Genomic DNA, 108,964 nt, shown 5'->3' on the forward strand with positions numbered 1-108,964 from the left:
AGCTCCACTTTGGGGCCTAGGGATTTTGTGTCTCACAACTCCACCACCCATAGACGAAGTTCGATGTCCTCATCGAACGGTAAACCCTTTCATAAAGTAACACCCACATGTGTTACCATTTCCATCTTTGGCACCTAGCCAATCTTTGTCTATGGTTTGACATCAAAGGCTCACCATGCCTTGTCCATCCTTTAAGGAGCGTAGTCTCTCCAATTTAGAGACTGATTGGACCACATGTAATGGTTCATCCTTTTATTGGTTTAGTTCTCGCTAAACCTCTTAGAGACCCTTCTTTAAGTCAATCCCACTACTCCTTCTCGAGTAGTCTCAATTTCCATCGATATAACCTTTGCACTTTGGAACTTTGAATTTTGACTTCTTGGAGTCAATTTCTTAGGTGTCTCCGACACCTTGCCTTGCACCTTTTGTGCAACTCCACTTCCCATCCTAGGAAGTTCTCTACTCGAGGGCACCATCATCCTCTCTTCTATTTCGTGCCAAAGTTCCAGTTATCATACTTTGTGCTAGGGCTGTTCATGGCCCTATCATTTGGCTACCTTACCGCTCCCTCCCTTGGAGCTTCCACTTTCGCCAAATCGGAGCATTTCGGAATCCCTCCTTGGAAACACACTTCCTTTCCCGCAACTTGTTAGCGTCCAACACATTAGTGTTCCTCGCCTAACTTTGTCACTTGGATTCCTTCCAAGGGATTCCACGGCCCTATCTTGGCCACTCATCTTTTGCTCCTATCCGTTGATTGTTGCACCAAGCAACATCGAATCTCTACCTCCCTCCTTGAGGTATTGTTTCGGTTCCATAGCAAAGACTCTTCTTTGCCAAGTCCGGAGGACGTTCACCCCTAGTACGTCTCTTTAGCATCTTCTGCTATGGGCTCTATCCACGGCCCAACTTCGTGACCCTCCCATGGGTCTTTTATAGAGACTACTTTCCTCGGACTCACTATGCCATCGCACGGTCATAGTTTATTTCCCTTAGGTGCTCTTCCCACTTGGTTATCACGACCAAGCAACACCACCTTAAACAGTTCAATTTCAACATTTTGAACCAGGAACTTCATTCCTTAGCCACCCAAGGACCTTGTCCTTATCTGGCCATAAGATCACCTAGTGATCTCACCTTGGCACCTTAACAGAGTTGCCAAGAGGTACTTGGTTTTCTAGACCTCCAAGTTGTTGACTATAACCCCGGGGGCATCCCCCACACTTGGCGGTGCACCCAAGCTAGCCCTTACGGCCAAGGGTTCATAGCAACTGAGATTAGGTGTCCCCATCTCACTCACCACGACCTTGGTGCCACTTGCACCAAAGTGTTCAAGTTAGATATGCTGAGCTTTCACACTAAGCAATCTAACCGTGCATCACGACTCCGAGGCATCCCTCGCTTGGCGGTGTGCCCAAACCAGTCTCCCCACTGAGAGTCCATGACCACCGAAATATGAGTGTCCTCATATTCCAAACCATCACCACGCCCTAGTGATTTGGGACTCGAACCCAAGCACTAGAGGGTCGGGACTCGAACCCAACCTCCGTATATGCATCTACGGATGGCATCACACAAGATGCCTGGCGTGACTCCCCACGCCGGTGCACCAACTTATTTTTAAAGCGCGCTACTGATCACAGCTTAGGAACCTAGTTCCTCCACACTACCAAGTCCTCTCACTTGACATGTCTGTGATCATGCATGGACTCTTCCATGCTTGGCCCCATGGCCCACCCTTTTTGAAGTTATCACCTTCAACTAGGGTCTTTGTTCCCCCGACGTGCCAATCTCACTTGGCAAGTTCTCCGACCATTGTAACATGGTTCCTGCATAAGCGTGAAAGTCCTTGACCATCGACTTTCGTTCAAAGCCCTCTCTTTGAACACTCGGGGACTACTTCCCTAACCTTGATAACCTTGCCTCATGGCAAGTTTCAAGACCACGCTTCTGCTGCGCCACTCTGATTTCGCGCATTCCATGAACCATTTACACTTGGCCTTTCTAGGTACTACGCTACCTAGAATCGTCTTTGGGAACCTTGAAGGAACTCTATCCCTCAGCTTGCTAAGGCCTCCCTTTTTGCAAGCCTTCCAAATGCCATATAGTCTAACATGGACAATTCCATGTTTTAGACTCTCCATGGCATCACGGTTGCTAGCGGCAACACCCTTGAGCCCCCACTTGATTTTCCACTCCCAGCTGGCATAACCAACCTTGGTTATGCCCTTTGATTTCTATGGTTCAGTTCCATCCCAACACTACTTGCCTTTGGCTTCACACCTTTCCTTCGGTCATTCTCCTCCAGACCAGGAGGATAGCTTTGCACTTTCTATCATGCCTTAGCAAGTATTCTTAGGGATGAACCTACCCAATAGCCCAGGGAGTGGTTCCTCAATCCGGGTATGCTCAGCTTATAATCCCACACACTGGGGTTACATTGTTGCTTATGGGCCTTTACATGCCCATCACTAGCCTTGCCAAAATTCCATTTTTGGCTTTGTCCAACTTGGGTAGACAGTCCTCTCCTGTCTCCGCAACCTTGAACATTTGGATAGCACCTTCTATCCATCATTCGCTAGGGACTTAGTCCCTTGGGCTTTATCCATTGCCCTCGCGACATCAAACACCACCTCTTGGTGTTCTAGAGTGTTCGGGTGTCCCAATGATGGCTTCCTTGACAATGAATATTTCCTTTCATGACATTGACTTGCTATATCGCAACATCAGCAATTTATCCCCCGTAAGGGTATATCTAACTTCTTTATACCATTAAGAAGTCTTGGGTAGTTACCTTCTACCCGCTTAACCAATTATCTTGCACCTCTTGCTTAGTTGCCCCATAGCTGTCAAGTCTTACAACTCATTGCTTGGTGCTTTCACACCTCCATCATTATCTGGGTCACCACACTCCAACTGCATGCTCTGCAGCTTAGGCTATGCTATTCCCATTTCCATTGGGATTCCTTTGGCAAGGGGTTCTCATGAACCCACCAACATAGCCTCAAGGTATCACACCTTGGCACATTTGGTGTCTCCACACCATCGGCTCCACGAGCCTACCTCTATGACACTTTTTCTTTGTGTCTAAGTCTTTGCCAAGACCAATACCGCTCTTTCTCATGCCAACCATTTGTTAGCACGGCACCATAGAGGTCACACACAACTTTGTGTCAAAGTTGTTTTCTATTTGGGAACACCTTTCCCATAACTTTAGCATGGCATATTTTGCCATTGATGAGATACCCTCTGTTCTCATCCTTGGATCCTATGATCCCCCCCCCATCCTTTGTGGGGTACAACACACCTCAGTCCAAATGCTTCCATCAGTCCTTTTAGGACCATCCATTGACTCTACTTGAGTCATCCAGCAATTTTGGACTTGGTTAATCCACAGACCCGTAAGGTCCTACTTGTGAGGCACTAGCTCACTGGAATACACTTCTTGCATTCCTGTCCTACTCAAAAGGACTATTTTCACAAGTGTTACTCCGACACTTGATTTTGTTCTCTGGGGGCAACCTTTGCCCCTTAGGACTACTTGTCCATGTGATGAGAACACCAACTCATCCACTTAATACACCCCCAACTCCTTGGGTTGTTCCAGCATTTATTAGAGGTAGCCCCGGCTACCTTTTCAAGGACTTGAGTCCTCTTCCGTATTTGACCTCCCACGGTCATTACTTTTGGTCTCACTTTCATGAGCACCAACCTCAACTATGTGAGGAAAATCTTGTGACTCCTTTATTGATTTGGAGTCTTTATCTTTCCCGTGATCCCAACTGTAGTTGTTTACCACAACTACATTAGCCAGTTTGCTAAGTCAAACGCTCATCTGGATCACATCCTCAACTCTTTGAGGAAAACCATATACTGTTCCCAAGATCCCAAAGTCGTTCCATTATTGGCCCTTTTCTATCCACCACCTCGTCTACAAGTTCACACATGAACTGTAGTGGAGAGCCATGTCTTCCCGACTTGCTACTCCTCAAGGATAGGCCCACTCCTCGGACCTTCCGATGCCAACACTAGTGGTGATATACTTGAGCACCAATAAAAGTCGGACTAAGGAACAGCTCCGATACCAAATTGAAAGCGACTAATTTTTCCATTCTACTTTAGTCACTTAACCACACCTCCAACCACTTAGAGGAGTCTCGTTCACAACCTCCATAGGTCCAATTTAGGACTTGGGACTTGCTAGCCCCAAGAATGGCATCCATGCCACTCCACACTTGCACCTGGTCCAAGTGCTCCACGTGTCCGGTCCCAAGACCGACACCCAAAGGTACCACTGACATCTCGGCCCGTTACGCTAAGGCCATGCCCATTCACCTTTGCTGCACTAGTGGTCCAATACCACTTGCATCACCATCCCGTCTCTCCAAGACTGGGCCATCTGTCCACGAGTGGTCATCCTGGATCCACTCCTTAGCATCCTTAGGATGCCCACAGACCTGGGGAATCGCCTTCCCGAAAGTCCCTTTGTCAGTTCCTACCAAGTCCCTTTCTGCCCCTGGCCGTGTTTGCCAACACTGCCACTGGATCGAGGCCCACAGGCCCGACCACTAAGTCCCATGGTCCTCTGGGACTTCCTCACCACACGACTGTGTCCTTGGTCACTACCCCAGAGAACTGCTCCTCTTCCTTTCCACAGTCTGGGCCTTTGGGACAACATTTCGGAACACTGTGGCCTTACGCGAGCCACCTGGGTACTCTCCTCGCTTTCTGCCCTTGGGTGCTCTAGCCATGGGCTTAGAGCGGGTTCCGTTGAGCCACACCAGGTATCCAAGTAGGTAGTGCCACCCACACTTGGACTGGGAGCATCGGCCAGTCGATCTCCCGGGGGAACTAGAGCCGGCTCTTGAACACTTCACCAAGCTACCCCGCTTGTCGGTCCGTGTTCACTCTAGTCTTGGACTTCCCAGTGGGCAGCTCATCACCCAACACTGGGTCTGGCCTTCCTGGGCCAAACTGGCCTTTCCTGGCCAAACTGGCTCCACTGCAGTCCTCCCCCTTACTATACTTTTGGAGCTCACCAAACCCCCCAGGGTCTGGGAGACGAACGCTTTGGGCTTTCACCCTCTCAGGCTCCGGACTCGGACTCGGACTCGGACTCAGACTCGGACTCGGACTCGGGCTCGGGCTCGGTCTTGGCCTCGGCCTCGGTCTCGGTCTCGGTCCCGGTCTCGGTCTCGGTCCCGGTCTCGGTCCCGGTCTCGGTCTCGACTTCGGACTCCATCTCGGACTCCATCTCGGGTCCATCTCGGGTCCACCTCGGACTCCATCTCGGACTCCATCTCGGACTCCATCTCGGACTCCATCTCGGACTCCATCTCGGGTCCATCTCGGGTCCATCTCGGACTCCATCTCGGACTCCATCTCGGGTCCATCTCGGACTCCATCTCGGACTCCATTTCGGGTCCATCTCGGGTCCACCTCGGACTCCATCTCGGACTCCATCTCGGACTCCATCTCGGGTCCATCTCGGACTCCATCTCGGACTCCATTTCGGGTCCATCTCGGGTCCACCTCGGACTCCATCTCGGGTCCATCTCGGACTCCATTTCGGGTCCATCTCGGGTCCACCTCGGACTCCATCTCGGGTCCATCTCGGACTCCATCTCGGACTCCATTTCGGGTCCATCTCGGGTCCACCTCGGACTCCATCTCGGACTCCATCTCGGGTCCATCTCGGACTCCACTTCGGACTCCAACTCGGGTCCATCTCGGACTCCACTTCGGACTCCAACTCGAGTCCATCTCGGACACTCCCACGTGTCATGTGTTGGTCCTTTTGGGTCCCTTTTTGGAGCCTCGCCTTTTGCTCGCTTCGTGCTCGTTCCTCGAGCACTTCGTTGGGAGTTCCACTCCCGCTCTTGACTTTTCAAGTCGGAGCTTTTGGTCCAAACGTGTTACGCTCGTTTGGCTCTCGCTTCGGCCACTACCATGTGGCGCCCTTCCAGCTCCACTTTGGGGCCTAGGGATTTTGTGTCTCACATCGGGCCTGTGGGCCTCAATCCAGTGGTAATGTTGGTGAACACGGCCATGGGCAGAAAGGGACTTGGTGGGGATTACAAAAGGGATATTGGGGAAGGCTATTCCCCACGTCTGCGGGCATCCTAAGGATGCTAAGGAGTGGATCTGGAATGATCACTCATGGACGGATGGTCCAGTCCTTGAGAGACGGGATTGTGATGCAGGTGGTGTTAGACCACTGGTATGACCAAGGTAAAGGGGCATGGCCTTAGCGTAACGGGCTAGTATATCGGTGGTACCTTGGGGTGTCGGTCTTGGGACCGGACACATGGAGCACTTGGACTAAGTGCAAGGGATGAGTGGCATGGATGCCAATCTCGGGGCTAGCAAATCCCAAGTCCTGAATTGGACTTAAGGAGGTTGTGAGTGAGACTCCTCCAAGTGGTTGAAGGTGTGGTTAAGTGACTAAAGTAGAATGGAAAAATTAATCGCTTACAACTTGGTATCGGAGCTGTTCCTTAGCCCGACTCTTATTGGTGGCCAAGTATACCACCACTTGTATTGGAATTGGAAGGTCCTAGATATGGACCTATCCTCGAGGAGTAGCATGTCGAGAGGACATGGCTCTCCACTCAAGTTCATGCGTGAACTTGTGCACGATATGGTGGATAGAAAAGGGGCCAGTAAGGGAACGACTTTGGGATCTTGGGAACAATATAATGGTTTCCTCCGAGAGCTGAGGACGTGATCCAGATGAGCGTTTGACGCAGCAAACGAGCTAATGTAGTTGTGGTAAACAACTATAGTTGGGTTCACGGGAAAGATGCAGACTCCAAAAGAATAAAGGAGTCACAAGATTACCCTTATATGGTTGAAGCTGGTACTTATAAATTTGAGACCGGAATTGTTGACTGTGGAAGGTCAAATACAAAAGAGGACACAAGTCCTTGAAATGGTAGCCGAGGCTACCTCTAATAAATGCTAGAACAACCCAAGGAGTGGGGGTGTACTCAGAGGATGAGTTGGTATTCTCATCACATGGACAAGTGGTCCTAAGGGGCAAAAGGTTGCCCCAAGAGAACAAATCAAGTGTCGGAGTAACACTTGCAAAGATGATCCTTGGGAGTAGGACCTGAATACAAGAAGTTGTATTCTAGTGAGCTGGCACCTCAAAAGTAGGGCCTCATGGGTCGTCGGATGACAAAGTCCAAAAAAGCTAGATGACTCCAATAGAGTCAAGGAATAATCTTAAAGGATTGATGGAAGCATTTGGACTGAGGTGTGTTTTACCCCACGAAGGATGGGGGGGGATCATAGGATCCAAGGATAAAAACAGAGGGTATCTCATCGATGGCAAAATGTGCCGTGCTAAAGTCGTGGGAAAGGTGTTCCCAAATAGAAAACAACTTTGACACAAAGTTGTGTGTGACCTCTATGGTGCCGTGCTAACAAATGGTTGGCATGAGAAAGAGCGGTATTGGTCTTGGCAAAGACTTAGACACAAAGAAAAAGTGTCATAGAGGTAGGCTCGTGGAGCCGATGGTGTGGAGACACCAAATGTGCCAAGGTGTGATACCTTGAGGCTATGTTGGTGGGTTCATGAGAACCCCTTGCCAAAGGATTCCCAATGGAAATGGGAATGACATAGCCTAAGTTGTAGAGTATGCAGTTGGAGTGTGGTGACCCAGATAATGATGGAGGTGTAGAAGCACTAGCAATGAGTTGTAGGACTTAACGACTATGAGGCAACTAAGTGAGAGGTGCAAAATAATTGGTTAAATGGGTAGAAGGTAGCTACCCAAGCCTTCTTAATGGCATAGGGAAGTTGGATATACCCTTACGGGGGATAAGTTGCTTATGTTGCAATATAGTAAGTCAATGTCATAAAAGGAAATACTCATTGTCAAGGAAGCCATTATTGGGACACCCAAACACTCGAGAACACCAGGAGGTGGTGCTTGATGTCGCGAGGGCAATAGATAAGGCCCAAGGGACTAAGTCTCTAGCGAATGATGGATAGAAGGTGCTATCCAAATGTCCAAGGTGGCGGAGACAGGAGAAGACTGTCTACTCGAATTGGACAAAGCCAAAATTGAAATTTTGGCAAGGCTAGTGATGTGCATGTAAGGGCCCGTAAGCAACAATGTAATCCCGGTGTGCGGGATTATAGGGTGAGCATACCTGGATTGAGGAACCACTCCCTAGGCTATTGGGTAGGTTTATCCCTAAGAATACTTGCTAAGGCATGATAGAAAGTGCAAAGCTATCCTCCTAGTCGGGAGGAGAATGACCAAAGGAAAGGTGTGAAGCCAAAAGCAAGTAGTAAGGGGATAGAACCAAACCATAGGAATCGAAGGGCATAACCAAGGGTAGTTATGCCAGTTGGGAGTAGAGAATCAAGTGGGGGCTCGAGGGTGTTGTCGCTAGCAACCGTAATGCCATGGAGAGTCTAAAATATGGAATTGTCCATGTTAGACTATATGGTAATTGGAAAGCTTGCAAAAAGGGAGGCCTTAGCAAGCTAAGGGACAGAGTTCCTTCAAGGTTCCCAAAGATGATTCTAGGTAGCTTAGTACCTAGAAAGGCCAAGCGTAAATGGTTCAAAGAACGCGCGAAATCAGAGTGGCGCAGCAGAAGCGTGGTCTTGAAGCTTGCCATGAGGCAAGGCTATCAAGGTTAGGGAAGTAGTTCCCGAGTGTTCAAAGAGAGGGCTTTGAACAAAAGTCGATGATCAAAGGCTTTCACGCTTGTGCAGGAACCATATTACAGTGGTCGGAGGACTTGCCAAAGCGAGATTGGCAAGTCAGGGGAACAAATGCCCTAGTTGAAGGTGATAACTTCAAAAGGGTGGGCCATGGAGCCAAGCATGGAGGAGTCCATGCATGATCACAGACTTGTCAAGTGAGAGGACTTGGCAGTGTGGAGGAACTGGGTTCCTAAGCTGTGATCTATAGCGCGCTTTGAGTATAAGTTGGTGCACCGGCGTGGGGAGTCACGCCAGGCATCCTGAGTGATGCCGTCCGTAGATGCATATACGGAGGTTGGGTTCGAGTCCCGACCCCCTAGTGCTTGGGTTCGAGTCCCAAATCACTAGGGCGTGGTGATGGTTTGGAATATGAGGACACTCATATTTTGGTGGTCATGGACTCTCAGTGAGGAGACTGGTTTGGGCACACCGCCAAATGAGGGATGCCTCGGAGTCGTGATGCACGGTTAGATCGCTTAGAGTGAAAGCTCGGCATATCTAACTTGAACACTTTGGTGCAAAGGGCACCAAGGACGTGGTGAATGAGATGGGGACACCCAGTCTCAGTTGCTATGGATCCTTGGCCGGGAGGGCTGGCTTGGGTGCACCGCCAAGTGTGGGGGATGTCCCCGAGATCATAGTCAACAACTTAGAAGGGTCTGGAAGACTTAGTCCCTATTGGTAGACCTATTAAGGGGTCAAGATGAGATCACTAGGTGATCTTGTGGCTAAACAAGGACAAGGTCTTTGTTTGGGTTAAGGGATATGATTCTTAGTTCAAAGTGTTGATTTGAACTACTGATAATGGTGTGGCTTGGTCAAGGTGACCAAGTGGGAAGAGCACCTATGGGAAATGAGCTATGTCACGGCTATGGCATAGTAAGTCTAAGGAAAGTAGTCTCTATAAAAGATCTAAGGGAGGGTCTCAAAAGTTGGGCCGTGGATAGAGCCCACAGTAGGAAATGCTAAAGAAACATACTAAGGGTGAGCACCCTTTAGACTTGGCAAAATAAAGTCTTTGCTATGGAATCAAGAGGATATCTCGACAATGGAGGTAATGATCCGATGTTGTTAGGTGCAACAATCAAGGATAGGAGCAAAAGACTAGTGGCCAAGAAAAGAGCCATGGGAATCATGGGAAGGAATCCAAATGGCAAAGTTAGTCAAGGAACACAAATGTGTTTGATGCTAGCGGATTGTGGAAAAGGAAGTGGACTTCCAAAGATAGATTCCCAAGTGCTCCAATTTGGCGAAGTAAAAGCTCCAAGTGAGGAGCGGCAAAGTAGCCAAAGGATAGGGCCGTGGACAGCCCTAGCACAAATGATGATGATTGGAACGTAGTGCCAAGGGCGGCACAAAACAGAAAAGAGGGTGATGGTGCCCTCAAGTAAAGAACTTCCTAGGATAGGGAAGTGAACTTGCACAATATGTGCAATGCAAGGTGTCGGAGACACCTAGGAAAATTGACTTCAAGAAGTCAAAAGTAAATGTTCCAAAGTGCAAAGGTAGATCAATGGAATCTGTGACTACTCAAGAATGAGTAGTGGAATTGAGTTAAAGAGGGTGTCTCTAACAGGTTTGCGAGAACTAAACCAATAAACGGAAAGAACCACCACAAGTGGCCCAATCAGTCTCTAAGTTGGAGAGACTATCCCCCTTAGAGGATGAACAAGGCATGGTGAGCCTTCGGGGTCAAACCATAGACAAATATTGGCAGGGTGCCAAGGATGGAAATGGTAATACCTGCGGGTGTTACTTTATAAAAGGGTGTACCGTTCGATGACCGTTCGATGAGGACATCGAACTTCGTCTATGGGTGGTGGAGTTGTGAGACACAAAATCCCTAGGCCCCAAAGTGGAGCCGGAAGGGTGCCACGTGGTAGTGGCCGAAGCGAAAGCCAAACGAGCGTAGCACGTTTGGACTAAAAGCTCCGACTTGAGAGGTCGAGAGCGGGAGTGGAACTCCCAACAAAGTGCTCAAGGAGCGAGCACGAAGCGAACAATAAGCAAGGCTCCAAAAAGGGACCCAAAAAGGACCAACGCATGACACGTGGAAGTGTCTGAGATGGAGTCCAAGGCGGACCCTAGTTGGAGTCCGAGATGGACCCGAAGTGGAGTCCGAGATGGACCCGAGATGGACCCGAGATGGAGTCCGAGATGGACCCGAGATGGAGTCCGAGATGAAGTCCGAGGTGGACCGAGACGGAGTCCGAGGTGGACCCGAGGTGGAGTCCAAGATGGACCGAGACGGAGTCCGAGATGGAGTCCGAGATGGAGTCCGAGATGGACCGAGACGGAGTCCGAGATGGAGTCCGAGATGGAGTCCGAGGTGGACCCGAGGTGGAGTCCGAGATGGACCAAGACGGAGTCCGAGATGGAGTCCGAGATGGAGTCCGAGATGGACCGAGACGGAGTCCGAGATGGAGTCCGAGATGGAGTCCAAGAAGGACCCGAGATGGAGTCCGAGGTCGAGACCGAGACTGGGACCGAGACCGAGACCGAGACCGAGACCGGGACCGAGACCGGGACCGAGACCGAGACCGAGGCCAAGGCTGAGACTGAGCCCGAGTCCGAGTCTGAGTCCGAGTCCGAGTCCGAGTTCGAGTCTGAGAGGGTGAAAGCCCAAAGCGTTCGTCTCCCAGACCCTAGGGGGTTTGGTGAGCTCCAAAAGTATAGTAGGGGGGAGGACTGCAGTGGAGCCAGTTTGGCCAGGAAAGGCCAGTTTGGCCCAGGAAAGCCAGACTCAGTGTTGGGTGATAAACTGACCACTGGGAAGTCCAAGACTAGAGTGAATACGGACCGACAAGTAGGGTAGCTTGGTGAAGTGTTCAAGGGCCGGCTCTAGTTCCCCCGGGAGATCGACTGGCCGATGCTCCTAGTCCAAGTGTGGGTGGCACTACCTACTTGGATACCAGGCGTGGCTCAACGGAACCTCGCTCTAAGCCCATGGCTAGAGCACCTAAAGGCGAAAGGTGGGGAGAGTACCCAGGTGGCTCGCGTAAGGCCACGGTGTTCCGAAATGTTGTCCCAAAGGCCCAAACTGTGGAAAGGAAGAGGAGCAGTCCTCTAAGGTAGTGACCAAGGACACAGTCGTGTGGTGAGGAAGTCCCAAAGGACCGTGGGACTTAGTGGTCGGGCCTGTGGGCCTCGATCCAGTGGTAGTGTTGGTGAACACGGCCATAGGCAGAAAGGGACTTGGTGGGGACTACAAAAGGGATATTGGGGAAGGTTATTCCCCACGTCTGCAGGCATCCTAAGGATGCTAAGGAGTGGATCTGGAATGATCACTCATGGACGGATGGTCCAGTCCTTGAGAGACGGGATTGTGATGCAGGTGGTGTTAGACCACCGGTATGACCAAGGTAAAGGGGCATGGCCTTAGCGTAACGGGCTAGTATGTCGGTGGTACCTTGGGGTGTCGGTCTTGGGACCGGACACGTGGAGCACTTGGACTAAGTGCAAGGGATGAGTGGCATGGATGCCAATCTCGGGACTAGCAAGTCCCAAGTCCTGAATTGGCCTTAAGGAGGTTGTGAGTGAGACTCCTCCAAGTGGTTGAAGGTGTGGTTAAGTGACTAAAGTAGAATGGAAAAATTAGTCGCTTACATAATGGTGCCATGCATATCTCCACCTTGTGATGAAATTTAATGTCCATTGCCAAGATATGTGATCCAAATGCAATGGTAGTCTTTGATGCAAAGGGAGTCTCTTTGGTTGACTTTAGCAACTTTCATATGCTTGGTACACAATTGCCATGTGGGTCACATATTAGGGACTTGTATAAGATCACTGTTGCTAACCAGGTTTAGGCCTTTCAAACCGTGGAGGCAGATTCTTGTATAAAGCTTTGGCACAAGAGATTTGGTCATGTCCATTACCAATCTTTTCAACGGATGAAATCCTAAGATATTGTTACTAGATTGGATTTTCAATGTATCCCATCTACATTTTGTGAAGCTTATGTTTTAGGCAAGTATCACCAAAATTTCTCACCCAGCAAGCATCGAGCAATTGGACTTTTGGACTTGGTCCATTCTGATATTTGTGGCCCTATGGACGTACTAAGCCATGATGGTGCAAGATATTTCATCACAATCATTGATGACTATAGCTGTCAGACATGCATCCACTTCTTGATACATAAGAGTGATGTAGTTGCTACATTTCAAATGTACAAGGCTTATGTTAAAAATTTCCTTGGTTGAAAGATAAAAGTTTTTTGAGTTGATAGTGGTAGTGAATACCTCAACAATGAGCTTTAGGGCATCTGTCGTGATGTAAGCATACAATTGCAAGCCACAACCCACTACACCCCCCAGTAAAATGGTGTTGCAGAAAGGAAGAATCACACTTTTGTCAATGTTACTTGTGCTTTGTTATCTGATGCACATCTTAACAAGATGTTTTGGCAAAAGGCCATAGCCACAACAATGCATATCCAAAATCGCCCTGCTATAACTGCTTTGGACGCCTCCATCCCTAATGTGCTTTGGATGGGTTCTACTCTTGATATGTCCCACTTTCGGGTCTTTGGTTGTGTAACATATGTGCTACCTCTAATCAACTTTAGAAAAGCTAGATCCCAAAAGTAAAAAATTTATCTTCATGGGATATGCACAGGACTATACCATTGGGAGAAAAGTTTACAAGTTGTGGGATCTTGCATCTCACAAGGCCCTTGTAAGCATAGATGTCATGTTCAATGAGGATGACTTTCCCATATGTATAGAAGCTCTTCAAAATCCTTCTTTCATTGTTAAGACTCAACTTATTCCTTTGATCTCACTTATGGGATATGGTCCACTCTTGCCTTTGCTTTTAAATCCGATTCATGAGTTGCCACTAGAGATTCCACTGGGGAATCCTCCACTTCTTGACATGCTTGAACCAGCTGATGCTCCTCCAGTCAAGGACAAGCCTTCGACACCTCCACCACCTTGTCGACGTCGTGGCATGCTTGACCCAATACTAGTTCTTGATCACCATCAAGAACATCGGCCCTCATTGAAAGTCCAGGAAAATGCTGAAACAAATGGTGTAGAGCTTGATGACTTTCATGGCCTAGTTGATGTTGGCATCCCCATAACCTATGATGAGGCTATCTCAAGATCTGAGGCTCCATCTTGAATGGAAGCTATTGCAGAAGAAGTTGCTTCCATTTAGATTAACGAATATATTCCAGTTGATTCAGTGCCACCAGAACGACATATTTTGGATCCAAAATGTTATTTTCAAAAAGTATGGGAAAGATGGTCAGGTTATATGTTATAAGGCACAATTGGTTGTTTGTGGATTTTGCCAAGTCCATGGCCTTGACTACAATAAAACATTCTCACCAGTTGTAAAAATGGCCAACCTCTATACCCTTTTTGCACTTGTGGCTGCTCCCAAATGGCAAGTCCACCATATGAATGTCAAAATAGCATTTTTGAATGGGGATTTGCAAGAGGACATCTACATGCATATACCTCCTGGTTTTGAGGATGATATTGCCCATGGCTCTATATGGCAATTGTGGAAAGCTTTGCATGGCCTCAAACAGAGTTCCCATATTTGGTATCAAAAATTTTATGCCACTTTCGTTGCTACCACAATGTGTATGTGAATGGTCATACTAAAAGCATGCTTATTATGGCCCTCTACATTGATGATTTGCTCATCATGGGTGATGACACCAATGCCATTGCTGCTCTAAAAGCTGCTCTCAGCCAGCAATTCCAGATGAAAGACCTCGGCCAAGTCTCTTACTTTCTTGGCTTTGAGGTCACACGCAATCCTAAGTCTGGTGGCTACATGCTTAGCCAACAACATAAGGTCAAAGTCTTGCTAGATTGGTTTAGTATGTGTGATGTCAAGACCCTAATGGTTGTTGGTGCTATTGATCTCACAATTGAGTAGTCTGGTGAGCCTCTACCCACTAGGACTCCCTATTGGCATCTCATCGGTTGCTTTATGTATTTGGCCTTGATGACTTGCTTCGACATCACATATGTGACTATTGCCTTGAGTCAGTACAACACATCACTAACCACTATACATTAGCAAGCTATCAAGCGTATCATGCAATACCTCCAGGGCACTATGGACTATGGCATTGTTTATTTAAGGGGTGATGCATCATTGATATGCTATATGGACACTAATTTTGCCAACAACAAAAGCCATCACTCAACTTTTGGCATTTGCCTTTCCTTCTCAGGAGGTGCTATCGCATGGGCCTCCAAGCGACAATCTGTGGTGGCACTTTCTAGTGCAGAAGCGGAGTACATTGCACTCACTACTGGTAGCAAGGATGTACCCTGGGCTCAAGGGTTACTTGCTGAGCTGGGATGTGCACACGCTGACCCCACTACGTCTTGGTGTGACAACTGAAGCAGCATTGCCATGTCCAAGAACCCCGTCCACCATACTTGCTTGAAGCACATTAAAGTCCAATTTCACTATGTGCGTGAGTTAGCACCTTGGCTGTCCAACATCTCAGGACATGCCAGCCGACTTTCTCACCAAGCCGTTGGGGTTTCAGCTCCTATGCGACAGATTTGGTTTGGTGAGTGGCTTTGGTTTGGGGGGGAGTGTCCTCACCACACAGACATTAGGGTTTTCCTGTTCTGTCCGCTAGCGGTGCGCTTTGATCCCGATTTGTTGCAGTCATACGCTTTCTGGAGCCTGAGCACCAAAGGAACTCACGTCACGATTCCCTCTCCATGAGGCAAACTTATGCCGGCAAGGGACTTGAGCACATTGATCACCAACAACAACGATCGTGCCTTCTTCCATGACATCCATGGACCTCAGCTTGTCCACCACGTCAAGCAAAGGCCGGAACTGAATGTTGAATGAAGCATGGATAGGAGACTCTGAAGTCATTCGAAAAGAACCTGTGGACCACAAAAGATGATCGAGCAAAAGTGCAAACAGAAAATCTACCTGGAGAGAAGCTCTGCCAAACACAAGCCACCATTGCACATAAATCTGAGGCGCACATATATACAGAGTGAGTTATCCGTTGATCTTCAAACATCGGTCGCCAAAGAACAAAAGCCAACAGTCAGCACATTGAATGCTCGCCACCTTCATTTTGATTCAAAGCCTGTGGAGGAAAAAAGTAAAAGAGTATGCACAATTTAGAAAAACAACGAACCTTGGGTAGAGGTCAATCGACTATTGCCGCTCAATCCACTTCTTCCCATGCACTCACAGCCTCGAAAAGCACACTCTTCACATGTTTCGCAGCTAGGCTGTTGAGAGTGGCCCTGTGCCACGTGGCTAGTCCACGAGTCGTATCAGCACTATCACACAGTTTCACCTTTTTTTTAGCTAGGCCACATCCAAAACACACGTTTGAAAAGCCAACATACTGAGCAGCACTATCGGAGTCCCACTCGGGAACAGGCCTTGCAACTCGCAAGCCCGTGTCGGCATCCCCGTGAACTTGGCATGCCGCAAGTGGGATGCTGCTGGCGAATATGTCCACCATGCACACTGCTTCGTTAGCTTGACTGCACCCCTAGAAAACACTGGTAGATGTGATCGTGTTGGGCTTGAATCCTGCTGCAGCAGTTTCCTTAGAGATATAATTAAGCTCGGATGCTGTCACTGCTTTAAGCATTAGCTCCTACCATCACGGACAAGGAAACTACATCATGTGGCCAAAGATGATTCACACAGCCAAGCTGTCCATACATTTTCACAAAAGCTGCAAACACCCTGTTGTTCCATTCAAAGGACCAGCTTTCAAGGGCTGACGTGAGTTTGGCATAAATTTCTCGTCCCCAAACAAGTGCTCGTATGCTTCCACAAGCCTCCAGCACCGCAACAGAACTTACCACCATTTTTGGAAGACATCCAGAGCCAGCATTGGCTCACCGTTTTGGACGTAACTAATGATCATAGTGGTCCAGGACAACGTCATTGGCACGCATTCGATCGAAAACCTCTCTTGCTTCCATACATGTTGATAAGTGCACTAGCAGCTGGAACGAGCTCCTCAAATTTCGGCTAGCTCGTGAAACTCTTTGCCTTGGTCGATGTTTTCGATGTTTTCGATCACTGCACAATCATCGATGATCACATCAAACGCACGTATTCGAGAAAAGCCCGCCCTAGCAGCATTTTCTGGACAACATCAATAGCCTTCCTGTAATGCCGGTTTTGGGCATATGCCGTATTTCCTACATACTCGAAGAGTACGTGGCTAGAACCCATTGCGCCGTGGATCATCCTTCCCTCAGAAATGCTGCCAGCGCTATGCCAAGCGTGTAGAACGATGCTGAGCGTAAATTCTTTTTTGGGCGCACTTCATCGTGGCCCAGATTTAATTGATCTCGCAGAGCAAATCCAGGTGCCTGTCTGGAATCCATTCCGTCAAGCACTATGGGACTCGCTCTTCTCCTTCGTCCCCCCCCCCCCCACCCACGCAATGCTGAAGGGGAGAGAAGCCACGGGCGCTGCCGAGAATGAGAGATGGGAGGCCAAGAGGTGGAGCAGGAACTGAGAACCTCTGCGCCCCCTGCTTCCGCCCCACCTGGTATACACAAAATGAGAGAAGGGGCATGGGCTTATATGCTCTATTTCAGGGGCTTGTCACCGCCATGGAGAGTTTGTGAGAAGGGAAGGGAGAGAGACTAGATCGGAAGAGGAAATTGATTAAAATGTGGAGGTGTCACCAAAGCAATGTTTGAAATTTATATAACCTTTATTGAGCTTAGAATTCTGGAGCCACGCTCCTCTCACATCGTTCGACTTGGCTTCCTATTCGATTTATTTATCAAACAATGAATGAACCATACCACAGCAAATGTGTCACACAGATTTTCCAATTTTGCAGCAGCCACAATCTGTCATGGCCATTTAGTCTCGGCCGAAATGGGCTGGTCAGCGTGGTCAACGAGCCGCGCTCAACGTGTGAGCGAAGATTCAGCTTTAGCTTTGGACAGAGGTGTACATTTTTCTGCGTGAAATGATTACCTAGAGAGATTATTCAAGGAAGAGGATGCTCTGCCTAGAAGAATTTGAAAGCATGGCGCGAGTGGAGGACTTTGTGGATCAAGCCTTGGAAGTAAGTGGTCTTTTAGTTGTCTAGCCCAGGTTCCGGAGGACAGTCTCTGGTCGGATACTTCTTTGAAATCATCACATTCCTCTTAAAACTTTCTCCAAGCTTCGATCTCTGGACTCTCGGGAGGAGATGGTAGATTTTTCCCGTGACGGACTCCAGTCTCCTGGTGGAGTTTTGTGGGGTGGCCAAGTTGGAGAAGGAGATCATCGCGCAGACAAACGCGGAGATGTCGCGCAGTCCACTTGATGTCCGCCGGTGGTGCTGCCGAGGAGCCAAGTGTGGGTTTTAGGGACTGTACAAATAACAGTGTGAATAGCTCTCATCGCTTCCTGTCACTAATAAGAGCTAGATCAGTTGTGCTAACTAGTTGCACTTGATGTAACATTTGAAATCTGGAAGTTTGTGTGCAATACTATGTTTAAGTACAGTAAAATTTGTTTAAGTTGCATAGCTAAATCAAGAGTTACAAAGTTATAAATGAATTTTGGAGTGAGGAAAGAAATATTAAAGAGGTACACTTGAATTCCACCATATTGATGTTTGTCAACTAGAATTGGATGTAAACAAAGACCAACAAACTCACTTAATATTTACAGCTCAAATAGTAGCATGGGCTAATAGAGATCTCTATACGGTAGTTTCCTCTTCAAACTTAATGGCCTCTCAAAATAAAGATTACCAACATTGTCCAGAAAAACTCATGTACCTAATCAATGGATATGCAAAGTTCACAACACAGTATTTTTCCACACCTGAAACTTTTTTTGGGAGAAGTCATATGTCAATACAATGACAAATTCAATATTGTCAACTAAACATAGATGACTTTGAGTATTTGCTGCGACTTTTGGTTATTATCAAGTACTTGGGTGGCTAAGTACAAACACATTGGGGCCCTCCCCATCCTTGCGAGGCAAAGATGGACAGCGCCACCAGCAGTCCTCCACAGACGTATTTCCAAATGTTTGGCCACTGCTCCACTAAATAGCTTCCTAAGTCTTTGGAGAACTCTGTGTCGAAGGAGAGGCTGGGTAACTCGCCCTCAAAATCTGTGTCGAGGCTGGGTATCTCCTCAGAAGCTGTGTCGCCTACCTTGGGCTTGGACGACGGATCATAGCTTAGCTCGGCTAGAAGGCCAGAATTAGATTTTGCCACACCTTTCTCGTCTTCCGTCTTGCCAGTAGCCACAGAGCCCATACGCTCTGCCAGGCTCGCTGGCCTCTGATCTTCGACCACAAAGTCGAGAAAGGAAGTGATGTTCGAGTACTTGCTACGTAGAGCCTCGTCCCTGATAAAGACCTGGAGCTTGGTCTCGTACCAGAAGGTTCGGCGGATCGCGAGAACAAGCCCATGAGCACTCCCAGGATAACGATGTAGCTGCCACACGTCCCTGCCAGACTTCAAACAGCATGGCACCAGCACCGTGGGGCACTGGGGACTAGGCAGTGGATAGACAAAAGCTCCTCCAGTGTCCTCCGACCGGCTGCATAGACGAGAGTCAGAGGAAGTATGGCACTACTGATTAGATCTTACACGTCATATAGCAAGGATAGAGCTTCCTTCCTCTGCATGCTCTCAACAAAAGACGGGACACGCTCCAAGTATCCCAAGGGTGACTGAAGAACCTGTGAGGCAACCAAACGAGAATGAGACAATGAAACAGCAACCATAACGCTTACCACTTCTTCTGCAGCTTCAATAGCCCGAGATGGATCTTCCACTTCCTCCGCTTCGATATCTGGATCTTCCCCTTCTCCTGCTTCGTTGGGATCTTCCACTTCTGCTTCGAAAATAGTCCCATCCCTTGCGAGACAGTCATCTGCAATGAGAGGCAGGAGTTAGATGTCTAAGGAAAAACAAGGGAAAACTGTGCACGCACAGCTAATGTTTCGGAACGCTGCGAATGGAAACGTAGGGCTCCTCTCCAGCCACAGCCTGGCGTGCGTAACACAGAAGTAGACCGCGAGGCGGTGGGAGAGAAAGACGGAGTGAGGTGGCCGACGCGTCACCAGGTGGAGCAGGAGCTTGCTTTCCTGCACAGCGGACAGAAGCTCCTTGAATTCGATGTTTGTGACGTGACGCCACCGCCATGCAGGCTCTCGCTCCCCGTCCGCTTCCAAGTCCTCGGTCCGGTCTATCTCACCGACCCCGGTATAGCCAAGGACAGCGCCGAGGCTGCTCCGGTAAACGTTTTCCCAATCCGCCACCTCAACTGGAACGTAGCCTTCTTTGTAGAGTTTGGTCACCTCGCATTCCACAGCCTCTAGACGATCGGCCTCGTCACCTCTGGCTCTGGCCTCCTTGATCCTGCTCCGGAGAGTGGCCAGCGAGGTGGCACAGCTCGGCCCATCCGCGTCACGTCTCGGTGGCGAGAGGAAGTACGTGCTTCGAACAACTTTGGCTACGATGGTGCGAAGCTTGCCATGCTGCGGGTGCTCCCTGAAAGAAAAAACCAAGAGAAATTTAATAGAAGCCCTCGGAGTCGGCGTACATCTCACCTTTGCCAATCTTCTTCGACTGCATCCAGGGCGAGCATGGTGCCATCGTTGCTCAGTGCTCCCGCGGGGAGGGGCTGGAGGAGTGACGAGAAAAAGTTGACAAGAGCGGAGAGGGCTTCCTCCGTGACGCCTGCGGAGGATGCGCAGGCACGGAGCTCGGCAGCGTTGCCCTTGAGCAGCGACGACAGATAAAGCAGCGCCACCAACCTGAAGAGATGGGGATCAGACGCCTCGGGAAGCCAGTCGTCACAACCCCAGATATACACCTGGAGCTCGTGGAAGCACTCGGCATCGCGCAGGTCTTGCTGTGCGCACTCCACCAGTTCCTTGTCGAGATCCTTGAGGAACTGATAGACATCCCACTCAGCCCTGGATCCGGGATGTAAGGCAGCGCGGACAACACCCTCCATCCTAGAATTTAGGGCTCGCCACAACACTCCACTCTTTATACGTGCTGGTTTGCTTCTCCAGCACGTATCCCCAATACCTGCAATGCATGGTAAGTATCTCGGGAGCCGGCAACTCTGGAAAGCGTCCTCTTGTAACAGATGCTTCCTGGGAGGACGCGGAGCAGGAGGTTGGCAAGCCTGCAAGTACTCAGATCCCGACGTCTCGTTCCCGGTCGCAGAATGCGGCTCCCAAGAGCTCGCAGCAAAGATGCAATTGCTGTGAGGACGTGTCTGCTGATCTCTCCCCGTATGATCAACATTGATTCGCCGATTTTCGGTAATACAGGTCGATCATAAGCAGCAGTTCGATGCTCCCAAAGAACTGCAAAAGACGAACAGCTACAGAGCATTGTTCTGAGAATGTGATAACAAACCTATAACCGCGAGGACTGTATTGATTCACAACCACCGCCTCTGCCAAAATCTATAGCGCACAGAAAAACTCTTTCAAACATATTTGTTTACTGGTTAAGAAATCGAGGAAGAACAAGCGGGATTGAAAATGATCGAGCTCCACGTGCTGTAACTGTATTTCTAAAGTAAACGAACTACGCTGTATCAAAGAGCCTAGTAGCTTTTTCACAAGCTACAGACAAAGAAAACCAATTCAGATGGCTATCAAACTAAGTTCAGTTGAACATTTAACATGCAGTAAGAGTTTCCAAAAACTATGGTGGAACGGAAAGCTTATTGAAATAGATGAATCAGACTGTGGAATAGACACTTCCAATAACATATCATGTACACTTAATGGAATTGGAAAGAGCAGGACATTCAAATCTGCACAAGCGCGATGAAGGAGACCGACCAGTGTGCCGTTTTGTGGACTTCAAAAATGTGTTCGATGCCGTTCGACGGCACGCAATCAGAGCACCACCCGACATCGTGAACACAATCCTCTACACATGCATTCAAGCCGCGCTGGCCGGACAAGCCCCCGTCCCATGCGATGCAGGGTCAAGCAGGGATACCCCATTTTAGCTTGGTCTAATTTTCAAAGTGAAGAGATTATTCATGCTCTGTGTCAACAAGAACATGCTCTGTGTCAATTCAAGGAAGAATTTGAAATAACAAACAAAACAAACTTACATACCATCGATAGATGGAACTCAGTGGAACAGCTTGCGACCGCTGCTGTTAACTTGTGCCACCACCGCAGCGCACTTGTGCAAGTTGTCCATGCTCTGTGTCAACTAGTCAGCTCGGGATCCTCTCCCTCATATCCACATTGAGTCCTGCCTCATCTTCTAGATCTTCCAGCAGAGCCTTCTCTAGGTTGTAAGTGAGTATCTCGTCCGAGAGACGAGCTAGCTCCACTTTCCAGTATACTCACAATCATCTCCACAACTTGTTGGTCTGCCGTATCAAACGTGGTGTCTGGGATTCCAGGAATTGACACTGAAGTCGCCTGGGGCTTACATCGGCGGCTCGAGACTGAGATAGTTCTTCTCCTTTCTGAGCTTGCGCTTGACGAACTCCTCGCACTTGGCCAAGCACCGACCAAAGACGATCTCAACTTTCTCGCCATAGAGAACTGAAAAACTGGGCCATCCTAGGCCTGAAGTGTGGCTCAACACCAAGTTTGCAGCCGTGTCCTGGACATAGTCGTGAGCAGAGGTAACCACCTGGAAACATATTTCTTCCATCTTGCTGGCCACAACAAGCACCAACGATGGAAGAAAGTTTGGCAGTTCCACTCCCTTGGACTCGACCAGGAAACCAGCAACAGTGTCAAGATTTTCGCGGCTTGAAAAGTCGGGATAGCTGGCCCAGAGTTCCCTGTGAAACTCCTTGTATAGGCGAGCAGTGTAGTGCATCTGCTTATCACTTCCAGACTTGATACACTTTCCTGTCACAAGCTGCTCCAGCTGCTTCTATACCTTGTGAACACCCTTGTAGTGCTCAAACGAAGGATCTGCCGCACCATGTCTTGGACAGGTGCTTGTTCTCTTTAAACAGATATTTCTCCTGCGCTCTGGTTTCTCCTGCGCTTTGGCTTCTTCGTGGGAGCTCTCATTATCCATCTTGTTTCCGGACACAAACGTAGCCCAGCCCAACCTTGACCATGTTGGTGACAACTTTGTTGTAGAGACCTTCAGGAGCACAGTCGACTTTGGTGACCAACGCCAGCGTCCTGCTTGTCAACTTGCTTGTCAACTTGCTTGTCAATGACACACAGGTCAAAAAGTCTGTTGGCCGGCTGATTATCAAGCTGGCAAGGGATTTGACTTTCCACTAGATTGATTACTAATGGTTAGTAGTTTGATGTTTTCTTGCCGAATACTTGAGTTATATATAAATGGGACAACAATGGCATTATAATTCTCATTATTGTCCTAAAGTGGATGATTTAGTATTAGTTTGTTTTCTCAATTTTATGGTATATGATTTGTCCAAGTTGTTTAGTGGAAAAGACTATATCATGTGTTGCAAAAAGTTGGACTATAAGTTTATAAAGTTTGGCATAACATTTAGCAAATCAATTTTCTAAAAATTATGCATGTGTAACAATTGAAATACTTTATATAAAAGGATCAAGAACAATTAATACCACATACAGATCCACTAACACTTCTTCTTGATGTTCCTCTAAATCTTGGCACATCCATGTAAAAACCTTAATAATCTTCCATCATTTTAAGAAAGGAGGGTGATGTGGGGGTTTCAATTATACAGTTACAATGTTATATATTAATATTAACATAGTAGGATTTTGGTAGTTGTCAAATTTGTTTTAATTTAGATGATTTGCTCTTGTATATAAATTAAGATTTTTGGGCTAATTGATATTTTTATATTTCATTTCCATATTCTATGCACTTACAACTTTTAAAATATAATCTATTTAAAATCCAAGTTAATTACAATTCACTACCTCTGCATCATTTTTTCCTGTGGTGAAGGGCATTAGGGACCCAATGAGCACTTTTCAAACTAAAAAAATGAGACCAAATGGTTCATTGTCATTGTCAATTCTCCTCTCTCACAGGTGTTTTGATTTATAACATGCCTTTTCATTGAGGTGAGGAGGTTTGACAAGATGCAATGAAATGATCCTCATGTCTCCTCTCGTGTCCACCGTTATGAGAAAGTTCTGGCGGGGCAGCAGGGTCTCGACACGGGTCGTGGAGTTGACAACATCAATAGCCTTCCTGTAATGCCCGTTTTGGGCATTTGCTGTATTTCCAGTACGTGGCTCCGTGGATCATCCTTCCTCAGAAATACTGCCAGCGCTAGAGCAAGCGTGTATAACGATGCTGAGCGTAGATTCGTTTGGGCACACTCCATCGCGGTGCATTCTCCGGAAGAACTGCAGTCGATGCAGCTACACTTCCAATACATGTCCACCAGGAGATTCCCAAGCACCAGCTCGCGATCCATGCCCGTTCGGTAGAGAGGCTTGCCCTCTGCCAGGGATTGCGAGGTGGTGTAGTGCCACACCAGTCGCGACCACGCAAATGCCGCTGCGAGACTTGGGGTGGTGGAGACGGAGAAGAGCAAGTCCCATGGTACTTGTAGGGATAGAATTAACAATTTTGCGCTTGATGATTTCACTCCTGTCTTCCACCTTGTGGTCGCGCAATCACTTCCATCGCTATCAACTTCTCTGGATATTAAGCAACGTCTTGGGCAGTAATTTCACACTGGCAATGTGGATCTTGCGCAAACACTCCATCGCGTGCTTCAGAGTCTCGCCCCCTCAGTGATAATGAGCTTCGAAGGATTGGAGCACTGCTCCCTGATACCACCATCGCTCATCATAACGACGATTAAGACAGTAGAGCTAGTTGACCACGTCCATGTTTTGGCTTTGTTTGCTTTCAACTGCGGGGGAGGTCGCAGTGAGTCCCCGGCCCGTGACTGGTGGAGAGGCCGTGAATGCAAGCAACACCACCCGACGTCTCTTAAATAAAGGGCTTGCGCTCAGAAGAAAGAGAGCTCTTCGTCAAAAGGAGATCAAGCGACCGGAACAAGTACAAGGTTATAAAGATGTTCTCGCACACAATTTGTCTTCCTTTGTTAACTCTGTTGGTCCAGATTTAATTGGGGGAATGTAGCAAAACCATTGCAAGATCGGCTTTTTGGATCCAGCCACACCCACCCATCTATCAAATCCTCTATGGTTTCACAGCAATGCACGGTCGCCACCCTTCTCGCAGAGCAAATGCAGGTGCCTGTATGGAATCGATTCCGTCAAGCACTATGGGACTCGCTCTTCTCCTTCGTCCCCCCACCCAACGTGTGAGCGAAGCAATCCTTAAATTCAGCTTTCGCTTTGGACAGAGGTGTACGTGAAATTATTAGAGAGATTATTCAATGAAGAACATGCTCTGCCTAGAAGAATTTGAAATTTTAACCAGCGTGGAGGACTTTGTGGATGAAGCCTTTGATCTTCCGAGGCGATTCTTTGAAAGCAGCGCGAGCGGTCTCTTTCACCTGGGCAGCCTTGCTCCTCACAAGCTCGCCCTCGTCAATCACCGCTCGAAAAGCTCGCTCGAAAGCAATCCTCGGGATTAAACCATCTTCACCATCTTTCGCTAGTCCCACTCCAATCCCCAAGTGCTCCACAATGATCCGTGCGTTCCCTCGCTGCTCTCCGTAAAACGGCATCGTGATAATCGGAACGCCCCGGCTTAAGCTCTCCATCGTCGAGTTCCATCCGCAGTGGGTCATAAAACCACCCACGGCCCTGTGCGACAGAACCAAGAGCTGTGGTGCCCATTTCGTCACCACCATTCCTGTCTTGTTCGTCGTCGCCCGTTCCAAAAATCCCTCCGGGAGAAACTCCTCGGCACCATTGTGCAGAACCCACAGAAATCTCTTCTCGCTTGCTTCCAATCCAAACGCTAGCTCTTCGATCTGTTCCCGGTTAGCGCGAGCGAAGCTTCCAAACGAGATGTACACGACGGACGCGGTGGGCTGCTCGTCCAGCCATGCCAAGCACTCGACTTTGTCACAGTGTTCACAAGCATCGTCGTCCGCGAAGTAGGGGTCTGGAAGCAAAGGCCCGATATCCATGAAAGGAACCTTGTTGGGATTTATCATCGCATTCTCGCTCACAGCGATGCATGCCTCCTCCTCGATCGCAGCAAACGTGTTGCACATCACTCCAGCTGCCTCGTGAGCTCGAAGAGCATTTGTCACGTAGAAATACCGCATCACATCGGGGATTGTCTCTATGACTGGGCTGCTAACTTGGTCGCTCGAGAGTGGCGAGAGTCCAGCCGAATCTATCCCGGGTATTCGCACCAGCTCTTGAGCTCGCACAGGAAGCTTGTTTTCGTGTAGCATGCTCTTGACATAGAAATGAAAGGCCAGTGCCATTCCCGGTGATGGGTAGAAGATAATCCTGGGAATGTTGAGCTCGTCCGCTACGTCTTGGGCCCAGGAAGCGAGCAAGTTGTCCGTAATGATGCAGCTTATCGGAGGATTAGCAGCACTGATGAGCTCCTTCAGTTCTACTCCATCTTCGGGATGGAATCTAAAGGACCAGAGAATGACCTGCATCGAGTCGTGCCCCGAGCTCGATTCCTGCTGCTCTTTGGGTGGGAAGTTTTTTTTGAGCGTCTGGAACTTGATGTGTGGGTTGCATGCTCGTGCTTTGGCCTCTCTCTTCACTTGCTCAAGCCTGAACTCGTGACAAACGTAGCTTACCTCGAAATCAAGGCCCGCTAGCCTGCTCGCGAGGACTAAAGCCGGGATCATATGCCCTTGAGCCAAGTAAGGAACGACCATCAAGTGAGGCACCTCCTCTCCCATTATTGATCGCTCTCCTTACCCCGGACTTCCTTCTCAACGATCATAAAGGCTTTGAAACAAATGGTGCCAAAGTGATCACTGTTGTTCCGGCAGAAACGAAGCAGCACCGCTCGCTCCAAATGTGGACACGAAGCACGCAGCATCGACAAACACGCTAAAACCGGAACGAGGCATAACAAACAAAACAAACTTACATACCATCGATAGATGGAATGGAACTCAGAGGAACAGCTTGCGACCGCTGCTGTTAACTTGTGCCACCACCGCGGCACACTTGTGCAAGTTGTCCACGCCGTGTCAACTAGTCAGCTGGATCCTCTCCCATTACCTTGCTCATATCCACCTTGAGTCCTGCCTCATCTTCTAGATCTTCCAGCAGAGCCTTTTCCAGGTTGTCAGTGAGTATCTCGTCCGAGAGACGAGCTAGCTCCACTTTCTAGTATACTCACAATCATCTCCACAACTTGTTGGTCTGACGTATCGAAAGTGGTATCTGAAGTCGCCTGGGGTATACTTTGGCGGCTCGAGACTGAGATAGTTCTTGTCATACGTAAAGACTGTGTGTGATTCCTTCCTGAGATTGTGCTTGACGGACTCCTCGCACTTGGCCAAGCACCGACCAAAGACGATCTCAACTTTCTCGCAGAGAACTGAAAAGCTGGGCCATCCTGAAGTGTGGCTCAACACCAAGTTTGCAACCGTGTCCTGGGTAGCAGAGGTAACCACCTGGAAACATATGTCTTCCATCTGGCCACACGCTCCCACGATGGAAGAAAGTTTGGCAGTTTCACTCCCGCAACAGTGTCAAGATTCTCGCGGCTTGAAAGATAGCTGGCCGAGAGTTCCTCTGAAACTCCTCGTATAGGCGAGGAGTGTAGTGCATCTGCTGATCACTTCCATCACAAGCTGCTCCAGCTGCTTCTGTACCTTGCGAACAACCTTGTAGTACTCAAACGAAGGATCCGCCGCTTGCTCCGACCATGTCTTGGACAGGTGCTTGTTCTCTTCAAACAGATATTTTTCCTGCGGTCTGGCTTCTTCGTGGGAGCTCTCATTATCCGTCTTGTTCCGAACGCAAACGTAGCCCAGCCTGGTGACAACTTTGTTGTAGATACCTTCGGGAGCGCCGTCGACTTTGGTGACCAACGCCAGTGTCCTCTTTCCCTGCTCGTCAACTTGCCGAGACATTTGGATCGACTCGCAGGTCGAAAAGTCTGTTGGCCGGCTGATCATCAACTGGCACTCAGGTGATTCCTGGCAAATCTGGAGCATCCGCCTTGTTAAGGATATCGGCTTGTTGACAATATTCTTAGATAGCAAGCTCGGAGGTCGCCGCATTGATCGCGTCTGGTATCTCATCCTCGTTGATGGTGAAAGAGCTCTTACCATCATACTCGATACTGATAACCTCCTCCGACTCATTGTCCGCTTTCTGGAGCCTGAGCACCAAAGGAGATCGTGTCACGATTCCCTCTCCATCCGACAAACTTAAGCCGGCAAGGGAATCGACTTCCCACTGGATATCACCAACATTCTTCCATGACGTCCATGGACCTCACCTTGTCCACCGCGTCAAGCGAAGTGTTGAATGAAGCATGGATAGGACGCCGAAGCCATTCGAAAAGAACCTGTGGACCGCAAAGATTTGAAGATCATATATACAGAGTGAGTTGTCCATTGATCTTCAATCTTCGATCGCCAAAAGACCAAAAGCCAGTCACCAAAGGAGTGCGCGAATGCTCGCGACCTTCATTTTAAATCGAGCCATCCAGTAAAAATAAAAGAAAGAAAAGAGTAAGCACAATTTAGAAAGCTAAGTAAAACAACGAACCTTGGGTAGAGGTCAATCGACTGTTGCCGCTTAATCCACTTCTTCCCATGCACTCACAGCCTCGAAAAGCACACTCTTCACATGTTTCGCAGCTAGGCCACATCCAAAACACGCGTTCGAAAAACCAACATAGTGAGCAGCACTATCGGAGTCCCACTCGAGAACGAGCCTTGCAACTTGCAGGCCCGTGTCGGCATCCCCATGAACTTGGCATGCTGCAAGTAGGATGCTGCTGGCAATCACACGAGACTCCCAAGACAGCAGCTCCTTGCTCAGTGCTTCGGCTTGCTCCAGCCATCCAAGCTTGGCGAATATGTCCACCATGCACACGACATGCTTTTCGGTGGGTTGTATCCCATAGTCGTGTTCCATCGAGCTGTAGAAGAGCAACGCTTCGTGTAGAAAACCAGATTGACTGCACGCCGAGAAAACGCTGATAGACGTGATCGCGTTGGGCTTGAATCCTTGCTGCAGCATTCTTCTCAGGAGGTTTAAAGCTCGGATGCTATCACTGCCTTGAGCATAAACTCCTACCATGGCGGACAAGGAAACTACGTCTAGACATTTCATGCGGCCAAAGATGATTTCGGCCTCGTCCACACAGCCAAGCTGTCCATACATTTTCACAAGAGCTGTAAACACCCTGTTGCTGGACGAGCTTTCGTCGAGGGCTGATGTGAGTCTGGCATGGATTTCTCGCCCCCAAACAAGTGCTCCTACGCTTCCACAAGCCTCCAGCACCGCAACATAAGTTACCTGGTCTGGCTCGAGCTCCATTTGGTGGAAGACATCCAGAGCCAGCATTGGCTCACCGTTTTGGACGTAAATAACGATAATCGTGGTCCAGGTAACCACGTCCCTGGAGGGCATTCGATCGAAAACCTCTCTTGCTTCGTTCAGACAGCCGCATTTGCCATACATGTTGATAAGTGCGTTGGCAACTGCAACGAGCTCCTCAAACTTTGATAGAGCAGCTAGCTCGTGAATCTCTTTGCCTTGGTCGATGTCTTCAGCCACGGCACAAGCATCAATGATCACAACAAACGCGCGGCTGTCGAGGAAAGCCCGCCCTAGCAGCATTTTCTGGACGACATCAATAGCCTTCCTGTAATGCCCGTTTTGGGCATATGCTGCAACCATAGCTGTCCATGACGCAGGATCTCTGTGCTGCATTTCTAAGAACACTCTTTCGGCGCTTCCAACATCGCCACATTTGCCATAAAGAACGATAAGCGCATTTCCTACGTACTCGAACAGTACGTGGCTAGTATCCATTGCGGCGTGAATTAATCTTCCGTCAGCAATGCTGCCAGCGCTGGAGCACGCGTGTAGAACGATGCTGAGGGTAAATTCGTTTGGGCGCACTCCATCGTGGTGCATTCTCCGGAAGAGCTGGATCGACTGGTGGTAATGCCCATTGCGGGCATATGCTGCGATCATGATTGACCACGAGTAGACGTTCCTGCAGTGGATCCGCTGGAACACTTGTAGAGCGGAGTCGAGGCAGCCACACTTCCCATACATGTCCACCAGGAGGTTCCCAAGCACCGTCTCGCGATCCATGCCTGCAGCGGCGATCTGCTTATGGAGACGCTTGCCCTCCGCCAGGGATTGCGAGGCGGTGCAGCGCCGCACAAGCCGCGACCACGCAAATGCCTCCTCCGCTGGATGGGGTGGTGGAGACCGAGTCCCATTGTGTAGCATTCAGGGTATCTTGCGATGGATAGATCGAGGGGATTTGCATTGGGCGATCCAACAAATGTGGGCTTGATGATCTTCACTCCACTCTTGCTTGCTAAACCGGTGTGATCATGCCACCGCCAACGCCCAACCAGCTTAACACGCAACTTCCCGGCCTCGTCAACTTGGCTGACAAGCTTGGACGAGTCTATGTCGCGGATGGGAGCCCCACGCTTGTGGATGCACTCCATTGCCTTGAGAGTCTCGCCCTCCTCACTTACGATGAGTTTCGAAGGTTGCTCGAGCTCGCTGACTACGTTCTCGTGTAGCAGTCCACCTCCGTGACAAGCTTGGCGAGAGCGTGACTGATAACTTGCCGCCCAGTCCAGCGTCGCTCGAACGGCGAACACCGTCTGGTAGCGTCTCCACCTTGCTCTCTCGAGTCCTCGAGATCCGGGAGCTCTGAGCAACACAAGGTCGTCGACAAGGCAGTCACGGGCGATGGGAGATCTCAGTCGAGCTCCTCAAATTCTCAAGAACCCTAAAAATGCAGGAACCTGCAAATGGAACAAGCATCGAATGAGGGAGGCGCTCACGTCGCTCACCCAATGAGACGAGTCATGGGCGATTACCTTGAGGTGCGTGGAGTGGAGTTCTTGGATCAAAAAGACATTTTGCTCTTTCTTGCAGCAAATGGGAGCCAGGTCTTGTTTGACATTCTTCCACCCAGGAGCAGCATTGGAGGGGCATTGGTTTGGAGCACAAGATCTTGAGGACTCCATCCCCAAGCAGCTGGAGATTTGGCAGAGGCAAGGAAGGGGGCCTTGCCTTGAATGCTGTCTGTGGTGTTGTGGGGCCTTGCTTGGAAGAGCGAGTCTTGTCAACACTGGCGCGTTGCTGCCGCTGCCAACCAATTCCTCCACGATGGATGAAATGAATGAATGAGGAGGGAGGACGGCAAAAGAATTGATTTTCACCGACGGTTGCAATGCAAAGAGCTGGATGGCCCACGAACGACACCACCATGCTACCTATCTATCTATCTTCTCTCCAACAAAGCGAGAGTGAGAGAGAGAGAGAGAGAGAGAGAGAGAGAGAGAGAGAGAGAGAGAGCAAGATAGAGCGGAAGACGAGATGGATCAAAGCTTTCCGACACTGACGCTCCAACAACGTGGGGCCGGCTGGGCTGGCGGGCCTCGGAACGGGATCGCGAAATGGTACCGAGGAAGGACAAGCTCCAACGTAGAAAATGGAGGTGAGCCATTGTTTTTGTGGAGGGACAGCGATGTTGCTACTAACTTTTCTCCCTTTCCTAATGTTGGACAGCTCAGTCGCGGTGTGACCCGAATGATCGACGCAAAGTTTCCAGCCTCCTCTTCGCCTTTCTTCCTTGTGGGGGCTGCCAGCTTCAGAGCAAAGCGCTGCACCAACAAAAGCACATCTCAGTGCGTGCTGATGCCAGGCACCTAACTCGCTGTTGCTCTTCTCGTCGCTCGAGGAGGAAGGAGCACGCACGCACGCACGGCGATGGATGCGCTGCGGCCCTAGGCGCAGCCATTTGGTGAGCCATTGCAGTCTGCCTGCTACTCATTCTCACTCTCTTCAAATGATTCTTTCGCAGCGCTTGCAACGTGATGCCAGGCCAGTCCCAACTGATCGTCCACAATTGTGGGATGGCAAGGAACGAGCACTCGCGTGGCTCAGCTCCAGTTGAGTGAGAATTGGTCTTGCAAGCAAGGCTTTTGTTCATCCGTGGCTTTTGCGTGGTGTGTAAACAGGGATAGTCGCACTCGGGCTGCTCGACTTGCTTGCTTGCTTGCTACTGATCGAGGAAGATGGCATGGACGTGGAAGAAACGGTACTCGGATAGAAATGGAGACGCGGTGATCAGCAGCACCTCGCACCTCCCACCGAGTCCAAATAATGTGAGTCATCACGAGCGAGCAAAAGGACACTCTTTTTTTCTCAATTCTCTTGCGCACTCTCTTGCACAGGGTGATCATGCGAGGATCTCCGAGGCATGGACGCAAGCACCATCGGAGTTGGCTCTCAAGGTGAAGGAGGCCGAAGTGAAGCAGCATGCTAAAGTCGCCGAAGAAGCTGTCGCAGGTAGCGTCTTCTTTATGTCCGTCTTTGGCGAATTCGTTCTGAAAACTCCATCTCCATTTCGATTTCAATGCAGGATGGGAGAAGGCGGAGGCCGAGACGGAGTCCATGAGAAGGCAGCTGGAGCTCGTCCAGAAAGAAAAAGCCGCACAGCAGGAGCGTCTCTCGCACTTAGATGCGGCGCTCAAGGACTGCACGCGCCAAGTGCGACTTGTCAGAGAGGATCAAGAGCAAAAACGACAAGAGCTGCTGCACAAGAAAAACAAGGAGGTGGACAAAATCCGAGCCGAGTATGAGGCCAAGTTGGCAGACGTTGGGCGACAGCTGCTAGAGGCGGGGGCAGAGAACAAGGTGATGGCGATGACGCTCCAGGAGCATGCTAGAACAATCGGGGAGGTGACAGATGCCAAGTCCCGAGCCGAGGCGGAGATCAAACTGCTGCAGCACCGCATGGAGTCGGTTGAGAAGGAGAAGGGAGCGCTCAAGTACGAGGTGCATGTCCTCAACAAGCAGATACAGATACGAAACGAGGAGCGAGACTACAGCAAGCGAGACATCGAAGCTCTCAACAGGCAGCACGCGGAGGACACAAAGGTGATGAACAAACTGGAGGCCGAGTGCCAGAAGTTGCGGATTCTGGTCAGGAGGAAGCTCCCTGGTCCCAATGCTCTAGCGCAGATGAAGATGGAGGTGGAGAGCCTAGACGGGGGTGGCGAAAGCAAGAGAAGGGGTACTAGGAGCTCCACAGAAACTAAGCTGCATCAGAATGGTAGCCGGGAGATCGAGCTGCTTCTTGAGAGGTTGCTGTCCATGGAGGAGGAGACGAAGATGCTCAAGGAGGCACTGGCTCAGCGGAATGGCGAGCTTCACTCCTCTCGGCTTATATGCGCCAAGACGGCAACCAAACTGTCAGCCATGGAAGCGTACTTCGACAGCGTTTCACGAACGCATGGACTGTCCAAGCCGAAAGTCAATGGCATCGACGCGGACTGCTCGCCTAGTGTGGTAACGGTCTCGGAGAATGGCACTGCGGACGATGAAGTTAGTCGTGCGGATGCTTGGGCTTCTGCACTGATTGCGGAATTGTCACAGTTCAGGAAGGACAAACCGTCACCAAACAGCATGACAAGCGAAGCCATCAGCTCTCCATCAACCTTTGGCGGCATCATGGATGACTTCACGGACATGGAGAAACTGGCATCCGAGTTAACGAGCGAGAAAGCTTCTCTTGATGAAGTAACAATCATGGAAGTCCCCGCGGCAAGGAAGCTGGAACAGGATTTCGAGAAGGCAGAAGGAGCGCTCAAGCCACAGGTTATTCAAGATGGTGGAGGCAAAGAAGTGACGGAGCTCCAACTCTCGATAAGCAAGGTGGTGGAATCTCTTGCGGGGTCCCTCGGTCTTCTATCGCCTGGGGATAATTCGGAAATGATCATAGATGGTGGACTGGAAGCCAGGCTCCAGAAAATGAGTCCACAGCCGAGTGTGGAACCGGCACCATCGTTGCAAGAGTTTGTCAGCGAGCTCCTTGGAGCGTTGGAGATTATATCGTCCGCAGTTAGCAGCAAGAAGCACAGGTCCAGTGCGGTTGAAGTCCTCGACTGCGAGACCCAGACGTGCAATGGCGATGACAAGCTGGAGCTTGAACTGGTCCGCATTGAGAAGAACGCTCTCGAGAGCCACATGAAGTCCGAGCTTAGTCGCCTGACAGCTATGGAAGGCGAGGTGCTCCAGCTGAGAAGCGACAAGGTCCAGCTGCAGCAGGGCCTAGATGCGGGGAATCAAGAGCTTGAAGCATCCAAAGCTCAGCTCCAGGAGGCACAGCATCTCATTCAGGAGCTACAAACAAAGCTCTCTCTTTCAGTACCGGACGGGACCAAGGAGGAGGCCATGGTTGTCACTGAAGTGGAATCTCAGGTTCGATCCAGCGGTTCATTAATGCAAGATGCGGTGTCACGGCTAGAGAAGGAGCTCGAAGAAGAATACAAGCACCATGAAGAAGACAAAGCAAGGAGGTGAGTTTCTTTCTCTCTCTCTCTCTCTCTTTTTTTCTATCTTTCTCTTTTGATACGACAAAGGTGTGTCAGTACGATTCAGGAAACTGATGGTTTGCAGTTGCAGGAAAGAGCAGCAGGAGAGTGCGGTGCAAGCGGAGGAAGCCGAGGACGACAGGCGGACACGAAAGGTTCGTTTCTTTGAATATTTTAACAGGATTGTCAAATCGAGAAACGCCCGTGCCTGGCTTTCGTGCTGCAGGGGGAAGAGATTGCCGAGGCCGAAGCGAAGCTAGCCGAGTGCCAGAAAACCATCCTCGCTCTTGGCAAGCAACTCAAAGTCCTGTCGTCGTCACCTCGCCGGGAGGCGAACACGAACACGAGCACGAACGCTGACTCCATAGTTGGGTCGTCGAGGGCCAACTCGATGCTCTCAGTCTTGCGAAACTTCTCGGAGAGCGACCCCGAGGAGGAAATGGTCTCTCGCGACGTGACCATTGCAACACCAGTGAACGAGTCCTACATTCCGACGCTACGCCAGGATCATGACGAGGAACAGGACGCTGGCTTCCCACCTTCGAGCCCGCTGATGATGCAGCGAGGGGGTGCCGGCTCGAGCTCCCCGGCCACGAAAGCCAGACGATCGAGCTTCTCGCGGTTTTTCAGAGCCAAGAACAGTGCGTGACTTGGAGTGGAGTGGAGTGGAGTGGATAGACGAAGAACAGAAACAAAGTTGGCCGGGGCAGTCTAGAACGGGGTGTACAGTGTGGATGGCGATGGAGTTTTGGAGATTTTTGGCATGGCTTGGCTTGCACTGCTCGTCCAGGTAGCAAGCAACGAGAAAAAAAGCGAATCATCAAGCGCACTCTCGCTGGCGGGGGGGTGAGAGGGGCAACTTTGCTTGAGCTTTGGGACAAGTGAAGCTTACTACTTCTTCGCTCCTTGCTCTTTGTTCTACGCAACTCACTCTTTTCTCCCTCCCTTCCTTGTGGCCTGCCAAGTGTGGCGCGTTTAAGGCAATGCCGGTGAGGAGGACGGGCGAGGGCTGTAGATGGTTGACCGGGCGGCCGGCGACCGTTGACCATCCCAACGCGCATTCCACTACTTGTGGGCGCAACGCAAGCGCACCGGGTCTCGCGGCTATGGATACCTGGATGGGATCGATTTGACTGGGTAAAGGAGGAATCCAACAGTGGAGGGAGAGGTATAGCTATGCAATGAGGAAGAAAAAGGAGGAGGTGGAAGTGGTGGTGGTCTTGCTGCTGGTGGCGGCGGTGGTGGCGAGCCTGGGAGATTTATCCCAGGACAGAGATGCGCTGCTAGATTTTTACAATGCAGTTGGGAGCGCGAGCAGCAACCGGCGGCTGGGCTGGAACAGGAGCGCTGGCGCGGGTCCCTGCGATTGGCGCGGGATCGAGTGCTCCTCCACTGGAATCACCAGGATTCGACTGCCCGGGGTGGGTCTCGCTGGAAGCGTCCCTCCCGGTAGCCTCTCCTCGCTGACGAGCTTGCGGGTTCTCAGCCTCCGCTCCAACCGGCTGGGCGGTCCCTTCCCCGATCTCCGCAACTGTTCCCAGCTCCGCGCGCTCTATCTCCAGGACAATCGCTTCTCCGGCCGGCTCCCCCCGGATTTCAGCCTGTGGCCGCAGCTCCTCCACATCAATCTCGCCTACAACGCGCTCAATGGCAGCATTCCCACCTCCATCAACAGCCTCACTCGCCTCACCACGCTCAACCTCGAGAACAACACGCTGTCCGGGGGCCTGGCGCCGGAGCTCTCCCTCCCCAGGCTGGTGAGATTCAGCGTCGCCAACAACAATCTCTCCGGCCCAGTGCCACAGCGCCTCCAGGGATTCTCCTCGGCCGCCTTCGATGGCAACGTTCTCATCTGCGGCCCTCCACTCAGCAACAATCCCTGCCCCATCACCGCTGCCCCTCCGGCCATCACCCCGGGCATCCCGCCCCCGGGAAGAAGAAGACGCTCCAGAGGCCTCAGCTCGGGCGCCATCGCTGGAATTGTGCTGGGAAGCATCGCCGCGGCCGTGGTCGCCGCCCTCCTCTGCTGCTTGCTCGTCGCGAGATCCCGGCGGCAAAGGCGAGCCACTGGAGGAGGAAACAGGCATGTGACAGTAAGAGCTCGAGCTCAATCCAGCTTCAAGCCCAGCGCCGGGGCGGTGGCGGCTGGCGGATCAGGAGGAGATCACGCGGGCGATTCCACGTCCAAGGAGGAGGATCTGTCCAGCTCCCTCCAGGGCGATCAGCTGGTGGGCAGCAAGCTCGTGTTCTTGGACCCGGCCAGGAGGGGCTCGTTTGATCTCGAGGACTTGCTGCGAGCGTCGGCCGAGGTTCTTGGCAAGGGCAGCATTGGAACCACGTACAAGGCAGTGCTCGAGGATGGCAGCATTGTGGCGGTGAAGAGGCTCAAGGACGTGACCGCGCCTCCCTCGCAGTTCGAGCACAACATGCAACTCATTGGAGGTCTCCGCCACCGGAATGTGGTGCCACTCCGAGCTTACTACCACTCCAAGGACGAGAAGCTGCTCGTCTCGGACTACATGCCGCGAGGGAGCTGCTCGGCTCTCCTCCACGGTAAGTTTTCTCAAGTTCTTCCAAAGTTCTTCCAAGAGAAAAGGTGGTGAGCAAGCTGCAAAATGGGATCTTTGCAGGGAACAGAGGAGCTGGGAGGAGTCCCCTGGATTGGCCATCGCGTCTCCGGATCGCCGACGGCGCTGCGAAGGGTCTGGCATACATCCACGAGCAAAACGGCGGCACGTTCGTTCATGGCAGCATCAAATCGTCCAATGTGCTGCTGGCCAAGGACTTCGAGGCGTGTGTGTCGGACGCCGGGCTCGCGCATCTCCTCACCACCAACGCCGCCGCCACCTCGTCGCGGATGCTCGGCTACCGGGCGCCCGAGGTGCTGGAGACGCGCAAGGTGACGCAAAAGTCGGACGTTTACAGCTATGGAGTGCTGCTGCTGGAGCTGCTCACTGGGCGAGCCCCGACGCAGGCGTCGCTTACCGACGAGGGGATTGATCTGCCGCGATGGGTCCAGTCGGTGGTGCGCGAGGAGTGGACGGCCGAGGTGTTTGATCTGGAGCTCATGCGCTACCACAACATCGAGGAGGACCTGGTGCAAATGCTGCAGCTAGCTTTGAGTTGTACGTCGGTGGCGCCGGAGCAGCGGCCCAGCATGAGGCAAGTGGTGGAGACGATCGAGCAGCTGAGGCGTGCCAGCAGTAGCGATGGTGGTGGTGGCGGCGGTGGTAGTGGTAGTGGCACTGGCGAGGACACATCCTGATTCATTCCTTAGGCCTGATCGAACTCCATTGTTTTGTTCCTTTACTCGGGGTGTTGCATAAGATCTTTCGATCATTGTTGTCATCAATCGCCATCATCCATGTAGAACACCTGGGATTGGATTGTTTACATTGGATTTTGAAAAAACCTGTCTTTTTGTTCAAGTACCAACAAATATAAAGCTTGTTTTAAAAAATTGAAGTATAGACTTTCACAAGTTTTAATAAAATTTGGAAAGCTTAATAGATTTCAACTTGTGATGATCAACTAAATCTTCTAATTGGAAGGAGCAGTTCTGGTATGACTTCTTTTCCCTTTCTTCCTGTTTCGCTGATTTCGTCTTTATTTTGGTGATCAGGTTAATTTGTTTTTCTTCCTTTGTTCTAAGTTTATAAACTTCCTTACTCTTCCCGTGGATTTGACACTGTACTGTCCATGAAACAGAATCTTTGCCACTGCATTGAATTAAATAAGATTTTAACATATTCAAGATGCCGATATAGACTTATAACACTATAGTGCTTGAAATGAGATTTTGTTTCATGTCACAATTTTGTTTTTTAATAAAATGTTGATATATGAAGTTCTGCTGCAAAAAATGCCCAAGCTTTTCCTAGGTATATCAGACCTTTCTGCCAATGTTCTTTTAGATAATTTGGAATTAAGATCTAACGCTACTGCAAGGTGCAAGTTGCAAGTTGCAAGTTGCAAATTAAAAATGAGAGGGACGAGGAAGAGAACTGCGTCTATACGTGGTTACCTTCATTAAGCTGCATAGAGGTTTGCCAGTGACACATAGCTCGCAGCACTCTTGGGCGCCATCTCACAGGCAAGCTTAGCAGCACCGGCGCCGTGCCTGACGTTACGATGGAGTCCACAAGCTCCAGCCAAGCTTCCCCACGACACTCCATCCCCTTGAAAAGGCATGCACCCCGCAAGCTCGGACGCATTCTCGAGTTGCCCCACTTTCCCAAACACGTCGATGAAGATGCAGTAGTGCTCGATGCAAGGCTTCAATCGATGGTCCGCCATGGCAGCCAAGTAGGAGCGTGCCTCTCTCAGCAATCCCTTGTGAGCGCAGGCATTGAGAATTATCAGAAACGATACGTCGTTTGGCAACACGGACTCCAACCCCATGCTGTGAAGCAGCTCAAACGCATCGCTGTAGTGCCCAAACTGAGCATATGCTGCAAGCATTGTGTTGTAGGATACAGTGTCTCTCCCTGGCAGCGTTAAAAACACGAGTTTCGCCGCAGGAACATTTCCTGCTTGGGCATCTGCGGCGAGAGTTACGTTCCACGTTGTAGCATCGCGCTCGGGAGACTTGTAGAAGAGATCCTTGGCGTACTCAGCGTATCCGTTTTGGACATAAACCGTAACCATGGCGTTCCACGAGACAACGTTCTTGACAGGAAGTAAATCAAACAGAACTCTAGCAGCCTCAACGTTTCTCTTTTGTCCATACCCAGCCACCAGAGCGTTCCAGGAGACAACATTCTGTTCAGGCATTTTGCTCCACAGCTCTTTCGCTTGCTCCATGCGCCCACACTGGGCATACGCGGCAACCATAGCGTTTACAGTCACGATGTTCCACTCGCTCATTCTTCGGAAGAGACGCTCAGCCTTTTCAATCAGTCCTTGTTCGGCAAAAGCAACAATCACTATGTTGCAAGACACAACATCGGGCTCTGGAAGCGCATCAAACAATCGCTCGACGAGATCGATGCTACCACTGTGGATGGCCGCTGCCAGGAGTGTGTTCCACGACACCATGTCGTGGCAAGGCATTCGATCAAACATTTCCTTGGCACCCTCGTACTCCCCGTTCTGCGCGTGCGCCTGGACGATGCTATTCCACGATGCCATGCTCCGCTCCTTGAGACTGTCAAACATGGCAGCCGCGCGCGCGAGGCATCCAGCGTCGGCATAGAGCGCAACCATCGCATTGCACGACACCGCGTCCCACTCGGGCATCCGGGCGAAGAAGATGGTCTCGGCCCCGGCCACATTCCCATTCTGGGCAAATGCTACAAGCAAGGATGTCCACGTCAAGAGATTGGGTTCCGGCATCCTCCGGAACAAGCGGTTGGCCTCTTCCACACACCCGTCGTTGGCATACGCTTGGATCATCGTGTTCCACGACACACAATCCCTCTCGGGCATTCTCTCAAAGTATTCTTTCGCTTGATCCAAATGCCCGGAATGGGCAAATGCTTGGATCATTGCGTTCCAGGTGACAAGATCCCGGACATGGTAGCTACCAAATGCCGCAAGCGCTTGCTCGATCATGCCCTGCTGCCCGTATGCCGTGATCATCGCGTTGGAGGCGACGAGATCGCGCTTGGAGGGCGGCGTGGAGTCGAAGAGCGACTTCGCTGTGTCCAGGCATCCATTGTGGAGGCACGCGGTGATGATGAGATTCCAGGAGAAGGAATTGGGGGATTGGATGCGGTGGAATGCGGCGAGCGCGTCGCCCACGCTGCCGCAGCGGCCATACATGTGGATGAGGAGATTGGCGAGGTATCTGCTGCTGCGGTGGGGGCTGTGGACGATCTCGGCGTGGAGGTAATGGGCCTGTGACAGATCCCTGCACGATCGAACGCGCCGGGCAATCGCGTCTTCTTCTCGAATCCTCCATTGCTCTTCCAAAGCTGACAATGACCTTGCTATAGTCATACAAGATATAACAAAAAACTAGCTATCATCTGTGGACAAAAACATTGCCTCTGTTTGGATTGACGAGCGAGCGAGCGATGGGGAGCTTTCACGCCAAGAATCCAAGCTTCTCTCCGTTCTTCTTCGCAATTCTTATCAAGCCTTGCCGGACCTTGTTGTCTGCGCCCACGGACTTGCAAAACTCGGTAATCACCTGGAAACGAAGAATGTGGATTCATCCAAAGCAAGCTATAGACCGACAGTACCTGGGAGTGAAGAGCAATTCCTTTTCCACGCAGCTGGTTGAATTGCTTCGCTCCCAAAACACTGCGCGCCACCACCACCAGCGGAGCAAAGATTCCCGAGCTTCCTTCCTTGCTGCCAGCCACCACCACCAGCGATGATCGTCTTCCTCTTTGCCTTGCGGAGGAAGAGCTCAAGTTCTTGGTCTCCAACTCAAGCCCAGCCAAAGGCCTGCTTGAGATCGATCCAGCGATAAACGCCATGGAACTGTTGCGCCAAGATCTGGGAGAAGCTCTCACTCCGAGACAACCATGATCACCATTGGCCTGGCAGTAGTCTTCTTCTCCAAGTTCCTCCTTCCTCCTTCCTCTTTCCTCTTTTGCTCTTTCACCCGAACGTTCTCCCTTTGGCATCCGACTCGCGTCCAACGTGTCGTCACCATAGCCAGGAGATGACCAGATGAGAAATGAATGGGCGGATGCCTGTTCCCAGCTTAGCTTAGCCCACCACCTTTCTCATCAGTGTGTAACACCGTGTGTTGTGAGTGTTAAGCACACGCTCTCGCTCAGCCCGTTTGCCAGCACCAGGTAAGCTCCAACATCTCCGGGACTGACGCTCCACACTCTCTGTGCCGCCGACTTTGCTCCTCCAACGTCGCAGTGGATGTAGCATCCCCCCAGCAAAGCTCCCCAGCTTGCAGCATCTCCGCGCAGAGGCATGCTTTTCGCGAGCTCCACTGCTCTCTCCACCAGTCCCGCACGCCCGAGGATGTCGATCATGCTCGAGTAGTGATCCATCACTGGCGTCAAGCCATGGTCGCCGCTCATCGCCACGAAGTAGTGACAGCATTGCTGGAGCAGGCCCTGGTGCGAGCAAGCCGTCAGGAGGATGACGAAGGTGGCAGCGTCCGGAGCAACACCGTCGACTTGCATCGCTCGGAAGACTAGGATCGCGTCGTTGGCATGGCCCGACTTGGCGTAAGCAGCCACCATGGAGTTCCAGGCGGCTGTATCGGTTGCCACACCACGATCCTGCAGCTTCATCCGCTCGAAAACCTGTCTAGCAGCTTGGAGATGGCCGTGATGAGCATACACCGAGATCATGGACGCCCAAGCCGTGGCGTTCCTCTCGGGCATGCTCTCGAACACAAGTGCAGCTCCTGCCACGTCTCCATTGTCCGCGGTCACGGCCAACGCCGCATTCCAGGACGCAGCATCCCAGCTTGGCATTCTCCAGAAAAACTTCTTCGCTTCTCCAGTATCACTATTTGTTTCTGAAGGCGCCATGGCAGCCACCATCGTGTTCCAGGAGACCACACTTCGCTGAGGCATGCTCTCAAAGCACGCCTTAGCCTCGAGAACTTCTCGGCCGTGAGCATGCGCCGAGACCACTGCATTCCACGATACGACGTCGTGCTTGGGCATTCTGTTGAAAGTACTCTTGGCACCAGCAAAGTCTCCGAGCTGGAAGTTCGCAGCAACCATCGTGTTCCAGGAGACAACGTTTCTCTCCGGCATCCTGGTGAAGATATCCTTGGCAGGACCAAGGTGACCCTGGTCGACGCAGGCCTGGACCATGGTAGTCCAAGTCACAACGTTGAGCTCCGGCATCCTGTCAAGAACCTGGTGAGCCATGGTGGTGATGCTACCGACGAAGGCGTGAAGAAGAGCCGTCCACGATACCACGTCCCTGTGCGGCATCGTGTCGAACAGCGACTTTGCGAGATCCACATGCCCACACTGGGCATACGCGGAGACCATCGTGTTCCACGAGCAGATGCTGGGCTTGCATATCCCCTCGAACACAATCTGAGCGTCACGGATGCTCCCGCAGCTGCTATACATTTTCACCAGCAGATTCGCAAGGTACCTGCTGCTTCCAAATCTACTGCTCTTGATCTGTGCGTGAATCCACCTCCCCCTGGCGATGTTCTTCGACTCTCCGCATTGTTTCACAATGCCTGCGTAGAAGTCTTCGCTCTTATGAGAAGCGCTACTAGACATCCCAGCAGATTTCATCGCAAGCCTTCAGCACCATCTCTGTGATCGACGACGATGGCGAAGACGCATCAAGGAGTTCATCAGTCCAAATGAACCACGGAGCTCGTAAGCCATCCACCTTGACACCAAATCGTTCCAGGAGCTCTTGGACAGCAGGCCACTTCGTCTCCACTTCCCTCCTCATTACCGGAGCTCCAGTCACCAAAACTTTCGTGTGTAGCTCTTGCAAATCCTCCTCGCTGAGAAAGAATGCCACATTCTCTCCCACTCCAGCAGCTTCTAGATCGATCACTCCACATCTCCTCACGCCCTGGTGTTCCACTTGCTGCCACTGGAGAGTAGCATCCTCTTGGCTCACACCACTTTCGATTGCGGCCTTGGAGAAAACGTCACTGCGCAACGATGCCCCTCGATCGGTCGTGACGAAGGCAGAATAAGAAGCGGCTGCCAAGGGAATGGATTGGAGTGTCATCCCAGTAGCTTTACTGGCACAAGAATCCTTCCCTTTGAGATCCACCAAGAAATTCCCTGCTCCATTCACACAAGTCCCTTGCAAGAAACTACCGATGGATCCCAATCGCCTCAGAGTTTCCAGCTGACAATCCTTGAGAAGAGTCCACCGCCCTACATTGTCATGCTGTTCTTGGTGCTGGCATCTGGCATGCATCGTGTGATGCTTGGCGAGCATCGCGTGTAACAATTCCCTGCTGCTAGCATTGCTACTGCTGGAATCCGGCTGCTGCAAGAGAACTAGCGCCTCCTTCTTGGAATCGAAGCAAATGCGGAGGGGAGTGATCTCTCTCACCTCATGCTTGTCGCCAACGCTGTCGATCCCTTTGGTGCGCCATTCGTAACGAATCCGGCAGGAGAGAGGATTGATCGTAGGAATCCTGCTGCCACCACCGGCGATCGTGCGCCAGAATCGCTTCATTCTCTCTAGAGCTTGCCAAAAACCCTAGCTCGTTCTCTTTGTATTGCCTTGAAAGAATGTGTGTATGTGTGTTGTGGGTGCTATGTTTTGACCGCTAAAGGGCTTCTAACTCGTTGCCTTCCATTGGACCACGTCAACCAGCCAAAAACAAAACGCCCATTCGTGTGGTCAACAGAGGTCAACTCTACGTTGAACGCTCGTCTCTCCATGTAGGAGCTGAATCTCAGCTCGTCCGGTACCACTCTCACGCGTATCCCTGGCGGCGCCACCACGCTCGCCTTGAACACTGTAGGTGTGGTAACGGCGGTAGAGGCGGAGTAGTCGGAGTTCTTCCTCGCCGGAGAGGCTCCAACGTAGGTGACACTCCTGGAAACAATGACCGTGGCGGCGGTGGTTTTGTTCTGGGACGCGGCGGTGGCGGCGACGCCTCCGCCCAGCCGGGAGACGACGATGGCTGGATAGTTGAGGTTTGAGATGGGGCGGCGAGCGGACTGGGACGATGGACAGATGCTCTTGTCGCCCGTTACCTTTTGGAGGAGTTTGGTGTCATAGCCGGAGCTACAGAGGTAAGCCATGAACTCGCCGGGGCCAGCGTCGTAAACAAGGCCCGGATTGGCAGCTCTGCGGGGATTTACGTGACCGCTTCCATAGTCGAAAGCGTTGGCCACCTTTCCGTGAGGCAGTGTGAGGATTGGCGATCGAGTGTTGTCTTCCGTGAGAGCTAGAACAGGCAAAGTTCACAGATGAATCAAGCTCTTCGTGAAAGTTTGGAACTACCTGTTGTCATGATGGCCGACTTGAGAGCTGCTGGGCTCCAGGATGGATGCGCGGCTTTGAGCAGCGCAACCACGCCAGCGACGTGAGGACAAGCCATGGAAGTTCCGGAGATGATGTTAAACTTTCCTGGCATTCGCTTGCTTCCGGGAGACCATGCCGCGAGGATGTTTAATCCGGGAGCAGCAATATCGGGCTGCCACCATCGATCGAAAGTTGGAGTTAGCTTTTCGGAGAACCATTGCGAACCATTACATATACCTTGAGCACGTCAGGGGTGACCGAGTTGGGACCCCGAGATGAGAAGCTCGCGATCTGTGGAGCGGGTCTGGATCCCAGTACTGTTGCAGTGGGATTGATTCGTGCTACGGGTGTCCTGTTTCCAAGGAAAAGTTTATAAGAACCTGGAGATCAAAGAAAAGCTTAACTTTGTGGAGTTGATGTATGAGAGGATTGCTGCTCCATCTTTCGGGCCAAGGAGCGTTGCTGGGAGAGCAAAGGGGACTGCAAGGCCGGAGTCGGCTTGATCGATAAGGATCATCCCCTTGCTACCCGCCGAAAGCACAAGTTCGCTCTTGCCAACCTTTGTGTCCAGGGAGTCTTGAGGATGCATGCAAACGACGATGCTGTTCTTCACCTTAGATGGATCCAGCGAGCCACTGGAGCAATCCCTGCAAGCCAAGAGATTATATATCTTGAGAAAAAGTTGGTTTTTCCTCAAACCTTGCTTGAGCTTTGGTTGAGTTCTTCCTGTTGGCGCTTGAAGCAAGGATGAGTGGAGCAAAGGAGCCTCCCATGCGTGAAGTTGCGAGAGAAGCACCCTGAAAAACAACATCGTCTCAGGCATAAAGATGATACTCGAAAAGACGAACCTTAAACACGATTTTGTTGCCAAGCACAACCTCGGAAACGAACTCCCGATCCATAGAACTCGCAGCCACCGTGATGATCCAAGGAGCAATGTTGGTAGCACTTCCAGTGTTGGTGTCTCCATTGTTTCCAGCTGAACAAGTCACCACAATTCCCTTTTGAAGCGCATGGAACGAGCCGATGGAGATGGCATCCTTGAAGAAATCCGTCTGTGGAGGATCCGGCCCCAGCGAGAGAGTCATAACATCAACGCCATCCTTGATCGCATCATCAAATGCGGCCAAGATATCGGCATCGAAGCAGCCACTCGACCAGCAAACTTTGTAGACGGCGAGCCGAGCTCGAGGAGCTCCACCAACAGCGCTGCCTTTGCCGAGTCCAAAGAAACTTGCGTCGGTAACGTATCTTCCAGTGACGGTGGACGCCGTGTGAGTTCCATGCCCGCTCGCATCTCGCGGAGAGATATAGTCGAGGCCACCATCTTTTGCTGACGCTAATGGACCTCCCATCTCAGACGCCAGGCCCCGCAGGTAGTATCTCGCTCCCACAAGCTTTCTACGAGCCAAGTAAAGTGATCACAGGTGATCCCACGAAGAACACTTCGATCTCTGATCATTCTCTCACCTGTTACAGTGTGAAGCATTGAACAGCTCGCCAGCTTCACACTCGCCTTTCCAGCGTGATGGAACCGGAGGCATCAGACTGTCGCTAAAGCTCGAAGACTCTGGCCAGATTCCTGCGTCAAATCGAGCGGGTGACCGAGTTTGTAAGATCGCAAAGCAAGGAAGAAAGCTTTTGAGCTTACCAGTGTCAAGAACACCGACAATGACATTGGATTGCTGCTTGGAGCTGTGAGGAAGGCTCCTGGCTTCGTGCTTGAGGCCTTGCGATTGTTGCAAGCCCAGAAACTCCCACGAGTGTGTCGTGTGAAGCTGCCGCGGCATGCTGGGAAACACCGCCACAACGCCATCCTTTTCTGATCGATCGCAGCGTAAGATAACATGAGCTAGAGAAAGATGTTATCGTCACGTACTTGACAGATCGAAGGCCTGTTCTTGAGACAGCCTTGCTGAGAAGCCTCTAAACCCGTGCTTGTAGCTGTACACCATGGACTCCTTGGCTTGATCATAGCTGAAAAAACAGGAACCGTGTATAGTGTGAGATCGGCAGGAAAGAAGAGAGAAAATTGGTTACCCGTTTTGAAAAACGGATGACAAGACTTGATGGTTGTGATCGCAGGTCACCTGAGGATCGTCGTGAATTCTATGACCCATGTAGACAATGTACACCTGGAACAAGGAGGAGAAGTCACATTGGCAAATCCTCCAGCAAAGAAGCCTACCTTGCGTCCATCTCCATCTCCAGAAGAAGAAGAAGAAGAAGAAGAAGAACGAGAAGAAGAAGCTCTCGCGGTGCCGGCATTGCAAGAAGAAAGCACCAGGAGTAGAAGAGAGAGTGCGACAAGCATCCTACTCCAAGAGGCTGCCATCGATCACAGACAATGCGATATGGGCGAGCGAGTTTTCTTGGAGAGAGAGAGAGAGAGAGAGAGAGAGAGAGGAAGAGGGTCTAGACTCTAGAGAGCTCGACCTAGCTGGCGATCCTGTACTGGCAAGCACAGCACAGAAAATCACACCACAGGAGAAGAGAGGGAAAAGAGAGATTTTTATAGGCACGCCGCACGCCTGTGGCAGTGGAGGCAGTGCGTCACTCACAGCTCCCTTGCCCTGCGACTATCTGCTTGGCGACACCGACACGAATAGGATGCTCGTGACCAAACGCCGTAGAACAAAGACTCTACACTATGGAAGAAAGAAAAGACCCAACGGAGCTTTGATTGAATGATTGAGAAGAAAAACCGCGGAATCTGGATGAATCATGGCTGCGACCAGCGCTTCTCCTGGCTTGCTTACTCAAGAAAAGGAGGGATTTTAGGCCTAGACCTCTGGGAGTGATCGTTTATGTGGAGGAAGATAGTGAGAGCTTTCCTTTATACTCGGTGTGCGTGCGCTCCCGCCGCTCCTCGCTGCCCCACATTCCACTCCAGCTTGTTTCTTGAAACCAATCAAATCATGCTTTCGACTCAGCGGCAGCTGCGTTGTTCTTCCACCACCACCACCAGCACTACTGCCACTACTACGAACGATATCACCACTTTGTTTGTAAGGCTATGGAGCTCCGCCACGGATTGAAGGAGTGCAAGGCCTCTTTTTCCTCTGCTTTGAAATCGATCCAGTGATTCGATGCATCCAATCCAATCAATCAATCACTCTGGCGAGCTTCTTCTCGATGGTGTTTTGGTGGATTGCTTGTACGTACCGGCAGACACCCAACCAAAGATAAAGTCGGTGAGGCATGTGAGTGGGCGTCACTCCCTCGAAAAGCTCCACAAAAAATTCCCACAGAAATAGATCCACCAAAATGCCACTGGAAAGATTTCCTTTTGTCCTCTTGGTTGGAGGTTGAAACATCAACAAACACGACTAGACTGTGAGAACATGAGAAGAACATGAGATGAGAACATGGCAATCGTGGACAAATATTTCTTAATACCACAACCAAAGTTGCCGCGAAGAAGTCTCCACTGCTCCCATGAGAAGTGCCAGTGAAACTTCCAAATTTCTCCAAATCTCTACTACAAATCTCCCGCATTGATTGGAATAGCTCCAAACGAAAATTACGCTCCTGCCTTGTCAGTCCAAGTCAGTGGTCAATTGCTGCGAGAGAGAGCGACCTTGGAAAAAAGAAGAGAGAGAGAGAGAGAGCTTCTCACCTCTGGTACGCATGGCGATGGCTGTGCAATCCTCTGACAATCCATCAAGTGCGAAAGAACTCGTTACTTACGCTGAATGGAACGCTCTGCCAAGACACGAATCTCCTTGCTCATGATCTCCACAACGTACTGCGGTAGATATCATTCGCGCTCTTCTCCTCCTCCTGTTCTTCCTGCTGCAAACTCTTCTTCTCTAGAACCGGTGACGATGGCGATGGCCGCTGCTCGTTCTCGTCGAGCGAAATCCCCGAGAGCTTACACTTCCCAGCCAGCTGCTGCAAGACAGTGGCGGTGATGGCGTCCGGAAGTATCCCCTTCTTCTTCATGTCGAAGTATATGTCTCGCGCGTCCTGGTACCGCCCGGCCTTGACCAGCGCGTCGATCAACAGGTTGTAAGTCACAACGTTCGCGCTACACCCGGCCTTCTCCATGTCGCCAAACATCTCAAACGCCTTGCCCATGTTTCCAGCCTTGGCGAATGCCTCGATCATGCAAGTGTACGTGAACACGTCCGGCGTCAGCCCCGCGCTTCGCATCTCTTGCAGCACCTTGTACGCCTCGGACGCGTACTTTGCTCGTCCCAGGCAGTTGATGAGCGTGTTGAAAGTGATCGAGTTCGGCTTGATCCCGCGGGCCTCCATCTCGTCCATGAACTGATACGCCAGGCCAACTTTCCCAGCCTTGCCGCAGCAGTCGAGCATGGCGTTGAAGGAGACGGTGTTGACAGCCACTCCACTCTTCTTCATCCGCTCGAAGATCTCGCAAGCCAGCTCCGTCTTCCCGGCTCGTCCCACCGCCAGCAGCAGCGAGTTGCAGCTCTCGATCTTCATCGCGATCTTGCGCTGCTCCATCTCGCCAAACAGCTCCACCGCTCGGTCGATCTCACGCCCCCGGCTGAGCGCGTCCAGAACCAGCGCGTACGTGCTAGCATCCGCCTCGATCCCGTCCGACTTCATCTCCGCGAAGATCATGCACGCCTCGCTCACGTTCCCTCGCCGGCTCAAGTTGGCGATGAGAGCATTCATGCTGGCAGCGGTGGCGAAGTGTTTCGAGTCGCGGATCACCTGGTAGACGCCGCGGACCCTCCCGGTCCGGCTCACGGCCGTGATGAGCGAGTTGAGAGTGTAGTCGTCCGGTGCCAAGTTCTTGTCCAGCATCTTCTTGAGCACCACCATGGCCGACTCGATCCTCCCGGCCTTGCAGTAGATGTCGATGACGTTGGTGTAGGCCGGAGCGCTGGGCGTGCATCCCCGCTCCTCCATCTCGTCGAAGAGCAGCGTCGCCTCCTCGTCGCGCTTGCACCGCCCGAGGCTCCGGATGAGGATGGCATACGTGTAGTCATCCGCGGGGCAGCCCATGGATTTCATGCTCGCGAAGAGCTTGCAAGCCTCGTCCATCATGTTGGCTTTGCCCAGTCCATCCAGCACCACGTTGCAGAGGAGAGTGTCGGGCTCCAGCCCGGTCTTGATCATCTTGTCCAGGAGCTCCATGGCGAGCACCACATTCCCGGCCTTGACGAGCGACTGGATGACGCACTTGTAAGTGTAGGCGTTGGGCTTGGATCCGTGCTTGTCCAGCTCCTGGAACTCGTCCATCACCTTGTGGATCCTGGAGCTCCGGCCGTAAGCCGCGATCACGGCGTTGGATACCAGGACGTGGTATCTGCAGGGAGTGTCTTGGATCGCGGCCAGCATTCTCTCGAGGACGTCGTACTCGCGAGCGGCGCCCAGGATCATGACCATGCGGCTGCAGCTGTAAGCGTCGAATCCACACTCGGGCTGGCGGCCCGACCAGAGGAAGAACTCGTAGCACGTCTGGACGTCGGTGTGGAGCGCGCGAAGAACACCCTCCACCACGAAGGGCGTGAGGCGGAGCTTGTACTGGTGCTTCATGTCCACCAGCGCGTCGATGGTGCCCGGACCCCAGTGGAGCCACTTGAGGAGCTGCCGGATGGCGGTGATGGAGTCCTCGCCCGGCACCGGCTCCGCGTCGATGGGATGATTCATGCGCGCCACCAGCGGCAAATCGAAGGATGCGGGCTTGCCGATGCTCGCTGGCTTCCCTGGGACGGAGCAGTAGTACCTGATTCGAGCTCGCAGCGCCATGATCGACCGCGCCCATCTCTCATCGCCGCATTGCCATCGCCTAGAACTCGCGAGGAAGCCCTAGGACACTTCTCTATGGTGGTAGTGGTAATCAAAGCTTGTCTATTTCTTCTTGCAAATTCGAGAACATCATCCAAGAGAGGAAAATTGAATCGCGCGCGCTTAGAACAAGCTCGTTCCCTTGCCCTTCTTGTCACCACCGATTTCAAAGTGTTTGCACCTCTGGATTTGCAAGAAAGCCATCGATCAGGGACGAGCAAAGAGAAAAATCCCACCTTTAGAGGGTGCTGCGACACGCGCTTGCACGTCTGGCACTGGAGCCGGAGCACGATCTTCTTGGTGGTCTTGGCCTGCATTCATTCAATCACAGGGAGAGAGCTTAGATCGATTGGAGCACAGCAGGCAGCGAAAGTTTCCTACCTTCTTGTGAAACACGGGCTTCGTTTGACCGCCATAGCCAGATTGCTTGCGATCGTAACGCCTCTTACCTGTGAACCTCACCGCAATTCAGAGCAAGCTCGCGAGAAATCTTCCGGCTCTTACCTTGGACGTAGAGGCTGTCCTTGCCCTTCTTGTACTGCGTGACCTTGTGGAGCGTGTGCTTCCGGCAATTCTTCCCTTGGCAGAAGGACTTCTTCGTCTTGGGCACGTTCACCTGTCGGCATTGGGGAGAGATCTAAGATCTGAGCAGCGAGCGCCTCGCAAGAACATACCATTGTGCCGCCGAGATGCTTCCAAGCCGCCGAAATGCGCTCCCCCGAGCTCTAGGGTTAGGGTCTTACAGGGTTTTGAGATCGCCGTCGATGGAAGCATATCATCGACGGCTGGCATGTGGCCACGTCATACATCTCATGGATTAGGGCATTGTCTTCATGGGCGCTCCTCTTCCGGGCGCTGCGATGACGGTACGCTGCCTAGATTTTCCAGGGAATGTAGCTCCAATTCTGATTCTTAGGCCAATCTCTCCGCGCATTGCTGCTTGTGCTCGCCGTCGGTGGCCAAGAGGAGGACGCTTCCGGGAAGAATTCTCATCGTTCGAGCTCAATCTGTGGATGCGCCTTCTTCTGGATCATCCGGAAGGCTCCAATCTCTTGTATCAGCACCTCTCAAACTGGTACTTCTTCTTCTTCTTTCCTTCTTTTCTTTGGAATTCTTTTCACTAGATTTTACACAGGCTAGCCGTGTTGCGGCTGCTCCTGTCAACTTTGCCGCGGCTGCAGGAGCTGTGGCTACCGTGTGTGTGCTTCTTTTGATCAGAGAATTTGTGCGATCACGCAACCAGGTGGGAGGCTCCGTGTCAGATCTGATCAGGAGAGGACAGCTACGATCCGATAGAAACGTCAGGCCCGAGTAAGTTGGTGTTCCTTTATGAATCTTATGGTTGCTCTTGTTTGATTGTAGCTCGAGACCTTTGAAATACGAGGATCCTTTCAACAATCCTCTGGTAAAGATCGGCAGTAAGAATCCGATCGTGAGAATGTGCGGCAAAATCTTCAGGCTAACTCCAGTGACTTTGACGGAGGAGAAAGTCGTGAGCCACCAGAACAGGAGGATACAAGCTTATCATTGGAGGAGGCCCGTTGTGTTCCTTAACGAGGGGGACCCTGTGCCCGAGGGTGTCGACCCGGAAGAAGTAAGGTGGATACCATCAAACCACCCGTTCGCCACCACCCAAGACTATATCGACGAAGAGCTGGCGCAAAAGAACGTGTACCAGACCCGTGGCGTTCCGTCCCGCGTAAGAGCCGAGCACGAGGCCCTTCGGAAGAAGATGAAAGAATCAGTCCAAAAGGTGCGTTCTTGCTTTTCTGTGCGTGCTCGGTACTGAGTCGATCAGAGTTGGGATTGGCTCCAGGCCCGAGAGGATACTATCCAAGATAAGACTTTATCTCCTCCCAGCGATCGCGATTCATCTGGAAAGCAGCCAGATTCTTCCGTGAGGCAGCAAAGCGAGGTGAAGTGAGGCCTCGAAGTGGGAATAAGTGGGAATAGAATTTCGTCTGTTACTTTGGTCGAGGCGAAGTGGTGTTCGTGGGAGGCCAGCAGGTGAGTGCTCTGGTTTAAGAAAATCTAACCGATTTGGTTTGCAAAGCATGTCCAGGTGTTTGTGGTCGCTCATGAGACTTGGCTTTGTCTGGAAGAGTCAAAAGCGCACTAGCCATGATACTGATGGATGGAGAACTTTGGGCAGTGATAGCTATTATATTCCAGCACTGGGAAGGGGAATTCACTGCTGTTCTGGACGGCCTCTCTCAACCAACCCGGCTCTAGTGTCCATTGCGAGTGACGCGAGGCAGCTCTGGTGTGTGGTGCTGCTAGTGGCATTGGTGGGGTACTGGAAAGAAAGCTATCCTGGATGTGACACCCGGGTCTTAACATATCTGCTGCCAATACACAACAGTGGGAGGAAAGAAAGCACGACAGGGACAGACTCGGAGAAAGAAAGATTAACGACGACTCTTATCACCGTCGTCGAGCAATTCGTGTTCCTTCCAAGTCCGAGCGGAACCGATCCGAGCCTAGCCGAGCCGAAGCCGAGCTGAAATCAGATAGAGGTTGTCTGGGAAGAAGATGACGAAGAAGAGAGCGACTGGTGCTCCTGCTGCTGCTGTTGCTGCTGCTGGTCTTCGAGCCTGGAAGGGGCGTGAAGACTTCTCCGGCATGACGGACATGACGCATGAGCAATGAGCCAGACGTCGACGCACTCGACATGGAAGCCGTGGTAACAGTCGGGAAGGATCCGGACTCTGTCCCCGTCGGTGAATTCGCAGAGACAGATTGTGCACTCGGTTCCGACCAGGCAGCCCAGCTCCAGATTGTCTTTGAGATTTGCTGCCGAGTAGTTGACAACGGGAAGCGCCTCCACAGCTCGCCGGTTGCTGCTCCTGTTCTTCTTGGACAGACTGTTACTCATGGTGAAGTCCTCGGAGGAGGCCTCGAGGTCCAGATCACGGGGCTCCCTGGGGAAATCACTGTTCCTTCTCGACCGTCGCCTCCTCATCCATCGCCGGAGGTCTGTGGAACTGAAAGCTGGAACCAACCTCACGATGCTGTCCCAGCGAGCCATGCAGATGAGAATCACCAAGAGGATTGCGACGACGATCATACTTCCCAGGAACACTGCCGTCTTGTACACGGTCTCTCCACCTCGCGGCCTCCATGGCTGCGGCTGTGGCTGCTGCGGCCGATGCTGCGGCTGCTGGGGCTGTGGCCTGCCTGGCAGTGGCGGAAACAAGCGGTCGTGGTCGTGGACGTCTCGAGGCGGAAGAGGGCCGGGTTTCTTCTTGAGAGCCATCGTGAAACTCTGGACTGGAGCTCGGCTGCGCTTCTTCCTCCTGCACAGCAACCAATCATCAGACAGTCGTGTTTGGAGCTAATGTGGCCAACCTGGATCTGGATTGTAGCTCGAATCTACAAGCCAGTAGCAGCAAACAGCAGCAAACAGCAGCAGCGATGGCAGTGGATTTAGTGACTGGGTGTAATTAGCTGCCTGTCATCTCATCTCCGAGCTTGACAAGAGCGAAGAGAAGAAACTGCAAAGTGGGGTGAGGTCAGGGAGAAGAAAGGGAGGGCAGCATTCTTTCTTTTTCTTCTCGCTCGGCTCGCTCCTCAGTACACATCCACACGTAGCCGTACAAGCAAACACCGTTTCAGCAGTTACGGCATTTAAAAGGGGTTTAGCAAAACTGTGAGGAAAGATCTTGTTTACGAACTTTTCCTGTAAACAAAGAGTCCTCCGAAACTCCGTTACAGCAGTTACGAGACAAACTTTTGAAAAGGCAACTCCCTGGTAAAATCAATCAGTTATTCAGCTGCTAGCATTTTGCGAGTAGCTTTTTATTCTTGAGGCAATTACAATTAATAGCATTCCAAAGCTTGAGATAAACTTCTTAGCATCTAGAGTCATTAGGGAACTCGAAAACTGCCACTGCCGCTGCAACGTTCTTGAACGCACTAGAAGACCGTGGAACAGCACTGATATAAATATTCGCTCGCATGTTTTTGAGAGAAAAAGAGTGATGCATTCTAGAAAATAAAGTTTTAAATTTCGCTCTTTCATAAAATCCAAAATTACTTATTTTACATTTTAAATTAGAAGTCAAGCTGTGAACCTTAATAAGCCTAAACATCCATAAAACTTTCTTCAAAATCTATAACACCATGAGAGTAATAATAGTTACCTTAGTATTGATAATACATTTTAAAGTTTTTTCTGGACAACCTAGTATTAATGTTGGAGATATGAATTCTATAAATGTAATAGTTGTAAATGCTATTATACAAGCTATTACAGATGCAATTAATGCTATACCAGATAATCCACTTCCTTCAAGACAAATGTTTTATGGAAATATTGTTGGTAAAAATCCAGAAACAAGAACTTATACCATTATAGGATATGGTGCTTTTTTCTTACAAAGAATTGGGGACATTTGTAATATAGAATCTGGGGGACATTTAGAATCTGGAGCTACTATAAGACAATCAATAAGTGAACTTTTTCAAGAGATAACTGAAACTTTAATAACTAATGCTGCCTCATATTTCATTGTAAGAAATAGCCAATTTCTTATTTATTATTTTATTAGAAATTTTAATGGTCAACAACAAAGAAGGCAACAAGATTTAGCACAACATACTAAATGTAATATTTTTTCTAGCATTTTGATAAGTGGTTACTTCAATATGCCATATCAGTATTTGTTATCAACACAATTTTTAATTGCTTCAAATAAAAAAACATATATGTATTTAAGTATTGATTGCAAATTAGGTATATATAATGGTAAAATAAACTTATGGTTTTCAAAGAATTTAATTGAAGGAAAAAATTGCATTTTAAGATTACAAGAAGATGGAAATTTAGTTTTATATTCTTACAATAATAAAGCTGTTTGGGCATCAAATACTAATTGTATTCAATATAATTGCTATAAAAACACATATTTAGTAATACAAAATAACTGCAATTTAGTTTTATATACTATTTATCAGAAATCATTTAATATAAACCCTAATCTAGAAGTTTTATGGGATTCAAAAACATTTTGCTAAAACTATCAGTTCAGTGTATTTTTAGTATATTATTCAATAATAAACATAAAAATATACTATCTTATATTTAATTAAATTAAATTAGTATATAATGATAACTACTTTAATTCGATACTTATAGGAAGTTAAATGCAACCATAAAGCACTAATATTAAGTGGAATTTAAGTGTTAGCTCCCTAGCATGTAATAGGAAAAAAAAAGAAAAATAGAAAAACCTTGAAAAAAATTACTATCCTTAATAACATTTATATCTTGGGAAGAATATACACTATTGCTTCACCCATTTTGAGTTTCTTTAATAGAAAGATTTCATCATAATATATGGATGTGGGTACTAGAAAATTATAGGGGTTTATGACATGGAGATAAACAACATCTATATGATTATACTATTCAATCAAAATTCTAAACAAATGTTTTTAAAATATAAACAATAATTTAGATATATATAAATTTATTACTTTACTACATATATTATATAGTTTTAAATCTAACTAAGAAGAATAATTTGCTACGCATGATATGCAACAACACTTGGTTTGCTTAATAATAGTTGTGAAATCCAAGTGTACAACTATAATATTGTATACTAATATTAACATAGTGGGATTTTGATAGCCGTTGGATTAATTTCAATCCGAACCACTCGCTCATGTATATAAGCTACGGTTTTTGGGCTAATTGATATTCACATTTTTATATTCTATTTTCATATTTCATACATTCATATTAGTGGAGGTGAAAGGTAATTTTGATTATCCCTAAAAAATGTTTGGATTTAAGATTTTGATTTTGATTTAGCTTTTGCATTGTCTAGATCTCCCTTTCATTATAACTTTTTTAATTTCTTCTCTTTTATTTTTTCCTTTTCGTTTATCTTCATGGTATAGCTGTAGCTTCCTCCTCCTTTAACTTTGGAATAGCAATTCGTGTAATTGCTTAATGCTATGTGATTATAGTTGAACAATTAAACTCAATTGATGGTAGCATTCATGGTATGTGGTTTAGTTCCTCCTACTCTCAATGCCCATCCTTGCGTTCAATTAGAGTTATTCCATAGATGATGTGTATTATTAGTTCGATCACTTTATGATGATTGCCTCATATTATTCTTAGAATGATGCTTAGCATTTGCATAAATTTCCCACATGTCTCCAAGAGACAACACTACAATAGTATAATGGTTTGAGTGCAGCCACTCATAAAGATTGGAGCATTCTCTCTGATGTCTTCAAATGTGCATTTGGACATGCTAATAATTGTGATAATGCCTTTTAATAATTGCATTGTCTTTGTCAAGGGCCATCTAAGTCAATAATGCAATTTGGCATCTATTTTTTAGACCTTTTGTTTTATGTGAAGCTAAATATGTTAAGGTGGATCAAGTTGGGAATGTTGTGGCTAGCATTTTATCAAAATCTTGTAGAACTTGTACATACACTTGTTTTAGCCACACTTGACAATGCTCTTCATTTACCACAACGTTATAAAATATTGTCTCTTTCACTTCTCGTTGCACTTCTTTCAGATCCACTTTCTGTAGGCAATAGTCTTATTCCAATAGAAGTTGATACTACTCCTACTTGAGCTCAAAGACAAGGGTGAAGACGTGGTTGTGGCCATGATATCCACTACTGGGTGTGTAATAAAGTTACACACACTTATTAATGCTATTAGTATTTTCTGGATTGATGACCACTATTTCCTAAGTAAAGACCTTAGTGTCAACAATATCTTGTTGGTACTACTATAGTGGAAAATTTAGACACCAAGATATTTATGGAAAACCAAGATACTTATAGATTTTTATATGAATAAGTCAATGACCCTTCTATCTTTTTTTTGGGAGTATCATCAAGGTGTTTATTTAGCACTAGTTCATCTAATGTTTACTTTTTAAGCTCATTTTTATAACAAAATGTCTTTTATTATTCTCTTTGTGTTGGTTGATACAAGGTTGAGTTTATGTTCTATTACTCGACCTAAAGCTACACGTTGCTATCTACATTTATATTGTGTAATAGAGCCAATTTTTATTCTTTATGACAACGATCATACACACGTATGTGCATGGGATGAGGCAAACCTAATTGTGCATGTGGGTGATTTCAAGCTTGAGCTGTAGTTATTGCAGATGGTGCTAAAACAAGCTTTTGACCTCATCCTTAATATGAATTAGTTGTAACACAATCATGCCAGAGACACTCTTGGAAGTAGACATGGCTAACTATTCAACAGTCAAAGCATCTTTCTAGAGTGAGAAATAAAAGAAATATAAAAAAGTATGAGACAATAGGGAGAAGCCTCAAAGTTATATTTATATCCCTCTTCATCCACCTTTGCTTGCATCACTTTTGTCTCCCTGTTACTTTTTCCTATGTTTTTTTCTTGTTCTATTCCCTCTTTAAATCCCTCTGATGGTTTTTGTGTTGTAGTGGTTGATCGGCTTATGAAGGAGTATATCAATCTCTTTGAATTTGACTTGACATTTGGAGCCAAAATAGCAGCACGTTATCATATTCCCATTGGGGATACTTATCCAATCAAGGTTCATGTTCATCATCGGTCACCAAAAGAAATGAAGATTTTACATGTAAACATCAAGGAGATATTGGAAAAGGGTGTTATTCATAAATTACAAAGTCTTTGGGCGTGTGAACTTCATCTTATGACAAAGCCTAATGAGAGTATTCATTTTTGCATTAACTATTATCTATTAAACGAAGTAACAATCCCGGATGTGTACCCTCTTCCTCACACTGTTGATTTTTTAAATTGTTTAGGGGGAAGTTATTAGTTCACCAAGTTAGATTTTGTTTTTGAGTACTAGTAAGTGTCAATGGCCAAGAAAGAGATCCCTAAGACTATTTTCCTACACCGTTTCGTTTGTATGAATTCTTAATGATGCCATTTGGTTTGAAAAATGCTTCAACAACCTTTTAACAGATGATGAACAATGTTCTTTATGATATGCCAGAAGTGATTACTAACTTCATTAATGATGTCTTCATCCACTAATAAGGGACATAGGAGGAACACATTTATGCTGTTCGTAAGGTGCTAGATTGGCTACCAAAAGTTAGTTTAAAACTAAAACAGTCAAAGTGCTTGTTTAGGTCTAAAGACATGACTTATCTTGGGTACCATATTTCTCGTGAGAGTTTACAAAATGATCCTGACAAACTTGCGGATGTTTTAAAGTTTTATACTCTAAAGTATGTGAACGATGTACAACACTTCGTGGGCAAAATAGTTGTGAGACACAAATCCCTAAGCCCCAAAGTGGAGCCGAAAGAGTGCCATGTGGTAGTGGCTGAAGCGAATGCCAAACGAACGTAACACATTTAGACTAAAAGCTCCGACTTAAAAGGTCGAAAGCGGAGTGGAACTGTAGCACATGTGATCATGGGATGAGATTTGGATATACTGTCACCGTGAATCCTTGGAACTTTGGGGGATAAATGGGGATAAAATAGCCACTAAAGGCTCTCTCATCAAGCAATTGCCCCTTTTCCAGTTGGCTTAAGGGGAGAGAGATAAGGTGCACTATAGTTGGTATCAGAGAAAATGGCACGGGTTCGATTCCCATTGATTAGTGGCTACTTAAAAGTATAATATACCCTTGAGCAAGGTATATTCCTACCCCTAAATTTGAAATCGTATGTATTGGGCATCCATGCGTACGTCCTTCCTCTTGTATGGAGTATCCACGGACGAAGGTATCCACCGTGGGACTGTGGTACGGGTGGATGACTAGTTGCCTCACATCGAATAACTAGTCTACACAATAGAAGGCTAGTCTACACAATAGAAGGATTGGTAGATTGAGTGTGGAAATGGAGGTGCTGGTTCCCCTTAGCTCAGTAGGGGTTGCTAGTCAATAGTCAATGCTACAGTGGAACTCCCAATGAAATGCTCAAGGAACAAGCACAAAGTGAGCAATAAGTGAGTCTCTAGAAAAGGGACACAAAAGGACCAACACATGACTAGTGGAAGAGTCCGAGATGGAGTCCGAGATGGACCCAAGATGGACCCTTAGCTCAGTAGGGGTTGCTAGTCAATAGTCAATGCTACAGTGGAACTCCCAATGAAATGCTCAAGGAACAAGCACAAAGTGAGCAATAAGTGAGTCTCTAGAAAAGGGACACAAAAGGACCAACACATGACATGTGGAAGAGTCCGAGATGGAGTCCGAGATGGACCCAAGATGGACCCGAGATGGAGTCTGAGATGGAATCCAAGATGGAGTCCGAGATGGACTAAGATGGTGTTCGAGAAGGACTCGAGATGGAGTCCGAAGACGAGACCGAGACCGAGTGAAATGCTCAAGGAACAAGCACAAAGTGAGCAATAAGTGAGTCTTTAGAAAAGGGACACAAAAGGACCAACACATGACATGTGGAAGAGTCTGAGATGGAGTCCGAGATGGACCCAAGATGGACCCGAGATGGAGTCTGAGATGGAATCCAAGATGGAGTCCGAGATGGACTAAGATGGTGTTCGAGAAGGACTCGAGATGGAGTCCGAAGACGAGACCGAGACCGAGACTGGGACCGGGACCGAGACCAAGACCGGGACCGAAACCGTGACCGAGACTGAGGCTGAGACCGAGCCTGAAGCCGAGACCAAGTCCGAGTTCAAGTCAGAGAGGGTGAAAGCCCAAAGTGTTCATCTTCTAGACCCTAGGGGGTTTGGTGAGCTCCAAAAGTATAGTAGGGGGAGGACTCCAGTGGAGCCAGTTTGGCCAGGAAAGACCAATTTGGCCCAAGAAGGCTGTGCCCAAGTGTTGGGTGATGAGATATCCACTAGGCAATCCAAGATTAGAGTGAATATGGACCGACAAGTGGGGTACCTTGGTGAAGTGTTCAAGAGCCGACTCTAGTTCCCCCGGGAGATCGAATGGTTGATGCTCCCAGTCCAAGTGTGGGTAGCATTGCCTATTTGGATACCTAGCGTGGCCCAACAGAACCTTGCTCTAAGCCCATGGCTAGAGCACCCAAAGGCGGAAGGCGAGGAGAGTACCCATGAGGCTCGCATAAGGCTACGGTGTTCCGAAATGTTGCCCCAAATTCCCAGGTTATGAAAAGGAAGAGGAGCTGTCCTCTAGGGTAGAGGACAATTTTCTTTATTTTGTGAGGATAGATCTTGATAATCATTTATAGCTAATGGTGCCTTCAATATTTATTTCATACTTTTTCCATGGCTACCATATTTCTCCTATTTTAGGAGGGCATATGGGATAGCTTCATATGATTTAAAACCTGCACAAGTCTTTTTATTAGCCAAAGATGCAATGTGATGTTATTTAGTATATGCATAGTTGTATTTAGTGCTAATCTCTTAATAATCCCTCTTGTGATGGAAAGATGGTTAGAGTCAATTATAGTTTCCCCTCTATTTGAGTTATTGGTGTCTTATATGATAAGGCCTTTTCCATAGTCAACTATTAGCAATGAGTATGTCATTATTATTTTTGATTATTTATCTTGCTTAAATGGAAGTTGAAGTTTTTGCTAGTGTGTTTGCAACTGCTGTTAGATACTTCTTCCTCAATCGAGTAGTGTTTCAGCATTGTTGTCTAGAATAAATTATTTTAGATAATAGTCTTACATTTATAGCTGAGGCATTTTATGTTTTGACATCTCGGTTAGAGATACACAACACTTTCACAAGTGTTTATTATCCACAGTCAAATAGTTTGGTGGTATAACTCATTCAGACTTTCAAAGAGATGATCGTGAAGTATATAAACTTTCAACATTCAAATAAAGATAGTTATTTACCATCTCTTTAGTATGCATATGTCATAGAGCTGTAAAGTTCTATTAGTGCTTTACTATATAAATTTCTATATAGTCATGATTCGATACTACCAATGGAGTTAAGTTTACCTTTGCAATTGCCATGAAATACTGATGTTAAGTTTTTTGATCAATATGTGATGAGCATTCTTTCATTTGTTCGAGTAGAGTTTACTAAATACCTAGGTTATGTACAAGTGGGATAACAATAGCACTATAACTCCCATTATGGTCCACCTATGAAGTACAAAGTGGATGACTTGGATTTTAATTTATTTTCCTAATTTTACGGTATATGGTTTGTCTAAGATGCTCTTTGCTTAATGGAAGGGACTGTATGAAGTATTGTGGCAAATTGGATCCCAAATTTATAAGGTTTGGCATGACATTTAATAGGCCAATCCTCTAGAAATTATACATGTTTAACATCTTAAACACTTTATATAAAGGGATCAAAAGCAATTGGCACCATCTATAGATTCACTGATGCCTCCTTTTGATATTCCTTTAAATCCTAATCCATCTATGAGAGAACCCTAATTGTGTTCTATCATTCCAAGAGAAAGGGATGATATGAACTCAACATATATGGCTATAGTGCCATATGGTAATATTAACATAGTGGGATTTTGATATTGGTTTTAATTTGAACCACTTACTTCTGTATATAAGCTGGGGTTTTTGGGCTAATTGATATGCATATTTCTGTATTCTATTTCCATATTCTACTCATATAGTGTAATTTCTATTTATTAATCCAATTAATCATATGGTAGTTTATAATTATAAACATGCTTATAATTTATAAACACAAGATTAATATTATTGAATATCAAGAATAAACTAGAATATACTAGGAATTGCTTAATAAAGTTTATAAATTATAAACAACAAAATTAATCTAAATGAATAACAACCGTTAGATAGTAGAATATCCTAGAATATCCAAGCATATTTTATTTACGCTAAGCAAACCAAAAAGGAAACAATTTAAGTGTGGCAAAATAAAGTTATAAAAGAATAACTAACTTAATCACTATTACATGTTTTTAAGGACATTTGCATGGGATGTATTGAGCATGAAAGCATTTTAGGCACCCCATGAGAAAAATCTATATTTGAAAGATTATAGAGTAGCCTTTGCAATCATAAAATATAAAATCATATCACTCAAGGAGATTTATAAATCTGAGTTGATTGAAATAAACTTTTTAACTTACCAAAACTTCCTACTTACTATTTTGATATCTAGTGGATCATTTTCCCAATTGCCCTCAATTTGTTTCAGATAAAAGCTCTCCTCTTTTGACGTCTTGGCTTCAATCTTATGCTTTCATTTGGACTGTTATATTACGTGTTTGAATCCAAACCTCAAGGAGAAGACCATTAGTCAGAAAAAAAATTTAAACCAGTTGTAGCTCATTAACTTACATGTTTGAATCCAGAACAACACCATTTAAACTTACGCCAGTTGAGTTGAGAAATTGGTCAACAGAAGAGCATATGGAGTGCTTGTTTTGGAGCGAGTGACAATGTCACCACTACATCATTATGTGCAAAGAAAACCTATGCTGCAACAAATGTCCTGCAAACACCAACTTGTGCTGGAACAGTTAGTCCAGACCAAAAGGAAGAAAAAGAGAAAAACGAAACAACTTAAGTGTACAGACCTATGCAACCAGTAATTCTAAACAGCACAGGTTTCCACCGTGCAGCACCAAAGTCCCCTTGGAACCCACCACCACAGCCACCAGCAGACTATTTAAAACCCAGCACAAAATTAGATGCTGAAAGAAAAGAAAAACAAATGCAAGCTCACAAATCTGCAGCACGAGACTACAGTCCAAACCTTCAAAAGTGTCATTCCGACGACTAAATGACTACCACAACTAGAAGGACAGCGTCTCGTAGGCATCGAGATTATGACTCCTGCACCGAAAGAGCGCAACTTTTAGACTCTGCTACTTGGTGAAAGCTAACAAATGGAATCTACTTACATCGGGGTCGGTGTTGTAGGGGCTCTGGATATCGACGCCGATGCCAGCGGGACTTACTGGTCCTGGAGAACCTTCACGCTTTCCATTGGAGTAGCTTTTCTCTGGCGACAAACTTCGGACTGGAGACCGCTCGCTTTTCCTGCAAAGTAGATGAGAAATGTGTCCAGAAGGAAACGTTTCTTACCTTGCTTGCTCCAAAGGACTTGCGTCTCTGTTCGCCGCCGTCACTGGCCTTGGTGATCCCAACGCTGTTTCTCGGACAGGACTCGATAACCGAGCTGGAGCAGGACTGAAAGAGAGAAAAGAACCTCAAAAAGCGTGTGCTAAAGATCAGGACGCAATGCACGCGTACCTTAGTGGTGCTGGTGACGAGTTAGTACGTTCGACGGGCCTTCCTCTTTCCTCGCGATGATCATCTTCTGCATAGCGGTCCCTGCTCCGGCTCCTACTTCGGCCGCCTCTTCCAACCTCGGCATCAAAGCGATCCCGCTCGTATCTTTCTTTGCTCCGACCAACGTCGTGTGAGTCCCGGCTTCGTTCATGTTGATGCCTGTAGTCACGTTCGTGCCTATCTCTACGCTCGTATCTGTCTCTGATGCGATCGTGCTCATAAAAGTGATCGTCCCGGCTTCGTTCGCGCTCGTATCTGTCTCTTCCGCGGAAGTTGTCGCGATAATCCCTCCCTCGTCCATACTCTTCCCTGTATCGACTGTGCAAAGATTCACGTCAGCTGCCGCCAACCATTTCTATGAACTGTAATAAAATGGCCAACCTTGGTCGTCTCGGGCTCCGACTCCGTGACCTGCTGTATATGGACGTTGTTATTCTTCCACAACATCTGCCAGAAGCAAGCGCATCGTTCTGAGCACGATCCGCGAAGAAATGAAAGAAGAAAAACAAGCAGCCACGCAGAAAATCTAATCATCTAAGACTCCTGCATTTTGAGAGATCAAATCGTGGATCGTGTCGCCTCCCTCCCAAAACAGACTCACATCTTTTCATCGTTCCGACCATACTTTGCAAACTGTACTGCAATCTGCCTTCCATCAATGGTCATACCTGCGTGATGCTAGGAAAATTAAACACACAACCATGACTTACGTTGATTCAGAGTTCTTGTCATATTTTGCAAACTGAACCATGATGTTACGTCCGTTCAGATTCTTACCTGCGAAAAAAACGCACATTTGTCACTGGAGCTCACGGAAAACAAGAAAGAACAGCACAAAATGCAATGCATGTACCGTCCAGTCTATCGATCGCCTTTTGTGCTTCATCCACATGCTTGTAGCGTACAAATGCGAATCCTCGTGACTCACCAGACCTAGAGAATGGAAGATTGTCAAAAGAGAGCAAAGAAAAAAACCAAACAACAAAAAAAAAACGGTTTATTTTTTTGCTCTCTAGCTTACAAACCTGCGATCTCTGGGGATGAAAATGTCCACAACTTTGCCGTAGCGATCGAAGAGAGGGTAGAGATCATCGGCGGTAGTTCCTGCAGTCCCACATTTTCATTTCATTACATCGCTCGCGAATTGGAGATCATGGAAGAGAAAAGGGAGCGATCGATCGATCGATCGATCCAAGCTTACTGAATGTGATGTTGAGGACGAGAAGCGAGTACGTATCCCGTATGTCGGGCGGGCCGGCACGTCCGAAATGCGACATTGTTTCCTCGACAATGGCGCATGCATCCACACAAACCCTAGAACGAAGAAGAAGAAGAAGAAAGCCAACCACAAATCCAACAGCCCAGATGCGCCCACCGTTCGATCCCCCATCCAACGGCTAGGGATTGCGCATTCGAATGCGCAGGAATGACGCCTCTATCGATCGAATCGCGCTCGTCTTGCGCGGGTGTGGGCAGTCGCGAGATCTCTCCGCGGCCAGGCGAGCGCACTCTCGGATCCGCGAGTTGGATCTCGGACCGGACAGGTATCTCGCCAATCTGCTGGTGGAGATGTATGGGCGGTGTGGTTCCGTGCACGAGGCGCAGTGGGTCTTCGATGCGATCCCTCGTCCTAATCTCTTCTCGTGGACGCTCATCCTCTCGGCGTATGCCCAGAACGGGTATCTCGCCCGGGCAGCGGCGATCTTCCGCGAGATGCCGCACAGGGACGTGGTGCTATGGAATTCGATGATGAATTTCCACGCGCAGGCCGGGGACGCGGTTGAGGCGAGAGCCATCCTCGATCGAATGCCGGCGATGGAGACGATCTCTTGGAATGCGGTGATCCAGGCGTATGCCCAAGAAGGGCGTGTGGAGGAAGCAGCGAAAGCTTTCATAGAGGTCCCGGAGCGCGATGTGGTGTCGTGCACGACGATGATCGGGCTCTACTCCCAATCAGCGCAGCTCCAAGAGGCGGAGAGGGTCTTCGATCGAATGCCGGAACGAGACATTGTGTCGTGGAACGCCATGATCAAGGGATACGCCGACAGCAATCGTCCAGACCAGTTCCAGGAACTCTTCAAGAATCTCCCTGAAAAGAATGTGGTTTCGTGGACGAGCATGGTGGCTGCGCTTGCGCAATTTGGCAAGATCTCTGGTGCCAGAAAGATCTTTGACGTGATGCCGCTGGCGAGCGCAGTAACCTGGAACACGATGCTTCAGGCATATGCCCAATCTGGGCATTTGGACGATGCGAGAAGCCTCTTTAATTCTATGCCTGAGAAAGATCCTATATCGTGGACAGTGCTACTCATATTGAACGCGCAGAATGGCCATCTTGACTACGCAAAGATTTTGTTTGAAGCAATGCCCAAACACAGCCTTGTTTGCTACAATGCCATGATCCAAGCAAATGCCCAGTGGGGTCATCTGGTTGCTGCAGTAAAGCTGTTCTTGGGCGTTGTAGAACGAGACGTGGTATCGTTTAACGTGGTGTTGGCAGCTCTCGCACACTTTTCAAAAACTGGAAAAGCCCGCTCTGTTTTCGAGAGGATGCCACAGTGGGACTTGGCGTCGTGGAACACCATGGTTTTTGCGTATGCCCAAGGAGGGTATGTTGCTGCCGCGAGAAAAGTGTTTGATGAGATGAGAAGCTTCCGCGACGTCGTGAGCTGGAACACGCTCGTCTCGGCCTACGCGTCTGTCGGGCGGATGGACAAGGTGGAGGAGATGTTTGAGAAAATCCCGCAGCGCAGCGTGATCACTTGCAACTCGATGATCGCCGCCTACGCGCAGAGGTGCTGGCGATCGGGCAAGGAAGCGAGAGATCTCTTCCACGCAATGCAAGAGAGGAACCTGGTGACTTGGAACGCGTTGGTCCAGGCTTACGGCATCAACAGACAGCCCCGGGAGGCCAAGGCTGTGTTTGACAAGATGGCGAGGCACAGTCTCGTTTCTTGCAATGCCATGCTCTCGGCCTATGCTTGTGCTGCTCTCATGGTCGACGCAGCCATGGTGTTCGATCTCATGCCTTACAAAGACACGGTTTCATGGAACACCTTGATCGCTGGTTATGCTCAGAGCGGACACATGAGCTCTGCGTGGCACTTCTTTTCGAATCTCGAGTTCGCCGACTCCATTTCCTGGAATGCAATGATCGCTGGCTATGCCCAAAACGGGTATAACAAAGAAGCAATCGAGCTAGCCAGGTTGATGGACCTCGATGGCCGCGTGGTAGCCGACGAAGTCACACTGCTCAGCGTGCTGACGGCTTGCTGCCACAGCGGAGTGATAAAACGCGCTTGGGAGTGTTTCCTGTCCATGCAATCCGATCGTGGACTGCGTCCACTTCTCGAGCACTACTCGTGCATGGTGGGAATCTTGGGAAAGAATGGACAGCTTGGTCTGGCGAGGGAGCTTATAGAGACGATGCCATTCGTCCCGGATTCCGTGATGTGGACGACACTCCTGGCATCTTGTAAACTTCATGGTGACGAGGAGATTGCGAGCAGGTCCGCCGAGGAGTCATCCGAGCTCAGCCAGGCCAACTCGGCTCCTTACATGCTTATCTCCAACATGTACTCGATCGCTTGAGACGCTGCTGGATTATGGAGACAAGGATGGAAGGAAGCATCGCGAAAGTGGAGCGAGCAAGGAATTCATGGATGGAGATGGATTGAATGCGCAGCCGCAATGAAAAAAAAGGAATTTTTGCGTGCTCGGGAGTGTTATCATGCTGTGGCACACACATCGCTAGTGTGCGCTGCGCAGCTGTGATGTTAAAGTAACAAAGTGGGAAGGAAAGAAGCAACGTGGCTGCTTAAGAAATGTATTCTAATGCGGAGAAGATCAAGGCGACTACCCTGACTTGACCACGCAAGTCTCTCGGATTCAAGTAAGCTCTGCGCGACTGGCACTTGACCCCGGGTTGAAGCAAATCTCCGCACACGCCACGAACAAAGAAGAGTTTCTAGATGCTTGCTGCGAGGCCAAAGTCGTACCTCCACATGCAAGTTCTCCCGTCCGTCACCCAAAGTTTTAGTTTCTGTGGCGTGTTTCGAAGCGACCAAACTGGCGCGGCAGCGAAGTTGCCGTCTCAACCGAAAAGGCAGCGCTCGCTCGACGATGATTGCTCACCGTCTCTTTCACGCTCCGGAGGGCACAAGCACGGGAAGAATAGTATTTCTTCTCGTCAGTGGACAACCAATTCTAACGAGTGCTCCCACACTGGACTAAGTGCGACCCCACGGCGAGAATACCGTAGCGCCTTCGACCTGCTCATTCTACACTGAGGTCACTATAAAACCGGGACGGGACCATCCAAAATCCAAACTTGCAAAGCGAAGGAAGCCACAATGGCCTTGACAGCCATCACTGCTGTGCCTGGCCTCTTGTTCATAATTCTCAGCATCCTCTCGTCGAACAAGGCTGCAGGCATCGATGACGAGCGTCAGGTACTTCCACTGGCATCCTTTTGCATATATTTACGACTTGTTCTTTTTTTGCAGATCTATATCGTCTATCTCGGTGGAAAAGGCAGTCGCCAGAGTTTGGAGCTGGTCCAAAGACACAGCAAGATTCTCGCATCTGTCACAAGCAGGCAAGAAGTGATCGTGCTCCAAAGTATAGCCCGGACTGACTTTAAAAACTTACATGACAGAGAAGTAGAGTCCCCTGAGATCGTGTACAGCTACAAGCATGGATTTGATGGATTTGCTGCTAGGATGACCGCTAAGCAGGCAAAAGCCGTAGCAGGCAAGCCATCGCAAAAAGCTCTTCTCCCGGATGATTCAATTCTCTTGGCTCTGGTCATAATTACAGGACTGCCGGACGTGGTCAGTGTGTTCCCGAGCAAAACTCTGCAGCTGCATACAACACGGTCCTGGAAATTCCTGGAAACTTTTTCGACGGGGCTCTTGTACTCAAGAGGCAAAGTTGGAGAGGGGGCCGATGTCATTGTTGGCGTGCTGGACACAGGTACATGGATTGAAGAGTTGAAAGAAGAGCCTGGGAATTGATACCTCTTCCTGCTTCAGGTATATGGCCAGAGTCTGCAAGTTTCAGCGACGATGGAATGTCATCTCCTCCCAGCCGATGGAAAGGATTCTGCAATAACACCGGTGTGAATTCCACGCAGGCCGTGAATTGCAACAAGTAAGTTCAAGTAAAACTGTACCGTACTAGATTATCTTTTTTTCCTGCAGCAAGATCATCGGAGCTCGCTTCTACAACGCCGAGAGCGCCAGAGATGACGAAGGCCACGGATCACACACCGCATCCACCGCGGGTGGCAGCGTCGTCTCCAACGCGAGCATGGAGGGTGTTGCCAGTGGAACAGCCAGGGGTGGACTCCCATCCGCCAGGCTCGCAGTGTATAAAGTGTGTGGGAGCGTCGGCTGCTTCGTGTCAGACATCCTCAAGGCCTTTGATGACGCTATGAACGACGGGGTGGATCTCCTATCACTTTCGCTTGGTGGCTCGCCGGAGAGCTACGACGAGGATGGCATCGCGATTGGAGCCTTCCATGCCATCCAGCACAACATCACTGTCGTTTGCTCTGCTGGGAATTCTGGTCCCGACGAATCGTCCGTCTCCAACGCGGCCCCTTGGATTGTCACGGTCGGAGCAAGCACCATTGACAGGTCCATTTCGTCCGACATCTATCTCGGAGATGGAAAAACTCTTCGGGTGAGCAAAAACTTTGGCGTCACCTTTCTCATTTTACTACGCAGGGAACGGCCTTGAGCTTTCAAGCTCAGAAGAAACCACCTTACAGCCTCGTCCTTGGCTCTTCAATTCCTGCTAACAAATCTATCCGGGCCTCAGAAGCCAGGTGAAAGTGCTTCAAAATCTCTTTTTCTTTTCTTTCCAATGGTTGCTCACAGCTTACTTTTCAGCACCTGTGATCCAGCCAGTCTAAATGCCAAGCAAGTCAAGAACAAGATCGTCGTCTGCCAGTTCGACCCCAACTACGCTTCCAGGAGAACAATTGTGACATGGTTGCAGCAGAACAAGGCCGCTGGCGCCATTCTCATCAACGACTTCTACGCAGATCTCGCTAGCTACTTCCCCTTGCCTACGACCATCGTGAAAAAAGCCGTGGGAGACCAGCTGCTATCCTACATGAACAGCACCACCACGCCAGTCGCTACACTAACACCGACGGTGGCAGAAACTAACAATCCAGCTCCAGTAGTTGCCGGATTCTCTTCGAGAGGTCCAAACTCCATCAGCCAGGATATAATCAAGGTACAAGCTTGCAAATTCCGAGGTTTTGATCAAGATCATGATCTTTCTTGCAGCCCGATGTTACTGCTCCAGGAGTGAACATCCTTGCGGCCTGGTCGGATATCGCTCCAGCATATTATGAGAACTACGACACGGCCAAGCCCGTGTATGTCAAGTATAACATCATCTCTGGAACCTCCATGTCGTGTCCTCACGTCACGGGAGCATTGGCCATGCTCAAGTCTGCTTATCCCTCTTGGAGTCCTGCGGCTCTAAGATCGGCGATCATGACCACAGGTAACTTAACTTTCTACCACTCCAAAGTTCTCATACAAGTCTTTGAACCCTCCAGCGACAACTCAAGACGACGAGAAAGAAGGCATACTCGACTATGATGGAAGCCTGAGCAATCCATTTGGTTATGGCGCCGGCCAGATCGATCCCTCGAGATCTCTAAGTCCAGGACTGGTCTACGACACAACACCCTCCGACTACGTCGCTTACCTCTGTGCCACTGGCTACAGTGAGAGCAAAGTCAGGATGATCACAGGAAGCAAGAACACGACTTGCTCCAAGAAGAATTCCAACCTCAACTATCCTTCCATCGCCTTCCCGAGCTTGAGCGGCACGCAGACCACCACCAGGTACCTGACGAGCGTGGATTCTTCGTCCTCCTCCTCGACTTACAAAGTAACAGTCAAGACACCATCGACGCTAAGCGTGAAAGTGGAGCCAACCACGCTCACATTCTCCCCAGGAGCAACGCTCTCCTTCACAGTCACTGTTTCGAGCAGCTCCAACGGTAAAAGCTGGCAGTTTGGATCCATAGCTTGGACGGATGGGCGGCATACGGTGTCCAGCCCCGTTGCTGTGAAGACCAAGGCTTGATCATTCTTATCGAGCTCGAACAAAGTAGACAAAAGAAGAAGGTAAAGGTAGACAAAATGGAACCGTGGTCTCGAGACAAATGTGACAGCCAATGCAAGCTTTGCAAGCCGCCAAATGTTTGCTCGTGATCTTCCTTGCCAGTGTCGTCCAGTTAATTGTCTTCACGTCGACTATAAAAAAGAAGCTCTCACTCCATACTTTCATCCAAGTTCTTCTCTCCTTCCTTTCTTCCTTGGTCGATCTTAGATACATAGCTAGATCGATCGATGGAGCGCTCGGTGATGGTTGTCTTGATGGTGTGCGCTATGGCCTTGGTTTTCTCCTTCTCTTCGGTGGAGGTCACTGCCCATAAGCTGGGACACTGCGGCGATTCGTGCAAGCATCACCAGGATTGCTTTGGTCGTCTGGCTTGCATGCACGGCCACAAGTGCGCCGACGATCCAGATCTCAAGACTACCATCTGCAAGAACAGTAAGCTCGGCGTGTGTGGATCTTCTTGCAAGAAACACGACGATTGCAAGGGAAAGCTCGCTTGCCTCCACTCCAAGAAGTGCGGCGACGATGTACACATGAAGACCAACATTTGCAAGCACAAGCATCACCACCCGGGATCGCCACTGCCATCGCCAGGACCTCTCCCAGCTCAAGGCCCACTCTACGGCTGAAAAAACCAGCCACTATAAACGATTTGTTTGATCTTTCTTGACAAAAACAAGTGTAATAAACTGTTAGCAAATTTCCAACTTTGGGTATTTCTTTCTATGCGAAGATTTTCGCTGCCTGGATCATCTCCAGCCGCGGCATTGGTGTTGACACGATCGCTGTGCTGCTTCTCGGCACACCATGTCCAGGAGCTCGCCCAGATGATCCGCTCGTGCGGTGAAGCCAGGGATTCCGCCGAAGGGAAGCGCATCCATTCCGTGATTGCCAGGAGCGAGCAAGCGTCCGGGAATCCTTTCCTCTGGAACTTGCTTGTGGAGATGTATGGGAAAGTTGGCAGTGTCCACGACGCCCGCGGCATTTTCGATGAGATGCCCGGGATCAACATGTTTACGTGGACAATCATGCTTCATGCATATGCCCGAAACGGGCAACTTGAGAAAGCAGCACAGTCTTTTGATTTGATGCCTCAGCGCGATGTTGTTGCCTGGAACTCTATCCTGCAGATTTTTGGGGAGCACGAGAAAGTTGACGATGCACGAAAGACATTCATGGAGATGCCGGCCAGAACAATCTCGAGCTGGAACGTGCTTCTTACTGCATATGCCCAAAACGGGTATTTGCAAGATGCGATGGCCGTTTTTGATCGGCTGCCCTTCTCGGACGTCGTGTCGTGGACGAGTCTGTTTGGGTTCCATGCCAAGAACGGGTATATGAACGAGGCCAGGATGATTTTTCTCACAATGCCTGAGAAGAACTCCACGTCTTGGACCACCATCATCTCGGCTCTCATGCGGTGTGGCGATTTCCAGGCCGCCAAGAACTTCTTTGGCAAGATGCCCCACCATGCTCGAGTGGTGTGGCTGGTTATGATGCAAGGCTACCTCCAAAACTTTCAGTTCGACGTTGCGGCCAGCATGTTTGATCGAATGGAGGAAAAGGACATTGTTTCGTGGAACATTTTGATCAATGCCGTGGCGCAGAACGGCCAAGTCGGTCGAGCGAGAAAGATCTTTGACGCGATGCCCAAGCACGACATGGCAACGTGGAACTCGATGCTGATCGCGTACGCCGAGAAAGGGAGGTTGAGTGACGCAAGGGCCATCTTCGACAGCATGACACACAGGAACATCATCTCGTGGAACTCGATGACGCAGTCTTACATTCTAAACGGCCACTTTGAGGAAGGAAAGAAGGTTTTCGATCGAGCGCCTCAGGTGGACGTGATTTCCACCAACATGCTTCTCTCCGCCAATGCCGAGGGAGGAAATCTCGAAGAGTCGAAATCCATTTTTGACTCCATGGTCATGAGGGACGTTGTGTCGTGGAACGCCATGGTTCACGCTTACGCCATTCACAATCTCCTCGAGAGTGCCGAGTCTACGTACCGGAGAATGTCGCAGCACGACTTTGTGTCGAGGAAGACGATGATGGCGGCTTACGCTCGAGAGGGTGACTTGGAGCGATCGAAGCTCTTTTTCGACGACATGTCGGACAGAGACACGGTCTCCTGGAACACTCTGATCGTTGCATACGCTCAGCGCAACGATGTCAAGAACGCAAAACTGGTTTTTGACAGCACTCCAGTGAAGAACCCGATATCCTGGAACGCGATCATGACAGTCCTCTCCCAAAACGGCCATTACGCCGAAGCGCTCGAGTTCTTCCGCGAGATGGAGCTCGATGGTGGAAGCAAACCCACGGACGTTGGCTTCACCAATGCATTGGTAGCGTGCAGCTACGGTGGTCTCGTCGCCGAGGCCAGAGTTTTTTTCCTCTCCATGGTCGAAGACCACAACTTAACACCGAGGTGGGAGCAGTACTGCTGCATGGTGGACATTCTCAGTCGAGCAGGACAATTGGAAGACGCCGAAGATCTCGTAGAAAACATGCCATTCTCGAGCGGCATGGCGGATTCCAAAGCTCTTCTCAGTGCTTGCCATGTCCAAGGCGATGTCGAGCGTGCCACAAGAACAGCAGGCTCCATGTTTACTCTGGGCTTGAAAGCTTCTGCTCCATACGTGCTTTTGTCTAACAGCATTGGTCATCTCAAAGAGTAACGCTAAGCTAACTTCGTCTTCCAGATGTTGCTGTCGCTACTTTTACACTTGGCTTCTCATCTGGTAAGTGCGTGGAGCTAAGTTTAATCTGTTGCTTATCCTAATGGAAGCACTGTAGGGTCTCGGCATGGAGCTCCAACGACAAGTATAGGACCATGGGACTGTGTCATTTGAGCAGCGGCTCCAAAAACACTGGCGGCTTCGTCCAGGCAAGCTTTTAGCATACTCTTCTTTAGTATCAAGAGCGCTCTCCAATACATTTTCTTTGATTCAGGTCAGGGAGCTTCTTCTTTGCGTAGAGCATCGCATTGGAGCTGACAAACCGGGCCCAAGGAGCTTCACGCAGCAGCAGCACAGCCTTTGTCATGTCATCTTCATTTCGAGGCCCAGCCATTTACAAAAGCAACGAAGGATTGCAGTCCAAGTACGCTTCTCTGCTGGAAGAGATGGAATTAACGAGCAGGATTTCACGTATGAAGCAGACCGGAGCAGGCCTTTGAGACTTGTAACTCGGCCTTTACGCTCGGAAGAATCGTCGCCCGAGTCCTTGCAAGAGATTAGGCAGCTCATCGGTAGCCGAGAAGTTTATGTTCCCAGTGAGGCTGAGGAGGCCCAAATACTAGAGCAAGTCTCAAGGATAAAACAGCAAGCTTTAAGAGGAAGTCTGGTTGCAGCGCATTCGGCAATTCAGCAGGTATTGTATTTTTACTTCTTTTCTTTGTTTTTTAATTATTTTTCTTTTTTTTTTTTCCTGCAGTTGTATGCAAAGTTTCCCAATCACACTAGAGTTCTTGTTGAGTATGCATACATTGAAGCGAGAAAAGGTTCGTTTTTTTTTTTCCGCTTTACATGCTGGGTGTGAGCCTTCGACTTAACCAGGTAACCAAGCAGCTGCGGCATCATTGTTCTCCCGTGCAATAACTATCTTCGAAGAAACTGGCAACCTCAACTACGACTACGTGCTTACACTGCAAGGATGGGGCTCCTCCGAAGCCAGAGCTTCCAATTCGCTGAAAGCTCGAGTTTTGTTCGAGGAATCCATACGCGCAGCTGAAAAGGTAGGCACTCGTCTTCTTCTTTCCCAGTTTTTTTTATACTGAGCAAGGTGCATTCGCCAGCTGCAAGACCACTCCGAGCGAGCCATCGTTTACGGCTTGCACGCGTGGGCTCTGGTGGAAGATAAAGTTGGAAACTGGAGCCAGGCACGAGAGCTCTTGCAAAGAGCGGCAGCGATTCAGCCCGGAAACGCTGTGGTTCATCAGTCGAGAGCTCTCATGGAAGCCCGTGCTCACAACTATTCCTTGGCGCGCTCCAACTTTCGGCTGGCTGTCAAGGCGGACTCACACGATGCAAAGTGCTGGCAGGCTTGGGCCTTGTTCGAGGCAAGCCAACGCAAGTTTCGAGAGATGAGGCAGCTCTTCTACCGTGCTTATCTCGTCAACACCAACGATCTATACACTCTCCAGGTAGAACCAAAGTTTTTAGTTCCAAGGTTCCTTCTTATTTTCTTTCCATACAAAACAGGCATGGGCTCATCAAGAAGCGCTCATTGGCACCACCAAGTCCAAGAACCGGGCTAGAAAATTATACCAACGATGTGTGGAGATCTCTCCAGAGAATATTTATTCCTGGCAGGTTTGTCACTAGATTTCTTTTCACTGGCTTCACGAGACTTTTGTTTTGGCCAGTCGTGGGGTCTTTTGGAGGAGAGATCGGGGAACCACCAAGGTGCTCGAGTGCTCTACGAACAGGGGCTTCGGATCGATCCTTCAAGCGTTCCCTGTCTCCAAGTAAGTTAGTCGTGGCGATTTGTTTTTCCTCTTTTGCTCGAAAACCATGTCGTCACCATATCACAGGCATACGCTCGCCTGGAAAAAAGCCAGGGGAACATTGAGACTTCGAGAAAACTATTGCAAGCTGCTCGGAAAATTGATCCTCACAATGCTCCATCGCTCATGGTCAGTAAAATCTATAGACTATTCTCCATCTCTCTGTTTTAACAAAGAAAACTGGCACTGACCCAGGAATCCGGCCTGATCGAGCTTGAGCTCGGGAACAACGACGTCGCTCGCGAATTTTTCAAGCGCGCGCGGAAGATCGACAGGGAAAAGAGCCGTATCAAGAAGCGGATGTTCATCTCGCGCAAGACATCGAGGTTGCAAAGCCCGGGAACCACCGTCAAATTCGAAAATCTAAATCCGAGGCAAGCAACGGTCTAGATGGGCGTGCCGAGACGGACGGTTCACAGTAAAAGAGCCTAGGATATACCCATAATTTGAATTGCTCTTAAGCCCTAAAGGGCGCGGAGAGGAGAGAGCTCGGCTATGGCGCCGACGGCCGACTACGATCTGTGGAAGAAGCACACGCCAGATCTCTACGATGTGATCATCACTCATGCTCTTGATTGGCCGGTGACGTCGGCGCAGTGGCTCCCTGATCATCAGAGGATCTTGCTTGGAATCAAGGCGCTGGATGATCCCGAAGATTGTCTGGAGAATTGCGTCCTCATCGTCAAGCTCGCTGTCCCAGCCGATCTTGACGCCGAGATCCCTGAGAACTGGGTAAGGCCCCCCTCCTCCTTCCTTTCATGTCTTTCTTGCGTTTCTTGATCTTTGTCCGATGAGGCTGAAATTCGATGTGGAATGCCCCATCCTAGGTCCAGATGACTCAATGGATCAAGCACGAAGGCCAGGTCAATCGAGCTCGCTACATGCCGCAATGCCCAACCATCGTCGCCGCCAAGGGCGAGACGTCGCGAGTTTGCATCTTCGACACCACGAAGCACGAGAATTCCGGCGGCCTGCCGTCGCAAGTGATCGCCCAGACCCAGCCGGAGATGCTACTCGAGGGGCATACCAAAGGTGGCCATGGTTTATCCTGGAATCCCTTCGGATGTGGCATCCTCGCGAGTGGATCACGCGATGGTCTCGTTTGCGTGTGGGATGTGGGCGCCGCTGGATCATCGTCTCGTCCCATTATCACTTACCCGGTACGTAGACCTCATGAGGCAAAGATATTTGATGCTTGCTCATAGTTTTTTCCTCGTTTTTTTCTTAGCAAAACACTCCAGTGGGAGACCTTACCTGGACGTCAAAACACGAGAACGTCTTTAGCACCGGGGATGAAGCAGGCTGGATGCGGACATGGGACTTGCGAGATCCTCTCAATCCAGTGGTTGCGGCGCGTGCTCACTTAGACCCATTGGAGTCACTGGCCTATCATCCTTATGACGAATTCTGTCTCGCAACTGGTTCGTGCGATAACACTGCCCGGATCTTCGACATACGCGCGCTCTCCCAGCCTATGCACACGTTCGTCGGTCACAGGTAAGTGATCTCTTTGGTCGAATAATGTTCCTCTCTTCGATCAATCCATTTTGATCTAGGGATACGGTTGTACGCGTCGACTGGAGTCCCAAATATCCGGGTGTGTTGGTTACGTCGTCAGAAGATCACAGGGTCATGCTTTGGAACGTGCAAAGGTGGCCTTTGTGAAAAACAGTAATCTATAGAGTAACTTTTTTGCTCGTCCTCGGTGAATCCAGGATTGGGGACGAACAGAGCGCCGAGGATGCCGAAGACGGACCACCCGAGCTCGTGTTCATCCACGGTGGACACTGGGACATAGTCCACGACTTCTCCTGGGACGCCACCGCCAATCTCATCACCAGCGTCGGAGAAGATCAAACTGTTCAGATCTGGAGGACGGCAAAACACATCAAGCGCACTATGAAGGGCTCTTCGCCATCCAGGGTGGAGATCCCTTCCTCTCCATGATCAGAGAACGAGCAACAGTCTCCTCGAGCTCTAAAACAGCGTCAACGTTGCAAGAGCACGAAGGCACTGCTGCTGTCACTCGCTCTACTCCCAGCCTACCAGCTCAAGTATCATCCGATCTGTCACAAGGACGGCGGCCGTGTTTCCTTTTGTCATGGCAATCTCTTGAGCGGATCATGCCATGGTCTTGTGTGGTGAGATCTCGTCTCATTAACCATGTATAGCGCAATTTCTCGTCTTGATAAACTCTTATTTCTTCAAGCTCAAGTTGGAGAAGTTACTTAGTAGTAGAAAATCCGTATGAAGATTCTCTACCCGCGAAAATTTAAATCCAATACAGGCAACGGTCTAGATGGGCTTCACAGTAAAGGACCTTAGGATATGCCTTTATTTGAAATCCTACGGAGTCACCAGAGGATCTTGCTTGGATCCAAGGCGCTGGATGATCCCCACGATTGTCTCGAGAATTGTGTCCTCGTCGTCAAGCTCGCTGTCCCAGCCGATCTTGACGCCGAGATCCATGAGAACTGGGTAAGGCCGCTTCTCTTGACCTCTAGATCTTGTGAGTGTGTGGAATAGGTCCAGATGACTCAATGGATCAAGCATGAAGAAGGTCAGGTCAATCGAGCTCGCTACATGCCACAAACCCCTTCCATCGTCGCCACCAAGGGCGAAACGTCACGAGTTTGCATCTTCGACACCACTAAGCCCGAGAATTCCGGCGGCCTGCCGTCGCAAGTGATCTCCCAGGCACAACCGGAGATGCTACTCGAGGGGCACACCAAAGGCGACCGTGGTCTCCCTTCCGATGTGGCAACCTTGTGAGTGGATCACGCGATGGCCTCGTATGCGTGTGGGATGTGAGCGCTGGTAGATCTCGTTTTACACGGTACGTCTGGAAAAGATTTTATCCTTGCTCACAGTTCTTCTTCGATGGAAGCAGCACAAAACTCCAGTGCGAGAAGCTACCTGGGCGGCGAAACACGAGAACATCTTTAGTACCGCGGACGAAGCAGGCTGGATGCGTACGTGGGACTTACGAGATCCTTTCAATCCAGTGGTTGCGGTGCGTGCTCACCTAGACCCATTGGAGTCACTGGCCTATCATCCTTATGATGAATTTTGTCTTGCAACTAGTTCGTGCGATAACACCGCGGTTGTACGCGTCGACTGGAGTCCCAACCATCCAAGTGTCTTGGTTACGTCGGCAGAAGATCACAGGCTCATGCTTTGGGACGTGAAAAGGTGGTCTTGTGAAAAAGTATAGTTTAACATTAACTTGGCCTCCGTGAATGCAGGATTGGAGAAGAACAGAGCGCCGAGGATGCTGAAGACGGACCACCTGAGCTCCTTTTCATCCACGGTGGACACTGGGACATAGTCCACGACTTCTCCTGGGACGCCACCACCAATCTCATCACCAGTGTCGGAGAAGACCACACTGTCCAGATCTGGAGGATGGCAGAACATATTGAGTGCACTATCAGGGACTCCTCCATTGCTTCCCCTTCGGGATGTAATCATGGAGAGCAGGGGTCTCCATGATCACAAACGAGCAATAGAGATGTTACTATGCCTCTCCTTCAATCATCGCCATCATGTCCGAACTGTTGCAAAGACACTAGCAAGCACGAGGATCAGCACAAAGTATACTCGGATCCAGTGTTGTTCAAGGGACACAAGGATTGCATTTATCATGGCAATCTCTTGAGTGGATCATGCCATGGTCTCTCGTGTGTTTGTGGGATGTGAGTAGTCGTCCCATATTAACATGCCCACAGTACGTCGCAATTGTATAGCGCAATTTCTCGTCTTGTAAACCAGTTTAGTTCGAAGGTCCAAACATGAGCACGTTCCAAGATCTACAAATTTACCATAAACTGCCTGAAAATTTTAAACTTCACAGCCTCACACCCCAAAGATCTCCCTTGAGTTCTCAGAGAAGAGGTGTCATTGTTCCGACTCTCGGGACATCATTCTCTTGCAAATTGTTTCACTTTTAGCTCACAAACTCTAAGCCATGACACTTATTCCTTGAATTCGTTGATGAATTCCACCTTTACCGAATAAATTCCATGAGTGCTAGGATTTTTGTGTTAAAAGTCAAAAGATTTTGAGAGTGAATGATGTCCTGGGAGATGGAACGATGGTGCCTCTTCTTTAACCAACTTCTTTTGTTCGTTTTTTCATCAAGAGTTAAATTAATAACCTGGAGAGTGTATAGACGAGTGCCAGGAGCACACCAGGGGGCTTCCATGAGAGCTCTCTGATGGACCACAATGTTTCTGGCTGAATGGCTGCCGCTCTTTGCAAAGCTCTCGTGCCTGACTCAAGTTTTCAACTTTGTCTTCCACATGTGCAAGCAGTAAACTATGGCTAGCTCAGTAAAGGAAAACTAAGAACACCAGTGCCTACCTTTTAGCCACGAATATGGATTCCTTCCAAGCTTTTAACGATTTGGAAGCTCTGGCTCCAGAGAAGTCCCATCCTTGCAGTGTAAGCACGTAGTAGTTGAGGTTTCCAGTTTCTTCGAAGATTACAGCACGAGAGAACAAGATGCCGCCGCAACCAGCATGAAAAGAGTAAAAAACACAAACCTTTTCTCGCTTCATACTCTACCCAAGGTGCGTAAAATTTCGCTCATGCTATTGATCTCTTGTTTTAACAGAAAAAAAACTGATGTTCATCTCCCACAAGACATCAAGGTCTGGGAAAATTCGTGTTTTGGCAATGTCTTTTTAGCCATCTGACCCAATCCACACCCTTGGTGGTGTTGATGGGATAGTCATTCCAGTCATCAACTGGTTCTTATCGTAATGATTTATATAATATACACTAGTCTCCATGAAGTTAATTTCAGCTCCGTCACTGCCAGTCAACAGTCTAGAGACAGACGGTTCACAGTAAAGGAGCCTAGCATATGCCATAATTTAAATTAAGCTTGTGGAGGAGAGAGAGCTCAGCTATGGCAATGGCGGATTACGATGTGTGGAAGAAGCACATGCTAGTCTCTACGATGTGTCATTACTCATGCTCAATTGGCCACTGGCGAATGGGCTCCTGATCATAATAACATTGCCTGGATCTTTGACATACAGACCTCCAGTGCATACATTGTTGGTACTCTTATCATAACTTGATCAATCCATTTCATCCATGGTACATAGTCTGACTTCTCTTATGACACCACCACCAATCTCATCACCAGCATTAGTCTCTGTGCTCTTGTAACATTAGATGGCAGCTGTTTAGTAACATCTTGCTCTCCATAATTCAATGTCAAAGAAGTAGTGGAGGAGTTTTTTGCTGCCCCGATGATGTATTCCACTAGACTCTAGTCAAATCTAGTGCTAGGTGAAGAGATTGATAGATCTGTCCACTTTGAATTCAGTTTCCACTATAGAAGACCCTTAATCAATTAAAAAACAATCTAGTCAACCAAAAAGTAAAGACTTTTTTACTTTTAATACCCTTAATCATTAAAAAAAATGCCCATATCTTTAAACCTTAATGAATCTCTTTCAATATAATTCACTAACAGATTGATGATGGTGCCCAGATCTGTCCAGATCTAGAGGATGGTACATATTCAAGAGCAATAGAGACTCCACTGGGACATCATACAAGACAAGGATTTACACTATATATGATACACTGTTAATGTGACTACCCACATCCTATTAATACACCCCACAGTTTGACAAACACAATGCTTCATGTGATGATTCATAATATGGTGATGATTGAAGAATAGGCATCTAGCACATGTGACAATGCTTCTGTACTCTTGCAACATAATGACAATTATTTAGTAGCATCTCTTTGTTACTAATTTGTGATCATGGAGTGCTCTCCATGATTGAATGCTGAAGAGGGAGCAGTAGTAATTTCTTCCACTAGAGCTAATTTAATTCTTCAAGATCTAGACATGTTACCTGGACAGCTAAACACAAGTATGTCTTCAGCCTTGGAGGAGTTATGTTCCAGACATACTTGCAAAAAGTGTAAAATTTCCTTCTACTAAAATTTAAATATTGACAACTCCCTTCTCAATCTTTTCACTTTTTGAATTCCAAGCCACTCTTGGAATTCTTTGACCAATTCCTAGAGTTTGCGTGTGTCAAATATTCTTAGAATTAGTCTATATCATGAAGCTTCTAACCCCTTGAATAGGCTCTTTTTGTTAAGATTCTATCCCTTACACCCTAAAGCAAATCTTCCCCTCACTATCCATGATCATACTTAGGCCACCCTTCAAATCCATTATGCCATACTTCTTTTAGGGTTTACTAAATTTTATTTCTCCCTCTAGATCCACCATGTTAAATATTCTTTCAAAATATTCTTGCCTCACTCACTAACCACTAGAATTGAAATAATCTTAGGATCTTATCCCTTACACTATATGAATTGTAGAGCCCTTTTTTATTCTATTATCCTAACCTCATGCTTAGGGAATGATAATCCAAATCATTCTTAATCCACCTCCACTATCCTTTTAGGATTTACCAAACTTCAGTTTTCTTTATAAATCCACTATGTCAAATATTCTTTTAAAATATTCTTGAACCAAGCTATGATACCAATGTTATGATTGTGCTTAAGTATGATCATGGATGATCATTCCCTAGGCATGTTAAGCACCAAATCAGTATAATAGGATAAAAAAAGGCTCTATAATCAATTAATCCCTTTTAACTAGTTGGGATAAGGTGTAAAGGATAATATCCTAACATAATGATATGCTTGGATTATTAGCAGCATGAAAGATGCCAAATTGGCAACCAGCCATTCCCAATTCAACTAGGCTTGCAAGTGTAAGACAAAGTATAATAAGTCAAACCAAATATATTTGGCTTTAATACTGAATTACTTTTATAGTTAGCACTTTCTAGACCCACATCAACACTATAACATTTCTTAAAGGAGAAAATGGATTTGAAGAAGAGGGACTTTAATTATGAAATTTCAGATGGACTAATCTCTCAAGCTCAAGTCTTGGGAGCTTATTGATGTGGCAACAAACAACCTGCAAGCATGTTAAGAAAATTACATAGGAAACTTGCTGTACATTGATCGTGCAAATGCCTGGAACTGAGGAGATGAGGAAGACTAAACGTTGTGCAAAAAAAAACGCTCAGAATCTGAAAATGGAACTTCTTGCAACTATTGCACATAAAAATAAAAGAGTTAATAATTGATTCCTCCCATAGAATAGCCACCTTAGTATCTTATTCTTGATCAATATCCCAGTGAGCCAAGAATAGTATCCCAACGACCAAAGGAGCAAGACCAGGACTCTCTCTATGGAGACTTTATTATGAAAAGCCTCTCCAGCAGATCGATGCTCTAGCATGTGGATAAAATTTATAAAGGTGTCATTTTAAAGTCTTAGTTTGCTTTTCTTTTCTAGAGGCAATGCAAGGACTTGATATTCAGCAATTTTCAAGTGATCTCTTCATGGTTTCTATCCTGCTGTGGAATGTGGATGCTTGATAGTGAGCAATTCCACAATATGTGATCATTCCATTGTACAATATCAATAGGCTTTGATTATAGATTCATAATTAATGTTGGGAGGTTATTTTGCTAGGAATTTCATAACATGTAAAGATTATGACATGCAAAATAATTGTATGACACATAAAGATTATGATATGTTTGGTAATTGCATAACATGTAAAAGAAATTAATCTCTCAAGCTCTATGATGGTATTTTGTCTAAAATATACAGGCAATTTGTGTTTATCAATCTCTAGAACATGAGATATATTGAGAGGACAAACTTCACCTAGAACAAATGCCAATGAGTGAATGCTTGCAAGAATGTAGAAAACAACCTAAATAATAATTCATTCATTCATCCATATACTGTTTATTAGAAGGTCTTACAGCAGCCCTAAGAAGCATGAGACTGATGGGTTCAAATATACTGTAGTGACAATTGCTATGGCTGTTTATCATCCAATCTCATTAACATCTATATCATCCACCTCAGCACTTGTGGTTGGCCTTAGTCCATGTGCTTCAGTTGGCATGGCCATATTCTATCACAGATGAATACAAACACTGGAGTGCCATCATTTCCTCGCCCCCCTCTACAGCTGTAGTAATTGTTAAACACGATAATAGAATAAGAAAAGGTGCAATTAAGTGACCACTTCTTTAGCCAGTTAATTTAAGGTGTAAAGGATAAAATACTAACATTGTCATTAAGCTTAGTTAGATTCTAATGGCAAACCAGTAAGAATATTTTGAAGGGATAAAAGGAGGGGATCTAAAGGGAGAACTAAAGTTTAATAAACCCTAAGAGATGATTATCTATATAGGGGAGAATTGTTAGACACCAGCTCAAGATAATAAAATAGGAAAGGCCTTGAAATCAAATGATCACCCATAGGATCCTAACAGTATTGGCAATGAGGTAAAACACAAATTGGAAGTATGAAACTTTAACAATGCCCTCAGGAATTATGTAGTCCGTAAGAATGTAGGCATGTGCTAACACTGATTCATTGTTCATGAGCTCCCATCATGTGGATCAACCAGCGTGTCCAAGAAGCTGAGAGACCATCCGAAAGGATCCTTTTCATTCCACAAAAATTGTCATAGCCCACAATTTCTCCTTACCAACAATCTTATCACCAGTGTCAGAGAAGACAGCTCACTATCCAGGTCTGGAGGATGGCCAAACACATCACGGCCAACTTCGTTGCTGCCATTTCTTCGGCATCCAACTGATACGGCTCTCTATGTTCAGAGAACGAGGATTTGTGGCATAGATGTTAGACAGAAGAATGTATGGAGCTGCCGTCTCCTCGAGCTCTAAAAAGTTGTCCATGATGCTGGCTCCGAGCTGAACGTCGCCATGGAGGTTGCAAGAACCCAGCAGTGACGTCCAGGCGGCGGAGTTTGGTAGGCACGGCATGCTTCGTATCAGCATCTCGGCTTGCACTAGCAGCCCGGCTCGTCCCAGACAATCGGCAATGCAGCAGAAGTGTTCCACCTCTGGGACCAGCCCGTGATCCTGCTGCATTGAAATGAAGCAGTCCCTCCCTCCATCAACGTAGCCTTCGTAGCTGCAAGCGGCAAGAACTATCTGCAACGTTGCTTCATCCGGAGTCGGGCAGCTCTCCAAGTTCATCACGTGAAAAATCTCGAGCGCCTGACGGCAGTGTCCATCTTGTGCGTAAGCTTGGATCATCAAGTTCCACAACAGCAAACTCTTCGTTGGACACCTGTTGAATAGATCTCTAGCGTGCTCCATCTTTCCGGCTTGGGCGTAAGACGTTACCATGACTGACCACGTAACCGCGTTCTTCTCGTTCGGGAAACCATCGAATATGTCTCTAGCCATAGTCAGCTGACCGTGGTAAGCATACACGGCCATCATGATCGTCCACGAGATCACTGTTTGCTCCGGCGAGTTGTCGAACATAAACTTGGCTTCCGCAAGTGATGATCCTCCGAATCCATAGGCCGCGGACATGGTGTTCCACGACACGCTCGTATGCTGCGCCATCCTCTTGAAAACCACCTTTGCTAGCTCCAAGTCTCCAACGTTTGTGTAGGCGTTCATGAGCGAGTTCCAAGAGATGAAGTCCCTCAGCGCCATCGCGTCAAAAAGCTTTTTTGCGTCACCAATCTGATCTTCCACCGCGTAGGCAGCCAGCATGGCATTCATGGAAACAATGTCCGGGTGTTCCATGCGATCAAAGAGAAGCTTTGCTTGCTCCAAGTTCCCAACCTGTGCATACGAAGAGATTATAAAGTTGTAAGAAACGACATGAAAATGCGGCATTTTCTCAAAGACTTGCCTGGCCTCAACCAGCTTCTCGTTGAAAACATAGGCCTGGATGAGCGCGTTCCAGGAGCTTGCGTTCCTGTTTGGCATCCTTTTGAAAAAAGAAGCCGAGTGGCTTATCTTTCCTGGAAGAGAGACGATCATTGCGTTCCAAGTCACAGTATTCCGAACCTCGGCCTTTTCAAACAGCTCCAGCGCTCGCTGGAGATCGCCACACTCGGCATACCCGGTGATCATCACGTTCCAAGTCACCACAGACTTCTCACGCATCCGCTCGAACAAGTCCCTGGCCTCCTCGAGAAGCTTGTTACAAGCGCACCCCTGGATCATCGCATTCCACGAGACACTATCTCTGTGAGGAATGGAATGGAACACTCGCCTGGCCTCCTGCAAGTCTCCGTTTTCCGCAAAGGCCGCGACCAGGGTGTTGTGAGACGCAGCATCACGCGAAGGCATCCTCTCAAAGACTTGCTTCGCCTCTCCAAGATTCCCACTGTGTGCGTAAGCTTGAATGAGAGCGTTCCACGAGACGACGGTGCGCTGCGGCATAGATTCAAACAGGCCGCGAGACTCCGTGTAATCCCCCTTGTGGGCATTTGCAGAAATCAAAGGAGTCCAAGCAACTGGGTCGTGCTCCGGCATCTTTCTCAGCACCGCGGTCGCTTCTACAAGAAAGGATTTGTTGGCGTACTCCTGTACCATGACTGTCCACACAACAACGTCCCTTTGTGGCATCCTGATGAAAACACTCCAGGCTTCCTCAAGATGCCCATTGAGGGCATACGCTTTGATGAGAATCGTCCACGAGAAGAGATTGGGGTCCTTGATCTGATGGAAGACCAAGACCGCATTACCCACACTGCCACACTTGCCATACATCTCCACCAGGAGATGCGCCAGGTATCGCTTTGGATCCCCGCCGATGAGCGCATGGGCACGCTTCCCCTGGAACAAATCCCTGGAATTCCCGGCCGCTTTCACCAGGCGCGCGAGATTTGCCTCGCCTGTGCCATCGAGCGCAGCAGCATTGGAAGAAGAAGAGCAAAACTGGCGCCACAGAAGGAGCCAAGAGGATGGCCGACGTGGCATAAACCATTAAGAAATCCAGGCCGTAGATCAAAGCTAAGCTCATGGGATTCTTCTAGGGTTAGAGAGGGCTTTGTTTGGAGCTACTGGCGATGGCCGCGACCAACAGCAGGATCTCCTTCACGAAGATCATGAAGAAGGCACACATGGCCGAAATGGTAATCCCCATCTCCTTCTTTTCCCTCTAATTCTCGTTGTGATCGATCAGCCAATTCCCAAGCCAGTGTACGAGAAGTACTCCACTGGCGCTCTGCGGGGCACCGTGATCTTGGAGCTGGGAGGCAGCGACTGGCAAGTGGAGGTGGGCTCCGGATCATTCACCACAGGATGGAAGCAGTTCTGCCTCGACAACGCGATCAAGGAGAACGACTCGCTCGTCTTCCACCACCAGTCGGCCAGGCGCTTCTCCGTGGAGCTCTACAGCAGCGATGGATCCGCCAAGCCGGGAGGAGGAGCCAAGAGCTCCACCTCCGGAGGAAATGCCCTGGCGGAGGCCATGGAGAAGGTGATCAAGGAGTGCGTCGTCCATCTGGATGAGGAGTCGAGCCTAAAGTTCGTCATCTCCAAGGTTCCCAGAGTGGTCGACGTCGAGGTCGCGGAGCCTTCCACTCCTCGCAAGATCGTCAAGGCCGCGGGGATTGGGAATGGACCGTCCGCCAGGACGAGGTCGTCGCCCAAGACCGCCCCACCCCCAGCGGCGGTGGCGCGAGTGGAGTCGAGGAAGAAGAAGAAGCAACCACTGCCGGTGTCGGAGTCGGACGCCGAGGAGGAGGCTCCTCCTGCCAAGAGGGCCAGGACCGAGCCATCCAAGAGGAGGGAGGTAACGCGAGCTTCCACCAGGCGCTCGCTAGAGTCGGGTAGTGGCAGCAAAGGGCGGCCCAGCAGGAGGAAGAGCAAGGTGGTGAGCAAGATCACGGCTCTGGAGGTGCGTGTGGATTCCACTTCCACTCTCCCTGCAGCGAAGCAGGATGACACTCCGAGAGAGAGGAAGAAGGTGGCCAAGTCGGGAACAGCCGAGACCAAGACTGGAACAGCCGAGAAGAAGACGCGAGAGAGGAGGAAGACGAGTTCTGCGAGGAAATCATCGAGCTCCAGGGGAAAGAAGCAGGTTGTTCCTGCGGCAGACTCGGCAGCTCTCGCACAAGCGGTGGCATTCAAGACGAGCAACCCGAGCACCGTGATAGTGATGAAGAAGAGCAACATCGCTCCGTGCTTTTACCTGGTAGCCATCCATCTCCCTGCTTTTGCTGCTCCTTTGCCGTGACTGACACACGATCGATCGTGGTTTTGCCGCAGAGCATTCCGAACGAATTCGCGAAGGTGCACCTTCCGGAGGATCTCAAGGAGTTTGACATGGTGGACTCGACGAACAAGGCGTGGGGCGTGCGGTGGCTCGGCCCTCCAAAGCGTGCCTTCAGCGGAGGGTGGTGCTACTTTGCGCAGGATCACAACTTGCAGCTCAACGACGTGTGCGTGCTGGAGATGCTCGGCGAGAACAGGGTCAGAGTTAACATCTTCAAGGCGGATCCAAAAGCAGCCCAAGGAGGAGGAGAAGCGGCAGCTCCTCCTGCGAATCCAGCTGCAAACGAAGGCGCGGGATTTGAGGCCGCCAAGGAAGATGGCCATGGCGATGTGGATGGTGGCGATGGTGGCAATGGTGGCGATGGTGGCGGTGGTGGTGGCGGTGGTGGTGGTGAGCGTGATCTGGATGCTGTTGTGACTGGTATCACTGGTGGATCAAACAGGGATGAAGATGGCATCGCGGAGGAAGAGGCGGACGATGACGAGGAGGGCGATGACGAAGACTATGATCCAAAGGAAGACGATGGGGGAGACGACGGAGATGGAGGCGATGATAAAGAAACTTGGAAGTAATTTCTTCTTGTTAATGTGTGAAGTAACAAAGATTTTTCTTGTATGACGTGGCATAAAAGCGTAGTGTGACGTGGCACGTCTCTTCCTCGCCAAGAAGCCCTAAAAAGAGTGTTTGCAACCTTTTGGCGGCGAGGACGGTGTTTTGATGCGGGAGCGCGAGCGCTACGATCGTCCTCCATCTCGGTGAGTGCCAGTCATGCCGCAGCAATCCAGGAGGAAGGAGGAATTGAACAAGGGCGCCTCCAAGAGCAAGAAGGACAAGAAGGACAAGAATGCGGCGAAGAAGAAGAAAGAGCTCCAGAAGCGGCAGGAGAAGCCCATCAGTTTCATCGATTGCCCGGTGTGCCACAAGGTGTTGAAGCATCCGGTGGAGATCGAATGCGGGCATGTGTTTTGCAATCGATGCCTTCGAAGGAAAATGGGACGCCAAAAGATGTAAGCTCTCGTTCTTTCTTTTCTTCTACCTTGTATCGAGCTCCAGCTAAAGCTCTCTCCTAGTTGGACTGTTCCAGGTGCCCGATTTGCAAGAGCGAGATCGAGTACATCCATCCATCATACTTGATGAGGGAACTTGTCCGAAAGTTTGGTGTGAAAGATGGTCCCAAGAGGCTCAAGGCCGAGTTGCTTCAAGTTTCGGGGTACTACGACGAGTATGCAATCGAAGATCCCATTGTCATAGCCGCGCAGTTCGTACCAGGTAGCAATGGTGGTGCGTTTGATCCTGCGGACTTGTACAAGGTTGCGAAGCTTGAGGACTTTGTGACTGCCGAGGAGTACTTGGACACGATCAAAATGGTCAATCACATCTTCTCGAGGTACTTAGAACTCTCTCTTTCTTTTGTTTTGTCGAGAACTAAGGCCAGTGATATGCAGCTGGACGTCAGGCCCGATAAGTGCGTGTTTGGGAACGCTGTGCTTCTGCGTGTTTCCTTCACCTGCGTAAGTGTTTGAGCTTTGATGTAGCAGCTATTCGGTTGATGACTCTCCTTTCGTTTTTTTCCCCTTTCCAGCCAGAAAGCAGTAAACATGATTGAAGTTGTGCTTGGGGATTGCAACCTCAGATGGGCTGAGACTGGCTGCTTCTGGACGCTCTTGTACATGGACGGCGACACCCGTTCGGTATAACAAGCTGGTTTGGGACTTACATTGGCCCTGGCAAGTCCTTTTGCAGGCTAGCTCTTTGGGAGACAAGTTTTACCTTGTGTTGCGGATTGATCGTTCCAAAGCTCGGGCTTACCAGAACTCTCTAAAAGCCGGTAATGAAAGTGTTTTTTCGAAGTGTTCTGTCGAGCATAACAGTCGTTGTTTAAAGGCTCCAGGTGGACAGAGGAAAGACGTGGAGATGGCACGTCTGAGAAAGCAGAATGCGCTCATGCGGCATAAGATGCTTGAGCTCGGGGAGAATGGTTTCATTCGCGCGCTTGCTGGACGAAAATCTCCCAGGTACGCAGACGAACGAATAGCTCCGAAGTCTTTGCTTTTGTTCTTTTGCTTACAGATATAGTCTCAAATCAGGAGCAAGTTTGGCTTTCGCAGACGAGTATCCTGGTAAACACCAGAGACAGTTTTTTTTATGAACCTTGCTTGATGGTTTGTTTTGCTGCAGACTTTCCAGTGATCTCCCCGCACACTTTAAGGGATCTTGTACTTCACAATCCACTCTCGAAGCGGCCTTTCGTACCACCATGGAACCGGTAAGTTTGCGAAAACCACGTAGCAACCTTTTCTTTAAATCTCTTTTGCAGCATGAGATCTACCAGTACTGGACCACTTCCGACAACGAGGGAGGAGGATTGCCGGATGAAGAGCCATTTAACAACAATGGTGTCATCGAGATCAGGATCGCCGGGTCCATATAACGTAGACAGTGCCAGATCACAATCTCCAGCCGCAAGACCAAAGTCCCCTCCCAGTCCGGAAAAGGTTAATTCTGCTTATTACTGCCGTTTTCTCTTCGATCTCACCCTCGTTTGTCACTGCAGTCCCCACCTTGGAAGTAAGTATTGGCTTTGAAATGCGAAGTTATACCCTTTTTTTTTGTGCTTGAAGCACATTCTCTGTTCGTGTTTAGAATATTCATATTTTTGGCTTGGGATCTGGAATGTGAAATGAGAATTATTATGATCATAAAACATCTAACAGAGGGAAAAACTCTTTAACATGTAACAGGCATTTGGATGCTAAGAAACCTGACTTTGAAATGAAAATTATTATGATCATAAAACATCATGTAACAGGCATTTGGATGCTAAAGTTTGACACTGTTGAAACATTTCAGCAAAATTTGTTTTAGCAACAATGCTATGGTCAGCGCCTCGGATTCTACCCCAGCGACTGCCTCTAGCGCCGCTACAAGGCGCTTGCCGCCAGATACCTGATCAAACGTGTTTCCCAGCGAGCTCCAGAGTCGTGCAGAAGGAAGACTGAATAACAGTCACGGGCGTGAGGATCTAAGCTTAACGCAGGAAAAAATATTGGAGATGATCCGGAGAAGCAGTGATTGACAGCACCAAGCATGTAATGGAAAGGTTCCTTTGATGAGCTAATGTAGTTTGCCAAGTCTGCTGGACAACTGAAACAACTCATTACTGCTCTACCCAAGGCAGAAGACAATTGCAAGAAGAAAGCTAAAAACGAGACTACCAGATGCACAAATTTGCAAGAGAACAGGAGAGAAGCCTTTAACGAGTGCTTGACAATAGCTGCCAAGAAAGCAGTAGTTCCACTCGTTTTGTTTTTAATTCTGTCTATGGGAAATCACTCTTAGGTGGAACGCTTTTTTCCCCTAAAGAAAAAACACACCAAAGGAATCTTGCTGCTATACATAATTGTGATGCTATAAATACCAAGGTTATGGGCAAAGAATAAGCACTTGATTGAAATGGATGATCAGAGTATGACCACTGCAAAGCAGCTTGTGGGGTGAGCAATCAGATTTTCTGTTGCTACTGGCTGTTCCTTTTTTAAATATTTTAAAGAAGCCGTTGTGGTGGAAAGAAAAAATCAATATGGAAAAAGAGACCTTCCTCCTGCGGCTCTTACTGTCTGTAAAAACAGAAATAAATAATAATAATAATAATAATAATAATAAATGGAAACAAACCAAAACAATATATGTATGTATATACATGTATTACCCTGGCTAGGTAATACATTAATTATAATAATATAACATATGGATGGAGGATTATTTAAATGATAGAATGCAAAAGAGAAGTTTCCAAAGGAAAAAGTATGCATTAGAACTCAAACCATGGATTTAGACTTAGCATGAAGTTTCATGAAAAAGCTAAGAAACATCACAAAGATAAAACTCAAGAGGGAGTTACTGACCACGTCCACATGAAGAGGTGCCTGCAGCCTATAGCCTTTGCCATACTCTGGCACCGTTCTCCTACACACATAACAAAAATTGGAGCAAAATATCCAAAAATGCAGGGTCTCTACCTCATCTAGACACAAGGATTGAGCAAAATTTACTTGATGCCAGGGTCTCCTCCCCAGAGACATCTGCCTCTGCAATTGTATTCTCTGCATATTGCCACAATTCTCAATCTATTGGCATTCACTCTATGATTGATTCAATTGCTTATATGGTATTATCATTTATCATTTATGATGGAGTATGCAAAAATGTTGGACAGTGCTGGAAAGGGAATTGATTCTTCTGCAAGATGCAAGATCATCATGCCACAACTGGTTGATAAGTTTCTCCTTCTCTAACCATTCTCTGAGGGACTCTACTGGAGTAGCTTCTGATGAAGATGGAGATAAGGGATGCACCACAGCTGCTAATCACATTTCTTGTCAGTTTTGAAAACTCTAGAGAAAATACAATGATATTCTTTGTGTTCAATAGCACAAATAGGTGTGCATTAGTAAAGGTTTCTTCCAGAGCTTGCTAATTTCCTTTTCCCCATAGTTTGTAGTGCCATTTGCTTATCCTATTAAATTCATTTAAGACAAAGATCCTACAACATGCAATGCAAAAGCTGGAAGAGAGTTCCTGAAAGCTACCCAAGTTTTTGACTAGTTTGTTCCAGGGTATTTGCTTGTGCAAGCGGAGGTATGCATAGGATAGACAAGCAGGAAATTTTTGTAATGTGACTTTCCATCATTTGCTGGAACGATGTTACATCCAATGAACAGGTTGCAATCTATCAAGTCTCCAGATCACTTCATCCATTTTGTTGATCAGTGCTTTCCTCTGGAACTTGCTATGGCTATAATATATAGTGAAATAACACTGCTGCTTCAAGCCAAAAGAATCTACAGAAATGAACAAACTTTCTATGCCTTATTGGGATCCTTGGGAGAGTTTACTTTGGGAAGAAGAGTGACCTATTTAGAGCTTTAGACCCTTCTCATCCGTGTTGTGAGTAGCAGAAAAAGGCACACACAAGTCTAATGTAAGGAATAAACTCTTCAAGATGTTATATGCTAGAGAAATCTGAAATCACAATTGAAACAATAAAGAGTTTGGGTAGGATGAGAACAAATTCAAAACCGAGTCCAAATATTAATATAGGTTATAAGGTAAAAGCCCAAAGCACTTGTCTCTTAGGGGGTTGTGGGAGGTTATAAAAGTAGTAAGGAGAGTGAGGCTAAAGACTTAAGTTATAATAATATTAAAAAATTTATAAGTAACTACATGGTTTTCACTCTTTATCCTATGGTGTTTTACCATAGGATAACTACGAAGTGGAACCTAAACCCTCCATATGCTATGTGTTACATGCCACATGCCACATGCCATTGTGAGACACAAAATCCCTAGGCCCCAAAGTGGAGCCGGAAGGGCGCCACGTGGTAGTGGCTAAAGCGAAAGCCAAACGAGTGTAACACGTTTGGACTAAAAGCTCCGACTTGATAGGTCGAGAGCGGGAGTGGAACTCTCAATAAAGTGCTCGAGGAATGAGCACAAAGTGAGCAATAAGCGAGGTTCTAAAAAGGGACCCAAAAAGGACTAACACATGACATGTGGAAGTGTCCGAGATGGAGTCCAAGATGGACCCGAGACGGAGTCCAAGATGGACCGAGACAGAGTCCAAGATGGACCGAGACGGAGTCCGAGATGGAGTCCGAGATGGACCGAGACGGAGTCCGAGATGGAGTCCGAGAAGGACCCGAGATGGAGTCCGAGGTCGAGGTTGAGACCGAGACCGAGACCGAGACGGATTGGGACCGAGACCGAGACCAAGACCGAGACCGAGACTGGGACCGGGACTGAGACCGAGACCGGGACCGGGACCGAGACCGAGACCGAGGCCAAGGCCGAGTTCGAGTCCGAGTTCGAGTTCGAGTCTGAGAGGGTGAAAGCCCAAAGCGTTCATCTCCCAGACCCTGGGGGGTTTGGTGAGCTCCAAAAGTATAGTAAGGGGGAGGACTGCAGTGGAGCCAGTTTGGCTAGGAAAGGCCAATTTGGCCCAAGAAGGCCAGACCCAGTGTTGGGTGATGAACTGACCACTGGGAAGTCCAAGACTAGAGTGAATACGGACTGACAAGCGGGGTAGCTTGGTGAAGTGTTCAAGAGCCAGCTCTAGTTCCCCCGGGAGATCAACTGGCCGATGCTCCCAGTCTAAGTGTGGGTGGCACTACCTACTTGGATACCAGGCGTGGCTCAACAGAACCTCGCTCTAAGCCCATGGCTAAAGCACCTAAAGGCAGAAGGTGGGGAGAGTACCCACAAGGCTCGCGTAGGCCCACGGCGTTCCGAAATGTTGTCTCGGAGTCCCAAATGAGGGAAAGGAGGAGGAGCAGTCCTTAGGAATGTCATCCAAGTCATAACCAAAACTCGGAAACACTTTCTTCATGTCATCCTCAATTTCTAGGTGTAGTGACTAAGGATACAGTCACATGGTGAGGAAGTCCCAGAGGACCATGGGACTTAGTGGTCGGGCCTGTGGGCCTTGATCTAGTGGCAGTGTCGGCGAACATGGCCATGGACAGAAAAGGGACTTGGTAGGAATTGACAAAGGGATATTGGGGAAGGCTATTCCCCATGTCTGTAGGCATCCTAACGATGCTAAGGAGTGGATCTGGGTTGATCACTTGTGGACGGATGGCCCAATCTTGGAGAGACGGGATTGTGATGTAAGTGGTATTGGACCACTAGTGCGACAAAGGTGAATGGGCATGGCCTTAGCGTAACGGGCTGATATATTAGTGGTACCTTTGGGTGTCGATCTTGGGACTGGACACGTGGAGCACTTGGACTAAGTGCAAGGGATGAGTGGCATGGATGCCATCCTCGGGGCTAGCAAGTCCTAAGTCCTAAATTGGACTTAAGGAGGTTGTGAATGAGACTCCTCCAAGTGGTCAAAAGTGTGGTTAAGTGACTAAAGTAGAATGGAAAATTTAGTTGCTTACAACTTAGTATCGGAGCTATTCCTTAATCTGACTTTTATTGGTGCTCAAGTATATCACCATTGATGTTGGCATCGGAAGGTCCTAGGAGTGGGCCTATCCTTGAAGAGTAGCATGTCGAGAGAACATGGCTCTCCACTCAAGTTCATGCGTGAACTTGGGCGTGATGTAGTGGATAGAAAAGGGCCAGTAAGGGAACAACTTTAGTGTAAGCAACCAAAGGGAATAACTCGAGAGACGATCCATAGGGGTTCAAATATAGAGGGAAAGGGCCCATGAACAAGAGTGCACCCCCTTTTCCAATCAGTTAAGGGTCTTGGGATATTTAGAGTTAAGCGTCCTTGAGTTTGAATAGTACTGGGCTGGGTGACTTCCCGGGAAGTCCAAACTCAGGAGCTTACATTTGGTATCAGAGGGGTCTCGGGTCCGACTCTGTTGGTTGGCTAGGGGAATCACACCACATGTTGATTGACATCTAGCTGGTCCGACTCTGTTGGTTGGCTAGGGGAATCACACCACATGTTGATTGACATCTAGCTGGTCCAGTTTGCTCCCTCTGGGCTCGACCCGAGGGGTAGGGTGTCAAGAGAGCGGGGCTCTCGGGAGAGCTACAGCTCTCAGCTTCCGTTCACGAGGGCGTGAACTTGTAGGGAAGCGTGGTGGATTGTAAGCAACCAAAGGGAACAACTCGAGAGACGATCCATAGGGGTTCAAATATAGAGGGAAAGGGCCCATGAACAAGAGTGCACCCCCTTTTCCAATCGGTTAAGGGTCTTGGGATATTTAGAGTTAAGCGTCCTTGAGTTTGAATAATACTGGGCTGGGTGACTTCCCGGGAAGTCCAAACTCAGGAGCTTAAACTTAGGAACTCAGGAGTATAAGGGTTTCCTCAGAGAGTTGAGGATGTGATTCAGATGAGCATTTGACTTAGCAAACTGGCTGATGTGGTTGTGGTAAAGAACTATAGTTGGGATCATGGGAAAGATGTAGACTCCAAAACAATAAAGGAGTCACAAGATTACCCTTATATAATTGAGGCTACTCATAAATTTGAGACTGGAATTTGTGACTGTGGGAGGTCAAATACAAAAGAGGACACAAGTCCTTGAAATGGTAGCCGGGGCTACCTCTAATAAATACTGGAACAACCCAAGGAGTTGGGGGTGTACTTAAAGATGAGTTGCCATTCTCATCACATGGATAAGTAGTCCTAAGGGGCAAAGGTTAGCCCCAAGAAAATCATCAAGTATTGGAGTAACACTTGTGAAGATGGTCCTAGTGAGCAGGACTTGAATACAAGAAGTTATATTCCAGTGAACTGGCACCTCAAAGGTAGGACCTCACATACAAGAAGTTATATTCCAGTGAACTGGCACCTCAAAGGTAGGACCTCACAGGTCGTCTAATTAGCAAAGTCCAAAAAGTTGAATGACTCAAATAGAGTCAAAGAATAATCCTAAAGGATTGATGGAAGCATTTGGATTAAGGTGTGTTGTACCCCATAAAGGATGGGGGGGGGGGGGGAGGGGGATCATAGGATCCAAGTATGAGAACAAAAGGGAATCTCATCGATGGCAGAGTATGCCATGCTAAAGTCGTGGGAAAGGTGTTCCCCAAAAAGAAAGCAACTTTGGCATAGAGGTGTGTGAACACTATGGTGCAATGCTAATTGATAGTGGCATGAGAAACGACTTCTTTGGTCTTGGCAAAGACCCCGACACAAGTGGGGAGTGTCGTAAAGGCAAGCTTGTAGAGCCGAGGGTGTGAAGACATTGAAGGTGCCAAGGCACGTTGCTTTGAGGTCAAGTTAGTGGGTTTATGAGAACCCCTTCCCAGTGGAATCCTAATGGAAGCGGGAATGGCATGGCTTAAGTTGGAAGGCATGTGATTGGACTGTGGTGACCCAGATGATAATGGAGGTGTGGAAGTACCACGCAATGAGTTGTAGGACTTGACAACTATGGGGCAACTAAGCAAGAGGTGCAAAGATAATTGGTTAAATGGGTAGAAGGTAGCTGCCCAAGACTTTTTAATGGCATAAAGAAGTTAGATATACCCTTACAGGGGATAAATTGCTTATGTTGTGATATAATAAGTCAATGTTATAAAAGAAAATGCTCATTGTCAAGTAGACCATCATTGGGACACCTAAATACTCTGGAACACCAGAAGGTGGTGTTTAGTGTTGCGGGGGCGATAGATAGGGAGGCCTTAGCAAACTAAGGGAGGCTTTAGCAAACTAAGGGATAGAGTCCCTTCAAAGTTCCCAAAAACAATTCTAGGTAGTTTAGTACCTAGAAAGGCTAAGTGTAAATGGTTCATGGAACGTGCGAAACCAAAGTGGCGTAGCAGAAGCGTGGTCTTGAAGCTTGCCATGAGGCAAGGCTATCAAGGTTAGAGAAGTGGTTCTCGAGTGTTTAAAGAGAGGGCTTTGAACAAAAGTCGATGGTTAAGGACTTTCACACTTATGCAGGAATCATGTTACGGTGGTCAGAGGACTTGCCAAGTGAGACTGGCAAGTTGGGGGAACACATACCCTAGTTGAAGGTGATAACTTCAAGAAGGGTGGGCCATGGGGCCAAGCATGGAGGAGTCCATGCATGCTCACAGACGTGTCAAGTGAGAGGACTTGGCAGTGTGGAGGAACTAAGTTCCTAAGTTATGATCTGTAGCACGCTTTGAGTAAAAGTTGGTGCACCGGCGTGGATCCTGGGTGATGCCATCCGTAGATGCATATATGGAGGTTGGGTTCGAGTCCCGACCCTCTAGTGCTTGGGTTCAAGTCCCAAATCACTAGGGCGTGGTGATGGTTTGGAATATGAGGACACTCATATTTTAGTGGTCATGGACTCTCAATGAGGAGATTGGCTTGGGCACACTGCCAAGTGGGGGATGCCCCGGAGTCGTGATGCACAATTAGATTGCTTAGAGTGAAAGCTCGGCATATCTAACTTGAACATTTTGGTGCAAAGGGCACCAAGGACGTGGTGAATGAGATGGGGACACCCAGTCTCAGTTGCTATGGATCCTTGGCCGAAAGGGCTAGCTTGAACGCACCACCAAGTGTGGGGGATGCCCCTAGGGTCATAGTCAACAACTTAGAAGGGTTTAGAAGACCTAATTCCTATTGGTAGACCTATTAAGGGGTCAAGATGAGATCACTAAGTGATCTTGTGGCTAAATAAGAACAAGGTCTTTGTTTGGGTTAAGGAATATGATTCCCAGTTCAAAGTGTTGATTTGAACTATTGATAAAGGTGTGGCTTGGTCAAGGTGACCAAGTGGGAAGAACACCTAAGGGAAATGAGCTATGTCAATGCTATGGCAGAGAAAGTCTGAGGAAAGTAGTCTCTATAAGAGATCCAAGGGAGGGTCTCAAAAGGTTGGGCCATGGATAGAGCCCACGGCAGAAAATGTTAAAGAGACATACTAGGGGTGAACACCCTCTGGACTTGGCAAAGCAAAGTTTTTGTTATGGAACCGAAAGGAAACCTCAAAAATGGAGGTAGCGATCCTATGTCTCTGGGTGCAACAATCAAGGATAGGAGCAAAAGACTAGCGGCTAAGAAAAGAGCCATGGGAATCATGGGAAAGAAACCAAATGGCAAAGTTAGGCCAAGAACACTAACGTGTTGAGTGCTAACGGATTGTGGGAAAGGCAATGTTTCCCCAAGGATGGATTCCCAATCTCTCCGATTTGGCGAAAGTGGATGCTCCAAAGGGGGGAGCGGTAAAGTAGCCAAATAATAAGGTTGTGGGCAACCCTAGCACCAATTATGATAACTAGAACTTAGTGCCAAAGGTGGCACGATATCGAAGGGAGGGTGATGGTGCCCTCAAGTAAAGAACTTCCTAGGATAGGGAAGTGGAGTTGCACCATGTGCAACGTAAGGTGTCGGAGACACTTAAGAAATTGACTCTGAGAAGTCAAAAATTAAAAGTTCCAAAGTGCAAATATTAGGTCAATGGAATCTGAGACTACTTGAGAATGAGTAGTGGAATTGAGTTAGAGAGGGTGTCTCTAACGGGTTTCGCGAGAATTGAACTAATAAAAGGGAGCAAACCACCCTAGGTGGTTGAGTGAGTCTCGAGATTGGAGAGATTATGCTCCTTAGAGGATGGACAAGGCATGGTGAGCCTTCGGGGTCAAACCATAGACAAATATTGGCTGGGTGCCAAGGATGGAAATAGTAATACCTGCGGGTGTTACTTTATAAAAAGGGTTTACTATTTGATGAGGATATCAAACTTCGTTTATGGGTGGTGGAGTTGTGAGACACAAAATCCCTAAGCCCCAAAGTGGAGCCGGAAGGGCACCATGTGGTAGTGGCCGAAGTGAAAGCCAAACGAGCGTAACACATTTGGACTAAAAGCTCCGACTTGATAAGTCGAGAGCGGGAGTGGAACTCTCAATAAAGTGCTCGAGGAATGAGCACGAAATGAGCAATAAGCGAGGCTCTTAAAAGGGACCCAAAAAGGACTAACACATGACATGTGGAAGTGTCTGAGATGGAGTCCGAGGTGGACCCAAGATGGAGTCCGAGATGGACCCGAAATGGAGTCTGAGATGGAGTCTAAGGTGGACCCAAGATGGAGTCCGAGATGGAGTCTGAGATGGAGTTCGAGATGGACCCGAGATGGAGTCCGAGATGGAGTCCGATATGGAGTCCGAGATGGAGTCCGAGATGGAGTCTGAGATGGACCGAGACGGAGTTCGAGATGGACCCGAGATGGAGTCCGAGATGGACTGAGACGGAGTCCGAGATGGAGTCTGAGAAGGACCTGAGATGGAGTCCGAGGTCAAGACTGAGACCGGGACCGAGACCGAGACGGAGACCGAGACCGAGACTGGGACCAGGACCGGGACCGAGACCGAGACCGAGATTGAGACTGGGACCGGGACCGAGACCGAGACCAAGACCGAGACCGGGACCGAGACTGCGACCGGGACCGAGACCGAGGCCAAGGCCGAGACCGAGCCCGAGCCCAAGTTCGAGTTCGAGTTCGAGTCCGAGTCCGAGTTCGAGTCTGAGAGGGTGAAAGCCCAAAGCGTTCGTCTTCCAAACCCTGGGGGGTTTGGTGAGCTCCAAAAGTATAGTAAGGGGGAGGACTGCAGTGGAGCCAGTTTGGCTAGGAAAGGCCAGTTTGGCCCAAGAAGGCCAGACCCAGTGTTGGGTGATGAACTGACCACTGGGAAGTCCAAGACTAGAGTGAATACGGACCGACAAGCGGGGTAGCTTGGTGAAGTGTTCAAGAGCCAGCTCTAGTTCCCCTGGGAGATCAACTGGCCAATGCTCCCAGTCCAAGTGTGGGTGGCACTACCTACTTGGATACCAGGTGTGGCTCAACGGAACCTCGCTCTAAGCCCATGGCTAAAGCACCTAAAGGCAGAAGGTGGGGAGAGTACCCACGAGGCTCGCGTAGGCCCACGGCGTTCCGAAATGTTGTCTCGGAGTCCCAAATGAGGGAAAGGAGGAGGAGCAGTCCTTAGGAATGTCATCCAAGTCATAACCAAAACTCGGAAACACTTTCTTCATGTCATCCTCAGTTTCTAGGTGTAGTGACTAAGGATACAGTCATATGGTGAGGAAGTCCCAGAGGACCATGGGACTTAGTGGTCGGGCCTGTGGGCCTTGATCTAGTGGCAGTGTCGGCGAACATGGCCATGGACAGAAAAGGGACTTGGTAGGAATTGACAAAGGGATATTGGGGAAGGCTATTCCCCATGTCTGTAGGCATCCTAACGATGCTAAGGAGTGGATCTGGGTTGATCACTTGTGGACGGATGGCCCAATCTTGGAGAGACGGGATTGTGATGTAAGTGGTATTGGACCACTAGTGCGACAAAGGTGAATGGGCATGGCCTTAGCGTAACGGGCCGATATATTAGTGGTACCTTTGGGTGTCGATCTTGGGACTGGACACGTGGAGCACTTGGACTAAGTGCAAGGGATGAGTGGCATGGATGCCATCCTCGGGGCTAGCAAGTCCCAAGTCCTGAATTGGACTTAAGGAGGTTGTGAATGAGACTCCTCCAAGTGGTCAAAGGTGTAGTTAAGTGACTAAAGTAGAATGGAAAATTTAGTCATTTACAGCCATGTGTCCAAAGGGCAATAGAGTGAAACCCAAGTTTCAAGGCCTTGGGCCACTGAATGAAAGATTAGAGCTGAACTCCCAAGTATGGAGCCAAAGAGTGAAAGAACCAAAGTACGGAGTAACTCCCAAGTGTTCAACCCAAGGAGTGAAGGAACAGGAGTACATAACGACTTAGGACAGTCCTAGCATCTTAATGCCAAGACCAACACGCAAAATGGAGCCAAATGGAGTTTTGCGTTATTTCAGTATACCAGTGGTCTAACACAAGGATATGGGTACTCCATCAGCTAGCATGGAATGGAACTTAGGATTAGACCCAAACCGAATGCAAAACAAAGATAAGCATGCAAGTGAGAGCTAAACTATGCTTCAGGTTGGTCGGCCATATCTGACCTATCCACTATCTCTATTATACATTTGGACCCCCTATAACCCCTCCTGAGGAACATATGCTTTGGGCTTTCACCCTTAGTTATTCTTAGTACCAAGAGTTAGTCTTTGGGATTAACTCGAAACCTACTAAATATGGAATGTCCTTAGATTGTGAATTTTGACATAGGATGAACACCATTGTGTTCAAGACAATTTCTACATTCTATAGATATGCCAAATCAACAAATCTAAACACTTTCTATAAATAGCATTTAGGACCGAATGGTACTAACACAAAGTGTATGATAGCGAGGGTGTTTGGCAGACACGGTAAACTATCATTTAGCAAATATTAAGGGATTAATCTTAATATCACAGGGGTTCCCAACACTAGCAAGTGCAAGTCAATGAATGAGTTTCTCTAACTAGGTCAAATATGTTTGACTAATAGCACTTAGGAATTCTGTCTTTATGCTCATTTGGTCAAGTGCACATGCGAAGACTAGTTCTCAACTAGCTAGGTGGAGACTAATAACGAGTACAGTAATACCGGCCTCCTGCCATCGTGGTAGTAAGGAAAGAATATCCAAAAGGACTAACTGACAGGTAACTTTTGATACCCGTAGTCACATTTGCGACACTCTCCCCCCGTTAGACATCCTTGTTAATGTATACTCGAGTCTAGACCATTGGCAAGGAAACAACTCTAGAAAAAGTTCATGGTGATCACACTATATGAGAAATGCACCAATTTAAATGAGTTAGGGTAACCTCTTTATCTAACACAGATGCGTTACCAACTCAGATACCTTCCGACCGTTGCCGACAAGGAAATGACCAATGGAGTTAGCCATCCTTGGTACTTTGGGTGTCACCCAGCTTACAAAAGTGTGATACGCCCCTACCCGCAAGGACATAGAGAGAGAAGCCAGAGTAAAGAAACCAAAGTAAGTAAAGAAAACCCCCTAAGTAAAGAAACCAAACCCGTTGGTAAGGTTTAGATAAACTACTGTAAATAGGTAATTAGAGTTATTTATACGATCACACCTTTTTATGAAATAAAGAACATCAATAGAGAAACGGGTGATATGGCCAGTCGATAGTAGCTACCTCATGACTAAAGATTTCACCATGCATACGAAGTACTGAAGTCAGTTTGCCTATACTAGCCCAAACTCAAAGATTAATAGATAGACAATATCAAAGTTATAAACAATGATATCTTAGAGACTTAATTATCAATAAATAAATCTTAGATTAGAGTTATCATCAAATAAATTAATATTATAGTATAGGAACCAAGATCTTTAAGGTTAAGAGCATAGGATTAACCATCCAACAAAATTCAATAGCAAGTATATTATCAAGTAAACTCAATGACAAAACTTAACTATCAAAGATTGCAAATAGAATGCCAAACAACTTACAAAAAATAACTCAAAGAACACAAAATATTATCGATTAGCAAACAAAATGCTTGCGAATATATCACCCCAAAGAAATAACTTCCCAATCTATTAAAACTAACTCGAGAAATAATCAACAGAAAAAAATGAATGCAGTAAGACCAACAAACATTCATTCATGCTAACTATCAAATTAGCTAATCTAAATAAATCTTGATCAACAATATGAAAGAACTTAAGTTGCTTAAGCAAGTGTTAGCAATATCCTATAGATGTCTTAAACCCAAGATATGTGGCAATGCAAAAAGCCATAAGCCATCAAAGAGAATAACTAACTATCATGAAAGATCATCAATCATCCTAACAAAAAGGGAAATACATAATCATCGTCAAAGAAGAAATTCACCATCTTGAAGAACAGCAAATCATTCTATATCAATAACAATCAAACAAAACCTTTGATAAGGATAATCAACTATCCTAGATGATAGTCAATTATCACCAATGATTGCTAGATGCAAAAGTTAATTTCAACATTGAAGCTAATGAGCTAAAATGCTTTCCCTAAAAACTTTTAATAAATAGACCACAAACATGAAAACTTAAGGAACCAAAAGCTCAAAGAAGCTTATAATTAAGTCTTGTCTAACAATGATTACAAGTGTTAAACTTCATAATGCAAAGCTAATGAAGAGTATTTTTGGATTAATCCAAAAGCTAAATATAACAAAGATATGCTTAATAAGTGACCACCAAACTAATCCTCCATAAATCCATCTATAGCAAAATATAACTCACTTCATAACAAGCACAAGAAAAATCATTAATGATTAATATATTCCAACTCAAATCCAATAAGGATTCAAATATTCCAATATCAATCACTAACTCTTCCTCTCATAAAGCTAACATAGTCAACAACTGAATCACTTTTTTAAGGAAAAGCTCAAAGCTTAACCCCTACTAAACAATCTTGTCTAAAACACAACTAATTCAACTTATTATGCAATTCATTTGAATGTCAATACAGTTGCTAACTAGCAAATGCATGAATGCCAATAACACAAAGCTATAGCCAAATCATCAACACTATCTTTAATAAGACTAATGAAACTCAATATCAATTTTACGGAGAGACATATCATTTCACTCGAATCTCAACATCAACAATGTTAACGACAAAGCATCACTTTAATACCATCAACACCAGAACAAAGCTAGAAGAAAACAAGAGTGAATCACCACTTAAAGCTCTCTAACAACTAAGTCAAAGATACTTTACTCAGTATCTGAGACTAATTCTTCAACAAAACTTAGTTACAAATAACACATCAGCAAGGAGTGAATCACCACATCCAAGACTCAATGAAATCCAATACTACGGATTAAATGCAACCAAAATGATATTGACAGAGGTAAAATTGATATGCCAACATAGAAAACCCATATAAGCTCATGACATGATCCTCTACAACACCATTTGGTAAAGCAAGTCTATCACTACTAAATCATCATCGAGCGAAGTAAGTGTTAATAGTCCTTGACAAAATTTACAAGTAATTACTAGTAGTAAAACAACTAATAATCACTTTTCAACTTGCCTTCAGAAGACCCAAACACTAAACTTATGCCATTGAGTCATATACTTGTCCAATATGAACTTAATATCCCAGGTACGAAATAAAAGTTCATAGACAAGCACGAACTAAATAACTACTCGAATCCAACTCAACCGCAATAAGTTCACTAATGCATTTAGCCAATAGCTCTAAACATGCCTTGAAAAAGCTAGTTATGCATGATCAACACTTAGTTAAAACTAAAGTGAAAACCATGAGATAAACTCATATTAGTACATAGCCTCCTCATAGATAAGGCTATAGTACGGGTACTAACATCTTAACGTCAAACAACTAAGTTGGACATCACTATCTTCAGCTAAGGTGTAGGGCCACCAAGACCAAGTCAAGATCAGTGAAAGCTCACTACTCTCATAGAGTCTTAACGAAATGCAAGATGCAACTTACCATCAAGCATAATGCTATAAAAGAAAGGCACAAGAGTCACCCTTCTTAGAAAAGTGCAACAACCACTTTTTACACCAACTCTAGACTTTATCCAACTCAATTGCCTTATCCCCAAAAGTTAACATCCCTTTTAGGTTGCATTATATAAATTACTTACTAAAGTTTAAGCTAACCGAAGTCAACTCCAACCCCTTCACTAGTTTGTACTGGCTGATGAAAATGAAAAGGTTTTCAGACAAAATGATCAATATATTAACCATTGGAAAAGTTTAAGAAAATTTGTGAAAATTTTCCCATCCTAGAGAAAGAATGACTCTCATTCAAGAAATGCAAACTTTCAAGACTCAACCAACTTCCTTCTATTAACAACTTATCAGGCTCATCTCAACATTATGCTTAAGCATCAAACATCTTTGCCCGTATATCTGACATCCAATACTAACACTTGTAAAATGCAAAATGAACATTCAATAGCTTGATCATGAAAACTATATCTTTGGATATCCACATTGCACTAACACTCTTCTTCAACCACCTTCAAGATCCAATATGAAGTTAAAACACTAACAAGGAAAATGACATAGAAAATCAAGGTCTAAGGAACATTCCTCATCACTTGAAAGTACAATGCCACTTTCACTAACACAAATGTTACCGATGTCAATACCTCAACTACACACCTTCTCCATCCAACAATCTACTCCAAGTGTTAACGGATCAATGATGAGCTATAGCAAATGAATGTTACAACCCTTTTCCAACACTTTATGGGCAAAGCCATGGGATACCAAATATAAGCTCTTGAATTTGGACTTCTCGAGAGGTCACCCAGCTCAGTACTATTCAAACCCAAGGACACTTAACCGATTGGAAAAGAGGGTGCATTCTTATTCATTTCCCTCTATATTTGAACCCCATGGATCATCTCTCGAGTCGTTTTCTTTGGTTTCTTACAATCCACCACGCTTCCCTGCAAGTTCACGCCCTTGTGAACGGAAGCTGAGAGCCGTAGCTCTTCCGAGAGCCCCGCTCTCTTGACACCCTACCCCTCGGGTCGAGCCTAATAGGAGCAAATTGGACCAGCCAGATGTCAATCAACATGTGATGTGATTCCCCTAGCCAACTAACAGAGTCGAACCCAAAATCGCTTCGATACTAAAACCATAAAACTTTTTTTATGGGTAAACAAAGTACGAACATAAGCTTATCATAATTGGACCACCATTGAGAATCCAGTCAAAGCTACTTCAATGTTACTATTTGTGTAAACTAGCTTCACCATCAACCACTTTGGGGTTGATCATTGTTTAACCAAGCAACTTCGTAAACATATTACTCACGATCACATGGATATGATATAAAAATCATAATGACTTGATCATCAATTGAGCAACACCACAAGCAACACCCACGTCATTACTTCAAAAGTTTATGTGACTATTAAGTGTCAACTCGATTTGATAAAATGCAACATAAATGCCACACTTCATCGATAGAGATTTACAACACCCAACACCACTAACTCCTATTCACAACACGGATAAGCTCATATTACTCTCTATCCTACCAAACTCAAACTAATCCAACACCAAGCTACTCAAGGAGCAATAACAAGGTTCCTTGGAAAAGAATTAAGCATTGTAACTCAAGCCTTAAATAGCAAGCCTAAACAAAATGGTTTAGCGCTTCACTGCTATCCACTCCATGATTCACCACTTGTAAAACCATCATTTCCAACATGCATCAAGGTAGGGACTCTTGATTGTATAATGTGAGTATGAGTAATGAGTTAACACCTCACTGCAAATCATTTCTCCAAGAAGAGAAAATGATTTACATGTTTGATCCTTCATCCTTGAAAACTCTTTTTTTGGTCTCATCTTTGATTAAATGTCAAGCTTGCATTTGCACTACTTTCAGTTCAATCCAAGAAAAATTTATGAGAGAGTGTGGCAATGACTATTTGAACCAATAGACTAATCCTTACAGTCTTGGTTGATCCACTTGTAATCATGCATAGGAAGGATCCACTAGTGCCGTGCTAAACAGCTATGGACCAACCTATTTGTCACTCATAGCAAACCCAAAGAAGGTTTACTTTCACCCATGGTACATGGAACAACTCATGAAACCACTTATAGGCTAATATTAATCTTGCCAACTCAAAGTGTAAGTTGCTAATGTGCCTCACTCACGAGCCCAAGTGCAAACTCGTGTAAAATGGTATACCTCAAATCCATCCTATGAGCCCAAACGCAAGCTCACACAATATGGTACAAAAATGTAACCAAAATCCATATGAAGGAATGAATGTGAAGCCTTTACACCCAAACATGTACCCACTCAAATCATCATTTTCATCTCTGCATATGCAACGAGATTAGTTGCCCAATCTCATTAGATAGTACTCACTGAGACATATTCTCTGATACCAAATGTAGCACATATAGTTTTCACCCTTTATCCTATATTGTTTTACCATAGGATAACCATGAAGCGAAACCTAAACCCTCCATATGCCACGTGCCACATACCACATGTCTAAAGGATAGTGAAGTGGAACCCAAGTTTTAGAGCCTTGGGCCACTAAATGAAGGATTGGAACCAAACTAAGTATGGAGTCAAGGAGTGAAGGAATTGAAGCACGAAGTAACTCTCAAGTGTTCAACCCAAGGAGTGGAGGAATAGGAGCACGTAATGACTTGGAACAGTTCTAAAGTATCTAGCATCCCATTGCCAAGATGAACAAGCAAAACGAAGCCAAACAGAGTTTGACAATATTTTAGCATACCAGTGGTCTAACGCAAGGATATGGGTACTCCACCAGCTAGTATGGAATGGAACTTAGGCTTAAACCCAAGCCAAATGCAAAATAAAGATAGACACACAAGCAAAAGCTAGACTATACCTTAGGTTGGTTGGCCATACTTGACTTACCCACTATTCCTATTATACACTTGGAACCCCTTATAGCACCCCCCCATGAGGAACGCATACTTTGGGCTTTCACCCTTAGCCATCCTTAGTACCAAGAGTTAGTCTCTGGGATTAACTCGAAACCTATTAAATATGGAATGTCTTTAGATTGCGAATTTGGACATAGGATGAATACCATTGTGTTCAGAACAATTTCTACATTCTGTAGATATGCCAAATTAGCAAATCTAGACACTTTCCATAGATAGTATTTGAGACCAAATGGTACTAACACAAAGTGTATGATAACAAGGGTGTTTGGCATATATAATAAACTATCATTTAGCAAATATTGAAGGACTAATCTCAATACCACAGGGGTTCCCAACACTAGCAAGTGCAAATCAACAAATGAGTTTCTCTAACCAAGTCAAGTATGCTTGACTAATAGCACTTAGGAATTCAGTCTTTATGCTCATTTGGTTAAGTGTACATGCGAAGACTAATTTCTCAACTAGCTTAGGTAAAGACTAATAACAAGTCTAGCAATACTGACCTCTTGCCATTGTGGCAGTAAAAAAAGAATATCCAAAAGAACTAGCTGATAGATAACTTTTGATACCCGCAGTCACATTCGCAACAGTAACCAAAGAGAACAATTCGAGAGACAATTCATAAATAAAGGGAAAGGTCTATGAACAAGAATGCACCCCTTTTTTTAATTAGTTAAACGGCATCTATGCTACTCAGCTTTTACACTTGGTCCAAGTGGTCCACATGTCCGATCTCATGACAAACACCCAAAGGTACCATTGACATATTAGCCCATTACACCAAGGTTATGTCCATTCACCTTTGTCTCATAGGTAGTCTAAGACCAATTGTACCATAATCTCATTTCTCAAAGATTGGGTCATCTGTCCATGAGTGGTTATCTTATAACCACACTTTAGCATCCTTAGGATGCCTGGGGACATAGAAAACACTTTTCCCCAATATCCTTTCTTTGGTCCCCACTAAGTCTCTTTCCGTCCACAACCGTGCTTGCCAAGTACTAGGTCAAGGTCCGAAGGTTTGGCCACTAAGTCCTATTGACATTTAGGACTTTCTTGCCATGTGACTATATCTTTGGTCATTACACAAGAGGATTGCTCCTCTTCTTTTGCACAGTTCAAGACTTTGGGATAACATTGCAAAACACCATAGCCTAACATAAGCCTCATAGGTACTCTCCCCACCTTCCACCTCTAAATGCCTTAGCCATGTGGCTAGAGTGAAACTCTGATAAGCCATATTAAGTATCCAAGTAGGTAGTGCCACCCACACTTGGATTAGGAACATCGACCATTTGATCTCTTGAAGTAAATAGAGTTAGCTCTTGAACATTTCACCAAATTACCCCATTTATCCGTTTATGTTCACTCTAGCTTTGGACTCCTTAATGGTTATACCATCACCCACCACGTGGGTATAGTCTTCTTTGGTCACACTAACCTTTCTTGGCCAAATTGGTTCCACTAGAGTCCTCGCCCTACTATCCTTTTGGAGTTCACCAAACCCCCTAGAGTTTAGGAGATGATCACTTTGGGCTTTCACCCTCAAACTCGGATTCAGACTTGAACTTGGTTTTAGTCTTGGACTTGGATTCGAACTCAGACTCGGACTCGGTCTCAATCTCGGTCTCACGGGCTCCATCTCGGTTTCGATCTCGGACTCAACCTCGGACTCCATCTTAGACTCCATCTTGGACTCTTTCTTAAACTCCTCAAACTCCATCTTGGACTTCATCTCAAGCTCCTTCTTAGACTCCATCTCGAACTTCATCTTAGACTCCTTTTTAGATTCCATCTCAGACTTCTTCTCAGATTCCATTTCAAACTCTTTTATAGACTCCATCTTGAACTCTTTCTTGGACTCTATTTTGAACTCTTTCTTGGACTCCATCTTGGACTCCTCAAACTCTATCTCAAACTCTTTCTCAGACTCTATCTCGGATTTCTTTTTAGATTCGGTCCCGATTCTTCCATGTGTCATGACACTTGCTATGTGTCAATCCTTCTTATGTCCTTTTCTAGAGACTTATTTATCAATCACTTCGTGCTCATTCCTTGAGCACTTTGTTTGGAGCTCCACTCCCACTCTCAACTTTTTGAGTTGGAGCTTTTTGTCCCAATGTGTTACACTCGTTAGACTTTCATTTTGACCACTGCTATATGGCACATTTTTGGCTCCACTTTGGAGCTTAGGGATTTATATCTCACAACTCCATCACCCATAGATGAAGTTTGATGTCTTTATCGAATAATAAACCATTTTATAAAGTAACCCTATCATGGATTACTATTTCTGTTCTTAGTACCAAGCTAATATTTATTAATAATTTCACAGTGAAGGCTCATCATGCCTTGCTCATC

The 108,964-nt window shown here is 47.8% G+C and overlaps 21 protein-coding genes across 32 annotated transcripts; 9 read left to right on the top strand and 12 right to left on the bottom strand.

The window, feature by feature from the left end:
• Positions 1-23,808: 23,808 nt before the first annotated feature.
• LOC9644464 (UDP-glycosyltransferase 72B1) lies at positions 23,809-26,987 on the bottom strand. The gene is made up of 3 exons (XM_002991801.2): positions 25,086-26,987; positions 24,830-24,902; positions 23,809-24,334 (listed from the first exon to the last, which is right to left on the bottom strand). The coding sequence occupies exons 1-3, from the start codon at positions 26,485-26,487 to the stop codon at positions 23,809-23,811; spliced, it is 2,001 nt and encodes a 666-aa protein (XP_002991847.2). The 5' UTR covers positions 26,488-26,987.
• A 1,116-nt stretch (positions 26,988-28,103) lies between these two features.
• Positions 28,104-31,225, bottom strand: LOC112342933 (pentatricopeptide repeat-containing protein At2g03380, mitochondrial-like). 3 transcript variants are annotated; one of them, XM_024665584.1, is made up of 3 exons: positions 30,631-31,225; positions 28,319-30,555; positions 28,104-28,234 (listed from the first exon to the last, which is right to left on the bottom strand). In XM_024665584.1, the coding sequence occupies exon 2, from the start codon at positions 30,020-30,022 to the stop codon at positions 28,349-28,351; it is 1,674 nt and encodes a 557-aa protein (XP_024521352.1). In that variant the 5' UTR covers positions 30,023-30,555; positions 30,631-31,225; the 3' UTR covers positions 28,104-28,234; positions 28,319-28,348. The 3 variants fall into 3 exon arrangements, with proteins under 3 accessions (XP_024521352.1, XP_024521353.1, XP_024521351.1); XM_024665585.1 differs by having other exon boundaries at positions 28,104-28,255; XM_024665583.1 differs by having other exon boundaries at positions 28,108-30,555.
• An 89-nt stretch (positions 31,226-31,314) lies between these two features.
• Positions 31,315-35,039, top strand: LOC9644465 (filament-like plant protein 4). 2 transcript variants are annotated; one of them, XM_024665579.1, is made up of 7 exons: positions 31,315-31,559; positions 31,620-31,707; positions 31,777-31,923; positions 31,993-32,107; positions 32,181-34,119; positions 34,220-34,289; positions 34,361-35,039. In XM_024665579.1, exons 3-7 carry the CDS (start codon positions 31,834-31,836, stop codon positions 34,781-34,783), a joined length of 2,637 nt encoding a protein of 878 aa, XP_024521347.1. In that variant the 5' UTR covers positions 31,315-31,559; positions 31,620-31,707; positions 31,777-31,833; the 3' UTR covers positions 34,784-35,039. The 2 variants fall into 2 exon arrangements, with proteins under 2 accessions (XP_024521347.1, XP_024521348.1); XM_024665580.1 differs by having other exon boundaries at positions 31,325-31,559; positions 34,226-34,289.
• A 147-nt stretch (positions 35,040-35,186) lies between these two features.
• LOC9644137 (probable inactive receptor kinase At2g26730) lies at positions 35,187-37,562 on the top strand. Its single transcript, XM_024665582.1, has 2 exons — positions 35,187-36,687; positions 36,765-37,562. Exons 1-2 carry the CDS (start codon positions 35,316-35,318, stop codon positions 37,397-37,399), a joined length of 2,007 nt encoding a protein of 668 aa, XP_024521350.1. The 5' UTR covers positions 35,187-35,315; the 3' UTR covers positions 37,400-37,562.
• Positions 37,563-38,163: 601 nt separating this feature from the next.
• On the bottom strand, positions 38,164-39,561 carry LOC9644138 (pentatricopeptide repeat-containing protein At4g02750). The gene has a single exon (XM_024665601.1). It carries the CDS (start codon positions 39,559-39,561, stop codon positions 38,164-38,166), a length of 1,398 nt encoding a protein of 465 aa, XP_024521369.1.
• Positions 39,562-40,050: 489 nt separating this feature from the next.
• Positions 40,051-40,820, bottom strand: LOC112342936. The gene is made up of 2 exons (XM_024665589.1): positions 40,320-40,820; positions 40,051-40,267 (listed from the first exon to the last, which is right to left on the bottom strand). The coding sequence occupies exons 1-2, from the start codon at positions 40,707-40,709 to the stop codon at positions 40,163-40,165; spliced, it is 495 nt and encodes a 164-aa protein (XP_024521357.1). The 5' UTR covers positions 40,710-40,820; the 3' UTR covers positions 40,051-40,162.
• LOC112342938 (pentatricopeptide repeat-containing protein At2g35030, mitochondrial-like) lies at positions 40,815-42,140 on the bottom strand. The gene has a single exon (XM_024665602.1). The coding sequence runs from the start codon at positions 42,138-42,140 to the stop codon at positions 40,815-40,817; it is 1,326 nt and encodes a 441-aa protein (XP_024521370.1).
• Positions 42,141-42,808: 668 nt separating this feature from the next.
• LOC9644466 (subtilisin-like protease SBT5.3) lies at positions 42,809-47,760 on the bottom strand. The gene is made up of 13 exons (XM_024665581.1): positions 47,645-47,760; positions 46,214-47,560; positions 46,066-46,160; positions 45,905-46,002; positions 45,677-45,847; positions 45,496-45,607; positions 44,874-45,426; positions 44,725-44,822; positions 44,430-44,672; positions 44,263-44,377; positions 44,005-44,197; positions 43,102-43,948; positions 42,809-43,046 (listed from the first exon to the last, which is right to left on the bottom strand). Exons 2-12 carry the CDS (start codon positions 46,358-46,360, stop codon positions 43,308-43,310), a joined length of 2,466 nt encoding a protein of 821 aa, XP_024521349.1. The 5' UTR covers positions 46,361-47,560; positions 47,645-47,760; the 3' UTR covers positions 42,809-43,046; positions 43,102-43,307.
• Positions 47,755-48,906, bottom strand: LOC9644467 (pentatricopeptide repeat-containing protein At1g51965, mitochondrial). The gene has a single exon (XM_024665603.1). It carries the CDS (start codon positions 48,904-48,906, stop codon positions 47,755-47,757), a length of 1,152 nt encoding a protein of 383 aa, XP_024521371.1.
• On the bottom strand, positions 48,189-49,776 carry LOC112342934. Its single transcript, XM_024665587.1, has one exon. The coding sequence runs from the start codon at positions 49,763-49,765 to the stop codon at positions 48,983-48,985; it is 783 nt and encodes a 260-aa protein (XP_024521355.1). The 5' UTR covers positions 49,766-49,776; the 3' UTR covers positions 48,189-48,982.
• Positions 49,777-49,831: 55 nt separating this feature from the next.
• Positions 49,832-50,526, bottom strand: LOC9644468 (60S ribosomal protein L44). Its single transcript, XM_002991805.2, has 5 exons — positions 50,463-50,526; positions 50,293-50,404; positions 50,170-50,237; positions 50,025-50,099; positions 49,832-49,971 (listed from the first exon to the last, which is right to left on the bottom strand). Exons 1-5 carry the CDS (start codon positions 50,463-50,465, stop codon positions 49,912-49,914), a joined length of 318 nt encoding a protein of 105 aa, XP_002991851.1. The 5' UTR covers positions 50,466-50,526; the 3' UTR covers positions 49,832-49,911.
• A 44-nt stretch (positions 50,527-50,570) lies between these two features.
• LOC9644469 (protein MULTIPLE CHLOROPLAST DIVISION SITE 1) lies at positions 50,571-52,111 on the top strand. 3 transcript variants are annotated; one of them, XR_002991119.1, is made up of 6 exons: positions 50,571-50,654; positions 50,705-50,863; positions 50,924-51,099; positions 51,151-51,541; positions 51,605-51,795; positions 51,842-52,111. XR_002991119.1 is itself a non-coding variant. In XM_024665586.1 (5 exons), exons 1-5 carry the CDS (start codon positions 50,622-50,624, stop codon positions 51,710-51,712), a joined length of 867 nt encoding a protein of 288 aa, XP_024521354.1. In that variant the 5' UTR covers positions 50,571-50,621; the 3' UTR covers positions 51,713-51,843. The 3 variants fall into 3 exon arrangements, 1 of the variants encoding a protein (XP_024521354.1); XR_002991118.1 differs by having other exon boundaries at positions 51,851-52,111; XM_024665586.1 differs by having other exon boundaries at positions 51,605-51,843.
• Positions 52,112-52,119: 8 nt separating this feature from the next.
• LOC9644139 (probable E3 ubiquitin-protein ligase ATL44) lies at positions 52,120-53,602 on the bottom strand. The gene is made up of 2 exons (XM_024665588.1): positions 53,137-53,602; positions 52,120-53,084 (listed from the first exon to the last, which is right to left on the bottom strand). Exon 2 carries the CDS (start codon positions 53,042-53,044, stop codon positions 52,295-52,297), a length of 750 nt encoding a protein of 249 aa, XP_024521356.1. The 5' UTR covers positions 53,045-53,084; positions 53,137-53,602; the 3' UTR covers positions 52,120-52,294.
• An 8,438-nt stretch (positions 53,603-62,040) lies between these two features.
• Positions 62,041-64,326, bottom strand: LOC9644470 (serine/arginine-rich splicing factor SC35). Of its 5 annotated transcripts, none has more exons than XR_002991116.1 (11): positions 64,196-64,326; positions 64,020-64,098; positions 63,848-63,927; positions 63,705-63,771; positions 63,376-63,441; positions 62,956-63,312; positions 62,788-62,892; positions 62,604-62,742; positions 62,456-62,535; positions 62,277-62,364; positions 62,041-62,191 (listed from the first exon to the last, which is right to left on the bottom strand). XR_002991116.1 is itself a non-coding variant. In XM_024665578.1 (9 exons), exons 1-9 carry the CDS (start codon positions 64,269-64,271, stop codon positions 62,527-62,529), a joined length of 978 nt encoding a protein of 325 aa, XP_024521346.1. In that variant the 5' UTR covers positions 64,272-64,325; the 3' UTR covers positions 62,366-62,526. The 5 variants fall into 5 exon arrangements, 1 of the variants encoding a protein (XP_024521346.1); XR_002991114.1 differs by having other exon boundaries at positions 62,277-62,393; XR_002991115.1 differs by having other exon boundaries at positions 62,041-62,204; positions 62,277-62,393.
• Positions 64,327-64,410: 84 nt separating this feature from the next.
• Positions 64,411-66,585, top strand: LOC112342939 (pentatricopeptide repeat-containing protein At4g02750-like). Its single transcript, XM_024665604.1, has one exon. It carries the CDS (start codon positions 64,411-64,413, stop codon positions 66,583-66,585), a length of 2,175 nt encoding a protein of 724 aa, XP_024521372.1.
• Positions 66,586-67,160: 575 nt separating this feature from the next.
• On the top strand, positions 67,161-70,302 carry LOC9644471 (subtilisin-like protease SBT4.12). Of its 3 annotated transcripts, none has more exons than XM_024665576.1 (9): positions 67,163-67,591; positions 67,652-67,746; positions 67,813-67,968; positions 68,028-68,145; positions 68,196-68,679; positions 68,724-68,824; positions 68,889-69,240; positions 69,294-69,516; positions 69,572-70,302. In XM_024665576.1, the coding sequence occupies exons 1-9, from the start codon at positions 67,347-67,349 to the stop codon at positions 70,105-70,107; spliced, it is 2,310 nt and encodes a 769-aa protein (XP_024521344.1). In that variant the 5' UTR covers positions 67,163-67,346; the 3' UTR covers positions 70,108-70,302. The 3 variants fall into 3 exon arrangements, with proteins under 3 accessions (XP_024521342.1, XP_024521344.1, XP_024521343.1); XM_024665575.1 differs by having other exon boundaries at positions 67,166-67,445; positions 67,500-67,591; positions 67,652-67,968; XM_024665574.1 differs by having other exon boundaries at positions 67,161-67,591; positions 67,652-67,968.
• Positions 70,303-71,138: 836 nt separating this feature from the next.
• LOC112342940 lies at positions 71,139-75,125 on the top strand. The gene is made up of 11 exons (XM_024665606.1): positions 71,139-72,647; positions 72,775-72,890; positions 72,946-73,036; positions 73,102-73,521; positions 73,585-73,651; positions 73,707-73,885; positions 73,946-74,293; positions 74,352-74,462; positions 74,516-74,617; positions 74,684-74,785; positions 74,852-75,125. The coding sequence occupies exons 1-11, from the start codon at positions 71,139-71,141 to the stop codon at positions 75,044-75,046; spliced, it is 3,240 nt and encodes a 1,079-aa protein (XP_024521374.1). The 3' UTR covers positions 75,047-75,125.
• A 13-nt stretch (positions 75,126-75,138) lies between these two features.
• On the top strand, positions 75,139-76,870 carry LOC9644141 (probable histone-binding protein lin-53). The gene is made up of 5 exons (XM_024665577.1): positions 75,139-75,388; positions 75,484-75,816; positions 75,885-76,153; positions 76,213-76,308; positions 76,372-76,870. The coding sequence occupies exons 1-5, from the start codon at positions 75,152-75,154 to the stop codon at positions 76,601-76,603; spliced, it is 1,167 nt and encodes a 388-aa protein (XP_024521345.1). The 5' UTR covers positions 75,139-75,151; the 3' UTR covers positions 76,604-76,870.
• Positions 76,871-77,365: 495 nt separating this feature from the next.
• LOC112342941 (probable histone-binding protein lin-53) lies at positions 77,366-78,176 on the top strand. The gene is made up of 3 exons (XM_024665607.1): positions 77,366-77,399; positions 77,527-77,848; positions 77,902-78,176. Exons 1-3 carry the CDS (start codon positions 77,366-77,368, stop codon positions 78,146-78,148), a joined length of 603 nt encoding a protein of 200 aa, XP_024521375.1. The 3' UTR covers positions 78,149-78,176.
• A 5,124-nt stretch (positions 78,177-83,300) lies between these two features.
• On the bottom strand, positions 83,301-85,496 carry LOC112342942 (pentatricopeptide repeat-containing protein At4g02750-like). The gene has a single exon (XM_024665608.1). It carries the CDS (start codon positions 85,494-85,496, stop codon positions 83,301-83,303), a length of 2,196 nt encoding a protein of 731 aa, XP_024521376.1.
• A 49-nt stretch (positions 85,497-85,545) lies between these two features.
• LOC9644472 (B3 domain-containing protein Os11g0197600) lies at positions 85,546-87,411 on the top strand. Its single transcript, XM_002991778.2, has 3 exons — positions 85,546-85,651; positions 85,702-86,715; positions 86,790-87,411. Exons 1-3 carry the CDS (start codon positions 85,586-85,588, stop codon positions 87,366-87,368), a joined length of 1,659 nt encoding a protein of 552 aa, XP_002991824.1. The 5' UTR covers positions 85,546-85,585; the 3' UTR covers positions 87,369-87,411.
• Positions 87,412-108,964: the final 21,553 nt, after the last annotated feature.

The sequence above is a fragment of the Selaginella moellendorffii genome, unplaced genomic scaffold (genome assembly GCF_000143415.4).
Source record: "Selaginella moellendorffii unplaced genomic scaffold, v1.0 SELMOscaffold_124, whole genome shotgun sequence".
Classification (NCBI taxonomy): domain Eukaryota; kingdom Viridiplantae; phylum Streptophyta; class Lycopodiopsida; order Selaginellales; family Selaginellaceae; genus Selaginella; species Selaginella moellendorffii.

What these genes read in the sequence shown, in the direction of transcription:
- LOC9644464 (XM_002991801.2), bottom strand. Translation starts at nt 26,487, where the DNA reads ATGGGAGAGGAGGTGCCTCACTTGATGGTCGTTCCTTACTTGGCTCAA. An exon ending in CCACAAAGTCCTCCACGCTG is followed by an intron (nt 24,903 to 25,085) that starts GTTAAAATTTCA and finishes GATTCCATACAG; the next exon opens with GCACCTGCATTTGCTCTGCG. An exon ending in ATAGAGGATTTGATAGATGG is followed by an intron (nt 24,335 to 24,829) that starts GTGGGTGTGGCT and finishes CTTAATATCCAG; the next exon opens with AGAAGTTGATAGCGATGGAA.
- LOC112342933 (XM_024665584.1), bottom strand. Translation starts at nt 30,022, where the DNA reads ATGCTACACAATGGGACTCGGTCTCCACCACCCCATCCAGCGGAGGAG.
- LOC9644465 (XM_024665579.1), top strand. Translation starts at nt 31,834, where the DNA reads ATGGCATGGACGTGGAAGAAACGGTACTCGGATAGAAATGGAGACGCG. An exon ending in TCCCACCGAGTCCAAATAAT is followed by an intron (nt 31,924 to 31,992) that starts GTGAGTCATCAC and finishes TCTCTTGCACAG; the next exon opens with GGTGATCATGCGAGGATCTC. An exon ending in GAAGAAGACAAAGCAAGGAG is followed by an intron (nt 34,120 to 34,219) that starts GTGAGTTTCTTT and finishes GATGGTTTGCAG; the next exon opens with TTGCAGGAAAGAGCAGCAGG.
- LOC9644137 (XM_024665582.1), top strand. Translation starts at nt 35,316, where the DNA reads ATGAGGAAGAAAAAGGAGGAGGTGGAAGTGGTGGTGGTCTTGCTGCTG. An exon ending in CTGCTCGGCTCTCCTCCACG is followed by an intron (nt 36,688 to 36,764) that starts GTAAGTTTTCTC and finishes GGATCTTTGCAG; the next exon opens with GGAACAGAGGAGCTGGGAGG.
- LOC9644138 (XM_024665601.1), bottom strand. Translation starts at nt 39,561, where the DNA reads ATGCCCGAGAGGGATTGTGTGTCGTGGAACACGATGATCCAAGCGTAT.
- LOC112342936 (XM_024665589.1), bottom strand. Translation starts at nt 40,709, where the DNA reads ATGCCAAAGGGAGAACGTTCGGGTGAAAGAGCAAAAGAGGAAAGAGGA. An exon ending in GAATTGCTCTTCACTCCCAG is followed by an intron (nt 40,268 to 40,319) that starts GTACTGTCGGTC and finishes CTTCGTTTCCAG; the next exon opens with GTGATTACCGAGTTTTGCAA.
- LOC112342938 (XM_024665602.1), bottom strand. Translation starts at nt 42,140, where the DNA reads ATGTATAGCAGCTGCGGGAGCATCCGTGACGCTCAGATTGTGTTCGAG.
- LOC9644466 (XM_024665581.1), bottom strand. Translation starts at nt 46,360, where the DNA reads ATGGCAGCCTCTTGGAGTAGGATGCTTGTCGCACTCTCTCTTCTACTC. An exon ending in TCATCCGTTTTTCAAAACGG is followed by an intron (nt 46,003 to 46,065) that starts GTAACCAATTTT and finishes CTGTTTTTTCAG; the next exon opens with CTATGATCAAGCCAAGGAGT. An exon ending in TCATACATCAACTCCACAAA is followed by an intron (nt 44,378 to 44,429) that starts GTTAAGCTTTTC and finishes CCTTGGAAACAG; the next exon opens with GACACCCGTAGCACGAATCA.
- LOC9644467 (XM_024665603.1), bottom strand. Translation starts at nt 48,906, where the DNA reads ATGGAGGAGCGGGGATGCACGCCCAGCGCTCCGGCCTACACCAACGTC.
- LOC112342934 (XM_024665587.1), bottom strand. Translation starts at nt 49,765, where the DNA reads ATGGGCGCGGTCGATCATGGCGCTGCGAGCTCGAATCAGGTACTACTG.
- LOC9644468 (XM_002991805.2), bottom strand. An exon ending in GGACAGCCTCTACGTCCAAG is followed by an intron (nt 50,238 to 50,292) that starts GTAAGAGCCGGA and finishes TGAGGTTCACAG; the next exon opens with GTAAGAGGCGTTACGATCGC. An exon ending in TGTCGCAGCACCCTCTAAAG is followed by an intron (nt 49,972 to 50,024) that starts GTGGGATTTTTC and finishes TTGCAAATCCAG; the next exon opens with AGGTGCAAACACTTTGAAAT.
- LOC9644469 (XM_024665586.1), top strand. Translation starts at nt 50,622, where the DNA reads ATGGGCGCTCCTCTTCCGGGCGCTGCGATGACG. An exon ending in GATAGAAACGTCAGGCCCGA is followed by an intron (nt 51,100 to 51,150) that starts GTAAGTTGGTGT and finishes GTTTGATTGTAG; the next exon opens with CTCGAGACCTTTGAAATACG. An exon ending in TGAAAGAATCAGTCCAAAAG is followed by an intron (nt 51,542 to 51,604) that starts GTGCGTTCTTGC and finishes GATTGGCTCCAG; the next exon opens with GCCCGAGAGGATACTATCCA.
- LOC9644139 (XM_024665588.1), bottom strand. Translation starts at nt 53,044, where the DNA reads ATGGCTCTCAAGAAGAAACCCGGCCCTCTTCCGCCTCGAGACGTCCAC.
- LOC9644470 (XM_024665578.1), bottom strand. Translation starts at nt 64,271, where the DNA reads ATGTCGCATTTCGGACGTGCCGGCCCGCCCGACATACGGGATACGTAC. An exon ending in GACAAGAACTCTGAATCAAC is followed by an intron (nt 63,442 to 63,704) that starts GTAAGTCATGGT and finishes TGCTTCTGGCAG; the next exon opens with ATGTTGTGGAAGAATAACAA. An exon ending in CGGAGCCCGAGACGACCAAG is followed by an intron (nt 63,313 to 63,375) that starts GTTGGCCATTTT and finishes ATCTTTGCACAG; the next exon opens with TCGATACAGGGAAGAGTATG.
- LOC112342939 (XM_024665604.1), top strand. Translation starts at nt 64,411, where the DNA reads ATGCGCAGGAATGACGCCTCTATCGATCGAATCGCGCTCGTCTTGCGC.
- LOC9644471 (XM_024665574.1), top strand. Translation starts at nt 67,347, where the DNA reads ATGGCCTTGACAGCCATCACTGCTGTGCCTGGCCTCTTGTTCATAATT. An exon ending in TGTTGGCGTGCTGGACACAG is followed by an intron (nt 67,969 to 68,027) that starts GTACATGGATTG and finishes TTCCTGCTTCAG; the next exon opens with GTATATGGCCAGAGTCTGCA. An exon ending in ATCCGGGCCTCAGAAGCCAG is followed by an intron (nt 68,825 to 68,888) that starts GTGAAAGTGCTT and finishes CTTACTTTTCAG; the next exon opens with CACCTGTGATCCAGCCAGTC.
- LOC112342940 (XM_024665606.1), top strand. Translation starts at nt 71,139, where the DNA reads ATGCCCGGGATCAACATGTTTACGTGGACAATCATGCTTCATGCATAT. An exon ending in CGCATTCGGCAATTCAGCAG is followed by an intron (nt 73,522 to 73,584) that starts GTATTGTATTTT and finishes TTTTTCCTGCAG; the next exon opens with TTGTATGCAAAGTTTCCCAA. An exon ending in ACGATCTATACACTCTCCAG is followed by an intron (nt 74,294 to 74,351) that starts GTAGAACCAAAG and finishes CATACAAAACAG; the next exon opens with GCATGGGCTCATCAAGAAGC.
- LOC9644141 (XM_024665577.1), top strand. Translation starts at nt 75,152, where the DNA reads ATGGCGCCGACGGCCGACTACGATCTGTGGAAGAAGCACACGCCAGAT. An exon ending in GTCCCATTATCACTTACCCG is followed by an intron (nt 75,817 to 75,884) that starts GTACGTAGACCT and finishes TTTTTTTCTTAG; the next exon opens with CAAAACACTCCAGTGGGAGA. An exon ending in ATGCTTTGGAACGTGCAAAG is followed by an intron (nt 76,309 to 76,371) that starts GTGGCCTTTGTG and finishes CGGTGAATCCAG; the next exon opens with GATTGGGGACGAACAGAGCG.
- LOC112342941 (XM_024665607.1), top strand. Translation starts at nt 77,366, where the DNA reads ATGCTACTCGAGGGGCACACCAAAGGCGACCGTG. An exon ending in GCACACCAAAGGCGACCGTG is followed by an intron (nt 77,400 to 77,526) that starts GTCTCCCTTCCG and finishes CCTTGCTCACAG; the next exon opens with TTCTTCTTCGATGGAAGCAG. An exon ending in ATGCTTTGGGACGTGAAAAG is followed by an intron (nt 77,849 to 77,901) that starts GTGGTCTTGTGA and finishes CCGTGAATGCAG; the next exon opens with GATTGGAGAAGAACAGAGCG.
- LOC112342942 (XM_024665608.1), bottom strand. Translation starts at nt 85,496, where the DNA reads ATGCCACGTCGGCCATCCTCTTGGCTCCTTCTGTGGCGCCAGTTTTGC.
- LOC9644472 (XM_002991778.2), top strand. Translation starts at nt 85,586, where the DNA reads ATGGCCGCGACCAACAGCAGGATCTCCTTCACGAAGATCATGAAGAAG. An exon ending in AGGCACACATGGCCGAAATG is followed by an intron (nt 85,652 to 85,701) that starts GTAATCCCCATC and finishes GTGATCGATCAG; the next exon opens with CCAATTCCCAAGCCAGTGTA. An exon ending in TCGCTCCGTGCTTTTACCTG is followed by an intron (nt 86,716 to 86,789) that starts GTAGCCATCCAT and finishes GTTTTGCCGCAG; the next exon opens with AGCATTCCGAACGAATTCGC.